Source organism: Wyeomyia smithii, chromosome 3, assembly GCF_029784165.1.
Source record: "Wyeomyia smithii strain HCP4-BCI-WySm-NY-G18 chromosome 3, ASM2978416v1, whole genome shotgun sequence".
In the NCBI taxonomy this organism is placed as follows: Eukaryota; Metazoa; Arthropoda; class Insecta; order Diptera; family Culicidae; genus Wyeomyia; species Wyeomyia smithii.
This window is the reverse complement of record NC_073696.1, coordinates 13,288,151-13,432,329: the sequence shown is the minus strand read 5'-3', so window position 1 is coordinate 13,432,329 and position 144,179 is coordinate 13,288,151. Positions and strand designations below refer to the sequence as shown.

At 40.0% G+C, this 144,179-nt stretch overlaps 5 protein-coding genes across 19 annotated transcripts in view; 4 read left to right on the top strand and 1 right to left on the bottom strand.

Annotated features, from left to right (window-relative positions):
• Positions 1 to 29,198, bottom strand: part of LOC129726636 (kunitz-type serine protease inhibitor bitisilin-1-like) — a 40,952-nt gene extending 11,754 nt beyond the window's left edge. Inside the window, exons 1-3 of one of the 7 annotated variants that reach the window (XR_008728372.1) lie at positions 11,207 to 14,753; positions 9,333 to 9,461; positions 299 to 9,046 (exon numbers count right to left, since the gene is read on the bottom strand). The gene's annotated coding sequence lies outside the window, so the exon portion shown is untranslated. Of the gene's footprint in view, positions 1 to 298; positions 9,462 to 11,206; positions 14,754 to 28,789 lie in introns of those variants that run through there. The other 6 variants (XR_008728371.1, XR_008728375.1, XR_008728373.1 and 3 more) reach the window with 6 other exon arrangements.
• Positions 29,199 to 51,779: 22,581 nt separating this feature from the next.
• On the top strand, positions 51,780 to 52,430 carry LOC129728134 (uncharacterized). The gene has a single exon (XM_055686549.1). It carries the CDS (start codon positions 51,780 to 51,782, stop codon positions 52,428 to 52,430), a length of 651 nt encoding a protein of 216 aa, XP_055542524.1.
• A 1,689-nt stretch (positions 52,431 to 54,119) lies between these two features.
• LOC129728133 (uncharacterized) lies at positions 54,120 to 59,453 on the top strand. The gene has a single exon (XM_055686547.1). It carries the CDS (start codon positions 54,120 to 54,122, stop codon positions 59,451 to 59,453), a length of 5,334 nt encoding a protein of 1,777 aa, XP_055542522.1.
• Positions 59,454 to 63,887: 4,434 nt separating this feature from the next.
• On the top strand, positions 63,888 to 64,694 carry LOC129728132 (uncharacterized). The gene has a single exon (XM_055686546.1). It carries the CDS (start codon positions 63,888 to 63,890, stop codon positions 64,692 to 64,694), a length of 807 nt encoding a protein of 268 aa, XP_055542521.1.
• LOC129729863 (uncharacterized) lies at positions 64,655 to 119,662 on the top strand. Of its 9 annotated transcripts, none has more exons than XM_055688719.1 (7): positions 64,655 to 65,517; positions 76,822 to 77,061; positions 98,881 to 99,130; positions 117,657 to 118,743; positions 118,822 to 118,885; positions 119,131 to 119,322; positions 119,491 to 119,662. In XM_055688719.1, the coding sequence occupies exons 2-7, from the start codon at positions 76,987 to 76,989 to the stop codon at positions 119,563 to 119,565; spliced, it is 1,743 nt and encodes a 580-aa protein (XP_055544694.1). In that variant the 5' UTR covers positions 64,655 to 65,517; positions 76,822 to 76,986; the 3' UTR covers positions 119,566 to 119,662. The 9 variants fall into 9 exon arrangements, with proteins under 9 accessions (XP_055544694.1, XP_055544701.1, XP_055544695.1 ...); XM_055688722.1 differs by lacking the exon at positions 64,655 to 65,517 and having other exon boundaries at positions 75,582 to 77,061; positions 117,657 to 117,781; positions 117,830 to 118,743; XM_055688723.1 differs by lacking the exon at positions 64,655 to 65,517 and having other exon boundaries at positions 75,582 to 77,061; positions 117,657 to 117,833; positions 117,942 to 118,743.
• Positions 119,663 to 144,179: the final 24,517 nt, after the last annotated feature.

The following is a 144,179-nucleotide window of genomic DNA, read 5'->3' as shown; positions in this document are numbered from 1 at the left end:
ATATCGTTGTTGTCTTTAAATTTTTTTTAATCTTTGCAGTTTATTTCCGTCATTTTTAAGGTATATGAATCTGCCGCATAGCAATACATAACAAACATAAAAAGAATCATTAAAATCCATCGATCCGAGCTAAGTTACGACATCATTTTGAAAGGAATAGTTCACACAAAAAAATATTATATGTTAGATTATTTTTACCACTAACATAGTCTTTATCATTTCAGGGTAATACTTTTGCTAAATTTATAAAGCAAACAGGTTAGACCGAGATTTACAAAAAAAAAAAAAGAAAGCTTACCTTACCTTACCAATCAGACGAGAGACGAGTTATCACCATTTTGTTCGGTTTTGGGCTGTGTTTCGCCAGTTCCCCAGGCGTCTTATCATCCGCAAGTCTCCTTCGATCTGGAGCCTTTCTTTTTCCGGTGCCGGCAGGGTTGCTGAAGGGAAGTGATTTCACAGGGTTGTCGTCCGGCATCCTTACGGCGTGACCGGCCCACCGCAAGCTATTGACTTTCGCCAGATGTGCATTGGGGTTCTCTCCAAGCAGCGCGTGCAGCTCATAGTTCATGCGCCGTCGTCATTCTCCTTCATCCGTCTGTACTACAGCGGAGATAGTCCGCAGCACCTTCCGTTCGAAAACTCGTGAGAAGCGTTGTTGTCTCGATTCCGTAGAGGACTACCGATCGTATTGTCGGCGGTTACCAGCTCATCACCGTATATTTATCCGTAGTCCGATTCGTCCGGCTTCGACTTTCAGTAAGTTTCCTCTGCCGTCACAAAGTTACGTATTATGACGTCACAGTCATCCGCGAAGCCCAGAAGTTAAACAGACGTTGTGAAAATCGTGCCCCTCGTGTCGATACCCCCCCTTCGGATCACACCCTTAAGGGCGATGTTTGACAGTAAACAGGAAAGTCCATCACCTTGCCTTAACCCTCTGCGCGATTCAAAGGGGCTCGGTAGTCTCCCCGGAAAACACGCTTGCCATAGCTTTTTCGATCGACCGTAATATAGGTCGTCGTGAAGTCGATGGATGTGATGTGTGGGCACGTTGTACTTGCGACATTTCTGTAAGATCTGTCGGATTGACAAGATATGGTCCGTGGTGGCACGGGCTCCCATCAAGCCCGCTTGGTACTGGCCCACGAACCTCCTGGTTGAAGGTGATATGCGGCGGAACAGGATATGTGAGAGTATTTTGTAGGCGGCATTGATGAACGAGATACCGCGGTAGTTGCGGCACTTCAGCTGGTCGCCTTCCTCGTAAATGGGATAGACGACTCCCTCCACAAACTCGTCTGGCAATTTTTCTTCCTCCCAAATCCTGAAAATGACTCATTGCAACGCTCTAGACAGCGCTTCTTTCCCATGTTTAAAGAGCTCGTTCGACAGTACGTCTTCGCCTGCGGCTTTGTTGTTCTTCAGCCTTCTGATCTCACAAAGAACTTCATAAGTTTCGGGAGCTGATACTCGGTCATCTTATTCTGGTGCTCCCAGGTCAGTTCCTGCTCCGCTTCTGTTTATTGTATCGCAATTTAGGTGTCCTTCGGAGTACTCCTTCTACCTGTCAACCACCTCGCTGGCATCCGTGAGAAGGTTCCCATCCGCGTCGTTGCACATTTCGGCTTGCGGCACATAGCGTCTGCGAAACTGGTTAACCTTCTCGTAGAACTTCCGCGAATCACTGGCATGGTAAAGCTGCTTCAGCTTCTCATGTTCACGATCCTCTTACTGGCGCTTCTTTCGTTTGAGAATCGTGGTCATGTCGTTCCGTGCCCGTTTGTAAATGGCCTTTTTTTCTCCCGTTGACCTGCTCAGGTATATCGCCCAGGTCCGGTTCATCTCATTTACGGTGTCGTCGCGTGGTATACGGTCGACAGTTTTGAGTGCAAAGATACCGCAACTTGGTAGTGGTCCGAGCCAATATCCTCACCGACATTGGTGCGTACGTTTGTAATGTCTGAAAAGAACATGGTCAATTTGGTTTTTGGTTTTGTGGATGTCTTTCGGGGAAAGAAGGTACTTCGGACTACCAGTCCTCGGGAAGCTGCGAAGTTGACGCATTGCTGGCCGTTGTCGTTTGTCACGGTGTGCAGGCTGTGCGGGCCGATCACCGGTTTGTATATGTCTTCCTTACCGATCTGAGCGTTCATGTCCCCGATGACGATGTTTGTGTCTCTACGCGAGCAGCTATCGTAGAGTTTCTCCAGCTGTGCGTAGAACGCTACATCGAGTCTTCCTTCGTGAGGGCAGTGCACATTGAGGATAGTGTAGTTGTAGAACCGGCTGATCGCCTGCCACTTAATCACACGACTCTGCATCCTGCCCAGCACTATAAAGCTGGTAACCAACTAATTGGTTGGGCTGCAGTTCTAGTAGTACTGTGCTCTGCGCCCACAAATTCTTCGTACCTTCTTTCCCTTCCGGCAAAGCTCCTGAATGCAACGATGTCGACGTGGTGGATGCCTAGTCTCGCGACGGGGCTGCCGTCTTGGGGGTAGCTAGCGAGACACTGCATTTTATAATTCACCCATCCGCTCCGAATCAGACGCTGTTTAGGCCGCCCCTAAGATGAAGAACAGACGCTCAGGCAAGCTGCCCTACTAGGAGAACAGCTCCTTTCCTTCCCTGTCACCATACGACCAAGTTCCCACCGGTTCACCAGTTCACCGATCTTCCCTTGGTTGCTCTTCTCCCAGTCGGTACCACGTGGAGGTAGGGATTCGAGTTACTGGGCATTATACTTTGGACCACACCCTATTTTATGCTAACTAGTACAAGTGTTTACCAACCATGAAAGCTTTCATTTTTTAAATTCCCTGAAACTTGCAAATTTTCTTATTTGGTGCATATTTTTGAATCAGGTGCGAAATCTAACGTTCGCAACTATCGTGAAATTGCCACCAGGTTTGTAAATGGTCACGATAGAACAATTCTCCGCTGCGATAATCGCCTTCTTTTTCTTCTGACGGTGGAAAGGCTCGCTGTCTTGAACAAACATGTCAAACAAGATCTTCCTGATTGGCCTCCAGGATGCATAAAGTCATTGTTCTGCGATGACACAACCCGAGCAGGAGAAAATATCATTATAATATCACAACCAGATATTGGAAATACACCTCATTATGATCTTAATATGGTTTACATAGTTGGTAAAATAACAAGAAATAATACCAAAATATTGTTCCTCCAAGACTATATGAATAACAAAGCTTGATATTTCAATAACAAACCAATAATTTGCATTAAAAATAACGAAAATGCACGATTCATATATTTTCAACATATTGAACACTGAATGCATAACTGATATACAATAAATAATCTATAATGAACAATTTTCACTTAAAAACTTATTTTTAATGATATATTTTAAAATCAACTCAAATATCTTATTGAAGGCATAGCGAGATATGATATCAACATTTTATGATATTTTCATATGCATATTTGAAACATGAATATCTTTCGAATAACACAATAAGTCCTCAAAGCTGAATATGTAATTGATGAGTTATGATTTTGTTATGCTCTCCTGCCCGGGAAGCATTTCCGTAAAAGGAAAAAGTCTTCGTGTCATATGCAGTCGATTGCAGAAATGTTTAGATATTTTTTCTTCCTACTTGCAAAAGTGGAAAATCTCTCCCAATGCTTCTGAAACTCAAATGATATTTTTTTCCCATAAGACTAGGGCTTCTTTCCTCAAGCCAAACAATAATCACGTTGTCAAGATGAATGGGGTTATTTTAAGTTGGTCTGACAAGGTTAAGTACTTGGGACCAAGGATGGAAAAACTCGTATCGCATAACAATCTTTCAGGTATCATTTCTGAACGTGCTATTTATAAGCTTTCAATCCTAGCAAACCATCGCTATTAAAAGTTACACATTCTCAAGCTTGCAATAGACAACTTAAAGCAATGAAATATATGGTAGCTTTCTTTGATGATTTTGTTTCAGTATTGCCTGCTTTAGGCGGAGCGAGCTACATCTAGCGAGTGTTTCACGAAAGAATCGTAAACGATTGCACTCAAGCGATCGCAATGATTCTTTCAAATGTTGGCTGCTTGTAGGCTGAATTCGGCTACTCCACGTCGTGCTTTCACCGTGATATACCACGATAATTCTTGGTGATATCAAGTATCCCATGCTAATGCACCATGCTGCAATTTCCGTTAGCATTGATGATATCTGCTTCCTCCGGTAAGCAAACAATTGAACGCAATCTAACGTTCATTTGGATTCATAGTTTTGTATCACTGGCGATAACTTCTCAAAGATTCTCGCGATAATGTTGAATGCAAGTGAGCTTGGATACAATAAATACTATCGTGTTTGAATCATTCAGTCTCCTTCTATGGTAGTCGGAACTCTTAGAAGCGAAAAACAATCAACAGCGTTTCTATGGAAAACTTGTACGCGAGTGGAAATAGTTGAACGATAACTGATGAATCAAAGAACACATTTGCATGAAATATTGCTAGTGAGTGAGCTTTTCCATGCTTGCTTGGGACTAATTTACGATAAAAAACTTATTTTCAAAGAGCACATTGAGAGTATACAAGCCAAGTGCATCAAATATACGAGATGTTCATATCCTCTCATTAACAGGAATTCTAAACTTTGTTTAATGAACAAACTTTTAATTTACAAACAAATTTTTAGACCAGCAATGCTTTATGCTGTACCGATCTGGTCAAATTGCTGTTCAACAAGGAAGAAAATGCTCCAAAATGATTTTGAAGCGTCCTCCTCGGTTTGGTACACTCGAATTACATAGACTTACTGGTGTTGAACCACTAGAAGCTATGTCAAATAAAATTATTAACAATTTTCGACAGAAATCGTTGCAATCCTCAATTGCTGCGATAAGCTCTCTTTATAGCCAATAAGTTAGCAATTAAGTTAGTTGTAAGTTTACTTCCCCTTTTCTGACAAGTAGGTTTAAATCCCTACGAATGATAAGTCCTAATTGCGAAAGCAAACAAATCCTAACAACTAAAATTACAAATTTCTAACAGTGTTGAGAAGTCACCATTTGTGATTGTACACACATACTCATTATTTACTAATATTTATCATAAATACTTAAGCTACCAACAAATCCACCCTTAAAAAAACATGTCAAACAAGCACTCGCCACCACGACGTTTTTTTTCTCAAACGTATTTTGACATTTTTCCTAGCAATGAGAATAACGCACGTTGTGTGTGTAAATTTTGGAAATTACTTATATCATTGATCCTGTAATAATATTTCTCAACATAAAAAGAACTGAGTAGACAGAAATAGGCCAAAATAACATCGCCAAACGAGTGACAGTGTGCATCTCTCCGATGCGTGAGTGTCAATTGACCATCTGTTCTTTGGGTGGAAGCGACGGTTGTTCTACATTTACGAGCGAAACCTTTTTGCGACGCACACTAAAGAAGCAAAATGAAATGGAAGTGTTGACCGCTTACAAGCTTGATTGTCATTATCTCTTGCATTCCAAAACTTTTTGAATCACTTGTAAATTCGGGATGTTAAACGCAGTAAAAAAGATGAGTATAAGTACTAAATTTAAGATTTGTAAAGGTTCATTCAATACCAATACTTCCAGTAAGACTACTTTCAATTCTCTCATTGCATGCTGCCAAACTTCTGTATCCATCAGAAATGAAGCTCTAGGTAATTCACATTACGGCTTTTACCGCTCAAATTTCAACCAATCACCGAGTAGTCATTGCTAATCCATTAGTGACATCCATCTGTTCTAAGGGTCGATTCCGACGATGACCTTCGACCTTCGAATGAGAAACTTTCATAAGGTATAAACAATTTCGTCATCGCGCTAGCGCTATTGCTGAAAAAGCCGTGATCTGTGCGAATTCGTTTATGGTCACCAAAACAACGCCGCCGCGGTGGCTGGCCGCGCCCACATGCTAAAAAAAGCCGGTGTGACCCGAATTGATTGCTTTGCACTATGCGACAAATTGCAACCCCGTGGGTGACATCATAACTCAAGTGTTGCTTTGTTTGTGTTTTTTTTTTCTTCTGTTTCCTCAGCGGTTCTGGTTTGGAGGCAGGATGTTAGGAAACAGTATCTTGCTTACTGTTCTTGGATTGCGCTGCTATGAAAAAGTACGGAATTTAGAGTTTACTTTGGTATCAGGGTGTGGTTGGAATCGATTTTCTTGCACATTTGTGCGAACATTATGCGGATTATTCAACCTCTTCGTTTTGGTATTTGGTATGGTGGAAACAATACTGTTGGAACATTTGCATATTTACTATGACCGGCTGCCGATTGGCACGCTTTGCATTGGACCACGAGCCGGTTTTAAATACTTAACCTATGGCGGCCTAATCATTAGTCAACTTTATGTTTGCGGATTCACTGCTAGCGAAGTCGCATCATGAAATCCCAGAATTGGTTGATATAATATGCGTTTTTGTTGTGAAAAAAGATACTTAAAATATGAAAAAAGAAGAACAATTAACGATGATTTCGGTTCCAGGAAACTAAGTTGGTGTTATAGAATGAACATGATGACAATGAGAGAACATAGTCGATCGAAAAATCACATAGTGCGAACCCAAGAAGAATAAATTGCGCGCCGGTGCTGTATTTGTCATACAGCGACGAAAAGCAGTTTAAGGTTAACATCCGATGGTAGAATATCCAACTGAAATGTAATCAGTTGTAAAAAAATCATTATGCAACTATATTAGTAATCTGTAAGCGTGGGGCAAACACGACTGGGGAATCCCCAGTTTCAGTTTTCACGTACCTACGACTGTCACTGCTTTAATTTTTTTCATCGATTTATGGCGAAAGGGGCTTTACGCTGCGCTCTGCGTTGAACGTGCCAGAATGTTCGATGGATATTAAAGGGGTCTACTTAACAGTGGTTTGAAAAAGTTTGTGACAAAATCTTACTCAGCGGCTCGTCGCTAACAACTCAACCATGCACTTTTGTGAAAAATTGTGTACAAATAAACATCAAATATATTATTGAATCTCTATTTTCGCTACTTTTATAGTAACACAAGCGCTTAAAATCATAAAAAAACGCATTAGGTTCAATAAATGTTGTTGAATAGTAGCGTACTTTAATCATCTTTACAGTGAATGTAATTTTGTATAGATCTCATGTCTAAATTCACCTTTTAATAAATGTAAAAAAACATTTTTTGTGTCGCTTTTTCCACCTCAAATAGAAAAAACCCCTTCCGATTGCTAAGGAGACCCCCTTAAAGCGCGGAGTGTGAACGAAAAAGCCGGCCGGAATACCATTGTTCGTATTTGGGAGAGTATAAGAGCTTTGGCAATGTTTACTTAATTGCACACCTCAATTCAGAGATAAAAAATAACTGTTCGTTTGTTATCCATGAATTAGAAGCTACAGTTTGACCGAGTTCATTCTGTTAATTGAGTCGAATGCAACGAGTTCCGCAGAAAGCAAGCACTCTCATTTCTTATTTAACGATTGTTGCCTAGTACCATCATAATCATTGCCAACACGAACGAGGCATGCATACCAGCAGACGAATGAAATGATTCAGAAGAGTGCCTTTCGTCGCAATAAGTTATCACATTGATGTGAACGAGTGATTTGCCTTATTCAGATCGACTTGAATTGAACGTCAGATGTAATATATTTTTTTTGCGAATACTAAGTGCATGTTCGTTGATGAAAAAAAAAACCCTGGTGAGCGTTTATGATGGTCATTTTGAGAAATAACGTGCATCATAAGCTATCTTTATAACAGGTGAATCGAACGAAGGTGTCACCGTACCTGAGGCAAATGTGTGTCACTGTTTCGATGACACTTTGCTCTTCTGCCTTGGCCGCTTACCTAAGATCATTGTTATTCAATATTTGTTTTTGTTTTTTTATTAGCGATTGACTTAACTGTGGCGTAGCGTAAAGTCAGAATCAGCAAACGAAATGATTTCAGAGTTGTTAATATTCAAATTCATACTTTCAACTGTATAATGATAGCAATAATCAATAACACGAATTTTTTATAACAGTCCCTTCACAATTATGGGTCAGCTACAATTATGAATCGCTTTTACGTCTATTCCCACGAAATTTAGCAATTTTCATTAGCCATGGCATTTTTTAAACGCAGTTGTAACCTTATTTATACGATTGAAATAATTAAAATTCGTAAATGTCACAACAAATAATAACTCTACCTGGTGCATTAAACGAAGTGACCAATAATTGTAATAACGTTACATTTTGCGGCGCTGGTATACAATCATTTACAATTTTAGCGGTTTCCAAGTTTGACAAATGCACATTTTCTGGCGCTGCTGTCGAGATTATCGACTGCAACGGATGATATTATCTGAACGTTGATTTACACTCGAACAACAATAGCTGTGTCCACTTAAATTAATTCACACACATTTTACTCAATTTTCCGTTGTTCTTTCTGGTGATTGTTTTGTACAACAGTGGGTAAGTAAACATATCGCCACCCGATTTTGTGCTGTATAAGCGTAAGCATGGAAATATGCAAAGCAATGCCGTAGTGCTGCATTCCGCAATCGGATTTTTTTTATTATATACACAATTCGCGGCCATCTGTGAAGTGTTAAGGACAATTGCGGGGCTAGCCCTACGATCCTTCTGACTCTCACACAGTCTCTCCCGAGTCAAGATTCGAATATAAAAGGACTGGCTTGTTTTCTAGCAAGCATCGTACCTCGAGACCAGCTGAGAGGTTAAATAAAAGTATCAAATGTAAAGTTAATTTATAACCCAATCTGTTCACATCAGAATATTTTCAAAAATTAGTAAAATTTTCTCAACGAAATAAAACTAATTAAACATGAAAATTTATTGAATGTTACTAGCAGAAAAATATATTTTTTTCATTTCATTTACATGTGTTCAATTCTGCAATTCTGTTTGATTCGAAAATTCCTAAAAAAATCCTTACGTGGTTTGTGACTTCATACATAATATTGCATATTGCCATCAACTCGCGTTCCTCAGGCCCGAATGGGTGTAGATTTTGCCTCTTTAACACCTGTTTTATCGAGTCTGCAATGCAATTATCTTCTGTGATTTACTTCGGTTTGCACTGATTACTGGGGGGCATTGTGCAGCTCGATTCGAACGATTTTTGCTGTTCTCGAGTACGTCAATACTGCCAGTTCTGCTTTAAGCTCAAAAGGAGCTGTCATAGTCATTTGTCTTTCAGCTCATCTAACCCGCAATGTCGAAAAAAATACGAAAAACGAAACATAACCGCCACCAGCGATCTTTTAGTTTTGTTCGAGTTACTTGAAACGAAATGCGCAATGTCACCCCTGTTTTCAGTATTTACTCGCATCAGTAATCAAACTTTCCCAGTGTTCCTCGAGGCAGCAATTTAGAACCTCTGTTGTTCATATTATTCTTCAACGACATTGTCTTGCAGCTTGGAGTCGACTACAAATTAGTGTATGGCGATGATCTGAAATTATATCCAGTAGTTCAATCTGTTGATTGTCAAATACTTTTCAACCACCAAATCGACGGGCGTGCCCTTAAGATAGTGAACCAAGTTTACGATTTTGGTATCCTACTAGATGCTAAACTCACTCAAAAATCGTGTATACAAAGTATGTGGCAAAATTTACACACCTTGAAAAATGACATTATGTACTAGTATCAATTTGCTTTGGAGCATGTGGAACTGATGGTGTCAGGTTTCCACTTATACGGCGGTGAAATGGAGTATATATACTTGCAAAATTGCAAACGAGTATAGCTTCACAAACTTTTTTCTCTTTCTTTCTTGCCCAAAACGCAAATGCGTTGACCAAAAAGGAACTGTAGAAGTGAATTATTACAAATAAATTTAGAAGCTCTGTTTATTTTTTCTTAATGAAATTAAAAAGATGCAGAACGAGAACAATATGGTATTTTTTAACGTAGAGGATGCCTTCCAAATTTGTATGAGACCGAGTGAAAAAAGCCTTTTTTGAAAATATAAATAAGAAAACTGTCCAAAAATGTTTGGATCTTGTTTGATTATGATAGTGGTCAATATAAAGGCAAAATTCAATATTTTAATTTTCCGTACAGTCAGTTTTTTCAGCGCGAGAGATTCGCGCCTCGTAAAAAACCGCGTTAATTTGAAATCCGCGCAAAAACGCTTAAATTCGAAAATCCTCGTGAAAAAAACTGCGGTTAGTTAAAAATTTGTGTAAAGTAAACCACCGAGAAAGGATTTAGCAAAAACTCGAGATATTCTTCGACCAGTGTTTAAAATTGTCCTCTTTCATGGTCATTGTGGATCCTTTGTAGGGTGGAGATTTTTTTTCATGACTAAAGCAGGTATTACACGAAGCAAGTATTTGCTATTTTTGGTACGGATTTTATTTTGTGCAAATGGAGATCGTACCAAAAATAGCAAATATTCGCTTCGTCTAATACCTGCTTAAGTCTTTTAATCCCCGCAAAACACGATAATTCAAAAATCCGCATAAAATAACGCATTAGTTGAAAATCTGCGTAAAAAACTCGTGCAACCCCACGAAAAAAATCATATATGATTATTTTTGGCCTGAACATGTTTTTCGAAAAGAAAACACTTTTTTGATCAAATAAACCGTTTCGGCTCTAAAATATCTATAGCGTTAATCCACAGCGATACTCATAAATTATTTTGATTGGAATTGTATTATTTTTTTGTGTGTTATTTTTTTTTCAAGTAAAATTACTACACAACTCTGCCGTTAAAAGTTACTCTGGGGTCTTTTTTTACGCGGTTGATTGTACCGCGTTTAAAAGATTAGATTACACGAAAAAGTTAGAGTGTGCGTAACCAGATCATTTATGAGCTTTTTTAGAGCATTTAATGATCTAGTTTGGAACCAGTACAAAGCATGTGCGTTGGTCATAACGCATTTGATGCTCTAGCGTATTTTGAATGTATTTGACAGCTCCACTTTGTTTAGAACGATTTCATCGGTGTTGGTATCGTCATAATGATTTGTAGTGGTATTGGTAACGTTTTTCAGGAGACTGCTCTCGTTGATGCAGTGTAACCAGCATTGGTTGCAGATAATTGAGGTACTATTAAATTTATTGAAATATCACCTGATCGATTCATTTTCAAGAACCAGATAATTCAAAAACAGCATTGGAACAATAATAATTAGAGAAGACATTGGATATGTTCATAAAGTTTTACATTTAACTATGATTAATTACTTTTACTTTACTTTTATGGCGACAGATCATTAAGATCCTATGCCGAATCCAGAATACGTCTCCACAAAACTCGGTCTTGGGCTGCTACTCTCCAGTCTCACCTTACACCCGCTGCTCTGGCATCCTCGTCGACAGCACACATCCAGCGCGTGCGCGGTCTGCCTCGAAGTCGTCGGCCTCTATCCGGTTCTCTACTAAATATTATCTTTGCCGGTCGCTCATCCGCCATCCGTGCTACATGGCCAGCCCACTGTAACCTGCCGTGTTTCATCAGCTTGACAATATCAGCGTGTTTGTATACTTCGTACAGCTCGTGGTTCAAGCGCCTGCGCCACACTCCGTTCTCTAGTTTGCCTCCGAGTATTGATCGCAGGATTCTACGCTCGAAGACCCCAAGCGCTCGTCGATCGGCCTCCTTCCACGTCCACGATTCATGTCCGTAGAGCGCCACCGGGAGGATCAGAGTCCTATAGAGCGCAAATTTCGTACGGATCTGTAGGCTACGGGACCTAAGCTGGCTACGCAATCCGTAATAAGCCCTATTCGCCGCCGCAATCCGCCTCTTCACCTCGCGGCTCACCTCGTTGTCACATGTCACAAGAGTACCAAGATAAATAAATTCGTCGCCCACTTCGAAAGTATCCCCATCCATCTCCACCGCAGCACCAACACCCGTAGAACTACCACGCTCTCTGCCAGCCACCATGTACTTCGTTTCTGGCAGTGTTTATGGTGAGTCCAATTCTCGCAGCTTCCCTTTTGAGAGCCGTAAAGGCCTCCTCAACTGCTCTACGGTTAACACCAATTATATAAATGTCGTCCGCAAAGCCCAGAAGCATTTGAGACTTAATGATGATGGTGCCGCTCTTCTGCACACCTGCCCTTCGTATCGCACCTTCCAAAGCTATGTTGAACAGCAAGTTCGAGAGCCCGTCACCTTGCTTCAGACCATCTAACCATCTAACAAACGCGTCCGAAAATTCGCCCGCTGTCCTGACGCATGATGTGAAACCGTCGAGCGTCGCACGTATCAGATTAATCAGTTTAGTTGGGAAACCATGTTCTAGCATTATTTGCCATAGCTCGTTGCGTTTCACTGTATCGTACGCCGCTCGAAAGTCCATAAACATATGATGTGTCTTCAGGTTGTGTTCTCGAAACTTGTCGAGGATCTGTCTCAAGGTGAACATCTGGTCCGTTGTAGATCGCCCCACTCGAAAACCGCATTGGTATTCTCCAACAAAGGCTTCCTGCAACGGCCTCAGTCGCTGGAACAGGATACGGGAGAGAATTTTGTTTAGCGGAATTGAGGAGGGTTATGCCTCGATAATTACTACACTCGAGTCTATGTCCCTTCTTGTAGATAGGGCATATGAGTCCTTCCAACCAGTCCGTAGGTAGTTGTTCCTCAGACCATACCCTTAGGATAATCTGGTGAATTGCACTACACAGTCGCTCGCTCCCAACTTTGAAAAGTTCGGCCGGTAAGCCGTCCTTCCTAGCGGCTTTGTTGTTTTTTAGCTCGTTGCAAGCATTCTTCACCTCGTCCAATGTTGGTGGATCCACAGCTTGTCCGTCCTCCCCAATTTCTATCCTGTTCCCCTCGACGACTCTCTTCCCTTCCTCGCCGTTCAACACCACTTCGAAATGTTGCTTCCAACGCCTGGCCACCTGCGATTTATCGGTAATCAGGTTCCCCTCCCTGTCATTGCCCATGGCAGGTACTGGCACGGTCCGGTTTCTGATTCCGTTGATCGTTCTATAGAAGCTCCTCGTGTCGTGCCTGGTGAAGCAATTCTCCGCCTCCGCGAGGACGCAATCGTAGTGCTCACGTTTCTTACGGCGATGAAGCCTCTTTTCGGCAGCTCTTGCCTCCCGGTATTTCTCCCGCATCTGACGCGTTACACGATTAGCTGCTACTAACGTGTTGGCGTAGGCTCGATTCTTCTCCTCCGTCACCTCTAGGCACACAGCATCGAACCACCCACTACGCGTGGTTCCCGTTGTCATGCCACCATCACCTCTCGCGCTGTTTCGCTGACCGCATCATGGATGTGCTTCCACTGCTCGTTCAGGCCCACTCCAGCTGGTCCACCGATCCGTCTATCAACTTTCCGAGTATACTCTGCAGCAACTCCTTCCGCTGATAACCTCTGAATGTCCAGATGTATCTTTCTCGCCTATCTCGATTTAAATACATTGGACAACCGGGCGCGAATCTTGCCTACCACGAGATAGTGGTCCGAGTCGATGATTGGCCCTCGAAAGGACCGCACATCTATGACGTCTGAGAAGTGCCGGCCGTCGATCAGCATGTGGTCGATCTGGGAGCAGGCCTCTCCATTGGGGTGTCTCCAGGTGTGCTTCCCAATATACAGACGTGCAAAATGGGTGCTACAGATGGCCATTCCCCTGGTCGCGGCGAAGTTCACTAGCCTAAAGCCGTTGTCGTTGGTGGTAGAGGGAAGGCTTTCCCTACCAATAACGGGACGAAAGAACTCCTCTCGTCCGACTTGTGCGTTCGTATCTCCGATGAAGATTTTTATATCGTGTTGTGGGCACTCTCCATACGTTTTCTCGAGGAGCTCATAGAACTCCTCCTTTACGTCATCGGTTTTATCGTTTGTCGGCGCGTACACGTTGATAAGGCTGTAATTGAAGAATCTGCCCTTGATCCTCAATACGCATAGACGGTCATTAATAGGCCTCCACCTAATAACACGCTTCATTTGGTTTCCAAGTAGTACGAAACCGACGCCCCGTTCCGCTCTATCGCCGCCACTGTAGTAGATGTGATACTTGAAAGAAGTGCCCGCGGTCGGATCGACCGCCCGGAATTCACGTTCCCCGGTTTTAGGCCAACGCACCTCTTGTATGGCTGCTACCTCCACTTTTGCCTTCCGTAGCTCTCTGGCCAAGATGCCCACGCGTGCCGGTTCGAGCAGAGTCCTAACTTTCCAAGTACCAAGTTTCCAATCGTTGTCCTTTTTCGTTTGCCTAGGTCTATACCGATTGTTCCGATTCGTATCATTCTCTGGATTGTTCGTAGTATGTTTATTTTTAGCATGCTGCCTTACTAGGGCTGCGATGCCTAGTCTCGCGACGGGGCTGCCGTCTTGGGTGTAGCTGGCGAGACACCGCATTTCATAGTTCAGCCGTCCGCTCCGGATCAGTCGCTGTTTGAGCCGCCCCTGACCTGGGGAACAGACGCTCAGGCAAGCTGCTCTCCAAGGAGAACAACTCCCCCTTCCCTGTCAGCATACGACCAAGTTCCCACCGGATAACCGATCTTCCCTTGGTTGCTCGTATCCCAGTCGGTACCACGTGGAGGTAGGGATAGGAGTTGCTGGGCATTATGCTATGGACCACACTGGGGTCTATTTTATGCCAACTAGTACGGGTGTACTGCTGGTACGCATTGCCCAGCCGTTTACCAATCCTTTAACTATGATGTTACTGTTTATTTGTTTGTCGACTGTAGCGGTTAATTCTGTAGATTTATGTTGGTATCGATGCAGATAAATTAAGGTAAACCATGTATAAACATCACGTAGAGAAAAAAATTAATAATCATCAGTTAATAAAGAGTGATTTTTGACGTTGACTATATCGAAGTCTATATCGAAGTTAGGCCCCTGAATTTAAAAATCTAGTAATTCAACCAGGGAAAACCAGAGAAAAGTGGTCAGGTTTTGAGCGCTTATTTTGCAGTCATCTATAATCAGGTTTTCGAGGTTTTGGCATCAATCGATCAGAAATTCTTTTACGGTTAAATTTATGTAACAAAAACAAACTATTGTTTGAGATACACTATTGAAAAATTGGTAATTAATATCGATTGTCTAAATCATACCGCGCAGCCAATCACTACCTCTCTTCCCAAGCACAGTCGACACTAACGGATACAATCGATCTGACTTTGTTGTTATTGTTGTTGTCATTTTCTGTTTCCGATGTTTATGCTGCTGCTAGCGAAAAAAACCTTGCAAATATGCATCTTTTTGTTGGTGTTAATTTTACGACAGCGGCCGGCGCCCCATCATTCTGATACAAAAACCGCGCCAGTGACATGCGGACGCTAGGTGATAGCAGCTGAAAGGAGGAAATACAAAATAGTACCGGTCATCTCGTGCCGGTTTCACCCATAATGCTGGTGGCTTTAGTAGTAAATGGCTACTGCAAAACACTTAAATGGCTGGAATTCTGGACGGACTAACCAGGAAACTATAAACGGCAACTGGCACCTTTTGGTGCCTCTAAATTTTGTTACAGAAGCGGCAAATTGAATTTTCTGTTTTACCAAATGCTGCTGCTAGCGGAAAAAACCTTGCAAAAATGCATGTTTGTGTTGGTGTTAATATTATGACAGCGGCCGGCGCAGCTTTCAAGAAACATTTGTCTCTACCATTCCATCATTTATGTAGCCCATCCCTCTTTTTATTTATCTGACGAAGCCTTGGTATAAAACGTACCGTTCGAACATTTCACCCCATCAGTTTCATTACTAAACCGTACCGGCTACATACGGACGCTCGGTGTTAGCAGCTAAAAGGAGGAAAAACAAAATAGTACCGGTCATCTCGTGCCGGTTTGACCCGTGATGCTGGTGGCTACTGCAAAGTACTAAAATGGCTGGAATTCTGGACGGAAACCAGTAAACAAGAAATCGGCAACTGGCACCTTTTGGTGCCTCGCAGTTTTATAATAGAAGCGGTTAGTTGAATTTTATGTTTTACAATTGCTGTTGCTAGCGGAAAAAAAAACCTTGCAAAAATGCATGTTTATGATGATGTTAATTCCACGACAGCGCTAGGTGTTAGCAGCTGAAAGGAGGAAAGACAAAATAGTACCGGTCATCTCGTGCCGGTTTCACCCGTTATGCTGGTGGCGCTTAGTAGATTAACCAGAAAACAACAATGTAATCGGCAACTGGCACCTTTTGGTGCCTCTAAATTTTGTTACAGAAGCGGCAAATTGAATTTTCTGTTTTACCAAATGCTGCTGCTAGCGGAAAAAACCTTGCAAAAATGCATGTTTGTGTTGGTGTTAATATTATGACAGCGGCCGGCGCAGCTTTCAAGAAACATTTGTCTCTACCATTCCATCATTTATGTAGCCCATCCCTCTTTTTGACGTTGACTAACGTCTATATCGAAGTTAGGCCACTGAATTTGAAAATCTAGTAATTCAACCAGGGAAAACCAGAGAAAAGTGGTCAGGTTTTGAGCGCTTATTTTGCAGTCATCTATTATTAGGTTTTCGAGGTTTTGGCATCAATCGATCAGAAATTCTTTTACGGTTAAATTTATGTAACAAAAACAAACTATTGTTTGAGATACACTATTGAAAAATTGGTAATTAATATCGATTGTCTAAATCATACCGCGCAGCCAATCACTACCTCTCTTCCCAAGCACAGTCGACACTAACGGATACAATCGATCTGACTTTGTTGTTGTCACTTTCTGTTTCCGATGTTTATGCTGCTGCTAGCGGAAAAAACCTTGCAAATATGCATCTTTTTGTTGGTGTTAATTTTACGACAGCGGCCGGCGCCCCATCATTCTGATTCCAAAACCGCACCAGTGACATGCGGACGCTAGGTGATAGCAGCTGAAAGGAGGAAATACAAAATAGTACCGGTCATCTCGTGCCGGTTTCACCCGTTATGCTGGTGGCTTTAGTAGTAAATGGCTACTGCAAAACACTGCAAACAAATGGCTGGAATTCTGGACGGACTAACCAGGAAACTATAATCGGCAACTGGCACCTTTTGTTGCCTCGAAATTTTGTTACAGAAGCGGCTAATTGAATTTTCTGTTTTACCAAATGCTGCTGCTAGCGGAAAAAACCTTGCAAAAATGCATGTTTGTGTTGGTGTTAATATTATGACAGCGGCCGGCGCAGCTTTCAAGAAACATTTGTCTCTACCATTCCATCATTTATGTAGCCCATCCCTCTTTTTGACGTTGACTAACGTCTATATCGAAGTTAGGCCACTGAATTTGAAAATCTAGTAATTCAACCAGGGAAAACCAGCGAAAAGTGGTCAGGTTTTGAGCGCTTATTTTGCAGTCATCTATAATCAAGTTTTCGAGGTTTTGGCATCAAACGATCAGAAATTCTTTTACGGTTAAATTTATGTAACAAAAACAAACTATTGTTTGAGATACACTATTGAAAAATTGGTAATTAATATCGATTGTCTAAATCATACCGCGCAGCCAATCACTACCTCTCTTCCCAAGCACAGTCGACACTAACGAATACAATCGATCTGATTTTGTTGTTATTGTTGTTGTCACTTTCTGTTTCCGATGTTTATGCTGCTGCTAGCGGAAAAAACCTTGCAAATATGCATCTTTTTGTTGGTGTTAATTTTACGACAGCGGCCGGCGCCCCATCATTCTGATTCCAAAACCGCACCAGTGACATGCGGACGCTAGGTGATAGCAGCTGAAAGGAGGAAATACAAAATAGTACCGGTCATCTCGTGCCGGTTTCACCCGTTATGCTGGTGGCTTTAGTAGTAAATGGCTACTGCAAAACACTGCAAACAAATGGCTGGAATTCTGGACGGACTAACCAGGAAACTATAATCGGCAACTGGCACCTTTTGTTGCCTCGAAATTTTGTTACAGAAGCGGCTAATTGAATTTTCTGTTTTACCAAATGCTGCTGCTAGCGGAAAAAACCTTGCAAAAATGCATGTTTGTGTTGGTGTTAATATTATGACAGCGGCCGGCGCAGCTTTCAAGAAACATTTGTCTCTACCATTCCATCATTTATGTAGCCCATCCCTCTTTTTGACGTTGACTAACGTCTATATCGAAGTTAGGCCACTGAATTTGAAAATCTAGTAATTCAACCAGGGAAAACCAGCGAAAAGTGGTCAGGTTTTGAGCGCTTATTTTGCAGTCATCTATAATCAAGTTTTCGAGGTTTTGGCATCAAAACGATCAGAAATTCTTTTACGGTTAAATTTTTGTAACAAAAACAAACTATTGTTTGAGATACACTATTGAAAAATTGGTAATTAATATCGATTGTCTAAATCATACCGCGCAGCCAATCACTACCTCTCTTCCCAAGCACAGTCGACACTAACGGATACAATCGATCTGACTTTGTTGTTATTGTTGTTGTCACTTTCTGTTTCCGATGCTTATGCTGCTGCTAGCGGAAAAAACCTTGCAAATATGCATCTTTTTGTTGGTGTTAATTTTACGACAGCGGCCGGCGCCCCATCATTCTGATTCCAAAACCGCACCAGTGACATGCGGACGCTAGGTGATAGCAGCTGAAAGGAGGAAATACAAAATAGTACCGGTCATCTCGTGCCGGTTTCACCCGTTATGCTGGTGGCTTTAGTAGTAAATGGCTACTGCAAAACACTTAAATGGCTGGAATACTCGACGGACTAACCAGTAAACGAGAATAATCGGCAACTGGTACCTTTTGGTGCCTCGAAATTTTGTTACAGAAGTTTTGTAAAAGAAGCGTTGCAATTCCCTCTACTATTTGCTTCAATGGAATATTTTTTTTTTATAAGAATACGGTAGTCAACGTCATGCGGTCGTGTCTTGAATACCACCCTCCTACTTTTTTTGCTATTTGGTTTTCCGTGTATTCAGATTTGACAGTTCACGCGGGATTTCTGACAGCTGTCAAAGTCTAATGTACTCAGTTTGGTTTGCCATTTCACCATGAACAGACTTACGCCTGAACAACGCTTACAAATAATCGAATTTTATTACCAAAATTCGTCCTCTGTGAAAAATGTTTTTCGCGCAAAATTGTGTTCAGTGACGAAGCTCATTTCTGGTTAAATGGGTATGTTGATAAGCGAAATTGCCGCATTTGGATCGAAGAGCAACCAGCGGCAATACAAGAATCACCAATGCAACCAGAAAAATGCAGGGTTTGGTGCGGTTTACACGCTGGAGGCATCATTGGTCCGTACTTCTTCGAAGATGATCAAAATCGCGACGTTACGGTCAATGGCGCTCGCTATCGCGCGATGATTTCTGATTTTTTCTGCCGGAAATGGAAGAGCTGTGTCTTGTTGACATGTGGTTTCAGCAAGACGGAGCAACGTGCCACATATCGTGCGAATCAATGGACATATTGCGGAATGAGTTCGGTGAGCAATTCATCTCACGAAATGGACCGGTGAATTGGCCGCCTAGATCATGCGATTTAACACCGCTAGATTATTTTTTGTTGGGCTACGTTAAGTCTCTCATCTATGCGGATAAGCCATCAACAATTCCAGTCAATGTTGTAAGACAACATTACACGCGTTATTCGCGAGATACCAGCCGAAATGCTCGAAAAAGTGACCCAAAATTGGACTTTTCGTATGGATCATTAAAAACGTAGTCGTGGTCAACATTTGAATGAAATTATCTTTAAAAAGTAAATGGCATAAACCAATTTATCGGCTCAAATAAAGATTTCATACAGTTTTGTAATTTTTATGCGTTTTGTTTTAAAAGAAAAACCAAATTCTTAGAAAATCACCCTATATATTTATTTATCGCCTTACTTATTGAAAGTTTAAAATCAAAAAAAATAGATAAAGCAAGGGCAAAAAACACTAATATGTGTTTACTTATATTTTCCAAGTAAGAATTTTTGCATCCAACACTCTTAGTTTGCTCGATACAGATTTTTCGGCCCGAGATGCAGAGAAACAGATTTTGTCGAAAAAAAAAAAAAATACAGGTATAAATGTGGCAACCCTACTTACACCACAGCTGAGCGGGTGGTGTGGTGAGTGGTGAATCACTCATTAGAGAATACGTGTGCGTGCAGATTTACTTATACTAAACTTATTTGATACCGCGTACAAATAAACTTCCAAATCGCGTAAAAATAATCCGCGTTATTGTAAAAATATTGCGTTTAAAAAACCAATAAAAATAACCCGCGTTGAAAAGACCCTAGTGTATTTGGAAAATTTTATCGTTTTTAGTTTTAGTTTTCTCTTATTCTATTAATTTTGGTATTTTCACAAGAACAAATTTTTTATTTCTTTTCAAACAAAAATAAGACAATGTATAATTTTTCAACACTTATCAAACAAACCGTTCTGGCTCTATGAATCATAAATACCATTTTTACACAAATTTTTATAAAATAGGTCGTGGTTAAAAAAACTTGAATTTTTTTTGAACATTTTTTATACTGTTGGAGATTATCAGATTTTTTTCGCTTTCTTAACCCATTCCCGGCGGAGAAAAACCAGTTTTTATCCCAAAAAAAACTTTAAAATCTTATCACTAATCAACTCTATGCATAATTGACATAAACTGTATTGCACATTAACGGTCAATCTGTTCTCTATAACGATACTGAATAGTTTCATCTTCCAAATTTACGAGAATGATTGTTAAGTCGGAATCAAAGTTTGAATGTTAGGTGATGCCATATGGCAGCACCCGCCGGGAGCGGTTAACGCTTACTTATTGAAGCAAATTTTAAATCAAATCAACCCAATGATGCCATATGGCATCATTTGACACACTGAACATTTTTTGACTTAAAATGGATTCAATGTCATTTCCATCACTTGGCAACGTATTTATAAACACTAAAAGGTGCTACTTGACGGAGAAAATCACATCAAGTTAGTTTAGTTCGATAAATGGACGCAGTAGCTATCCAAAGTTGAAAAAAGTAAAATATTCGGGTTGACTCGGGTTAACGTTTGCCTTGACAAAAATCGTCGATTTTTCATGGATTTACCTTCATAAGCATTGACGAAACTATTTGTGCAGCATCACCATGAGTCGGGAGAAAAAAATAACAGCTTTGCCGAACTCTTAAGCCTGTAGTACACTCTTTGTCTAATGGTCAAATATTTGACCTTCTGACATAATGTTCAAATTTATTTGACATCATGGTTGTTGTTTGCCCGTGTATGCCCCATGTTAAAATCGGAGAGTGACAAATAATTATCTTTGACCAAATTTTTATCTGTCAAAAAGAGACAAATATTTGACGCTCGGTCGAAGAGTGTACTACGGGCTTTACCGTGATGGCGAAAACAATGAGCTACTCCGTTTAGAAGTGTGCGCGTTCAAAGAACAGAACTCCGCCGCGTCGAAGACGGACATCATTCCGGCATCTACAACATCTTGGCACTATTGAACAACAATCCGAGCATCACAAAAAAGCCCGATTCCGAAGCTTCAAAGGATGCTGAAAAGGCAAACCAAGGGAAAAGTGGCGACATTGTTGCGTGTGCTTGGCCGGGAGGTCGGTGCAACCGGCCAAACAGTGGAAAAGTACCTGGCGAAAATGGACATACACGTCAGGCAGTCCCGTTTACTGGTCTCGGAGCTGCAGGCAATGACGCAGCGGCAGTGGTTGAATAAGATGGTTAAGTCGATTTTCCCGGTGAATTGCGACGTGGCGGTGTGATGGACGACGAGACCTGTCTCACCCTGGATGGCAACGACTGACAGGGTACTTCGTATTTTACTTCCAGAACGAAGGAAGTGAAGGATAGGGTGACTGAATATCAATGTAGTACCCAAGTCGGCGAATCCGCCCAATGCACCCCATCAGCATTTCATCGAGAATTTCTGGGCAAACCTGAAGCGTAAGATCTATTCTAACAATTTCGTCGCGAAAACTTAGGAGAAAAGAAGAAAGAACTCAAACACATGTCCACACTCATGTTTTCGTTCACCGGCGTAGAAGTTTTCTGCAAATAAGTTGATATAGTTACCTACCATGGAAAATTTATTAAACATAATTATCTGTCTTAGTTTTATCACCATCCGAAAGAAGTCCATTTTTTAACGCAAATGTATTTTTTTTTGTGTTTTCACCCTCAATATATTTGGGATTAAAAAAAAAACAAAGAAAATATCTGTGACTCTCAGCAAATCTAGTGTGCTCCTCTTTTTAATATTAAAGTCTGTGTTAGTGCTTTTGATGTCGATTTGAAAAATTAACAAATATATAATAAAAACCTTGATTAGCTTTATACTCTGAACTGTAGTATCTAGATCTTTAGAATGTGAAAAAAATATGTTTCTTATTTTTTTTTCAACTAAGATTATGTAGGTATTACATTTTCGTCTTCCGAATCTATTTCGATGATTTCTTAACATTCAAAGAATTTACATTTGGAGAAATTAAACATTTGGAGAAATTAAAAATAACTTTCAGAGCTTCGTTGATCCTCAGTCAGTTTACGATGCTTTTCTAACGTTCCTAACAAAATTCAGTTTAAAAGGTAACAACAGAATTGAGCAGCATAGAACTATTAAAATTTATTACAGAATAAAAGGTGTACAGCGAAATTGGTAGTTAAATTTTGCCGTATGTCGAATACACAAGCTGTGCAGAGGCATCAAATTTCATCAGTTAAAGTTTTGCCTCTACTACATATCATAATCACAAAACACTTAACTGATGCTTGCCATTGGAATGAAACCACACAAATCGCTCCAGCCGGCTGGCGTACAACCACCGCGTACAACCAAAACAATAAAGCTCTATTTCGCAGCAGTACGATGATTTTTGTATTAAAGTGTGTATCGACGAGCAGTTCGTGGCTAGAGGGCGGTTGTTCTTCCTGAAAAACCCATCGCCCTAAAGTGATTTACTCTTTTATGTCGATATAAATCAGTTACGCCGAGGTGAACGATGTTTGTCAAGGCTCGTAAATATTCTCACCTGTTGGGGTCGTTAAGCGGTGTGGCTTAGGGCGAGAGTTTGTTTAGTGTGCATTTTTGGGGTGTGGGAAGTGCGTAGCAAATTATTATTTATTGATCTTGGATCGAATTTCAGACACAGCGATGAGAAACTGTAAGCGTTCGAGAAAAGTGATTTGAGAATAGAGATAGTTTCGAATATTTTTGTTCAATGCTGTAATTTTTTTTCAGTTGAAATTATCAACACAACAAAATATATTGAATCTGTTCAAAATGTTATTGGAATCGAAGAAATATCCGAAACCAACGGCTATTTCGCTCGGGTTCGACAAATCCTTTCAATTCGAGCCTGAAAGTGCTTTAAATCACAGTGAAATCTCAACGCAGCAAAGCTGCCAACCAGTAGTAATAGAATTTGAAATTAAAAGCAAAGGAAATTGGACCTATCGACAGGGGCAAAAATATAGCGGATAAACTCCCCGAGGGAGAAACTTTTCACACGTATGACTTCTTCCCTTGGCGTTGGCGGTGGCTCGGATGGAGAAACTTGAAGTGCGAACCAGGAGAAAAGATTTGTAAATTATTTTATTATTTCAGCACCTGTTGCATTGTTGAAAATATATTTTCCAGCCAGAATGTCTCGTGTGGATTGAACTCCATCCGTGTGCGAGAACGAATTGCGCAGAAAATCATTGTTTCTGAAATGAAGAAAAGAAGTACAGTGTCGGAACGGTTAACCGCTTTTGTGTAGAGCAGAGGCACCGTGCCGGGATTGAATATGTACACAGGTGGAGAATGGGCTAGCCCATCCCACTCGGGGACGCCGCGAACGGTAGAATCATCACACCTTCCAGAAAGGAAATGGTTTTCCATTGTGGGACCAGCGGTGGTGGGGTAGCGATACGGGTGGCATGGCAAGAACTAAATGTATATTTATTTATGGATCTCGAGGCTTTGTTTCCGTTGTGTCTGGTGTAGCGCTGCGGGGAGACTTAAAATGACATAAAATTTAATACACACGTGATTTGATGTTGGCTGGGTGTGGGATTTGGGTGAGAATGTGGGGGACGGAAATGACTGTAGTGTCTGAATATGAGATTTATGCGGACGCACTTACCTACTTGTTATGCAAAGTGATAGTATTTTAAGTATAAGTAAACGTACATTATGCACCGTACAAAGTTCTGAACAGATATGAATCTAGCGAATAGTGGTGCAAATGGGTTTTTGGGATTTATGAGACTATCTGAAGTGCTATCGCTGTTTAAAGATTTGTGGTGCCATTTGCGATTAGCAGAAATTTTATCGTTTAACTTGAAACTATGCGTCATAAATTTATAAAGGTCCAATTTATTATAAACTTTCAAGCTGTTTTGTTTTTAATATTATTTTCAATTAAAAACGAATTCAATACGAAGTTCAAGGCAAACAGAAGACATTGGTTGCACATCATTGGTTAAAAAAACATCTTCCATCAACAGCAGTCACTCATCCGATGGAACCATTTCCTTTGTATCATAAAGCAAGCTGACATAAGTCATAAATTGCATTATTTTACTGCAATTTGCCGAACGCAGAAGGAAGTAGTAATAAGTCACGGGCGGTAGAAATTGAACCGTAAAAACATTTTCTATTAGTGATGTGTGTCTTACTAGAAGCATACACAATTTCACGTTTCGTATCGTTTCACATACGATACTGCCGAATACCTCCGGAGGGATTCGCGTCCTAGCCACTTGCCCGTCGCCTCCCTCCCATTCTCTAACATGGTTCGAGTGAGCTGTTGAACAGTGTCATGTTCAACGGTACGGTTGTAATTTTTTGGTATTTTTATTTCCTTCCACCTGACTGGCGAGGAGACTCGTGGGAAATGAAGGCAGTTGGCCGCAGGACGGGATCGACATAAAGTGTAAATAGTTCTCGTCATCAATGATATTAGCTTTGCTGTTCGATTCCTGGATGGCAATTGGTGCAGCGATAGCAGTTTCCGAGGCGACCAACCACCGTCTAGTGGTTACCGGCAACAACCGAGATACTTAGTGACTTGCGGTGGCGTTCAGCTTCCTTGTAATGGCTGATGTAAACTAGTGCCCATAAACTTGCAAGTTAAGACGCTGATGCCCATGACCAGTCGGTCGGGAAACGACTATTGATGGAGCTGCCAGCGACAATCTAGGATCGAAATCGAACCCCTTTCAGTTGCAAGCGGTCGAATCGTTTTGCCGCTCTGCTCTGCTACCATCGATACGAGATCAGTTTTTCTCTTCAATTACGATATGAGTCGGCAGCAGCCACATCGGTGGCGCTGGAACATAATGGATGAGTCTGCAGCGATGGCTGGTGGGTAGAAAGAAAATATAGGGTAAAACCGAAAAGATGGTGTTTTCCTCGTATCCATAAATTTTTATTTCAATTTGCTACTTTGCCGTCGCATTCAACCGGGTCCAATGAGTTTTTCTGTTTCAGATGGGTTTCTAATATGTTAAAGCTATTTGCAGTGGATGTAAGAGGTTACGGTTTCGCTGCAGCAAACGAAAACACGATAGACACGGCGGGGTTAGAGTGGTTCATTTGTGGAACGTTTGCTTGTTGTAAATTTGTGTTTGATGTAATGTGCCAACCGATAGGTACGAATTCGTGTTTTTATGAGCATGTACCCTATACCTACTATAAAAGCACGTAGCAGTAAAATTATTTGTTTCGCTGCACTTTCTTTCTGTCAAAATAATTCAGACGCCGTACACGTTCCAAAGTGACTAGAGAGCTGTGGCCAAACGTATCGTTTGATTATGCTGAAAAGATTGATTAAAATTCTCGAGAACAATTTCCAGTTAAATTATAACCCAAACATCATGATTCAAATAGGAATGTATTTAATTCGTATTATTTTTCACTCATTAGCTTATTATTTTATAACCCGAAAATGTCTGTGCGAGATTGTATTTGTATTGATTTGTATTCTCTCTAATCGGAAGATGAGCAAAAGCAAGTTGATCGTCTAAACTTACACCTTCGCTTCATTTTCTTACAATCCTGAATGTATGGGGACTTTTGATAACTCGTGAAATATGAAAAACTATAACATAATTTGACAAAGGTTTTAGTAAGATGTTAAATAAAAAATAAATTTTATCCGAAATAATCACTAGAATCGGTTAACAATGTTGAAATGCAATTGTTTTCAAGAATGTAGAAATTGAGTAAAAATCACTAAAACCGACAGTTCTATTTGGGCTTCAAATGGTGAGTTGGCAACTTGGAAGGAGCGTCAAACTGAGCTCCGGTCCTCACAAGTTCCTATCTCACTCCTTCACGAGTTATATGATACAATAGACTACCAGTTGAAACATGGACACAACTGGTTGGCGTTGCCTGGGCAATTTTGTCATCCGACAAAAGCTAAGTGAAAAGGTGTGACGCGAGAATGCTGCAACACAAAACGAGGGCGAACGTGGAGCGCTACCGACGCGCACGGAACAGGCAAAACTCGGTCTTACGGAAGAAGAAGAGCCATGAGGAAGATCGAGATCACGAGGCGATGGAGTACATCAATCGCGATGTAGCAGAGGGCAACGTAGTAGATCTGGGGCGAGGGCGTGGTAATAGATCTCGGTGTACGCACAGATGACGACAGAATTCTAACCCCTAACCTCTAGGAGGTTAGAGGGCAGATCGGCCGGCTGAGAAACAATAAAGCCGCTGGAGCTGACCACTGGCTGAGACGCTACACTGGGATATTGCCAAGAATTGGGAGGAGGAGGTAGTACCGGAGGAGTGGATGGTGGGTACAGCGTGCCCCATCTACAAAAAAAGACTATAAGGTGGATTGCTCCAACTACCGTGCAATCACGTTGCTGAACGCCGTCTACAAGGTATTGACGTGGGACTACGTCTTTGTTTACTATACTGGGATGCATTCTGTAAAATTGGAAATAAAACTGGCAAATGTTGCGTCAGATTTCAAACGTTAATAACAGCATAACCACATGATGGATAACAATAACCAATACGTTGTTGGATAGATAAAATGTAGAACAATTTTGTAATATGCCAGTTATCACTCTAATTTCATTGCTGAGCGATAAAATTGATAAAAAGTTTCAATGACAAATTTACGCGAACAATGAACCAATCACATGCGAGCATTCTTAGCACAGACGACGTAAATGGACACCATCCGCTCCCTGTGATATTCTCTGTGTCAATATCGAAATAAAAATTGACATAGTCTCCCCGTCCCAATAGGTTAAATTTATTTTTGCTTCCATGAGCTTAGACTAATGTGATGTCTCGAAGGTAAAAGTTTTCCGAAAAGCTTGAAACAGTCCCCATTATTGAACAATTTCTAAACCTGCTTTCAGAATCTAATAAAATCTGATGTCTTGAAAGAAAATATGCCGGTATAAGTAACAGTACCAGTGGAGTAAAGATCCGCAGGTCTCTTGTCGGCTATGATTGCAGCGGTACTCTTCTATTCGTACATTTCAGCAGTACACTTTTATTCGTACTGCAGCGGTACTATTCGTATTGCAGTGGTACATTTTTGTTCGTACATTTGTAAACGTGTGCAATCGAGGAAGAACTCCATGGCTACTGTTGATGGTGATTGAAAGTTTATTTCATAAATATGATTACCAAAAGTTACTCAACAAGAATTGTAAATTTTTGCAACGGATATTCATTTAATTTTATCTTTGATATTCACTAAATAATCGTGACCGGATAGTATCGAGAGAGTAAATACCTAAATATATACATTTATAGAAGAGTAAGAGCCTGCGAATACTTGTGAATTTTTTGTTTATGTACTAAGATTTATTTGAATCTCTTTTTACATTTCTAAATTGTTAGATGATATATTATTATTTCAAAGCTTTACCATAATAAACGTATGTATATTAGCAGTCTTGGTAATGCAGCGAACGTTGTTGTAGGTAAATTAAAAAAATTGTCAAGCAAAAAACAAAAATGGAATTGTTGATTGTTACTAAACCATTTATTACGATAACGTAAGTATTATTGGATTTGGTTTTCGAGGATATAGAATTAATTCTGACTTTAACGCATTACGAGAAATTCTTGATGCTTTTTCAACAGGAATGATATGCTTGTGCCTTGTCAAATACATGTTGTTTGCACAAAAAAATACTACAGGCAAATACTAATATCGCCAAATATATACGATATTCTTTCGAGTGTAGTTGAATATATTTAAAAAAATTGATTTCCAGGGAAGCTGAAAATAAAAATACGTACAATCGCTGAGCAAACACCTTGATTCTGTCTGCAGGCTCTGTATATTTTGTAACAAAAAATTCCCTAATTACAGTGTTTAGTCCCACGTCACCATTTCATGCAACCCTAGGGCTGTATACCTTGTAGTATTTTAGAAAATCTCATTTCGCTTAGAAAATTATACTCTTTTGACCGATATATGAAAATCAGAAATCCGTGAGTAGCTAAGCAACCCAATTTGGAAGGAAACATCGAGATAGGGGGAGATATCGACATAAGGCAAAATTACCACCATATCAACCAGAAAATGTAAAGAATACAGTTAAAAAGTTTTGAAACTAGAAATGATGTTACGTTCTAAGTACACAATATTATGATCAAACCTGGCTGAATTGTAACTAATGTTGAAACAGTTATAGCTTATTGAAGATTATCTTTCAACTGTCAACCCGAAGTATCTGGTCACGAACGAACATTATTTCATTTTTATTTCTTTTCTCACGAATTATCGTTATTCGTGTATTGAAATTGCTTTAACGTTTTAATCAACAAAAAATACGTGCGGAAATTACTGGAATGAGTTTCTGCAAGTGCAGTTTTATATATGTTTTTTATTGAATAGTATGTAACATTGATAAACTTAATACTATTTTTTTAAATTATCAAGACAGTTTACCAACAATTGAAATCGCCGCAGAATGAAGTTAGTTGATACAGATTACACACACGCAATTTTCTGAGGTTCTCCACCTGTAACGATAATCAAACTAAACACTCACAGTTATTAAATGAATATCTTCTACAATGAATTAAAGCTGCGCAGCACACTCTGTCAATTTTGTTAAAGCAATAGCTAAAAGATTATCTACAACACAACAATTTCAAACCAACTCGAGGACTCGTCTAACACCATCTGATTTTCGCTTCAGTAAATTTGCTCTTTTTATACCTTTTTATAACTCCTATCCGCTGAGTGATGTAATATACAATTGCTGGCAATACGCTCACTGACATATCAAGCAGTTCACCAACGACAATTACCTAAATTGAAATAATAAATTAGGAAGGCAGCTTCATCATTTCAACCGAGATTCTAACGTCGTGCAGCATGAGTCCACGCTTTACCATCATTGCAAATATAATCTGCGCTGCGTTCATATAGACTACATGAATACGGTATATGTACCGTACTGTATCAAATTTCGAACACTTATATCATAGATAACTTCTTGCACTAAAAAATCAACGAAAAATGCACTATCTCGTCGACCTTAAAGGTTTAGCATGTTTGTTATTTCATTGTTGTTGCAATTAAGTGCTATTCATATTCATTTATATTCAAGAGCTATACATCACTGGGCGAAGGACATTCCAAGGAACGAAATGGTATATAATAATCATTCTTTTTATTACACTAGCTATAATAATTCGATTTTTATTGTAAAGTGTTCGAAGTTTGAGACCGTTCGAAGTTTGAATCAGAACGGTATGTTAGGAACAATTGTGTCATGTCACATTGCCGGTGATTTACGTTGATTTAGTTAGTACCATCAGCGATGCCAACCTTTTTTTTATAAAAAGCTGAAAGAATGCAAAATAAAAAACTGGAGAAAACTGGATACGTAAATTTGAAGCTTTTACAGAAATTTATTTGATTTTCGGATCAAAAATGCTGCACCATATTATTGCATGTGACCCAAAATGGCCGAAAGAAAATTTTTTACTGATGGAATTTAAGGTCACTGGCGTAATTGAAATTGAGTGGATTTCAATTAAAATCTCACAACCGAGGGGCATAAATGCACAAAATACTGAAAAGACCATATATGTAATGGGAATGAGTACAAAAAATGTGGTGATGAACAGAAAACTGAATAAAACTGGAACAACTTTCAAAAAACTGGAAATATTTAACCTTCAGCTTATTCGCTGGCGATTTTCAAAAAAAACTGGAGATATCCAGGAAAAACTGGAGGGTTGGCAACGCTGAGTACCATAGTGTATAGTTTATTGTAGTCAAAAATCAGTGCATCTTGAACTGTCCTACAGATAAGACGTGTTGTCGGTTGCTTGTGGACTGGTCTTTGACTGCCTATAATCGCATACCAGTCCCATATGGATTTTCATCGTTTTTGAGTTAAACATCAGATTCCATATATTTCTTGCTCTACTATCGATTAAGGAAACAAAAAAGTATGTTTTATTTGAAAAATGTGAGGTCAAATTGTCCCATCTTGAAAATAATCGCATATCAGTCCCACCGAATGTTTTTTCTGAGAATGGCCATATTTTTTTCTACAATCTATATAATAAATACTTGGTGTTGTTTTTCAAGCTTTTTACTGTTAAAAAATCATCGAATGATTAATAATTGCAAGGTTATTTCAAATAAATTCCACACAAAAGATAATTTTAAGTAGACACTGAAACTGCAACTTTTTCTGAAAGTTCGTTCCCGAAAGGTTATTGGTTTCGTCAATCAAAGGGATAATAACCTTGAGCAATGCTGCTTTCTGCAAGGGGTTAATTTTCTGTGGATGATCTGTTCACTTCAAATAATTATTCAAGTTGAAATTCTCAGAACTCAAAACAGCTTGTATCTCGTTTCATCGCCGTCGTCTTCCGTCAAGTTGTAATGAAGTGTTGTAATGAAATTGGAAACTTCCCTTTCTCAATACCACTTTTCCAATATGCTAAATGCACGGGCTAACGCGGAATAATTTTATTCAGCAAGTATTACTAAACACTGAAGACATAAAAAGCAAAGCCTTGGTGCTACATTCCGTATCGGAACTCGACCTTCTGTTTATTATACACAGAACTTCGCAGCCAACTGTTGAGTGTACAGGACAATTGCTGGGCTAGCGCTACGATCCTACTGACACTAACAGTCTCTCCCGAGCCGAGACTCGAACCTACGTCGACTGGCTTGTTAAGCCAGCATCGTACCTCGAAACCAGCTGGGAGAGTCACTGAAGACATTATAAAGGATATTATTCAGTAGCATATCCAAGACTTCAACCATATATTTTGCTTTTTCAACGACGGCCTCAAAGTCGGAGTAAATAATGGGAATATTTAGACGCTGTCTACGGCCATAAACGTCTGTCCATATTCAATAAACTTGAGAAATATATGAAGTACCGTGCTTTTTCGCTTTTATCAACAGTCGTTTTTATCACTACTCGCCAAATTCACGCTCGATTTTCTCACTGTTTTTGTTCGTTTTTATCACGCTTTTTTTTTTAAAAAAACCTCAAAACCTCAACTCAAGAATAATGCACTTCCAGTTGTAGAAAATGTATTCGAAACATCGTTTTCATTTGTGCTATGTGTCTTTGCATGTGTATAGTTCTATAAACTCAATTTATTTGATCAATTTTCTGAGGCAACCAAATGTTATATCTGTTACAAATAATTTATGTCATAATTTTGAGAAAAATGAACCGTGAAATACGTATTTCATTGACTTTTGAGCAAAAATTACGTATAATTCCAGCAGTTGAGAAAAAAGATCTATTAACAACTCAAATAGCTCTACAGTTTGGTCCTCATAGAGCGTGGATTTAAAAATTATTAATCTAGCGGTTCCACAATTTCCCATAAGCAAGCATTAGACTCTGCTAGCTATTCTAAAGAATGGGCAGTACAAATCATATTGATATTGCATGTATAATAGCCGTGAGAAAGTCCGCGAAAATGCAATGAAGAAAAATATCGAAAGCTAATCTTTCTTGTTCATTCATTTGTATCTTGAACTTATATTCCATTCAACTATGAAAGTGCATCATTTTACTCAAAATATCACAAATCAAATTTCTATTGAATCCAACACGAAATAAACCAATTTTTATCATTCCGCTGAATTCACGGTTTCATCAAATTCACGGTAAAATTTGTTTTGACCGTGATAAAATCGAAAAAGCACTGTAGTACACCGAGAGGTTGAAAGTGAGACTGGTGTGCGATTATTTTGCTACTCGGAGGCCTAAACAATCGCATATCAGTCTCTTCTCTATTTTTCATTGTAATTTTTACGACAAAAGCAATTCTTCAATGAAGAAGTTACGATTGAGGTCTATTTCATTACATCATGACGAAAAAATTTGAATAACCCACCCCATACAGGAGAAATATCCAAAACAAGAAAAATATCTTCAAGCGCTGTTTTCTCTACTTGATGATTTTCCAGATGGGACTGATATGAGATTATAGGCAGTATAGCTTCAAAGTTTGTGTTTTGTCAGTGCGTCTTTTAACGACAACCTGAAAGTTAATTCACATCAGTATTTATCAAGACTACCTATTGTTGAATTTAACATTTGTTTTTAGTTGTTTTCGTTTCTCCTGAAATGACAGGACGAAAAAAGAAACCGCGCATCACTACGAGGAGAGAGAGTATTTTTCTCGGACAATTCGAGTGTATGCAGTGTATGCCTGAGCAAGAAGCCGGTGAAATGGAAGTTGTTGCTAATGAATCTATACAAAAAGAAATTTATTTTAAAAAGGAAAAAGTTCCGTCTATTGTGGTAACTTTTTCTTCCGAATTTGATGGTTTTAAAAAAGGAACTTTCAACGTTTGTTTCTGACGTTGATGTTACTTATCAAATTGTTCGAGGTATTTAGCAAATAGTTTTGTAACAAAATTCGTCTACCAAGTCACGTTCAAAAGTTAGGTGCGGCGCCCTCTATATGATGAAAATTGTAGCTGGATGCATTGAAGCATATAAAGGACAACAGTAAACGAAACAACTTTTTAGAAGATACTGATAACATTGGACTTGAAAATTTCCTATCTCCGTCCGTTTCTTGATTTAGCCTTTTTTTTTTTTTAAGGGGGGGATTTGTTAGTAGCTTAAGTATTTATGATAAATATTAGTAAATAATGAGTATGTGTGTCCAATCACAAATGGTGACTTCTCAACACTGTTAGAAATTTGTAATTTTAATTGTTAGGATTTGTTTGCTTTCGCAATTAGGACTTATCATTCGTAGGGATTTAAACCTACTTGTCAGAAAAGGGGAAGTAAACTTACAACTAACTTAATTGCTAACTTATTGGCTATAAAGAGAGCTTATCGTAGCAATTGAGGATTGCAACGATTTTTGTCGAAAATTGTTAATAATTTTATTTGACATAGCTTCTAATGGTTCAACACCAGTAAGTCTATGTAATTCGAGTGTACCAAACCAAGGAGGACGCTTCAAAATCATTTTCAGAATTTTATTCTGAATCCTTTGGAGCGTTTTCTTCCTTGTTGAACAGCAACTTGACCAGATCGGTACAGCATAAAGCATTGCTGGTCTAAAAATTTGTTTGTAAATCAAAAGTTTGTTCTTTAAACAAAGTTTAGAATTCCTGTTAATGAGAGGATATAAACATCTCGTATATTTGATGCACTTGGCTTGTATACTCTCAATGTGCTCTTTGAAAATAAGTTTTTTATCATAAATTAGTCCCAAGTACTTAACCTTGTCGGACCAACTTAAAATAACCCCATTCATCTTGACAACGTGATTATTGTTTGGCTTGAGGAAAGAAGCCCTAGGCTTATGCGGAAAAATTATCATTTGAGTTTTAGAAGCATTGGGAGAGATTTTCCACTTTTGCAAGTAGGAAGAAAAAATATCTAAACTTTTCTGCAATCGACTGCATATGACACGAAGACTTTTTCCTTTTACGGAAATGCTTGTGTCATCGCAGAACAATGACTTTGTGCATCCTGGAGGCAAATCAGGAAGATCTGAAGTGAATATGTTGTACAGGACTGGACCCAAGACTGAACCTTGAGGTACACCTGCTCTGACAGGAAATCTATCAGATTTTGAATTCTGATAGACAACCTGCAGAGTTCGATCAGTAAGATAATTTTTTAAAATTTTGATTAGGAAAATTGGAAAATTAAAAGTTTGCAATTTCGCAATCAAACCTTTATGCCAAACACTGTCGAATGCTTTTTCTATGTCTAAAAGAGCAGCTCCAGTGGAATAACCTTCAGATTTGTTAGCTCGTATCATATTAGTAACTCTGAGCAATTGATGAGTTGTGGAATGCCCATGGCGAAATCCAAACTGTTCATTTGCAAAAATTGAATTTTCGTTGATGTGTGACATCATTCTGTTAAGAATAATTCTCTCAAACAGTTTACTTATTGAAGAAAGCAAACTGATTGGTCGATAACTTGAAACTTCAGCTGGGTTCTTATCCGGTTTTAAAATGGGAGTAATTTTTGCATTTTTCCATAATTTGGGAAAATATGCAATTTTGAAGCAGCAATTGAAAATTTTCACTAAAAATTCCATTGTGCTCGCAGGGAGATGTTTGATTAGTATATTAAAGATTCCATCGTCACCAGGTGCTTTCATATTTTTGAAATTTTTAATAATTGATTTAATCTCATTCAAGTTAGTTTCAATTATTTCTGCAGGTAAAAAATTCTGGGAAGAAATTAAATCAAATTGACGTGTGACTTCATTTTCAATTGGACTCACAAAATTCAAATTTGAGTTATGAACACTCTCAAACTGCTGAGCAAGTCTTTGAGCCTTTTGTTCATTGGATACAAGAAAACGTTCACCATCTTTTAAAACTGGAATAAGCTTTGAAGGTTTCTTAAGAATCTTCGACAGCTTCCAAAATGGTTTTGAATATGGTTTCAATTTTTCAACTTTAGTCTCAAAATTTTGATTTCTCAGAAGAGTAAATCTATGTTTAATCTCTTTCTGTAAATCTTTATAAATAGTTTTAAAAACAGGGTCACGAGAACGTTGATATTGACGTCTGCGGACATTTTTCAAACGAATTAGAAGTTGAAGATTTTCGTCAATTATTGATGAATCAAATTTCACTTGAGCCTTTGGAACAGAATAATTCCTGGCATCAACAATTGCACATTTTAATGCTTCCAAAGCGGAATCAATATTCACTTCGTTTTGCAAATCAAGCTCATTATTGAAATTTCTCTCAATATGAGTTTTGTATCTTTCCCAATTAGCCTTGTTATAATTAAAAACAGAGCTCATAGGGTTTAAAACTGATTCATGTGATAAAGAAAAAGTTATTGGAAGATGGTCAGAATCAAAGTCAGCATGTGTGATCAAATCACTACATACATGACTTTGATCTGTTAGCACCAAATCAATTGTTGATGGATTTTTTACAGAAGAAAAGCATGTAGGACTATTCGGAGACAAAATAGAATAGTATCCTGAAGAACAATCATTGAATAAAATTTTGCCATTGGAATTACTTTGAGAATTATTCCATGAACGATGTTTAGCGTTAAAATCGCCGATTATGAAAAATTTCGAACGATTTCTGGTGAGTTTTTGTAAATCACCTTTAAAATAATTTTTGAGCTCGCGTGTGCATTGAAATGGTAAATATGCTGCGGCAATAAATAAAATCCCAAGTTCAGTTTGAACTTCAATTCCCAAAGTTTCAATAACTTTCGTCTCAAGATGGGGAAGAGCACGATGTTTGATTCGGCGATGAATAACAATTGCAACTCCACCGCCGGAACCCTGAATCCTATCATATCTATGAACCACGTAATTGGGATCATATTTTAATTTTATGTTAGGTTTCAAAAATGTTTCAGTAATAATTGCAATATGCACATTATTTACTGTTAAAAAATTAAAAAGCTTATTCTCATTGGCCTTCAATGAGCGAGCATTCCAATTTAATATTTTAATTGTTTTATTTAAAATCATTGCTAAATTTTAAATTAGAAACAATTTTAATAGTAAAATTTGTGCCTATTTGAATGGCTTCAAACATTGATTTTGCCTGCAACATGGCGTTCATAAGATCGAACATTGCCTGTTGCAAAAAAGAAAGTTTACCTGCCGTAATAGGCCCCAGGCAGTTGACATTAGAAAAAATATTTTCGGCAGCAATATTAGCTGGAGTAACAGGTGTACAATTATTTTCTAGCGTGTTTTGCCTACCCATATTAACGGTCATTTTCGAACTACCAACACTAGGCGGTATAATGTTCGAACTACCTGTAACCTGTGCATAAGTTAAACGGGTATGCAAAGGAGTAGGTAAACTATGTATCACTGGTACGCTTGGAGAATTTTGTTTTGAAGTTGGTTTTAATTGCGAAATTGAATTTTGTTTACCTTGCCTTGCCTTAACAATTGCTAAACGGACTGGGCATTGATAAAAATTTGACATATGGTTGCCGTTACAATTCGCACAGCGAAAATTTTTACTCTCTTTCACAGGACATGTGTCCTTTTTGTGAGAAGAGTCTCCACAATTAAGACATTTTTGGTCCATGTTACAGAATTTGGAACCATGGCCATAACGTTGGCAAGTACGGCATTGGGTGATATGCTTTTCACCTCCGCCATACTTCCTATAAATTTCCCACTTTACACGCACATTATACAAAGCATGTGCTTTTTCAAAAAATTTTAAGTTGTTAACCTCATTGCGGTTAAAATGAATTAAATAATTAACAAGGGAAATTCCAGTTCTCTGACTGTTTTCGCCTCGTGATTTTTGTTTCATTAGAATTACTTGGGTAGGGGCTATGCCAAGTAATTCTGTTAAAGTAAGTTTGATCTCATCAACGGTTTGATCGTTGGTGAGACCTTTCAAGACAACCTTGAACGGCTTGGTGTTCTTGGTGTCATATGTAAAAAATTTGTACATCTTGTCAGTTAAATACTGAACAAGACGATCACGACCCTTTACTGAGTCGGCTAATAAGCGGCATTCACCTCTACGGCCAATTTGATAGGTAACTTTAACGTCAGAAACAAACGTTGAAAGTTCCTTTTTGAATATATTAAATTCAGAAGAAATAGTTACCACAATAGGTGGAACTTTCTCCTTTTTTAAAGATTTTATACTTTGTATAGTTTCATTATTAATAACTTCCATTTCACCAGCTTCTTGCTCAGGCAAAATATCAAAAGGATTGTCACTACAGACACTCGATGTGTCAGAAAGAGATGCCTCTCTTTTCCTCCCCGCAGCGATGCGAGGTTTCTTTTTCCGTCCAGCCATTTCAGGTGATACGAAAAAAGTTGAAACAAATGTTAAATTCAAAAGTAGGTAGTCTTGAGAAAGACTGATGGGAAATAACTTTCAGGTAATCTTTAAAAGACACACTGACACAACACAAACTTTGAAGCTATAGGCAGTCAAAGACCAGTCCACAAGCAACCGAAAACACGTCTGATCTGTAGGACAGTTCAAGACGCACTGATCTTGATTTAGCCTCATTGTGGTGTCTGTTTGTTGGGTATAGAAACGGAAACGTAGTGTACGCGCCGGTCTTTGTGCTATAAAGAGCGCACAAATGCATGTAAAAATCGGTAACTTCAGTTGGCATTCGAAACATTCGAAACTACAAAAAACCCAGTGTAGTTTTGTGTTTTTCTATCGAATGGCTTCATAGAAGCTTGGATTCGTCTGCGCCTTTTCGAGTTTCAACTCAAATAAAAAAAGCCTTAAAACAATTTTTTTTAGTTTTTCATTCAGTTTTCTCAAAAAGTCTTGTGGCACTGAAATCTCAATTTCGAGAGATTTGAGGTATTCAGAACACAGTTTTGCAATAAAATTCTACACAACTTTGCAGAAGAAACTATTCGTCAAGCAAGTCACCTTCAAAAGTTAGGTATGACGCCCTATACACGGCGAAATTTGTAACTAAGTAAAGCGTATGAAGGACAGCAGTTAACGAAGCAATTTTCTAGAAGATATGGATAACATAGAACTTGAAAAAATAGTTTTGCCATCCGTTTCTCGATTTGGCCCCGTTGTGTGGCGTGTGGAGTCAATTTCTGGCCTCTGACCATGAGTCTGATACAGAAAATCCCGTATTGGGTGGTATTCAGTCATGTTTGGCAGTTTTCCAGAAACCGGAAGTCACCTTAATAAAATTAATAATGGTGTCCGAGATGTACTTTTAGCATCTGTGCATCATCATGACTACGGAAACACCACATTTGGGCACTTGCAGCTGTTTTCCAGACACCAGAATTCGTCATTTTAAATTTTGAAATGACATGTGAAGTTAATTGTTGGTCTCTGGGCGTCATTCTGGTTGCGGATATATCCATATTGGGTGGTATTTGGCCATTTTTCAGACACCGGCAGTCGCTGTCTTAGAATTCAAAATGGTATATGAGGTTGATTTTTGGTGGCATCGTCACGGTTACGGAAATACGCTTATTGAGTGGTATTTGGTCACCTTCGGCTGTTTTATAGAAGCGGAAGTCGCTATCTTAGAATTCAAAATTATGTCCGGGGTCGATTTTTTGCTTCTGTCCATCATTCTGGTTCCGAAAATATCCGTATTGCGGGTAATTGGTAACTTTGGATTGTTTTTCAGAAGCCGCAAGTCGCCGTATTAGAATTCAAAATGGTGCCTGAGGACGATATTTGACTTCTATGCATCGTCGCAATTACGGTAATAGCCATATTGTGTAGTATTTGATCGCTTTTAGCTGTTTTACAGAAATCGGAAGTCGCCATTTACGAATTCATAAATGTGTCTGTGGTCGATTCATGGCTTCTGTGCATCATCATGTATTCGGTATTCGGTCACTTTTGGCTGTTTTTCAGCCCTACTCCTCCCAAAGTAGAGAGGGGTGTCAAACCATCATAGAAACATCACAGAATTATTAAAAATCCAAACCATCAAAGGAACATCACAGAATCATTAAAAATCACAGAATCATTAAAAATCTGTCCAAGTGGAATATGGATGGCCTCTTATAAAATTTCATTTATATTTTATATGAGCAATTCCCGCTGAGACTGGCCCACTACCTACATGATGGTATTGAAAACGGTTCAAGTTATGTTTCTTTTGAAAGCCCATGTTGAAGAAGTACTATGATAAGAATAAGAAACTGCATTTGGTTAATAAAATTGATGGACCCCCCGTTACTGGAAATCAATACTTTTTTAAAATTTTTCATTTTTCTTCAAAACTTGGCTCACCAAAATTGCTTTAACTTCTGAATTTCCCAATGAAATTACCTAAACCAACAAATTATTAGACAGGGAAAAGTTAGGGCCTTCTTTTACAAATATCAAAATGGGTGGTGGATTTGGCCGTCATATTGTATTTTTTTTTCAGAAAAAAAGATTTTTGAATTTTTGAGTGAATTTTTTTATCAATAAAACTTATTGGTAAGAGCAGATTTCGCTTGTATTGATCAAAAAACGACGTCCAGAATGTCTGGTCCAAATATCAAAATCATCGTACGGTACATTTTTGAGTAATGCCCTTTTGAAGGTCGTTAAGTACAAAAAAGTGATATAAAAACGACGAAATACTTATTGTAAAGCACGTTTTTCAACCACCATTTCATGAAATAACTTCCGAAATAGTTTCTACACATTCCAAGGGTTATGTTTCAAGACATTAACAGTTGGTGGAAAGATTTATTTGAAAATCCCACAGTGCACAGTGGTCTAAACCCGAAAAATCGTGATCGTCCTAGATTTGACTGTGAAAAATTGATTTTATGTACTCAATGTCTTCAGCAAAATTGTTCCATAGAACAAGGCCTTACTATTGGCGTTTTTAGTTTTTCGATCAATCCACCTAGCAGTGAGATAAAAAACATATTTTTTCTAATTTTCAATATACCAGATTGCTTTCTTCGGCAAAGTTGTGGAAAATTTTAAAAGAAAAACAATTGCTGAATACTGCGATGTCCTATCTGTACGCTGGACACGACAAAATAGAGTTTTTTGTAGAACACTACTCCTTAAAATCAGTTTTTTGTCTATAATTTTTTCTATGATTGTCAAAACAATAAATTTTATTAAGTCTTAAGAGAATCTTAGTTGAATGAATAAATTTTAGAACATTTTGCATTGTTTCGACCACTACAGACGAAATTATAGACAAAAAACTGATTTTAAGGAGGAGTGTTCCACAAAAAACTCTATTTTGTCGTGTTCAACGTACAGATAGGACATCGCAGTATTCAGCAATTGTTTTTCTTTTAAAATTTTTCACAACTTTTCTGAAGAAAGCAATCTGGTATAATGAGAATTAGAAAAAATATTTTTTTCATCTCACTGTTAGGTGAGTTGATCGGAAAACTAAAAACGCCAAAAGTAAGGCCTTGTATTATGGAACAATTCTGCTGAAGATAATTAGTACATAAAATCAATTTTTCACAGTCAAATCTAGGACGGTCACGATTTTTCGGGTTTCCACCAACTGTTAATGTCTTGAAAGATAACCCTTGGAATGTGTAGAAACTATTTTGGAAGTTATTCCATAAAATGGTGGTTGAAAAACGTGCTTTACAATAAGTATTTCGTCGTTTTTATATCACTTTTTTGTACTTAACGACCTTCAAAAGGGCATTACTCAAAAATGTACCGTACGATGATTTTGATATTTTGACCAGACATTCTAGGCGTCATAACGAATCGAATGGTGTACTCAGATTCTTTGGTGCATTTTTTTTATAATAACGGTCTGTGGGAGCACCGTGTTATTATTATTGTTCATCAGTGCTTGTGTGTAATGTGCTACTCTTCCTTACACGCTTACTGTTCTACTATACCGATACTCGTTCCTCTTGCCAAATATCACCAATTATAATTCCCTGGAGAAGTTTCGTCGTGCGTCCTTCTGGCCAGTTTTATTGATAAGAGGGACTTATTTTTTGTTGAGAGGAAGTCACGCAAAGGTTATGTAGATTTCAGCGTAAAGGAAGGGTAACTGGTGGGGAGCCTGAGAATAAACCCATGCTTAAGTCCTTTTTTGACATCGGATGGCATTAATCTACTAAGATTCGATCCCACGACCATCCGCTTGACAAAGCAGACTTTGTAACCTTGCGACTACGCAGCCCCCCCCAACTAGATTTAGTTGAGAGAATTCGAATTATCGATATTGTCTCTGGCACATTTTGATGTGTAGGATAAGCACAACGATACACCGTGCCCCAGTGCTGAGTCGAGAAAATTTCCAGCTCGAAAAGATCCTCGATCTGATCGGGAATCGAACGCGATATCACAACCGTGTATGAGAGCTAGCCGACCGACATCGCTAACCACAGAGCCACGGGGACATATTTTATTTTATTTCCTTTCAAGATTATAGTAGATATTCGGTCTTTCCATTGGGACTATTATTCTCTTGCTTCCAGGTATATTCCCCTTGTGATATTGAAAAACGAAGGGAATGTGTCCTCTGGATCGCCTAGATCCATTCTTGGTTTTAGTTGGCCTGCAGCTTCTTCAAAATGTAGATCACTCACGAACTCGAATTGCATTACATTTGACTGATGTTCCAGAGCCCAATCAAACAACAATTTTGCATCGGTGATCAGTTTGTCCCGAACTGGCGACAAACTGTATGTGAATTAGATGAAAGTGTATTTGATACAAAACAGCCGATGAATTCGATTTTGTAAAACTAACACGATTTAATAAATTAATACAAACTGTACCTATATGGTGAAAATTTGGTTGTTCTTCTAACCCCATCGAGAAGTTATATTTATATTCATACTAGCTGACCCGGCAAACATCGTCTCGCCCATATTTGTGTTCAATTTATTAATTTTAAACAATTCAAATTCTTTGATTCCTTGCCATTTGTTTATAGTCTGCAAAAGCACGCCGAATCGGCCATTGGATATGATCAAAGTCAAAAGGCAAATCGTTTGAAATGATTGGTTTTATCGGAATGACAACATCCTCGATTTATGGCTTCTGTACATCACCTCTATTCTGAAAATATCCATATTGAGTGGTATTGATCGTTTTCAGCTGTTTTGCTGGCATCAATCTGATTCAGTAATTTTGTTGTTTTTCAGAAACTGAAAGTAGTCATCTTTGAATTCAGAATAGTGTCCAGGATCAATGCTTGGCTTCTATGCATCATCTCGATTACGGAAATATCCATATCAAGTAATATTCGGTCTTTTTCGGCGGTTTTTCAGAACCGGTCGCCATCTTGGATATCGAAATGGCATTTGGAGATAATTTCTGGCCCCTGAGCGTCATTCTGGTTTGAGAAACACCCATGTTGGGTGTTATTCAGTCATTTTCAGCTGTTTTCCAGAAACCAAAAGTCGCCATTTTACAATTCATAATGGTGTCTGTGGTGAATTTTTAGCTGCTGATTTTGGAGAAACTCAAAGTGGGTGGTATTTGGTTTTTTTCGGTTGTTTTCAAAATACCGGAAGTTTTCTGGCCTCTGAGCGTCATTCTGGTTAAAGAAACACCCATATCATTTTGTCATTTTCGGCTGTTTCCCATAAACCGGAAATTGCCATCTTACAATTCAAAATATTGTCTGAGGTCGAATTGTGGCTTCAGTGCACCATTACGATTCCGGAAATACCCATATTAGAAACCAGAAGTTTCCATCATAAATTTACAAATGGCGTCTGGAGTCGAGTTTTGGCTCCTGTGCATCGACCCGATTATTGCAGGCTGTTTTCCGGAAAACCTGGTTGAAATATCTGTTCAATTTGTATGGGAGACCTGCCTCCCTTTCCAGAGTACGGACGAGTTTAAAACCACCAAAGAAATTTATGTGTGGAGGGATGTTGCACCACCATTAACCATTTTTGCCCCTAAAAACCTCCACATGCTAAATTTGGTTCAATTTACACGATTAGTTCTGGAGTTGTGGAAAAAACTGAGTTTCTTTTGTAGGAAACCTCACCCTTCCAGAAAAAGGCGGGGTTTTAAACCATTATGGGCATACTTGTTACCCCTTAAAATATTCACCTGCCGAATTCGATTCCATTAACTTGGTTAGTTCATGCGACGTGCAGAAATTTGTGTTTCATTTGTATGGAACTCCCCCCTTTTAGAAGAGGAAGGGGTGTCAAAACAAATATGGACATATTTGTTGCCCCTAAAGACATCCATATGCCAAATTTGGTTCCATTTGCTTGGTCAGTTTTCGAGATGTGCGAAAATTTGTGTTTCATTTGTATAAGACCCCTACTTCCAGTAACGGGAGGGATCTCGAACTATCTTAGTCACCTTTCTCGGTCCCCAAAACCTCCATATACAAAATTTCACGCCGATCGGTTCGGTGGTTTTCAAGCCTATATGGATCAGACAGACACAGAGCTGCTGTTTAGATAGTTCAACCGATTACCGTGATGGTAGCCACCAGTCGAGCGTACTTCTATTTGTATTTAATTTTCGGAGGTAGCTTTTAAAAGATGATTTCAAAATAATGTCGAGAGTCAACTGTTTTAAATTGCTGTCATATTACCTATTGTTGTTCATTGCGCCTTCTGCGATCTCATTTCATCTTTGTATGGAAATTCTATTTTCGTAAATTTTACCATTTTCCTTTGAATTTTCCTAGCTTTCTCGCCGTAACAATTTGCCTCGGACAAAGACGAACACAACAAAACAAAGCCAGCTCAAATCAGACGTTCCGTTGTAAAGTTATGGACGGTCGCACATATGTAACTTTATTTTATATATAAGAAGATTGCAGGCCTGCTGCGTTGAAACAAATTTAAATTTAAAACAATTGAACGCGAAAGTTAACAGCGTCACAATCGTCTGACAATCTTCAATTGAATATCTTTTCCATCTCTAATGATGGGCTGGTTGGAAATATTCTATGAAGAAAATAACATGTTACAGCATTTTCTGTGAGGTAAGATTTAGCGAAAATCCAAACGGTCGAGCCGAACATGTTTTGGTAGTTTGAATATTATATTCGTTTTAGATATATTACATCTTTAATTTTAACATGTTTTATGTAAAAAAGCATGATCATTCGAATGGAGTAATAAAATTTGAGATAGGTGGGTGGGCATCGATGTTGAAAAAATCAAGGTGCTCAGCCCTAAATTGAAAGATGATGTTTTTATAGCATTTTTGTAGAATATTTCGACTTTCAAAAAAATTGTTTTCAGGTTGCCCCAACGTGATTTATGGAAAAATGACTTTTTAAGCTACAAATCCACTCTTTACCACTTTTTTTTTCAATCCTGTTCGATTCCCACAATTTTTCATATATTTTTTTATTTTTGTGGGGTTGTTTTTGAATAGTTTGCTTGGTTCAGTTCAGCATTGCATTCAATTATTCGACTCCCAGAGCCCATTAAACATCACTGAAAAATTAATTTTTCCCTTAATTTTTAGATTAAACCCTTCAAAACACAAATTAAAAAAAATCGATCAAGAACTAAAATTTTCATTGCAAAGCGGGATCTATGATGAAAATTTACATGAAAAAAGATCCTTGATATCTTATAGGGATATTGGCATTTTTATATGTGATGGAAAATTATGCATTTTAACAAATATGTCAAATAACTGTTTTATTTTGAGGGATAAAAAATAACAAGGTTTTGAAAGTAAATGTACTTTTTGAAGACTGATAATTTAGTAAACGGTTTTAAAACTTGGAAAAATCCGCCAGAAAGTTGGAATGAAAATTGTGATTTTTAGTGCCTTCGGCGTCGTACACAAATTACGTAACGCAAAAAATATAGATTTCAGACCCCCTCCCCCCTATGTAACGATAAGTAACATTCGATGTGACTCCCCCCCCCCGTCAAATTACGTAACGCAGAACAACCTGACCCCCCTAAAATTTTCAATTTCGAGCCAACATCGTAGTAACGTAACTGTCCCTACTACCCCCCCCCCCCCCTCCCCCTTATGTAACAATAAGTAACGCAGACTCAACCCCCCTCCCCCCCTTCATGCGTTACGTAATTTGTGTACGACGCCTTCTAATAGAAAACTTAATGTTGCTAAATAAAAAAAAATAATTTTTTGTAAATTTTTTTATCGCACTCATTGGTGGATTGATCACCCATCTTTCTACATTGAAAGATGCATTTTTGAATATCCTGAAACTTCTCCGAACATACCTTATGGCTATAATCAACATTAAAATCACTATTCAATTAATCGCACAAAACGGCGAAAAAAAACACTGTGCAATGGAGATATTGAGCTTTAGTGGTATTTTTGTGAAAATGCATAGTTTTCCATCACATGTAAAAACGCCAATGTATCAGCCCCCCGATAAGATATCAAGGATCTTTCTTCATGTAAATTTTCGTCTTGAATTCCGCTTTGCAGTAAAAATTCAGTTCTTGATCAAACAATTTTTTATATGTGTTTTGAAGGGTTTTATCTAAAAATTATGAGAAAAAATCACTTTTTTGTGATGTTCAATGGGCTCTGTGAGTCAAATAATTGAATGCGATGCTGAACTAAACCATGTAGAATATCCAAAAACAACCCCACATAAATAAAAAAATATATGGAAAAATGTAGGAATCGAACAGGATTGAAAAAGGTGCATAAGAGTTGCTTTGTAGTTTGAAAAACTCATTTTTCATAAATCACGTTTGGGCAACCTGAAAACAATTTTTCAGAAAGTCGAAATGTTCCACAAAAATGCTATAAATAAAATCATTTTTCAATTTGGGGCTGAGCACCTTGACTTTTTTAACATCGATTTTTTTTCGGGACAGCCTGGTAGGCAACTATTCAAAAATCATTTTTTCTGAAAGAAAACAATATGGCGGCCAAATCTACTATTGCGACTACGCACTTTGAAATTCGTAAAAGAGGGCCCTATCTTTTCCCTTTTTAATGATTTGTTGGTCTGGGTAATTTCATTGAGAAATTCAAAAGTTAAAGCAATTTTGGTGAGCCAAGTTTTGAAGAAAAATGAAAAGTTTTAAAAAAAGTATTGATTCCCAGTCCATGAATTTAATCAACCAAATGCAGTTTCTTTACTTGTTCAACATGGGCTTCCAAAAAAACATAACTTGAATCGTTTTCAATACCATCATGTAAATAGTGGGCCGGTCTCAGCGGGAATTGCTCATATTAGATTTTTTTTTAACATGTAATAACAAAAACTACTGTGTTCCTCACGGTGGCGAAGATGTATTTTTTGTAGCTTTGAAAAAATAACAGAAAGTGACTACATAAGTTCAAGCTTCGCACGCGGGATCTAGATATCAATGGATTCTTTTACAATTGGAAATTCTGTGCTAGTTTTGCGTAGTTCTACAGCTATTCTTTACCGATGTGAACTGTTCTTGATGAAGTTTATATCTGGGAATGAAACTGATTTAAACTGTACCTACAATAATCTATAGATAAATTATCCAGCTCAAACCTTCGTAGGGGTATGTGGCGGGACCATCATTATCATCGTCAGCATAAAATTTCCATATAGCTGTTATATAGTTTTAAATTTCAAAAATTCATGGTAACATTGAAACAAGCAGTAAATGTGGGGTTGACGATAGAAGAATATACTAACTGGAAAATAGTTATTTAGAAATTTTTGAAATATATAGTACAGCAGATAGAATTGCTTAAATTAAAAATAATAATAGGTTGCCTTATGTATATTAAAACAAAAACATCATGTCAAGAAGACTGGGAACTCTGCCTGAATTCGTGCGACAGTTTTGTCAGCGCCGTCTATTAAGTTCAGGTGGAACTGAGGCATGCTAGAATGTGTGCTGGCATTGCGAATGCAATTTGAACGCACAGGCAGGAATATCACATACGCACACAATGACGCTTGTCGTTTGTGTGGGATCGATCCAGGAAGGCCAGTCTTCTTGATATGATGTTTTTGATTATACATAGTCAGTAAAAACAAGAAAAATATAGATTTTATTTCCTTCAGCACAAATTCCGTTCTAATTTTTTTTTGGTTTTGCTCTGATTTTTGCTCATTTGTTTAAGTTACGACACAGCATTTTCTCAGCTTTTCTTAAATATCATTCTGACTTAAGGTTAAGGCTGTCAACTGTGTAGTGTGTCGTCAGATTTTTTTAAATCAACAATAAGAAGAAAAATCGAAGTTAATGTGAAGCGAGTTCTACTAAAATTAAGTAGCAAGTTGTGAAATTATGCACATAAAATACAATTTCATATTACTGAACCGAATCCGAAGACACTTGTAACATTTGTAATAATAAAACATGTTCTACCTATACGTTCTATTGTTGTTATCACTGACTCACTCCAGAACCGTGGTTCTGAACAGAATGTGCCCTATAAACCAAGCACTTGGAAAATACGGAAAAGCAACGTAAATTTCGAATAAAAATGTTTATGATTGCCATGCCCGAGCCGTGCTGCGAACCTTGCATTCTTTAGTTAATACTACCATGGCTACTAATGGATGGTTTGGTAAAGACTGGGGCTATGTGCGACGCTGGGATGATTAAGTTATCTTGCTACCAAGCTTCGTAGAAAAAGAATCGTTATTATCGTTATACATGTTTCCACCAGTACAGAAATTATCAATAATTTCTAGCGAAATCGGAAGCGCAGAAAATGAGATTATAATTGTACATCCGGAAAAATGCAGTTGACGCTGCGTGGTATCGTAGAAGCTGATAGAATCAAGCGCATTTCGTGCATATCTTATCGCATGCCTGAGTTTAATCCACAACAATACACCGAAACTTTGTGCTGTCTTGTGCATTCGCAGATCTAAGCTGTGTGAACAGTGTCGTAGTCAGAGTGTACTTGCTGGAGTCGTTGTGATTGTTTATATGTTTTAACAAAAATAAACTGCAACTTGCATTGTAGCATTCAGTTTTGTATGATGGGAAACAATGGGTTTATCCCCAAACAAATAACTGGAGGCTGGTGCCCTGTCCATCTGGAATGTAGCCCCATGCACATAAACACGTACATTGCCTCATTAATAATGAGTCCGGTCGCAACCAGCAATGAAAAAGTAGAGAGAGAGCAAAAAAACCTTCCTGCATCAGAGCAGAACGAAAAAAACCACCCCAAAAGTGAATGGTTAGGTGGAGCCGTTGAAAAAGAGTCAGCATAAACATTTCACGGAAAAGTGAACCTAAAGATGAAGATGGAGAAAATAAACAAACTTGCATTTGGTTGGCTACTGAAACCGCCACCGGCACCGCCATCTTTCTTCCTCCTTCACGATTTTATGCCCGCTGCTATTGCTCATTAATAAAAGAACAGTGTATGTGCTGGTGCATGGTGGGGAGTGCCATTTCGTGGGAAGTAGAAATTTACCAACATGCTTCACCGTCGCGGTGTCTCCGGCAGTCGGAAAGCGAATGGCGGTTCCTGTTGCCCAGCACATGCTGTAGCGCCAACGTAAACAGTTCTGAATGGTTACACAAAAAAGTGGTCCAAGAATATTCTAAATTATGGAGAAAACATTTTGTTCGCTTCATTTATTAACACTGAGTGAATTCGAAGTTGTACACTCGAAAACGAAGGTGGGGCTGCATCGTGCAGCGCTTTCTTGTTCCAAAGTTTTATGGGTGCTGCAACTGCTTCACTTCCGTTTCTGGTGTTGCATGTGAAATGGGTTCAGTGCCAGGCACGTTCCTGGTTATAGGGGGCCATCAGACTTGTTACGATCCTCGACTGACTTCTCCGTAAAGTGCCGGGAGCAGAAGATAGACTACTGCTCTCTCCGCACACTTCTGTTTGCATTTTGCGAAATGGTAAACGTTTTACGAGCGCCTCGATGAATTCAAGTGCATCTGATACATTTTGCACGCCGTGATTAACTGTATGTTCATCGAATGAGGTTTTTGTTTGCGAGTTTACGGATCTTCGTTTCGAAAGCGTTAATCAATAGTTTTACATGACAGTGTAGAACTATAAATGGAAACTACATTCAAATCGAAAAACAAAAATGTCAAAATGCCGAAAATGATGTATGCAATGTTTCATGCAGAAGTTACATTGCACATTTACATCTGTTTGGTGAGTAATTAAAAGAAAAGTGCACAAGAAAGGACAAATAAAATATAATCACAGCGCGTTTCTCTGAAATCAACGGAAGCATAGTGTTGGGGGATGGGACCGGATACCTCCAACATTTTGGTCCTTCGAACCGGATCCAGGACCGGCTTCGCAATTGGATTCGTCGGCACAGGGTCGACGCGTATAATTTCTTCCGCTGATTGGACTGGCGTGGTTGGGAAACGCCATCTTCCGTGTGCATTGCGGCACACAAAGGGCCAATTTCTTTTGAGTTGCTGTGGCTTGGGTGGATCGCCATTGCTCCCGCTTCAACTTCACAATAGGAGCAGCGTACGCTAGTGCTAGCGTGGCTTGGTGGACGCCATCGCTTTATCGATCCGCTTGGCTTTGTAACCCTTGGTTCCAAATCCAAAGTGTTGACTCTGCCAACAATAATAAAAGCTAACGCTGCTCAGATATACCTTTCACTCCCTTAGTACGACTCTGCAAAAAGCCCCCTAAGTGAGTGATATCACTCCAAGTCTGGCGCTTTGCGTCTTGGACGGAGGGGTCACTCACGGAGGCAAGCTTTTCTTCACAACCACGACTACTCCACTCTGTATGGGTGATATCCCTCCAAGTCTGACGCTTCGCGTCTGGGACAGAGGGGTCGCTCATACCGGTCTGCGAGCAGATGCACTTTGGCAGATTTTGCCACAATTGTTTCGGGCTATCCTAAGTAACAACCGGGAAGTGTTGCCAAGAGAGAGAAAGACGTCAAAATGCGGGAAACCTGAGAGGGTTTATAAGGCTCAGCTAAAGCTGTGAACGCTCTTTTTACGTTGAACAAGTAGCGAAGTTAGAAGTGCGCGCGAAGTCAGTTTTAATCTAGAAGACGAAACGAAAAGCCAGGGTGTAAATCCGTGTAAATTAAGAAGAAAAGTACAAAAGGAAAAGTCAGGACATAAAAGCTAATTGTGTGAAAAAACAAAAAGACACGATTTAAAAGTTAATTGTGTGAAAACCTAAAGAAAAGGTCATTTCAGTAAAAAGTTATTGTATGTAAAAGTTGATTGTGTAAAACAAAGCGATGTCTAAATCTAATCTAAATTCTATTTGAAATGAATATAGTGTACTAGCAACGAATACAAAGAAGAGAGAAGCGCTGAAGAGGGTGTTTTAAAAGTTAAAGAAAAGTCATTTATGTACAAGAAAAAGGTAAAATTTCATATTTATATACTAGAACGCCTGTGTAACGTAGTTTTAAGAGAGCCTGAAATCATTGCTAATTGTCCCCGAACAGGTCCTTGGAGGGGCCTTTTTGTGTTTTGTTCTGGTTTTACCCCAGATATTCTTCCCGACAGTTGCTCGTCGTCAGGTCGCCATTCGATTTGGCCCAATATTCCCCACCCCGCAGGAGCGGTGCTATACAATACGCCACAGTCGTGCGGAGTACACGCGAACGTGATCCCGCCCAGGTTAATCGGCAGAGATACCCTGATACGAGTAGCTGCCAACGCCGGTGTACCCAACCGGTGGTCCGAAGCCGGTGAGCCAAAGCAGGGGAACAGCAAGCAGAAAAAACCGTACAGCGAGGTCGACCCGCGGAAAATTGAAAAGAGTACAATGAGAGTTACACAGGCAGAAAAGCGCAAGTAAACCTAGGTTAAGAGCAATATTGTATCGAATCGGGATGAATATATTATAAGTTAAATGTATGTACGCAAGTTTTATAATCCACACTAATTTACACCCGCCACTTAGTCCGGTATTCGTAACTCGAAAGGAGTTTCCACCCCTCGTCGCTACTGATTTAACGGGAAGGTGCTCTGAACAGAAGCTTTTGAGCAAGTAATAGTTAGCAAGTACATGTTTGGCAAAGCTTTCCACCATGGTCGAGGTCCGCTAGGTGGTTCACTTTCCCTTAGTTCCTGCTCGCAAGAATAAGAGTTGCGTGGTTGGTATAGAAGCAGCTTGAGGCTTACATTCACTCCCCCATCCGTCATATTTCCTCCCAACCCCTGAGCAGCAAGGCTAACAGCTTGGACTTTGCCGATTGGATAGTTTGTCAGGTTAGTGAAGCCTTTGCATGCTATATGTCCAGCCGAGCTGGGAGAACTTCGCAATACTAATGCTTGCTTTATCTGGTGATCCGAAAATAATTGATTATTCGCATCCTGAGTGATTATCGAAATTCCGTGACGAGGAAAGCGTTCAACCATTGGTGCGGCCGGATTGGCGAAATAATTGATCGCTATACTACATTTCCCGGATATTAAGCTACACTGGCGGTAGTGAACGGACTGCATTGGACTTACTGGTCGATAGTTTCCAACATTTTGAAGCATCGAACAGGCAGCGCAACATATTTTTTGCTCAGGTAAAACTTTAGTATATGTACTGCCGTGGCTAGGCACGCAGATAATACACTTAAATTTAAATCGATCCTCTTCGTTTTGCTTTAACTTTGGTGAGCCTTTGCCTTGAGAGGCACATGATTGCGAGTGTTTCAATTTACGTTTGAAGTCCGCTTGCTGGAGGACTAAGCGGTTGTTTCTGGTGCAAATAATTTTTCGTGTGGTAAGTTGCCACGGTATATGCCCGCCGAAGCCGGCACATTCTGCTTACTACATCGCTGTTTCCTCTTCGCTCTCGTTATCTGTTGTTTGAGTGCTATCAACTTGTCGGTTGACTGGGACGTCGCGAGGCTTGAGGAGATTTTTTCGCTTAATTTGGAGTACCACCACCTGGTTCTGTCGGTCAGTGCTTACAGTATATGCCTAGCCAAGCTAGGATTTATCGTAGATTACTACACCACGTCTATTTTTCCTTGCTAATCGGTTTAACGGTGACGTCAGCATAATGCCCGCGGCCAATTCAGCAGCAGCCAAGAAGGCGCCGTCAATGAGGGCGCTTACAGCGAGAATGAAGGAAATTCAATGACATCTGGAGGTTTATGCAAGAATTCAAGGAATCCAATACAGCAACCGAGGTGCAGGCACGCCTTGCTAAATTGGAGGAGCTGTGGGAAGGCTTTAGCGATGTGATGGTGGAGATTTTTGCACACGATAACTACAGTGCAGAAACTAGTGGTTTAGAAAAAGAGCGAATGGAATTCAGCGACCGTTATTACGAAGTCAAATCCTTTCTGGTGGACAAGACTAAGGAGCTTGAAGAGCCACATCGATTAGCAAATTCAACGCGAGTAGGAGACGTTACAACGCACGGTGGTATGGACCACGTCCGGTTGCCGCAAATTAAATTGCAAAGTTTTAATGGAGACATCGATGAGTGGTTGAGTTTCCGAGATTTGTTTACATCGCTCATCCACTGGAAGGAAGATCTACCGGAAGTAGAGAAATTCCATTATCTCAAGGGGTGTTTGCAGGGAGGGCCAAAGAGTTTAATCGATCCGCTGCAAATTACGAGAGCCAACTATCAGGTAGCCTGGGAGTTGCTACTTAAACGGTACAACAATTGTAAACAGCTTAGGAAGCGCCAGGCTCAAGCGCTTTTCAGTTTGCCCACACTGACCAAGGAATCAGTATCCGATCTGCATACCCTCATTGAAGGCTTCGAGAGAATAGTGCAGACCCTGTGTTGGTGAACAACAAGGGTCACCCCAATACTTCATCCCTGGTTGGAGTCAACTATACAGTCCACTACATGCATATCCGAAAATAAGCGACATACGAGAGACAGGCTATTTTATCCGAAAGCAAGCGGCACACGGGAACTGAAGACGGTCACAGCAGCAGAATCGAACACCAACCATCATCATCATCATCATCATCATTAGCCTCTACCGAACGCGCTGCTGATAAGTGGTGGTGAGCCTTTATCACTACCGTGAGAGCGAGATTGCTGATCTGCCAATCGAGGAGGATCGGTATCGGGATCAATCGGGAGGCGCGCAACGATCACTTCGGGAGAAAAACATCGCCGCTTGGACTCACTTCACCTTGGCCCACTTTCGGATCAGCAGCAGTCATCACTCCCATTTCGAACTCCAACAAGAGCGGCTCAGGAAGACCACCAGGAATTTTTAACTCATCCTTATATTAAATTAGCAGTTAGAAATATAATTATAAAATACACTTTCACTGTTTAATGAATAAAAATAGTGCGTTTAAGTAATTCGCGGGGTTAAACAAGGTGTTACTTTCCTTATTCGTTGCAACCATCCAAAGAGGCGGATTGAGTTGCAAGGCATTCGGCGTGGTCCACGGCTGGACACAATTGGTAAAATTATTTCGAGTGCGAGCGCAATCTCTGGTTAGGCCGCTAACGCGGCAATAACGCAAGCCCAGCATCCCTATCTCGTGTTGGACTGGAGGTAAATCCAACATATTGGTCCTTCGAGCCGGATCGAGGACTGATCCGGATCATCAAAGCTGGGCTTTCGCCATTGCGTTTTGGAGCGACTCCTTCATTTACGGGACGACGCCATTTTGGGCGGTGAAGTTTATTGGAGTATTGGGGAACAAAGGTTGTTCCGCCATCGCATATTTTCTAACGCTTCTTATCCGCCATCGCTTAACTGGACATTGGCGCCAAGGGATTTTTCTCAGGTGAGTTGATCCACTACCATATGTCCAGCCGAAGCTTATCGTTTATGCAATACTAACACACGTTTTCGAACATCATTGCTTTGCACATCGAGTTACTTTACTGCACTGTCGGCATTTATATTGGATAACGGTTGAAGTTGGATAAAGCACACCACTAATTGGAAGGATTGGAAGGAAATAGTCTGAACCCTATCATTAAGAAGAGGAAGCGCAGAACAAGGTTCTCCAGGTTAGTGAACAATTGATGGTATATGTTCGCCGAAGCTAGGCTCGGATACTTCACAATTATAATAAAATATCCTCTTCGACGGTGCGTTGTGCTTTATACTATTCTACTCTATATGCGAGTCTATGAGGCTACTTACGGAGACAAGTTTATAATGTACGATACATTTGCTACTCGAACTTACTTTGTGATTTGCTGCGCTGTTAGTTTCTCCAGGTGAGATTCAACAGTATATGGCCAGCCGTGGCCTGGGCTTTTATTGATACTACATGCTTGCTTTCCCACCTCGATTTCCCGTTTCTATCGATCATTTGAGATTATTTTGGAACAAACCCACCGCATCGCCACTTAGTTCGCTATTGGTCACAATTTTACATTCGCTTGGAGTGCAGCAATATATTCCGTCAGGTAAATATAGAATAGTATATGCCTGGCGAGGCTAGGATCGTTCGCAGAATATTACACCACCTATTTTTCCCGCTTATAACAATCGGTTACCATGCCAGCCGCTGCTGGGTCCGCTACAAAAAAGGCACCGTCCCTAAAAGGCTGGATAGCGAAATTGAAGGAAATTCAATCATCCTTCAATGATATTTGGGAATTTGTGGAACAATTCCCGGATGGAAGCACTATCACTGAAATCGAAGTCCGTTTGCAAAAACTCGAGGAATTGTGGGAGAAATTTGGGGAGACACTTGTCGAGATTAAATCACACGACGATTTTCCACCCGAGAGTGGAGACGCCTACGACAAGGAGAGAAGAGAGTTCAGCAACCGTTATTATCGTGCAAAGCCGTTCCTGTTGGAGCGAATCAAGGAACACCAAGCTACTCCACTGTTGGAACAATCCACCCATGCAGGTGATACTACAATGCAAGGTTCGCTCGACCACGTTCGTCTCCCGCAAATCAAACTGCAGTCGTTTGACGGGAACATTGATGAATGGCTAAGCTTTCGAGATCTGTTCACGTCTCTTATCCATTGTAAGGCGGATCTGCCGGAGGTTGAAAAATTCCACTACCTCAAGGGTTGCCTGCAAGGGGAACCGAAGGGTCTAGTTGACCCATTGCAAATTACTAGATCAAACTACTTGATCGCTTGGGATATGCTGCTAAAAAGGTACGACAACAGCAAACAATTGAAAAAGCGACAGGTCCAATCGCTGTTTCAGTTGCCAACAGTTTCTAAGGAATGCCCCAACCAACTTCATGCTTTATTAGAAGGTTTCGAAAGGATAGTACAAACACTTGACCAGATAGTGCAACCGATTGAATACAAGGACCTACTTCTAACTAATCTTCTCACAACGCGGTTAGACCCGATAACTCGCCGAGGATGGGAAGAGATTTCTGCTACACAGAAAACGGATACGGTGAAGGAATTGTTGGAGTTTCTGCGCCGTCGGACTCAAGTACTGGAATGTTTGCCTTCGAGAATAGTGGACACTAAGGGAGGTAACCAACTGCCACCCCAAAGGCTGAGGCCAGTGGCGGTTAAAACTAGTTACAGCACAGTGCAATCGTCCGGTATACGATGCACGGTGTGCTCGGCAAACCATTTACTATTCCAATGCGAGACATTTCAGCGGATGTCGGTGACAGAGCGTGATGCCCTCGTTCGCACTCACTCACTTTGTCGCAATTGCTTTAGACTCGGTCATCAAGCAAAAGATTGCCAGTCTAAGTATTCTTGTCGCTCGTGCAAGAGTCGTCATCATACAATGGTATGCTTTAAACGGGAAAGGGAGAACACCTCCAAAAATCGAAGTACTACTACTACCGCTGCTACCCCATGTGCAACTACGGGAAAACAACCATCCACGCCAACTAATTTGTCCCAAATAGTCAATATGGTGGCTACCAGCACATCAGTGTCAAATTCTGCAACGTATATCAAATCAACGGTTCTTCTGGCTACTGCAGTGCTTCTTGTTGAGGACGATCATGGCAACCAAGTTCCAGCACGCGCACTTCTCGATTCAGGCTCTGAGAGTAACTTCATCTCGGAGAAGTTAAGTCAACGGTTGAAGGTAGACCGTAAAAAGGTGGATATTTCTGTTCTGGGTATTGGACAAGCAGCTACAAGGGTTAAACAACGGATTCAGGCAACAATTCGTTCAAGAATATCGGATTTTACCCGGGAAATGGGCTTTCTCGTGTTACCTAAGGTTACGGTACATTTGCCAACGGCAACGGTAAATGTGAAGGGATGGAGTATTCCAGAGGGTATCCAACTCGCCGATCCCTCGTTCTGTGTGTCTATGGGAATAGACTTAGTACTAGGCATTGAGGCGTTTTTCGACTTCTTCGTATCTGGTCGAAAAATCACATTGGGAGAGCAGATGCCGTCTTTGAATGAATCCGTATTTGGATGGGTGGTTTCTGGCGGGCTGTCATCGATCGAGCAGGCGCCACGTGTCAGCTGCCACGTGACTACGAAAGGACTGGATGAATTGATTGCAAAATTTTGGGCTTGTGAGGAAATCGAGCTCAAAAGGTCATATTCAAAGGAAGAAGAACGATGTGAGGAAATATTTAAACAGACAGTACAGCGTGGCACTGACGGACGATATACGGTTGCGATGCCAATGGTTGAGGATGCCTTTACTCGTCTGGGTGAATCAAAAAATATCGCATTACGACGTCTCCAAGGAACGGAGCGGAGGTTGGCAAGGAATTCTGATTTGAAGCAGCAATATTTGGCATTCATGAGCGAATATATAGAGTTAGGGCATATGCGGTTGATTAAGGAAACCCAACGAGCAGCAGCAGAGCGATGCTATTTACCACATCATCCCGTGGTGAAGGAGGCCAGTACGACCACTAAGGTCCGCGTCGTTTTCGATGCTTCATGCAAGACCTCCACGAATACTTCGTTAAACGAGGTGCTCTTGGTGGGCCCGGTGATTCAGGAGGAGTTACGTTCGATTATATTGCGTTGCAGAACGAAGCAAATCATGCTGGTCGCCGACGTTGAGAAAATGTTTCGGCAAATCTTCATTAGGCCAGAGGATAGACCACTGCAGTGTATTCTTTGGCGGTCGTCGCCTACTGATGAAGTAGCTACTTATGAGCTTAATACGGTGACATACGGCACCAAGCCTGCCCCGTTTCTTGCGACACGAACATTAAACCAACTGGCGAAAGATGAAGGAGCACGATTCCCTCTAGCAGCGAGGGCGGTTATGGAAGACACCTATATGGATGACGTTATCACGGGGTCGAACGACCAGGAGGAGGCACATCAATTAAGGCTGCAATTGGATGCAATGATGAACAGTGGAGGATTTCGTCTTCGTAAATGGGCATCGAACTGCGCTGAGGTTTTACGTGAAATTCCGACGGAGAATCTAGCGATAAGCGATGTGAGTGGTATAAATCTAGACCCAGACCCTTCTGTGAAGACACTAGGATTGACCTGGATGCCAAGAACGGACGTTTTCAGATTCCAGTTCAAGATCCCGCCACTGGAAAAATATGAAGAGCTTTCTAAACGCCAAATCCTTTCGATCATAGCTACGCTTTTCGATCCATTGGGGCTCATCGGAGCTGTTATTACATCAGCCAAAATATTCATGCAACTATTGTGGACCTTGCAAACAAAGAAAGGGAGCAGATTAGACTGGGACGAACCGCTACCTTTGACGGTGGGTGAGAGTTGGCGGAGGTTTTATTCAAGATTACCTTTGCTCAACGAAATTCGCATCAATCGTTGCGTCATCCTCCCAGGAGCGGTGACAGTAGAACTTCATTGCTTTAGTGATGCTTCAGAAAAGGCGTATGGAGGGTGTGTCTACATCCGAAGTATGGATTCAACAGGGAACGTAGCTGTACAACTGTTGACCTCAAAATCCAAGGTTGCTCCATTAAGGTGTCAAACGATACCGAGATTAGAGCTTTGTGGAGCGGAGCTGGTAGCAAAATTATATGGCAAAATTCAACAGTCGTTGAAGCTCAATTTACCCACCTACTTTTGGACCGACTCTACGTGTGTACTGCGCTGGATTCAAACAGTTCCTACTACATGGAGTACCTACATCGCTAACAGAGTGTCCAAAATACAAGGTCTAACGGAACCAAATACTTGGAGGCACGTTCCGGGAGTCCAAAACCCAGCAGACCTGATTTCAAGAGGCATCAGCGCAGAGGACATATTGCATAATGACTTCTGGTGGCACGGGCCATCATGGTTGGCTGAGAGTCAAGAGTTTTGGCCTAAGACTCTAATAAATCAAGTTGACGATGAAGCAGAGGAGAAGAAACGTCGGGCAGTAATAGCAGCCACAGTATCTTCGACAGCAGAATTTACAGACTGGTATCTTGGTAAATTTTCTTCCTTTTCAAAGTTACTGAGACATACGGTAATTTGGCTACGCGCCAGAGAAATGTTTCGCTCGAGAGGGAAAAGGTACCCATCAGGATTCCTCACAACGAAAGAGTTACGAGAAGCAGAACGAACACTTATCGAACGAGTGCAAAGAGAGTGTTTTTCGATGGAATGGGAAGCGCTTTCTAAGGGGGAAGCAGTTTCTCAGCGATCATCGTTGCGTTGGCTTAATCCCAAAATTTCTCAGGATGGGCTTATTAGAGTTGGCGGCCGTCTTCAGCACGCTCAGGAACCTTTCGATACAAAACATCCAATAGTCCTACCTGCGCGTCATCATCTAACGAAGCTAATATTTTTGTATTATCATGGGCGAATGCTCCATGCAGGACCCCAGTTACTTTTGAGCGTAGTAAAACTGCGCTATTGGCCACTAAGAGGAAGGGATGCAGCGAGACAGACGGTTCACAAGTGCCAAAAGTGTTTTCGAGCAAACCCAACTTCGGTACCGCAATTCATGGGTGATTTACCAGCGGCTCGAGTAAACGTGGCACGTCCATTTTCGAAAACGGGTGTGGATTATTTTGGTCCAATATATTTGCGACCTGCGCCCAGGCGACCAATAGTGAAGGCCTACGGTTCTATTTTTGTTTGTTTCTGCACAAAGGCTGTGCACATTGAGCTTGTGTCAGATTTGTCGACAGAAAGATTTTTACAAGCACTTCGCCGTTTTGTGGCACGGAGAGGAAGACCATCGGATTTGTACTCCGACAACGGTACGAATTTTGTCGGAGCTCGCAATAAACTCCAAGAATTACTGCGCTTGTTAAAAAATAAGGAACATCATGGAAGGGTAGCTAAATACTGTGCAGAGGACGGAGTTCAATGGCATTTCAGTCCCCCAAGTGCGCCACATTTCGGTGGGCTTTGGGAGGCGGCAGTTCGCTCGGCGAAGCACCACATCTTGAGAGTGCTGGGGGAGAACCCAGCTACATCGGAGGATATGAGCACGTTGCTCGTACAGGTGGAGGGATGTCTAAACTCTCGACCGATTACTGCCAGTTCCGAGGATCCCAACGATCTAGAACCACTCACCCCAGCACATTTTTTGGTCGGTGCCTCACTACAAGCACTCCCAGATCAGAATTACCTAGACATTCCAACCAACCGTTTAAAACAGTGGCAACTGGTACAAAGAAATGTTCAAAACTTCTGGATAAGGTGGAAAAGAGAATATCTATCGCAACTACAATCTCGCATAAAACGTTGGCGAGTACCTGTTCCAATTGAAGAAGGCAAGCTAGTCATCATTAAAGACGATAATTTACCCCCGCTACGATGGAAAACCGGCAGGATTCAAAAGGTCCATCCTGGCCAAGATGGTGTTGTCCGAGTAGTGACGCTCAAAACCGCAGCAGGCTTTCTCACAAGGCCTGTAGAAAAAATTTGCATTTTACCATCAGCAGAGTTTGACGAGGACGACGAAGGCTCTGGTCGAGCGAACCAATAAACCCTAATTTCCATCACACCCTGGTCGAGGAGGAGTTTTTTTGTATTCTTTTCAGAAATCTGGCTATTTCTGGGTGGGTGAGGATGTTGGTGAACAACAAGGGTCACCCCAATACTTCATCCCTGGTTGGAGTCAACTATACAGTCCACTACATGCATATCCGAAAATAAGCGACATACGAGAGACAGGCTATTTTATCCGAAAGCAAGCGGCACACGGGAACTGAAGACGGTCACAGCAGCAGAATCGAACACCAACCATCATCATCATCATCATCATCATTAGCCTCTACCGAACGCGCTGCTGATAAGTGGTGGTGAGCCTTTATCACTACCGTGAGAGCGAGATTGCTGATCTGCCAATCGAGGAGGATCGGTATCGGGATCAATCGGGAGGCGCGCAACGATCACTTCGGGAGAAAAACATCGCCGCTTGGACTCACTTCACCTTGGCCCACTTTCGGATCAGCAGCAGTCATCACTCCCATTTCGAACTCCAACAAGAGCGGCTCAGGAAGACCACCAGGAATTTTTAACTCATCCTTATATTAAATTAGCAGTTAGAAATATAATTATAAAATACACTTTCACTGTTTAATGAATAAAAATAGTGCGTTTAAGTAATTCGCGGGGTTAAACAAGGTGTTACTTTCCTTATTCGTTGCAACCATCCAAAGAGGCGGATTGAGTTGCAAGGCATTCGGCGTGGTCCACGGCTGGACACAATTGGTAAAATTATTTCGAGTGCGAGCGCAATCTCTGGTTAGGCCGCTAACGCGGCAATAACGCAAGCCCAGCATCCCTATCTCGTGTTGGACTGGAGGTAAATCCAACACCCTGGATCAAGTAGTTCAACAGGCGGACTACAAGGACCTCTTTCTAGTAAACATTCTTACGGCACGGTTGGATCCGGTCACTAGAAGGGGGTGGGAAGAGGTTTCATCAGCAAAGGAACAGGATACTTTAGCGGATTTGACGGAATTTCTACGACGTAGGGTACAGGTTTTGGACTGCCTACCATCCAGGTGCAGTGACACTAGGGGTGTCCCGCAACAACATCCAAGGCAGAAACATTCCATAGCTAGGGTATGCTATAATTCCAACCAAGCGTCTGGGGGACGCTGTACGGCTTGTACGTCGGATCATCCGCTTTATTTGTGCAACACATTCCAGAAAATGACAGTGGTGGAAAGAGATGCATTATTAAAAACTCATGCTCTTTGCCGCAATTGTTTCCGAGTTGGCCATCAGGCGAAAAATTGCACATCCAAATATTCGTGTAGAAACTGCAGAGGTCGTCACCATACGTTAGTTTGTTTCAATCAAAGGGAGAAGGAAACCAAGGTTGCAAGGGATAATACACTACCTTCCAAGGACTCGGACAATCCAGCCTCTACCCAAACGGCTAATATGGCAGCCGTGAATATTCAGGTATCCGGAGCAGCTCGTCAGCATGCTTCTCATGTGCTTCTGGCCACAGCAGTTGTCACAGTCAAAGACGATGATGGCAATCGGTTCCCTGCCCGCGCTATGCTGGATTCAGGATCAGAAAGTAATTTTATAACCGAACGGTTAAGCCAACGTTTAATGGTGACTCGTGATCGGGTTAATATATCGGTCGTCGGGATAGGTCAAGCTTCAACCACAGTAAAACAGAGGTTAAAAGGTGGAACATCCCGAGCGGCATCCAATTAGCCGATCCAGCATTTTTCGAATCCCATGGGGTGGACTTAGTGCTAGGTATTGAAGCATTCTTTGATTTCTTTGAAACTGGCCGAAGGATTTCGTTGGGAGAGCAACTACCTACACTAAATGAATCGGTCTTCGGTTGGGTAATTTGCGGTGGTTCTGCAGCACCAAGCCAACCCTGGCAAATTAGATGCAATGTGTCCACTACATTAATCTCTAGCTTCTAGGCTTGTGAAGAGGTGGATAATGTTAGAACTTATTCACCAGAAGAACGACGATGTGGAGACATTTTCACACAGACGGTACAACGCAACACAGATGGGCGTTACACCGTTGCCTTACCGAAAAGGAAGGACATCCTATTCAACCTGGGCGATTCAAGGGACATCGCATTCAGACGTCTTCAGGGAACCGAACGTAGACTGGCAAGAGATGAAAATCTGCGAAAGGAATATACCACTTTTATGGACGAATATCGGCGACTCGGGCACATGCAGAGGATCGACGACACGGATTCGGTTCAACGATGCTACTTGCCGCACCATCCCGTCGTCAAAGAATCTAGTACCACCACTAAGGTCAGGGTCGTGTTCGATGCCTCATGTAAAACGGCCACTGGGGTGTCTCTCGACGACGTTTTACTGGTGGGGCGATACAGGAAGATCTTCGTTCAATTATCCTGCGAAGTAGGACCAAGCAAGTCATGCTCGTGTCCGACGTGGAGAAAATGTTCCGCCAAATAAACATTTGTCCCGAAGATCGACCGCTCCAATGCATCCTTTGGCGAAACTCGCCATCCGAGAAAGCTCAAACCTACGAGCTTAATACCGTAACCTACGGAACTAAACCAGCCCCATTTCTGGCCACCAGGACTCTACATCAACTGGCAGTTGACGAACAAGAACGGTTTCCGCTAGCGGCGAGTGCTACAATCCATGACATCTACATGGATGATGTCATCACAGGGGCGGACAGCATAGATACTGCGCTAGAACTGAGGATTCAGTTAGATGAAATGATGTCACGGGAGGGTTTCCGGCTTAGAAAGTGAGCTTCGAACTCTCCAGACGTATTAAAGGGCGTTCCTGAGGATGGATTGGCCATTCGCGCTTTGGAAGGAATTAATCTTGATCCAGACTCATCGGTGGAAACATTAGGCTTGACCTGGATGCCTGTGCCAGATACACTTAAATTCAGTTTTGCTATCCCTACTCTAAATGATAAATTATCACTAACTAAACGATATGTACTGTCGGTCATAGCTACACTCTTCGACTCACTGGGACTGTTAGGCGCTACTATCACGTCAGCAAAAATTTTCATGCAAAGGTTGTGGACGTTACGCGACGACGGCGGTAACCCTCTGAGCTGGGATCAATCACTGCCTCCAACGGCGGGTGAGGCTTGGGTGAAATTTCAGGAACAAATTCCCCAACTCAATGAGTTGCGTATTAGGCGGTGTGTTATTATCCCACAGCCTGTCGCCGTGGAGATTCATTGTTTTTCTGATGCCTCGGAGAAGGCATACGGTGCATGTCTATATTTGAAGAGTATAAACGCTGAGGGAGAGGTCAGAGTGCATCTACTATCTTCCAAATCAAGAATAGCTCCACTAAAATGTCAAACGATTCCGCGGCTAGAACTTTGCGGTGCAGAACTAGCAGCGAAACTGTTCGAAAAGGTGAATGGCGCGATACGCCTAGCGGCACGGACTTATTTTTGGACGGACTCTACCTGCGTGTTACGTAGATTTCGGCTACACCCACAACCTGGTCCACAGATGTAGCCAATCGAACAGCAAAAATTCAAACTATCACCGAGTGTGGCCAATGGCGGCATGTCCCTGGTGCGCAGAACCCTGCTGACTTGATTCCCCGAGGGATTTTGCCAGGAGAAATACTACAAAACACGTTCTGGTGGGAGGGTCCCGATTGGCTGAAACTAAAGATGTCTTCCTGGCCAAATGCTCCAGTAAACTTATGCGCAGAAGAAGGGGATGAGGAGAGACGTCGTTCTGTAATTGCCGCTGTTGTTTCTACTAGGAATGAATTCAATGAAGCATGGCTTGCCAAATTCTCGTCTTACACCTCGCTTATCCGTGTTACAGCATATTGCTTGCGATTTATAAAGTTGCTGCGGACACATCGCAAGGAGAAGGTTCAATCAGAATTTTTAAATAGCACGGAATTGAAGGAAGCAGAAACGGTATGGGTGCGTCAAATACAAAAGGAGTGTTTTGCGGATGAATGGTCTAAGTTATCAAAGGGAGCTAGTGTACCAAATAACTCTCCATTGAGATGGTTCAACCCGTTTATCAGCAAGGATCAGGTGATACGATTGGGCGGAAGGTTGAAAAATTCGTTAGAGCCAGATGAAGTATTGCCTAAATTGTTGTATTGCCGGCACGACACCGTTTCACCCGCATGCTGTTGGAATACTATCACGTTCGACTTCTTCACGCTGGGCCGCAGTTATTATTGTCAGTCGTCAGGCTTCGGTTTTGGCCATTGGGTGGCAGAAGTCTAGCGAGACAGATTATACACAAATGCCTGAAATGTTTCCGTTCAAAACCATCAACTGTTCAGCAATTTATGGTGGATCTCCCGATGTCGAGAGTGACCATCTCACGACCATTCTCTGGTACCGGAGTTGACTACTTTGGTCCAGTTTTCGTTCGACCACTTCCAAGGCGGCCGTAAAGGCTTACGTAGCCATTTTCATTTGTCTCTGTACAAAGGCGGTCCATATGGAACTGGTTACGGATCTGTCTACCGAACGGTTCCTCCAGGCACTGCGACGATTCGTGGGTAGACGAGGCCGATGTTCAGATATTTTTTCCGACAACGGTACCAACTTTGTCGGTGCACGTAACAAATTGTCAGAATTTTTGAAGGTCTTAAAGAGTCGAGACCACCACGATGCAGTATTCAGAGAGTGTGCCAAGGAGGCCATACATTGGCATTTCAATCCACCGAGCGCCCCCCACTTTGGCGGTATCTGGGAAGCGGCAGTCCGATCTGCAAAACATCATCTATTGAGAGTGATAGGCGAAACACCCCTTTCGCCGGAAGATTTCAGCACGCTACTGGTCCAGGTAGAAGCTTGCCTCAATTCCCGCCCCCTTACAGCGCAAAGTGACGATCCGAATGATTTGGAGCCATTAACACCGGCACACCTTTTAATCGGCTCGTCCTTGCAAGCCATCCCCGAACCAAACGTAGATCATTTGCCAACCCTTCGGCTCAACCATTGGCAATCAATGCAGCGTCATCTGCAGACCTTCTGGAAACGATGGAGACGAGAATATTTGTGTCAGCAGCAAGGTCGAACAAAACGTTGGAAGCCAGCCGTCCCCATTGAAGAAGGAACATTGGTCGTCGTTAAGGACGAAAATTTGCCCCCTATAAAGTGGAAGATGGGTAGAATCTGCCAGCTGCATCCCTCGGCAGACAACGTAGTGCGTGCTGTTACACTGAAGACAGCTACGGGAAATTTGACACGCCCAGTGGAGAAAATCTGCTTGCTTCCAGTTCCGGATGATGAGGAAGCTTAGCGTACACCTACCCACAATCCCGTCCCGCCGAAGAGGATCTGTTTTTTCTTTCTTTTCAGAAATCTACAATTTCTGGGTGGGTGAGGATGTTCGCAAGTACCCCCAACGCTACAACCCTTACAATATCACAGAACGAGCCAACAAAAAACAATATTACAGAACGAGCCACACTGCTGCATAAGGAAGCCGATCAATCCACATCGGCTACTGCAGAGCAGACAATGAGTGACCAGCCGCTATCATTTCCTCATCGACACCGATCGCTGCTGGAGCGATAGCAAAGCTGGAGCGATATCGAAGCTGGAGCTAGAGCCGAAGACGTGCTACCGATAAACCCATCGATCGCCGAAGGAATTGACCCGATCGCTGCTAGAGCGAGAATCGATCACCGGAGAGATGCCACCGATAAGCCGATCGATGAGGCGTCGCCAGGAGAGAGGCAGTCAACCCGAACTTCATCCCACCGCCGACCGCTGCCAGATAACATCGCACGGCCCATCTAGGATCGTTATCTATTGAAGCGCTGCTGGAGCAGCGCGCTAGTCTCCTTCCAATCACCGGATAGCATGGGCGATGGAACCGCATGCTAATTCATTCGTTTAAGTTAAATTAATATCATTTGTAGCAGTTAAGAAAAATAAAATAAAGCAAATAGTTCCTAAAATGTGTTAAATAAATCGGTGTTATCAGTGAAACTGTGTTAGTTGTTGGAGAGAAAGGCGCCGCTGGATTCGTGTATACTCGGTCATTCTGCTAGGAGTAGCAGAATTCCTTCGATGCTGGGGTTTGGATTCAACGTGCAACGAGCTATCGAAATTTGGAGGTATCCGGTACCATCCCCCAACACATAGAATGACTTTTTAACGAAAAATCTGATGAAGCAGTGCCTTAAAAAATTTCCTTTCCCAATCCTTCACAAAAGGCCGTCTAGTGGCGTTTCCTGCTGGCGTTACCTTGCACCCCAAGGAAAAGGTCTTTTCTTCGGTCTATCGCCGCCACCTGCTATCACCAGCTTCGTAACTAGACCGATAATTTCCTTTTAATGGCTACGAGTGTTAAATATTTTATTTATTAATTAGCGTTATTTATCGATCTATGGCGCACGACCAGCACCTTTCTTTGTGTTATGTACGCTTTCGCCAGGAATCTCGACAGCCAGCCACCCACATTAGGCATCATGGAAAAATGAACTTCGCTGAATGGCAGTGGCAGAAGAAGGTGGAAAAAGGTCAATTATTGCTACCGCTGAAACTTTCCTCGCGTCACAATTTGGCTGCCTGGATGTTTCTCGGGGGATGACGGGAAACCGTTTTAATAAATGTGACAGGCAATAAATAACTATTTTAAGCACACTCCAACCAGTACCGGTTTCTGGTTTGAAATTCTCGTTCGGTATTGGCTGTTCGACGTGATTGTAACATTTTGACTTGCTTTGGTGCCATGGTTATGGGATTATTCGGGGAAGGCGTAGCACAAATTTCTTAAGTAACTCCTAAAAGCCTAATTTATTGGCCGGAAGAGTTTTAAGAATGAGGAAGGCGGAAGGAAAAGTTTCGTGGAATACAGCAACACTGTTGCAAGGTCCTTTAACATTTATTAACAATTGTAATTTAAATGATTTTATCGTCTACGTATAGAGTTTATTGTTCTCATAGAAAATGTACTCATTTGAATGTAGGAAACCTAATAATTATCTGTATTAATTCAATCCACATCTGGAAAACTCAATCAATTGTTTATCAAATCGTCATGAGATTCAATTAAATTTCCCCGCCATTTGGCTGCAAATAATCCGAACTGGGGGTGAATTCCATTCCGATAAACTCTATTAAACAATCGACTGAAAATGGGAAACGAGTGTCAGGCAAGACATTTCAAAAGCCTTAATTTCCTGCTCCACAGAAATCGAACCAGCTGAAGCTAAGTGGTAGTAGAACACTGCTTATCTGTGTACTGTTCCTACCGCATTCTGACGGACAACCCCCTCCCTGTCGCATTATCGAAATATTTTGCGGTTGTCTGTCGAGATTAGCTGAGCAACCGGTATTCCTTTCGAAAAGAAACTTGTTCTTGCTCCGATTACCCTCGCGGATAAATTTATAAACTGCGTTTAAAGATTATAAGCCTCATTTTCGTCCCATTCCATCCTGTGCTTCCAACTCGCAGAGATACTTATTCACGAATCTGGGAAAAACGGTATTGTTTATTTAAATAATAATACAATAAAGCGACATTAAATGAAACACGGCTAAGAACAAGGTTGAGAAACAGGAGCGAGAGACAAAAACGACGGGAGAAGCAGAAACTTTTCCGTTACACAAAAGCCGGAGGAAACTTTCGCCTGAAATACTTTGTCCCCGTCGTCATCGTCTTGTTCGTCGTACGGTTCGCAAAACGCATCACCAGGATACACGTGGGACCCGGAACGGCGATGGATACAAGATTTTACCTCACCAGCATCGGTAGGAAATGCTACTCGTGGTTGCGACAACGGGAACATCTTGACTCCGAACAAAAGTACCTTAAAAAGTTATTCAAATGAAAAACAAATTGATTATTGTGTTTTCTCCATTTTTCTCCACCTGGAACCTGAAGGGATACGATTGGCAAGAGGGGACAAACAGGATAGAGCTGAAGGGCCCAAGCCGAGAGTTCATCTCATTTTATGATAGCAGATCCAAAAGTGTAGGCTAATAGGGAGGCCCAAATTGTAAGTTTGATGTAAAATGGTGGGAAATTGGTTTGAAATGAGTTTCATCGTTTGTTTTCAGCAAAATTTTGTTACTTAAGATGAAACTGCTTGTTCTCGGTTTAACAACTGCACGTGTTCAACGCGCACGAGACAACCTAATGTGGAATTATGAAAATAGGAAAGAGTTCTCGCTACCGGGAGGAAAGCCTCAAAACGGAAGTAGATCCCGTATTTCCGAGAATTCTTCCACCATTACTAGCGCGCTACCGGTGCTTATCAATAGCTAAAGCAGCCGACTTCTTCGCTTGACGGCGGCCTTCGGTAGCGTGCTCGTAGCTGTCGTAGATATAGCTAAGGTGGCATTAATAACAAAAAGAACCAACCAGCACAAGCCATTCACTATTACCCGGGCTGCAGAAGTATCATCTTCATTGAACTGAAATATTTCTTGGCGATGGTAGCGGTGCAGTGCAACGTCTGGGGTTTGGGTTGGGAACTTTTTTGTCAGATTTTCTCGTTGACTTGAACGCTGGCGTCTTTCCTTTGTGATTTCTTGGCTCTCCACCACATCCGGTATAGATGACGTGTTTCTCTGTCAGCGAGAAAGTTACCGGTTATTGTTGTGTAATGCTGCAAGAGTAGTACGCGGCTTTGTCGTTTCGTTTGTTAATTTAGAAGCGATTTGTGCAGAACAGAGTTTGCATGCGCGGAATTAGATTTGCTCTGCGAAACTTTGTGTCATTTGGTTGCAGAGAAATTACATTATGCATTCAGAACAATTGAGTCTGAATTAGAGTCGTCGGTTATTCATGCAGAAGTTTACCACGTCAATCAGTTGATCTCACCTCCAAGCCAAGTTTTACACCACATAGAATGATTGATAGTAAAGGAACCGGGGGCAAGATGTTCAGCAAAACAGTGACTGGTGCTTTTCAAGAAATATTACCTAAATAACATATTTATAGTGATTTTATGGTACTATTTCGATTCCCACATTACCACATACCCGCATTGGGGGATATTTAGCCATTTTTGCATTGTTTTTCGAAACCGGAAGTCGTCATTTTGATGCTGTGTATCATTCCGATTTCATCATTAGCATTACCGACATTAGTAGGTATTTGACTATTTTAGTTTGCTCTTCAGAAAGAGGAAGTTACGAATGGTATCTGGGGTCGGGTTCAAGCTTCTTAAATAGCATTCCGATTCCGGAAATACCCACATTGGATCGTAATTGACTAGTCGACTAGTGTTTTCGGACACCGGAATTTGCCATTTTTTATTTCAAAATAGTGCATGAACTCTGATTTAAGCATTTTTTATTTCAAAATAGTGCATGAACTCTGATCTGGGTATTGTTGTCCCTTTGGATTTTTGAATGACGCGTGGAGTTCGTTTCCGACTTGAGCTTGAGCATCAGCTTGACAACCGCATATTTCGTAGTTTTTTACATAACCTATGGAAATAAATCTCCGTGAATGTGACATAAGTCTCTCCCAAGCCGAGATACGACAACTGGCTTGTTAGGCCAGCATCGTACCTCGAGACCCATCTGGGATATCTCGGATATCGATTGTACTATATTTAAATAAATCCACAGAGAACAGACATTCATGTTCTTATAAAGAAATTTGAAAATGTTTAAAAATTCGAATCAAAATACGTTAATACACTAACGACATGTGTCTTGTGGTGCCCCAGTTGCACTGCATAAATATTGCCGTATCGATATTTTTTCCATATCAGTGCTTGGTTTGTAAGTGACGAGAGCGCCACATAGCGGGAGCCTTACCACTTACTGGTAAATAACGGTTGCAAGTTTTTACACATCTTTTAAAAATAAGATGAACGTCTGTTCTCTGTGATAAAACTATGTTTGTTGCTCACAAAATAGTGCATTTGTATACAAATATTAAATTTTTTAAGCTTTAAGCTTGAAATGTCTTTAAAACGAATGCATGTAGAAAGTTAGTTACAAAGAGCTTTCTGACTTGAACTTACTATTAGAACCATATTGCATTATTGTAATTTGAATATTCTTAACACACGTTAAAATTGAAAAAAAATTGAAATTTTACTTTCAGACAAAAATTCGACTTACATTTCACAACTCAGGACTTTTTATCAAAAGTTTTGTAGCAAAAGTGAGTTACAACAAAAAATAATTTAAGTGGAAAATTTAATCATTTTTTGGTTTAATTTAGAGTTGAATTAGAGTTGAATTTCTTTCTCAACATAAATTCAAAATAACTTGAAAATGATGCATTAACGAAGTTAACTATCATTTCTCAACTTCAAATGAATAATTAAATTGTTTAAAATCATTAGAATACAATTATTTTGAAAGATGCTGAAATTGAATATTTTTGTAAAAACTAAGCCTTTTCATAGGAAAAATTGTCCTCATATCTTCATTCTAGAATTTTTGTTAAAAATTGCGTTCAAGTTTCTTGAAAAAAAAAAAAATTCAACTCATTTTTTTGTAGATCAAAATTTAGTGTAAAATTTTTTTAAGGTGCATCTTTTACAAGGCATTATTAATTCTCTACACTTCATTCTCAGACAGTTAGTGTCTTCAGCAAAGTGATTTTTGTTTCTATTTTGCTATTAATCCACTTTAAAGAAAGATATGAACAAGGCCGGAATTAGACGCTGGGGGGCTCAGGGCAAATTTGTTTGTGAGGCCCTTTTTTTTTTTTTTAAGGGGGGATTTGTTAGTAGCTTAAGTATTTATGATAAATATTAGTAAATAATGAGTATGTGTGTCCAATCACAAATGGTGATTTCTCAACACTGTTAGAAATTTGAAATTTTAATTGTTAGGATTTGTTTGCTTTCGCAACAAGGACTTATCATTCGTAGGGATTTAAACCTACTTGTCAGAAAAGGGGAAGTAAACTTACAACTAACTTAATTGCTAACTTATTGGCTATAAAGAGAGCTTATCGTAGCAATTGAGGATTGCAACGATTTTTGTCGAAAATTGTTAATAATTTTATTTGACATAGCTTCTAATGGTTCAACACCAGCAAGTCTATGTAATTCGAGTGTACCAAACCAAGGAGGACGCTTCAAAATCATTTTCAGAATTTTATTCTGAATCCTTTGGAGCGTTTTCTTCCTTGTTGAATAGCAACTTGACCAGATCGGTACAGCATAAAGCATTGCTGGTCTAAATATTTGTTTGTAAATCAAAGGTTTGTTCTTTAAACAAAGTTTAGAATTCCTGTTAATGAGAGGATATAAACATCTCGTATATTTGATGCACTTGGCTTGTATACTCTCAATGTGCTCTTTGAAAATAAGTTTTTTATCATAAATTAGTCCCGAGTACTTAACCTTGTCGGACCAACTTAAAATAACCCCATTCATCTTGACAACGTGATTATTGTTTGGCTTGAGGAAAGACGCCCTAGGCTTATGCGGAAAAATTATCATTTGAGTTTTAGAAGCATTGGGAGAGATTTTCCACTTTTGCAAGTAGGAAGAAAAAATATCTAAACTTTTCTGCAATCGACTGCATATGACACGAAGGCTTTTTCCTTTTACGGAAATGCTTGTGTCATCGCAGAACAATGACTTTGTGCATCCTGGAGGCAAATCAGGAAGATCTGAAGTGAATATGTTGTACAGGACTGGCCCCAAGACTGAACCTTGAGGTACACCTGCTCTGACAGGAAATCTATCAGATTTTGAATTCTGATAGACAACCTGCAGAGTTCGATCAGTAAGATAATTTTTTAAAATTTTGATAAGGAAAATCGGAAAATTAAAAGTTTGCAATTTCGCAATCAAACCTTTATGCCAAACACTGTCGAATGCTTTTTCTATGTCTAAAAGAGCAGCTCCAGTGGAATAACCTTCAGATTTGTTAGCTCGTATCATATTAGTAACTCTGAGCAATTGATGAGTAGTGGAATGCCCATGGCGAAATCCAAACTGTTCATTTGCAAAAATTGAATTTTCGTTGATGTGTGACATCATTCTGTTAAGAATAATTCTCTCAAACAGTTTACTTATTGAAGAAAGCAAACTGATTGGTCGGTAACTTGAAACTTCAGCTGGATTCTTATCCGGCTTTAAAATTGGAGTAATTTTTGCATTTTTCCATAATTTGGGAAAATATGCAATTTTGAAGCAGCAATTGAAAATTTTCACTAAAAATTCCATTGTGCTCTCAGGGAGATGTTTGATTAGTATATTAAAGATTCCATCGTCACCAGGTGCTTTCATATTTTTGAAATTTTTAATAATTTATTTAATCTCATTCAAGTTAGTTTCAATTATTTCTGCAGGTAAAAAATTCTGGGAAGAAATTAAATCAAATTGACGTGTGACTTCAATTTCAATTGGACTCACAAAATTCAAATTTGAGTTATGAACACTCTCAAACTGCTGAGCAAGTCTTTGAGCCTTTTGTTCATTGGATACAAGAAAACGTTCACCATCTTTTAAAACTGGAATAGGCTTTGAAGGTTTCTTAAGAATCTTCGACAGCTTCCAAAATGGTTTTGAATATGGTTTCAATTTTTCAACTTTAGTCTCAAAATTTTGATTTCTCAGAAGAGTAAATCTATGTTTAATCTCTTTCTGTAAATCTTTATAAATAATTTTAAAAACAGGGTCACGAGAACGTTGATATTGACGTCTGCGGACATTTTTCAAACGAATTAGAAGTTGAAGATTTTCGTCAATTATTGGTGAATCAAATTTCACTTGAGCCTTTGGAACAGAATAATTCCTGGCATCAACATTTGCACATTTTAATGCTTCCAAAGCGGAATCAATATTCACTTCGTTTTGCAAATCAAGCTCATTATTGAAATTTCTCTCAATATAATTTTTGTATCTTTCCCAATTAGCTTTGTTATAATTAAAAACAGAGCTCATAGGGTTTAAAACTGATTCATGTGATAAAGAAAAAGTTATTGGAAGATGGTCAGAATCAAAGTCAGTATGTGTGATCAAATCACCACATACATGACTTTGATCTTTCAGCACCAAATCAATTGTTGAAGGGTTTCTTACAGAAGAAAAGCATGTAGGACTATTCGGAGACAAAATAGAATAGTATCCCGAAGAACAATCATTGAATAAAATTTTGCCATTGGAATTACTTTGAGAATTATTCCATGAACGATGTTTAGCGTTAAAATCGCCGATTATGAAAAATTTCGAACGATTTCTGGTGAGTTTTTGTAAATCACCTTTAAAATAATTTTTGAGCTCGCGTGTGCATTGAAATGGTAAATATGCTGCGGCAATAAATAAAATCCCAAGAACTTCAATTCCCAAAGTTTCAATAACTTTCGTCTCAAGATGGGGAAGAGCACGATGTTTGATTCGGCGATGAATAACAATTGCAACTCCACCGCCGGAACCCTGAATCCTATCATATCTATGAACCACGTAATTGGGATCATATTTTAATTTTATGTTAGGTTTCAAAAATGTTTCAGTAATAATTGCAATATGCACATTATTTACTGTTAAAAAATTAAAAAGCTCATTCTCATTGGCCTTCAATGAGCGAGCATTCCAATTTAATATTTTAATTGTTTTATTTAAAATCATTGCTAAATTTTAAATTAGAAACAATTTTAATAGTAAAATTTGTGCCTATTTGAATGGCTTCAAACATTGATTTTGCCTGCAACATGGCGTTCATAAGATCGAACGTTGCCTGTTGCAAAAAAGAAAGTTTACCTGCCGTAATAGGCCCCAGGCAGTTGACATTAGAAAAAATATTTTCGGTAGCAATATTAGCTGGAGTGATAGGTGTACAATTATTTTCTAGCGTGTTTTGCTTACCCATATTAACGGTCATTTTCGAACTACCAACACTAGGCGGTATAATGTTCGAACTACCTGTAACCTGTGCATAAGTTAAACGGGTATGCAAAGGAGTAGGTAAACTATGCGTCACTGGTACGCTTGGAGAATTTTGTTTTGAAGTTGGTTTTAATTGTGAAATTGAATTTTGTTTACCTTGCCTTGCCTTAACAATTGCTAACCGGACTGGGCATTGATAAAAATTTGACGTATGGTTGCCGTTACAATTCGCACAGCGAAAATTTTTACTCTCTTTCACAGGACATGTGTCCTTTTTGTGAGAAGAGTCTCCACAATTAAGACATTTTTGGTCCATGTTACAGAATTTGGAACCATGGCCATAACGTTGGCAAGTACGGCATTGGGTGATATGCTTTTCACCTCCGCCATACTTCCTATAAATTTCCCACTTTACACGCACATTATACAAAGCATGTGCTTTTTCAAAAAATTTTAAGTTGTTAACCTCATTACGGTTAAAATGAATTAAATAATTAACAAGGGAAATTCCAGTTCTCTGACTGTTTTCGCCTCGTGATTTTTGTTTCATTAGAATTACTTGGGTAGGGGCTATGCCAAGTAATTCTGTTAAAGTAAGTTTGATCTCATCAACGGTTTGATCGTTGGTGAGACCTTTCAAGACAACCTTGAACGGCTTGGCGTTCTTGGTGTCATATGTAAAAAATTTGTACAGCTTGTCAGTTAAATACTGGACAAGACGATCACGACCCTTTACTGAGTCGGCTAATAAGCGGCATTCACCTCTACGGCCAATTTGATAGGTAACTTTAACGTCAGAAACAAACGTTGAAAGTTCCTTTTTGAATATATTAAATTCAGAAGAAATAGTTACCACAATAGGTGGAACTTTCTCCTTTTTTAAAGATTTTATATTTTGTATAGTTTCATTATTAACAACTTCCATTTCACCAGCTTCTTGCTCAGGCAAAATATCAAAAGGATTGTCACTACAGACACTCGAAGTGTCAGAAAGAGATGCCTCTCTTTTCCTCCCCGCAGCGATGCGAGGTTTCTTTTTCCGTCCAGCCATTTCAGGTGATACGAAAAAAGTTAAAACAAATGTTAAATTCAAAAGTAGGTAGTCTTGAGAAAGACTGATGGGAAATAACTTTCAGGTAGTCTTTAAAAGACACACTGACAAAACACAAACTTTGAAGCTATAGTCAGTCAAAGACCAGTCCACAAGCAACCGAAAAAACGTCTGACCTGTAGGACAGTTCAAGACGCACTGAGTTTGTGAGGCCCTCTTTTCTTAAAACATTTAGAGATAACGTTCTGGTAGGTGACGAGCAAAAAAAAACGTCGCCCTAGGTCTAGGGGGGCCCTGGGCATTCACCCCCTTTGCCCCCTCCCCTCAAATCAGAGCCTGGATATGAATTTAATTTTTTTCGTGTTTGCATATAAAAATTAGCAGCTGTAGCAGATTTTATAGGAAACAACTTTTTTGAAGACAATAAATTTCGATATGAATGGCTATTTAAATGGACATTTATGGTGTTTTCTATAGAATGCCCCTAAAAATCAATTTTCATTGCATGACTTCTTATAGTGTTTTCAATGTTCTCGTTTACTTGAAAAAACAGATTTTTTTTCAAAGAAAGGGTGAAAGGAAGAATGGAAGAGAGGTGACAAAAAAAGGAAGAAAGAAAGAAAGGAAGAAAGGAAGAAAGAAAGAATGGAAGAAAGGAAGAAAGGAAGAAAGGAAGAAAGGAAGAAAGGAAGAAAGGAAGAAAGGAAGAAAGGAAGAAAGTAAGAAAGAAAGAATGGAAGAAAGGAAGAAAGAAAGAAAGGAAGAAAGGAAGAAAGGAAGAAAGGAAGAAAGGAAGAAAGGAAGAAAGGAAGAAAGGAAGAAAGGAAGTAAGGAAGAAAGGAAGAAAGGAAGAAAGGAAGAAAGGAAGAAAGGAAGAAAGGAAGAAAGGAAGAAAGGAAGAAAGGAAGAAAGGAAGAAAGGAAGAAAGGAAGAAAGGAAGAAAGGAAGAAAGGAAGAAAGGAAGAAAGGAAGAAAGGAAGAAAGGAAGAAAGGAAGAAAGGAAGAAAGGAAGAAAGGAAGAAAGGAAGAAACGAAGAAAGGAAGAAAGGAAGAAAGGAAGAAAAGAAGAAAGGATGAATGGAAGAAAGGAAGAAAGGAAGAAAGGAAGAAAAGAAGAAAGGAAGAAAGGAAGAAAGGAAGAAAGGAAGAAAGGAAGAGAGGAAGAAAGGAAGAAAGGAAGAAAGGAAGAAAAGAAGAAAGGAAGAAAGGAAGAAAGGAAGAAAGAAAGAAAGGAAGAAAAGAAGAAAGGAAGAAAGGAAGAAAGGAAGAAAAGGAAAAAACTGGATGAAGGAAGGAAGGAAGGATAGTGAATGGAAGGAAGGAAGAATAATTAATGGTATTTGGTTATTTTGTACTTTTTTAAAGAAACCGGAGGTCGTTATTTTGTGTTTTAAAATAACACTTACGGATTAGTTTTGCATTTTGTTAATACACAGTATTTTCGAATTGTGGTGAATATCACACTACTGTTTATCTATTGCGGATTTCGACCGCAAAGTTGAAATTTGGAGAATGCACCATTGGAATAATATGATTATATTAGTTTACTCGACCAAAATAGAACTTATTTAATAAAAATTTTATATTGAAAATTTGTACAGCACAACACTGATGATTGCATATTTTCCTTTGTCCCACATAATTAGAAATTCTCTCTCTGATCTGTATAAAGTGTACTGCTATTCGGTACCAAAAGTTACACAGTTTGTTTCTCAGGAATTAATTAGAAGTGTCTTGCTGCGAAAGTTTATTCTAAAGCAACATTGTAATTTCCCTTTGGTTGCCTTTTCCCTTAGGTTGGATTTTCGAATTGATTGCTGCAAGAACGAAGGGATTTCTTTGAAAACTAATCGTGTGAAAAGTCTTTGAAGAGGGACAAAATTCGTCTCCTTTCCTGTTATTAGATTTTTATTTTACACTCCTGTAGCGGAGCTTCGTTAGAGACGTAGTTCTACGTCAAAACCGTGTGACTTCCGCGTAAATTTCGAAGTCCGCGTAAGTCCTGAAATTTCTGAAGAAAATTTCTCTTGTAAACACTTGTTAATAATGTTTGCTATATAACTTAGAAATAGACTAGCGATTTTAGTGTACCCTGAAGTCTTTTCTACGCGGGTTATTTTTATGCGTTTTTTTAAACGCGATGTTGTTACAATAACGCTGATTATTTCTAAGCGATTTGGAAAATTATTTGTACGCGGTATCAAATAAGTTTAGTATAGGTAAATCTAATCTAATCTTTTAAACGCGGTACAATCAACCGCGTAGAAAAGACCCCAGTGTATATAAATACGTTTGACACATATCTTTTGAACCATTTGATTTAAATAATATTCAACAAAAGTTGGGATAACCTTCTTCAAACGCAACGAAAAGTATCCAAATCAAATCGGCCGTAAGTGTATTCCATTGAATAAATGCAATTAAAATTAAAAAACTATTTTCAAAAATAATAACTTATTTGGTCTTTCATGTTTGTTCCACATCCAGTAGGCTATTGTAATGTCTGTCACTTGTTTAATTTTATTTGCTGTGATTGTTTTCTGGATTAAAAGGTGGTTGACAAGAAGAAGAAATAAACAGCTTCACTGGAAACGTAATTAGATCTAAAATAGAGGAACAATCTCTGTGGAAAATACTTCAATGAAAGTGTGCAACCATTTGCTTATTGTTTAAGTTGCTTTTGAGAGCGACACTAGTAGCAGCAAAGAAAAACCCAAATGAATTTTGGAATGTTCTCAAATATTCAATGGATATTACTTATTCTGTTTTATGAATGCACCAACGGATACAAGGTAAGTGCAGACAGAAATTTACTGCTGGGCAACAGATATAGGTACCGGTAGGAATTTTATGGGAAACACTGTTCCCTTGAAGTAGCGAGTTGCTTCAAAGGAGCATTGCATCGGATCTAACCACATCCCAGTTCAAATTCAGTAATGCAGGTTTTTCTACTTATTGATACTTTTAGGAAACTCAGTAGTTTACAGTGTTGCTAGAATAACGCAATGGTATTTGAAAAGCACAGGGTGAAAGAGATTTGAAAAAGGCTGTTCTGAATCCGGAAATAGTGTAAAATTGATTTTGGTTGCCAATAATGCATGTGTACCGATGGCAACACGGATGAAGTGTCGAGGCATCGTTCGAGTGTCTTCACAAAGTACCGGTTGCATACAGTCTTACGTACCGTTCTGTTATTGTTGAACTTTCCGATACTATCCCATAAAATGCAACTCGTTCCGGCTTTTATATGCGCTTTCTACCAATATGAAGCGATCTGAGCGAAGCTTACCCTCCACGGTTTGTTTCACGCGGCCGACTCTCCTTTGCACATGCTGGAAAGTCACGACGGAATGGCCGTGTACCGACACAGCATAGAGGATTCGATTTTTCTTTATTCTACCGCACCTGCCGTTTGGTGGCTTTAGACTAGTGACTTAGCCAGAGAGAGAGACTTTTTCAATTTGTAGATCTCTTGCTTGCCCGGTCACTGCACGACTGTTGGCTTGCGAATGTTAACATATTTACCACATGATTAAATTTTAAGTAGCAGTTTTTATGGCGGAAAACTATTAGGAACTGTAATTGATTGTATGCTATCGAAGAAGGGATAAAACATAGCGTATCGTTGCTTTCGACTCGAAACATAATTGAAACGATCCGGTGGCTTTGGAGACACGTTGACTCTTGGTTTTGGCCTGAATCGAAATTGAATTAGTCGTACTTTATAAGTAGAACGAGCATTGTTTGGTATTTATATAATATTTTTTTAAAATTTAACTCATGGCCTTTACAGTTTGTCGCTAACCCTTCATTATTGCTAATGCTGACTCGTCTTTGACTATTTTTGATTTGAGACAATCATTTTAAAAGCATCGTCTGCGCAATGAAAGTGAAAAAAACTAGTAATCGCAAAACTGTTGCAGTTACCGCGCTGTGGGCGAACAGTTTTTTGCTGCTTTTTGTCCCCTCCACCTCCCATTCTAATACCTCGGATTTGAAATTTATCCGGTTCTGATTCGCTTGGTTTTCCGCACCAATCGTGAAAAAGAGAGCAGCTGAACAAGGGAAGTCTGAACATAAAAGAAAAACTTTGCCAGTTCCTTTCGTTTCAATCCTGGCATTTAATCACTCAGAAACTGTCACCGGTCGCAGCAACAGAAGCAGCAGTAGTTGCTCTGACCATCAAAAAAATGAATCACCAAAAGCATAAAAATAAATACGAAAACAATTCGTAATTTCTTTTCGCGCGGCCAAAATGAGCAGCAGAATAAGCGTTTGCCGCAGGTTTCATGAATGGGGAGAAAATGGGAATATTTCAAACAGGAAAATGGAACAGTTTCGGTTGGTTAGTTGAACAAAAGCAAGTTTCTCCGGTGGATTTTTTTTTGTTGATATACCGACCGACCGTGGGCAACTCTTTCATTAACAACGGTGTTTTTCTTCATGTTGGTCATTTTGCAGAAATCCGTCATGTTTTCGTCCTTGAGTACGGGGAAGAAAGGTACATCAGTATACATTTTCAAACCCTTGAGAAGTAAGCAGAACTCGGTGTGGGTGGTTTTTGGGCTTGTCGTTGAAGGAAGAATCAACCAGATGGACTTTTTTTTTTAAAGAGAACAAAACAAAACATATAAAGTGTATCGTCAAATACAGTGGAGGTGCGCAATATCATGGCCAAGATGAGTGACATGAAACGGAAAAAGTTGCCTATTGCTCCGGCGAGAAGTTGAACGAAGGGACGAATGTCAGGTTGGGCTGCAGCAGGGGGATGCGAAATGAGAATATTTTTTGGTCAGGGCTGGAAATAAAACGTTACACGAAACAATAAAGGGAAAGTGATACGCCGGTTATGAAGAGCATTGTGCCAACGAGGATGCTTTTCTGCTGCATCTGGTACACGGAGGGAAAGTGGAGTGTTCTGTTTCTAGATTAAAGTGCGTTGATTAATTTTTTTTGTTGAAATACATAAAGAAAGTTTCTGCAATGTATTTTTATGCAAACCAATTCAAGAATCTGCAATCAACTCTGTTTTCGAAATATTTGAAAACAATGAATCGGTTTTGAAAAACAGGAAAGCAGCACAAATATAATACTCCTAAAAAAATAATGCACAAGATAGGAAAAGTTGGGAGAATTATTCATCTAGGTTTACTTTGTATAAATCCCAATTTCCACCCTGAGGTAATATGAGTCATCCTCGAGGTATACCAGTAGTTTTGAATTTCTCCATTTTATATCAAACAATCTTGTTTATTAGAAAATATCATATATAAATTTTATTCTACGGTAATATCAAATCGAAAAAATTTAATTTCATTTTGCTCGTCATAATGGAATAGACAAATATGAAAACGAAATATAAAAATTGCGTAAAATCAATTTGCTTACCTTTTCATTTACTTCAGCCTGTTTAGTTCGAAAATCATTGATTGAATTAATTGAACGGGGAAAAATCTGGCAACACTGCTGCAAAAAGGAAACATATTTTTGGATTCCCTAACAACCAGAAAAATCTTAAAAATCATTTGTTTTGTTACTAAGAAATTTTCTAATGAAAATGATTGGATAAGATATGGAGAAAATCAAAACTTTGGTAAAAATGGTATATCTTGAGATTGACTCATAGTACCTCGGGTAGTAGTTGTTTCTTACGTGAAATTTTCCAAGAAAAACAACAAAAATGGCTGCATCTGCCGAAAAATAGAGATTTAGTTTTAAAATACAGAAATAACCTATCTGGCAACACTTCTGGTCAAAAATTATATTTTTCTGGATCATTTGGTTTATTTTCTTCGGCAATTGTCTATCAGTAAGGGCTGATAAAAATCATTTTCACTACCGGAATTCTGTGAAAACTACAACAAATCTTTTCCTGCGAGCTGTCATACTCCGATGAAATAATAAGCGCATCACGCGCATCGTTCACGGTCACGAAACAAAATCTTGTGAAAATCTAACCAAATGATACTCATCGTTCCTTTGGTAAAGTGAAAATGACGTTATCAACGTGACGTTTGTTGTCGTTATCATGATGGAACGCTAAAATTTTTTTCTAATTTCTTACTATTCGTGTAATGCTACGGTACAGGATACAAACCGAGTATACAACATTACAGTCCACAGAATGGTACTCAGGATAATGAATTTACAGAAAATTTGAAACGATGAATATCAAACGGACACGTTCTGACTGCACCCGACGGGTGACTTGGCTTTAGATTTTTTGGAATATTGAAAAAACGAAGGAAGAGATAATAAACATTGCATGAAAGCGAAATATTTTCTTGTGATGGTAGAAAAACTAACTGACCGTTTATAGTGGCTATTTTTCATTTTCTTGCAAAAAAGCTCAATTTTTTCAACTCTGCCATCAGTATTTTTCTACACTCAAAATATTTTTCACCTTATTGTTACGACAAAGTTCCAATACTTATTCATTTTCTGTCATTTTGCATGATTTATGAGACAAACATAACGTTTACGTGAAAATCACATGCATACCTTGGTTTATCACGTACCATCTACGTGAATTTGACAACGTCAAACAGGATATATTGCGTAAATTCTCTGTCCGAAAACATCCAGAAATTAAAATGGCGAAGCTGTTGTCGAAGAACAGAAAACAGAATGTTCCGATGGCTAGTAGGTTTCACACAGCTCTGAACACAAACATCTGCAGCGGACAATAACTTTTGTCGGTCAGTGTCGTAATATTTATCAGTTTTTATGTCGTTTCATTCATTTACGAATTGACGAATTTGAATACCGGAGATATTTATAATTATGCAATATATTTCGATAATATCTGAACACCATTCCCTATCTCTTAAGAAACAGAATAATTAAAAATTAAAAAGGTGATAGCTATCAGATACTCTAATGCTTTTCACTTTACCAGTTGATGAATTCTACTTGAAACTCACATGAAATGCATATGGCTACTGAATAAGATTCAAAGGATAATTCATTTCACCAGGTCACGATGAACTGATTGTCATAATCACGTAGATTCTACTTGAAAACGACAGTGGAAAATATTCACGTAACTTTTCCGGTAGCTATAACGTGATGAATATTCTGAGTGTACGTCTATGTATTGTGAGGAAAAGGAAAAGTCATCACGGTTGTGTTCAAAGCGACTTGCGATCGTAGAATTACATACAGCTGTTTGTTACAATATTGCATACATTGTTGCATTCGGTAGTGACCGTAAGTGAGAAACTCGAAGCAAATTTCACCTTTACATTAATCTTTTAATGATAGACGCCAGGATTTTTTTCAGCGTGGAATCATCACTGCGACCAGAGGTTGGATCTATTGTGACATTGCCCAGGTGTTTTCTGTACTTCGCACTTCATATTATTGGCAGTATCACTATTGAAATAAATGTTACGCTCTCATTCGTGCTTGTGTGTAAGTTTTACCTTTCCGTTTCAAGCTTACTCTGCTCTACTATACCGAGCCTCTGTCCATCCTAATAATATCGTCCAATACAATTCCCTGGAGAGAACTTTCATACGTTACTCACACCAGTTTTATAATAATAGGGACTTATTTTTGTTAGAAGGAGAGTCAACAGGGGTACTGTAGAATTCAGATTGAAGGAAAGGTATGTGGTGGGGAGCCTGAGAATAAACCCATCCTTGGATAACCAAATGGCCTGATTCTACTAAGATTCGAACCAACGACCATCTGCTTACCAAAGCGGACTCTGTAACCTTGCGGCTACGAAGCTCCCCCGACGCCAGGATTACGATAGACTGTCTAATATCATCACCAATGTTAATAGTTTTTGAACAATACTGATAAAATAATTCTCTGAAAATAATTTGGTGGCCCTAAAAAGACTCAAAGAGGCAACTAGGGTCGATATCATCCCGAATCCGGAAATACTTTTATAAGGTGGTATTTGGCGGTTTCTGGGTGTGTTCCAGATCGGAAGTCGCCCTCTGAATCTCAAAATAGCATCTTAAGTTGATTTCCGGCTTCTGGTCATCCACGATGTTCCGAAAATACACATATTTTAGGTATTTGGCCATTTTTGGCTGTTTTCCAGGAACCGGAAGTTCACATCTAAAAATTTTAAATAGCCGTAAATTGCTCTCAGATGCCATTTTGAGTCTTCAGCTTCAGTTGTACGTCTACTCGCGGTCGTAGCTTCGCACACAACCCTTCAGTTATTTACTAAAGTGCCGCGATACTTACCACTGACTACCGCTACTGGTATGCGCTGTAGCTACCGATGCTAATAAAAGTAATAACTTTTCAACAAAGTGTTAGTGCTCTCAAAAGAACAATTTGTTGTTCAATTTAATATCGGAGATGATACTGATCGCAGTTTTGTGCTATCCTCGACAGTAGAAAAACAGTGGTAAGCTGTTTTCACACAGACATTTGACGGCCGACAGGTTGCTGATTGCTTTCACTGTAGAAAGCTACTGGCCAATGCGGCCAAAATCAGCGGTGAGGATGCTGCCGCTACTATACTGCCGCTCATAGCAAGTCCGTCCCATTTGCGTTTTGGTGCTGACGAGAATACAGCAATTGAAAATCGTAGCGCTTTAGGTGAAATTTCGCACTCAAATGCTTTTTTAATCAAGACCATCAACAGAATTTAGCACTGCAATGACAATCCAACACTTTTGCATCATAAAACTTGCATCGATACCCAAATTTTAATTTATTTTTGAAAATAATAAGCTGGGACTCACATGCGATTACTTTTACGGTACGTATCCAGAATGATAGCAAGTCAGTCCCATAGCCAGCTGCGACCGGTGATGAAAAAACAAACTACTGCAAGTCGATGGCGGTGCTATAGCTTGCGTTTGGGATGAATCCATCGCTGGTCAATTCATAAATGACCTTCCGTGCTTTATTAAACAAGTTTTTTAGTGAGTAGCATAACACAATGTACCAACTGCGCCGCTCAAAATAAAATTAGATTTTGTTTTACGAACTAATTTCATTTTTTTTTGTCATATTGACTTACATTTTAAGTTTAGTAAAGCGGGCAATGTATGTAGTTTCGCGGGAATACGAAGATGAACGTTCTGGACGTCTGGACGAGGAAATTTTTTTTCTAATTCTAGGCACACCTTCTATTTCCGGTCATCTTCGCATTCCCGCGAAACTACATACATTGCCCGCTTTACTAAACTTAAAATGTAAGTCAATATGACAAAAAAAAAAATGAAATTAGTTCGTAAAGTGAAATGAGCACAACGGAACTCTTCCGTGATACGCCTTCCATGGGAGTTGGCCACCAACTGACGTGTCTCATCGCTTGCGCCGCTGTAGATATAATAAGTCATTATACATAGTGTGCGTAAAGAGACCACTCTCTCAGTTACAGAAAATAAACTTCCACGGGGCAGTGTGTGCAGTTTCATCGCGGCATGCTGAGATGCGGGAACACAATAGTAGAGGGTGATTCGACATTGGTCTTAGGAAGAGTTACCCTTACCCAGTAGTTTAATTGGCCAAAACACCTTGCCGGAGACAACGGAGATTGCGGGTTCGAGTCCCGTCTGGACGAGGAAATTTTTTTTCTAATTCTAGTCACACCTTCTATTCCCGTTCATTTTCGCATTCCCGCGAAACTACATACATTGCCCGCTTTACTAGATTTTGTTTTTACATTCGATACTACTGATAAATTCAAATTCAGTTTAGGTGTAGGAACTTGTTTTAAGTTTTCCTGAGAGCGGTCACACGTTCGTGACGGCGGACAGCTTCCACCTGGCAGTGGAAGCAAATATGAAAGAACACTTATAACTTAGGAAAATGTTTGCTTTGTTAAAAAAGTTGAAGAGGTTGTTTATAAGCCACGACTGCAGAGTTAACGTAGAATACGACAGCCTGTCTTATGTCAATGTATTTCTTGAAATAGGTTAGGGAATATACTCAATTGGGGATAATTAATTTAATAGTCTCTCTGCTCCAGATGACGTTCACCTCTATAGCCGGCACCGGTAACGACAATGAACAACAGCAGAAGCTATGTGCAGGTATGCGGTTCCACTTGCTGCCGTATCCAAAACAAGAATGAAATTGAATTGTTTTGAGGCTGTCTTTTGTATATAGTTGCACTATGATTTCTTAATTTAGGCAGTGGCTACGAAGAGGCTATAGACGAGGGCAAATAGTGCATTCCCCATCTATAGTATAACAGTTCAAATAACAATTTTCTGCATTTTACGATAGCGTAGATAATTTTACAACTGCTTGCTGCAAATAGTAAGACTTAAGCGAAAGATTATGTGATTCAAGCTCATTAGCTCAAAAATTCTTCAGATAAACTTTGAAGCTTAGCTGAAGTCAAAAAAGGTTAATTGTGTTTTTCAATGCTATTTATTGACAACTGAATAATTTTTTTTTTCAACATGGCAAATTTTTTATTTAGTTATGAATGATGTACAGTGATAATTAAATTCAACATGAGGTGATTTATTCGCAATTGTATATGAAAATTTTAATTGCTATACAGGTCGGACTCGATTATCCGGAGATTCGATTATCCGGAATTTTAGACTCGATTATTGCTTCTCAAGATTTTACCCCTTTTCGCCTCAGAAATAACATCTGGTTACGCCACTGCATCATACAAGTAAAATGAAGAAAAGAAATATTTATTTTATGTTCGTTAATAGCAAAATACTACTACTAGCCACACACGCTATATAGCAAGCCGTGCACACGCTATATAGCAAGCCACACACGCTAAAGACATGCACAGATACGCTAGACATGCACACTCTATAAAGAAAACCACGCACGCCATATAGTGAGCCACACACGCTATAACCATGCATACACGCGCTACAGACATGCATACACGCTATAAACATACACACACGCTATACAGCTAGCCACGCACGCTATATAGCAAGCCACACACGCTACATAGCAAGCTACGCACTCTAGCCACACACCTTTTATAGCTAGCGACACACGCTATAAATATTCACACACGTTATGTGCGCACACCCTATACACACATACGCTGGATGATGGTGGCTTCTGGCTGTATTCACCCAACGATATCTGAATTGGATTACCGTTGGTGGGGTCCAACTTAGATCGAAGGGAAGCCGAACTGAAAAAGCAGGAACTGCAGCTAACCACTACCATTGCCGCTGTTGCCAGCTGCTGATCCACGCTGCCTTCGCCTACTGCCATTACTTATTATTACTTTTTTACATGCATTCCCGGCTAACTACGTACTCCATTCTGTCGTCCTTTTTAGGAAAAGGCAGCAAGCGACCAATCAAAAGTCGACATTTATGTTTCGACAATGTTACACAATTTTCAATAGTTGAATAGTTCGAACAATCAGAATACAATTTTCTGCATTTGGACGGATGCTTAAATGAGTTTCCAGTCGATTGCTGCAGAAATGACAGAAATCGGTTGGAAACTGACTGAGTTTAAAAGTTTGAAACTGGACAATTTTCGTGACGCTTTCGATGTTTTCGGTTTTGAAATTGGATCCCTGTATTGAAGTTGGCTCCCTGTATATGTTGCCGTAAGACGTATTCTACGTCAAAACGGCTAAGTAGCGTACCGAAGTATTTGATACGACTGACAAATTCTTCAAATCGAAAGTCACGACAATAATTGAACAATTCTTATCCACGTCTTTACATAAAACACGGATAAATTACGAAAAGTAGTATTTACTAAAGAATGCTTTCAATAACAATACAGTGACACACCTAATGCGTTCAATGTCAACAAACAACAGCTGAAAGAAGCTACTTTGCTTTCAGCTAGAGCCACACGATGTAGACCGCGTAAAATTCAATCAAACCTCCTATCGAATACGATCCAATTCTAAACTTAAAGACCATAAGTTGTGGTAAATATCACATTTTTCATAATCATTAATGGTTGTGGGGTTAAATTGCGAAGATTTTTGCAATGGGACCGACCTGCGATCACTTTTGCTATGGGACAAACTGACTTGCTATTTTTCTCATAGTTCCTCAGAACGAAGTATTCAAAAATAATTGTTTTATCGAATGTAGATATAAAAAGGAATTGATTCCATAAATAAACTCAAAATTGATAAAAATGCAATTGGGACGGACTTGTCATGAGCGGCAGTATACAAAGGCAACTTTTTACTAGAGGGAGAAGTAGTGTCGCTGCACCTACCACTGATGCTGCTGGTACCCGCTGCAGTTACTGCTAAATATGGACTGTTCTAGTCGCTATCTATTGGGTTGAGTCATAAGTAATTTCGGTTTTGAACAAAAGATTCCTACACTTGTATTTTCAATCAATTTTCTTCACTCCAACCATCTAACCTACACACCATTCGATAGTAGACACTTCGATTGTCTTTACCAATATACAAATAACTGAATCGATTCAGTAGCGATCATACAACAGTGGCTGAAAAATGGAACAGAAAAGTGAGAAATATCAGTATGTTCTATTGTTCTATTACCGAAAAAGGAAGAACGCAGTACAGGCACATAAAAAATTGTGCGATTTGTACGGTGCAGACTGCTTAACAGAACGCCGATGCCAGAGTCGGTTCGCCAAATTTCGTTCCGGTAATTTTATTATAAAAGCGCCACGTTCAGGAAGACCAGATGTAGCTGAGGACGACAAAATAAAGGGAATAATCGACCGCCATTACACGACGCAAGAGATGGCAAAAGGTCATCGACAAAAATGGACAATACGTTCATACAAATATTGTTTCCGAATGTCATAGAAAAACCGAAATGACTTATGACTCAACCCAATAAAACTAACATGAGTGGTTACTTCCTCTCCTTCTTTTCATTTGTTAACGTTCTTTTTATTTGACGACTGCTCTAGGCAAAGCATGCTTTTTCATAGGCCTATTAGTACCTTCTTGGTTTTATAGGTATATAATTCTTTCGACCGTGTTAGGGAAAGCAATCCCTAAATTTGTGTTTCAACAAGGATTGGCCACTTTAAATAGTACAGTTGCTTGCATAATTGAAGCTCGACAATTTTCTAGGTTTAATTAAGCGTTTTAGTGTCGTTTAACGGGTGACAACTAAAAATTTAGATTTTTTTAGAGGCTCTCACTCCACAACAAACACGCTCAGAGAGAAATGAGAGTATGTATAAGAAAGTTCTCTCTCTCTTCTTTTGCCAGTATTTTTGGTTTTGCTTATGCTTGCCCCGTTGTGCTCAAAATGGCGTCGAAACAAGGAGCATTTCCCAAGCGCATTGTACAATTCGCTAACAATTTTGGCAAACAGTTCACGGTAAACCATTTTGAGAGCGAAAATCTTCGGGTTTCAATTGTGTATGATTTCCTGCAAACCTCAGCTATAGTCCGCTGAGAAGTTAATAGAAGACCGACCAGAGTTGTGGAAGAGAAAAGGATTTTTTTCTTTTCGTCCAAATCATGGTTCAAACCTAGTGGTTTGGCTATCAACCAAAATGTATCCCAGAACGAATGTTTGAACAACATTATGATTCTATTTCTTACAAAATACCATACCAATGAAAAGTATGTATTTTGGCTAGCTAAAATATTATCACTAAAATATTATTATTTGATCAAGTACTCGACTCCTTTTATACCCTTAATACGCAACCCAAACCCATTATCGGTCCATATTCTATGATGGCAACTTTCATTGTTTTAATAAGGCAACTTTCATTGGAGGAAGTGCCGGCATGATAAGTAAGGACTGTCCTAGTCGCTACCCAGAAATAATATGACTGGTTTCGGTAGAAGATTTCTTTTCTATTTACAAGATATTTTGTACACAATTCAACTCCGTCATATATGTTGCAAAGAATGCAACATATCAAATTCAGCTGATCAAATTCAGCTACAAAATAGGATGCCTTATTTCCTCGGTGCACAGGTTTCATACCGTTTGGGTAAGTTGGACAGAATCACACACTTCCTCTCCAACCCTGGTTCTGTTTGGCAGCAGACAGGACACGAGTTCCCTCCCTAGAACGGGTGGCTTTCGAATGAGTGTGGTTAATGTTCACGTACATACCTACATCGGTGAAGCCTATTTGAACGTGCAAACGCTGGCATCCTTTTCAGCAGGCAACTCGTGCGGCGGGAAAAGCTGTGGCACTGTTCTAATGGGTGGAAACATTATGTTGATTAGCCTCCCTCCTGCCCCGTTCGTTTGTCCGTACGTTCATACCGGTTGCAACCGAATCGTTGTCGTCGTCACGTGTGAATGCTGTGCAAGACATAACCAAACCTGGGCACCGAAGTATTTAGCTGCATTGTGTACACACATATATGGCAACAGTTTGCTTGAATGTTTCACTTGGCTGTAGGCAACCCAGCAGCAGTAACTCTACGTGGTATAACGCCTATCACTCCGAGAGTTACATTATTATCACTGGGAGCAATATTCCATGTAATATTCGCACTGATGATGAATGCAAATTCGGAGGGGTTGAGTAAATTTTTAATTATGCAACACGTACTAATGAATGAAAAATCGCCTGATAATTCGAGCTGTCGAAACCTCTTGGCTGGCGGGTGCAATTACAACTTCTAGTATGTGCGAATCCAGTGACGGTTTGTGTCGAAAACGTTTGAGGGTACCACGCATCGTTATCAATTCGGGTTTTGATAAGTCACATTTGTACACAGCACAAAACAATATAGGGTTTATATTAGCAGCTAAGAACAGAACTAGTGTAGCGATTTTATCCGCAAAAACATCCAATTATTCATATTTTTTTGACAAATTTTCACGAGAGTGTCAAAATATTTTTATGACAAAAAAAATTTTGCAGTCTGAATTAGCTTATGGTTAATAAGATAACCGTCATGTACGGATAAAATGATATTTTAATTCAGATATTCGTCACAAACGTAGACCTTTACCCGTATGAAAACACACTCGGTTGACTGTGTTGTCTTTAGTAAGCCACAAAAAAAAAAAAACGTACTGAATCCCGTAATACAATTCGGAACAGTTTTCTGATTTATTTTTCCCGCTAAGAATAGATCCCTCCTCGGGGACCGTCTGGTATCTTCCATAAAAATTTCAATCTCGCTTGTTCTTGGCGGAACCACCGGCAGGTGCCGTGGTTCATCCTGTCGGAAAATTGGTGGAATGAGGTGGATGCGCTCTCGGCTAAATTGCCACTTTGAAAACAGCTCTCTCCCTCTCTCTCTCCCGTTCTTCCCACCTCCTACAAAAAGGCACCATACCATCCTCTATTATCTCTCTTCAATTCTCGCTACGTAATGTTACAATTAGTGGCTTGCAGTAGATCCCACTTTGCCGGCGTGGGGATACGGATTTCAACAGAATTTGTTAGTCCCATTACGTGGATTTTGCTCTAGATCCTGTCCGGTAGCTGAGGTCTAGGAGAAAAAATAACTTAACTGTCCGTTTGCTGTTTTTTGGCACAAGTGAAATTTGTTGTTGGTAATTTGTTTTTTTTTTTTGGCATGAAAGGCGATAAATTGTGTTATTAAAAATGATTTCATATTAGTGAACCAGTAGTTTTGAAATGAAGCGTTGATCATTTTTTTCGCTGTGTAGTTTACGATTGGAAGTAGAGGGTGGTAGGCTGAGGTAAATTAATAACAATAACATATTGCATAATTTCATTGTATCAGTGAACACGTCCAAGGAGGAAAGGACTTCGAGGGGCTTACAAAGTCTCGTGAGGGAGTCTGCGGTTTAAAGAAGAATAAAAAACGCGAGAAAATGATATCCAGTTTTATAAATCGCTTATTTGCAGACACCTGAGGCTCGAAGCTGGTGGATTTCTTCTCTCTGGAAAGCACTTTTGCCGCAGCAGTAGACGTGGATTGGAAACTTTTGTTTAGGCTTGAAATAAAAATTGTTTTTTTTTTTCAAGTATTGGAAAAATTTCTGATTGACATTCTTGTCGGTCATGTGAATTAACTCTACAGGATTATTGAGGCTTTTACTACCTAACTTACAACTTTTTTGGCAACATCTTTAAGCAGCTTTGTGTCGTTCCGGCTAGCAGCTAATTAAAAGCCGAAGAATTGATGTAGTCAATTTATCCAAACATAGCGTTTACCATCGCTGGGGCCGATCTCAATAACAATTTCCGGATGATGGATCTGATAGAAAACGTTTCGACGGAGAGCGGCATTCATTGCATCATGGCCGTTCATTATTCAAGTAGTTCTCGCCCGCGGAACCATTGAAATTTCACCCGCGAAAAATTGGCAGGAAATGATTATTTGCTCCCTTTCCACCGCACTCCAGTGCATTGTGCCCTGTAGTACAAGCTACCCACTACGGCGGTATTGACTGCGTGATTTTTCAATGTGCTCCCTCGTTAGTTCGTTCGGTAGCGCCTAATGGAACAATGATTGATGGTAATTGTGTCTGCGGGCAACTGAACGCCCCCTGACTTTTCAGTTCACTTGACTAATGCTCCAGTAGTGGCAGGGCAAACAGTTTCAGATTGATGCAGTGGTGAAAAAATAATCCGGAATAGCCTCAAGTGGAGCTATTTTTCGACGGATCGTTTACTGACGTTCTAGGAATTCTTAGGTCGCCGGCTTGCAATAATTTGCTTACACTTTTAGCAATATAATTGCGAAGGAGTATTTGCTGTCATTTAACTAGAGCATTTTCTAAAACAGGCTGCTCCTTCTACAAATGGCAAAATTAAGTACTTTTTTGACGGGTTGTGAGGCAAATTAATGTACATTGTAAAAGCTAATATAAAGTTGAACTGTATAATTAAATTTATTTCAACTTTATCTGAAATAAAAACATAAATGTCCGTTAGGTTCATTTAAACTGCCACTGAAAAAAGTAGCGTACAAATCCAGTAAAAATTATGTCTACTCTGATTTCAGGATCAATCACAGACTCCGGGGCGCATTCAATTATGTTTCGTTTGTCGGTTCGGCCGGGTAAACATATGTTCATACCACCCCGCATCCACTCCGTCAGCAGCTCGAACCACCATCACACTCGAATGCTGGCTGGCGCAAAAAATAACAGAAGAAATAATAATCATAATACATAATATGATGTCGAGATCTTCTCGTGAGGGCGCCTTCGTACGTAGGTGCAGTGCAGTTTCCACTGGGCAAATCTCGGAGAGTTTTTCCTGCAATCGATTGTGATTCGGATGTGCCTACAGACAAGTAAGCAAATCAATTTTGTCCCCCTAGCGAGCGTATATGACAGTTCAGGAGAAACTTTTCAAATATATGCACATTGGTAATCTGAGGATTAGGAAAACAAATAATTTTATGCTTGGGCATGTTGTTGTTGTGTTTGTTGAATGGGACTGAGATAGGAGAGGTTTTTTATTTGTTTTGAAATGCACTATTATAAATATATAAAATATATTTGAGATGCAAGTAATGAGTTCATTTTGGGCAATAAAAATTAATGCAGTTTATGTATGCAGTTAGGGTAAACTTGAAGGTAACGTTTATTTGATTTCAAACTACCAGACCATCGGTTTTATCAGGTTTTTGTAGGTCAACTTGAATAGGTCGAAAATTCGCCTAATTTATGAAAACTATCTGCGTATGGAACCATTTAATTGTTATCTTATTGTATTTGAACGTTGGGGTTTCAAGAGTATTTAATGAGCATTAAATTATTTTGACCATTCTACAGCTATGTATTGTTCAGAAATACTGTTTCTGACCATTGTGCCCAAAACCAAACCAAAAGTGAACAGTGGCGCCCATTAAATTTAGAAAATATCTGAAATAAAGTAGTCCCAAAATAAACAAAAACGAAGAGGCTAAACTATTTTAATTACAAGGAAGGATATGTTGGAATCGGATTTACCCGTGTATTTTTAACTCTTTCCGGTTTATTCTCTGTTCAAGCGGCTGGCTTAAGACGGGCAATTAGTTGAATTTTTTTTGTACTTATTTATTCTAACAGACAGTGAGAGTTGGGGCCACGCACAAGCGTATACGGTTTATTACAATAGAGCACAAAACTGTTTAACCCGAATCAACCAGAATTTACAGTGAAAACTTCGCTTTTTTTTCAACTTTGCTGTACTTGTACTTCACGCATGTACGAAACTAAACAAACTTAAGGTGACTTTCACTGTCAAGCGGCATCTTCATCGCGGCATCGTGTTCTTAAATGTATTGCTAAATGATGGACATTTCATTGAATTTTTTTTGAGTCCAGAACTGTTCTATGTGTCAAATGATGCCATATGGCATCATTGCACAGTGGTTTGAAACGCGAAAAACTCCCTGTATGTGGTCGATTTTGAAGCGATAAAACCAAAGTGTCTTCAGCAAAGTTTTTGTACATAAGATTGTCTACAACATTGCCGAAGACTTCGTTTTGATTAGATAAGAAATAAAACAAATATAATTTTTATTTAACTTTTAGGTAAATTAATCAAAAATTCATTTGCATCAGAAGATGTCTCTAAAGATCTACAAATACTTGGTCGAATACACTATAGCATATAAATGACATCTTCATACTCAAAAGGCTGACGATCACGTTTTTCGCGTTTTAAACCACTGTGCATTGGGCTGATTCGGGTTAACTTCCTGATTTGAGACTGATTTAAACCAACAGACAATAACCACTCACAAATGTGTGTAGCATATATCAGAGAAATGCAAGATATTACGTTGTGGAACCGACTTGAACCAGCATAGCATAGAAAGGCTGTTGGGGCTCCACACAAATGTATATAGTTAACTCGACTGAAATACAAAACTTATTATATTTTTATTTTTGAAATCGAGGTCAGGGCTCTACATTTTCGAAATTGAAAACGAAACTGAAATATACCGCGTAGGAATTTCAATTCGAACAGTTTCATTTCCAGTTGATTCCTTTCGGCTACCATATCGCGTCGTTTGATGATAGTGTTCTCAGATTTTTTGCTGTTGATCACTAGTGCCCCGTAGCTACTTCGGGTTGTGAAACGAGTGTTGGCTGGAGTGCCTTCAAATATATAAAAAGTAGCGACACTGTCAAAATTGGAATATAAATTATCTGTCAGTATCATTCCCTTTGAGTAAACAAATTATTAAACTCGTGCGGGGAAAGGAAAAAGGATGTTTAGTGTTACTACCTTTACTAGCGTTACTTTGGATGACACGGCGCCACTCTAGTTGTATACAGGCACTCTAGTGTTGGCGTTCTCCGTTTCATATCGTCACGGTTTTCTTTTCTTCCTCTTTCGTGCGTGAAGTACTGTATGGAAGCCCCCTGTCTCCATGTGAGAATGACGTTGATAATCTCCACCTTCAATTGAAAATCAATGCTCTCCTTTTCAAGCCCTTCAGCTTTCGAAATCAAATCAAGAGCTTTCGAGTAGTTTTCATATGACTCACAAAGTGCTCAAAAATGGTACATTTGTTGCTTTTCAATTGAAAGTGACGGCTTGAAGCGTCACTATAACCTGATAATTGTCATTTGAAAATGCCTTTATCAGGCTTCATCCGAGGTGAACTTTCAAACCATAAGCAGGTTGCAGGGGCCACGCACAAGTGTGTGTAGTTTGTCTGGTTACCAATCAAACTAGTATTTTAGGCAGCTTGCACACTTCTGAAGGTCAGTAAAAATCAACAATGGAAATTATCCCTAGTTAAGTTTAGAAATGCGAGAAAAGTAGAATGTTATATCTAACACAAAACCGCATTGTTGACGTGGGACAACGAGGATCTATCATTCATTAACACACCACACAGTGAGCAAGAGGGTAGAAAACTAAAATTACCATGTCCTTAATTGTTACATGTTCAAGTCATTGGTTTCAATTCCATCACCGTTTTAATAAATCAAAGAAATAGTTATCGGTTTCCGTTATACTCTACTAGAAAATTTTTTGGAAATAAATATTGAAATTCAGTCCGCGCAAACATATATTTCGACTGTGACTTACAGTCTTCCTCAGTGCTTATGTGGACCAAAAAATTTTCTAGTAGAGTATAACAGAAACCGATAACTATTTCTTTGATTTCTCAATCACTCTGCTAAGACGCTCGGTATAGATTTTCTAAACTCACCGTTTTAATGTTATTTGGTCTTACTGTAATGACACATTTAGTACAAAACTTCCTCCTACCTAGTTCATGTCTCGTTATGTCATTAATTGCGTTTTATCCTGTAGAGTAGAGAGTAGAGGACAGACAGTGTGCCAATACTCGAGCTATCACCACCATATATTAGAGCACTTTTCTTCAAGCTTCTGAGCATTTCTGCATTTTGGCTATAACGGAATGCAGAAAATTAAGTGTTCAATCGTCAATCTTATTTGTCCTGTAGAGAACAGTGTACCGGTTCTCGATCTATTACCATCACAAAGAAAGATTATTTCTTTAGGCTCATGTCAATTTGGTCTATATCTACCACTATGTGTATATCCAAAAGAGAAAATTCATTAACTTTCTAATTGTAGATTTGTTTGGCATGAGAAGGACAGTGTCTGTATTGGAACAGAATTTCGTTTCGCTTAGTAGTTAATGAGCACTTTTTCTGCTGCTTTCACAACAGCCACCATCCATCCACTTTGTTTGTTCTATAGTTGGAAACTGTCTTCTGCCGTGTTCTACAGCAGAAGATTGTTGCTCAATCTGAAATTGATGTCCGCTGAAGACAACAATACGTTTGACGGATGGCTAATCAGAACAGTGCTGTCCGATGCCTACCGGACTGAAGCGAACATCCAATTCAACTTTTGGTTGGTTGCTGCTGCTAGATAAATTTATTTTTTTCAAATCCGATTGATGAATAACAAGAATGCACTTGGCAGAATGAAGCGAAGCTGGCCTTTTTCATTGCCTTAGGCTACTGACATACTGAGGCGTCAAACGAAGCGAAGCAAAAAGCGTCGTAAAGGCGTCTGAGCTACTTCTTCGAACGTCTATATGAAACGCTCAAACCGGTCATACTGGAGCGGCAAAGACGCGTCGGTAGAGGCGGCGAAACAGAACGAGTAGTGTTTTGACGCGCGTATACGTACGCGGTACTACCATATTCAGACTAAATTTTTCATCGCCAGGTGCTTTATATTTGCTTTGTTTTGGTTTGGTAATTGAAAAAAAGCAAATAAAATACATTTTCGTTTAGAAAATGTCAAAATGTTTAGAAAATGTTAGTGTAGTAATACCATGTTCAGACTAAACCTGATATCGCCAGGTGCTTTATATTTGCTTTATTTTGGTATTAAATCTTAAAAAAGAAAAAAAGTAGGATAGAAAATACTATCGGGAAAAGTTTTCAGGCCGTCGGAAAAACAACACTGGTATTTTTGATTGATGTTGTTGAGTGGTTGAATGGTCAGGAAACTAGCATGCTGAACTTCTTTGGTCGCGAAAATGCAAGCCGCTGAGTTACTAGCTGTGCTCACATGGGTTTTTTAAATCCTAAGATATTGTAAACTAGTTGAATGTTGCTCGGGGTCAACGGGTTTAAAATTCAGAATAATTTCTTATATTTTTTACTACATCTGTAGCGCAACTCACTTCAGTAATATAATTTTATTTCATAAAAAAATCTCTATTTAGAAAATCTATAACGAAAATCTATAACGAGCGTCTTAGCAGAGTGATTGAGAAATCAAAGAAATAGTTATCGGTTTCCGTTATACTCTACTAAATTTCTACTAAATTTTAAAAAATCTCTATGTTTACTAAAAACGTAATTTACCGTGCTTGAAGAAGCAGAAAAATCTCCATTGGACGAATTCATATTTCCTTCAAACAAAATCGCTACTGAAATCTAGGAATATGACAATACAACGCATTTGCGACGCTCGCTCCAGTATGTCATAGGAAGCTTCACCCAACGCTTCTGTTTATTCCGCTTCTCAAACGCTCAACGCTTCGCTTCCTTCGACGCCTCAGTATGTCATTAGTCTTAGAGAAAAAAATGACAAACTTCGTAAACGTAGAAGCGAGAATGATGGAACATGAAAAAGTGTATGGTTGTATGATGTGCTTCATACTCATCATCATCTCTCGGAAGATATTGCTGACATTTCTGTTTCAGAGGCCAGATTGAAAATGAACGTGAGTCGCATGCCTGTGCGGCTTTAATGCATGAAAATGAGACAATCTCTTCCACGAGAACAATCAAATGATTGATGAAGCTACCAATCACGTGGAAGCGATTAAGATGCAAGTTATAAAGGCATTATTCGGTACATCACCAATCTATCGTCAGGATGAGACCAGGATGACGAGTCTAATTAGTCTGCCTCTTGTCTTTCCTCGACTCAACGTATCCGCTGAAAGTCCGAGGTCCATGGTCCAAATTTCAAGGTTTAAGGTCCAAATTTCAAGATCCAAGGTCCATGACCCAAGGCCCAAGGTCCAAGGACCTTCGGAACAATATTCAAAGTGAAAACATTTGACACAAAATGCTCCACGTGATATGTGTCTCTGAAAACTACTAGTTTTAGATTTCTGGGTATCCGGTTGGCATGAGACTAAAATGAATTTTTCAACCATTCCTTCACGGTGCCATATTGTAAGCACACATACCTTAAAACGTTTCAAGCTGGTTAAAATTGTACTTTTCTGTCGGTTTGAACGACGAAGCACCGTTTCACTATGTTGAACCTCGTCACCGATACGGGGCGCCTAACGATCCCAGTTATTGTAATCATCGGCCAACAAACAGTAAGTTGGCATCGGTAATAGCATCACACTCAGCATTCCTTAGAAGGCTGCGATAAGGGAGGTAAAAAAGCATGTATCGAAGACAGTAGCTAATGGGTAGAGAAAAAATCTCTAGGGGTTATCCTTGAAAAACGTAATGCCATCCCGATTGGTGTTTGTCGAGTTGTGCTCGACATCATTTTCGGATGAACATTCTGCTGCCAAAGTCATTTCCACCACTCTCGCAGCAGTCTTCTAGCTAGCAGGATCTCTATTTTGCCATGTTTATTTCTTGTTGAGCTACAAATTGGTAGATTATTTGGGGTTTCGCTCGTCTGTAGCGTAGGAAATATCGAAAGGTTGCAGGTAGGCGGGTGAGATATGATTACGATCTGATTTTTATACAATTTGTTCCCGTGCTTCTGGCTGACTGTACGGTCTATAGAATGTGTTTTCGGTATCGCTCGCTAGACTCCCATCCTATCACTACAGGTATCGGTATAAGTTGGTTTGAACACAAAAAATGGTGAGCTGAATTAGTAGCAGGATTACAATTGCTGAGTTTTGGGTTTTATCCTTTCATTTGACGCCGAAACCAGGAGGGGCTGGATCTCTTTCGGTCTGGCTTGGAAATGTAGCATTATCATACCATCGTTATCCTTATCATTGCTTTGCGAACAGCATTTCTCCGGTGTACATGCAGTGACCATATGTAGGAGAGGATTGGTATCGGTTTTCAATTTATGTTAATAATAGATATTGTATTGTCATTACACAAGAATTGGATGTAATCTTCTTGTTACTCCTGAATGCGAACAACTTGTCTATGGCAGAAGTGTTTTTCTTACGCTGACTGATTGGAAGATTTCAATGTAATCCTTATAATTATCTACCCAGCTTGCGATTGACTGCGAACCTACTTAAGAATAATGGAATTTTGTCTAAAGCACTGCTGGAAGCAATTTATCATTTTCATTAATTTATTCACCGCATGGACATTTTTCCGTTTCGTTTTTCTCTTCATTACTAACGCTGCTTGTGGAACTTTAAGAATGGGGGGAAAACCTTTTTCAGTCTCCAGGATTTTCCGCTGCTAGCCTCACTGAGCTCTATCTTTAGCGTAATTACATCAGAAAAAGTGACACTCACCGGTGTGACTCAGAGCAGAAGTGATAAGTGTCAGTCACTCGGGGCCAGAAAAGGTGTAACTAAGTCAAATCAATTCCGAACGACGGAACGATGTCGGATGGAGATGGCAGAACGGGATTATTTGCTTCAGTTGGTTTTGTTCTATTTTTTCGGGCAATTAACGGGAAAACAACACGAGACTCATCAGTCAAGGGGAAAACGTTTGCTGCTTAGTTTTTGCATCCAGCATACAGAGCGCATTTTCACCTGCAGCTTTAACTTGTGTTAAAGGATTCTGCATTAACTTTGATTTATAATTGTTTTTAAACAAAATTATCGTATTTGTACTTAGTAAGAACAAACTTCGTTGCCTTGTAAACAAAATGCCAAATTAATTAAGGATTAAGGATGTTCAACCAACCAGCTGCGGCTAGCGACTGGTTGAATGTAAAGTAAATTTTAAATTTAATGTCAGTGTCATTTTCAGTTAAAAGCTTTCGTTTTCTGTGACGCGCTCGCTGTTGCTCCGGTTGGCCACCGTTGTTGTGCTCCTACCCAGAAGCGTTGGTAAAATGGATGTGCATGAGGCTGCTGCACGAAGTGTTCTGGTGAAATATTTGATGCTAGACAAAGTGCATGCTTGTCGTTGTATGTCTAGCACTTCTTTAATGAAGCATCCTTTTTCCTATCGAATAGTAAGGCGCGGAATAACGCTACAGCATACAATGTGTACTTTCATTAGCATTACTAACCCTGTCGCAGGAATATTATCTTTGTAGTCCTGTAAGAATCTCCAGTCAAGTAGTTATGTATATGAATTTGTACAGTAAAAATAACTTACGTTACACATTAAAACCTATACATTTTTGATGAGCTCTTGTTGTGTTGCTTCACACAGGAAACAGAACCGGCGGTACCGGAAACGTTACACCAGCAACACGAGAATGAGTTGCAAAATGAGTGGTCCCAGCTTGCAGAAAGTCACCCTGCAACTAAGCAGCTGCATTTGGACAAGGTTGAAAACGCAAAAACTGTACTGCCTGACGCAAGCACTAGCATAAGAGAAGAACATTATCACTATGAGATATCACCACGATTGGAAAATGAGCAGAACGATACACTCTACTCGTTCTATAACAAAAGCATTGGTAAGTGAGTTTGCCTATAAATTTAAACATTTTAGAGTGTTAAGATTGTGTCTGGCTAACTTGGGTGTAGAGATCTCACTCCTTTTGAAACGGAAGGTCTGAGTTGTTTTTTGGCAGAATTTACAGTTTTAAGCATATACAACTTGTTTTCTCACAGGTTTGGATGAATTTTTTCTGAGGACATCTACGGCTTACTTGGGTATCAGTTCAAGCCAGCGTTCCGAAGGAATAAAAGATTTTGATTGTTTGTGGAATTCATGCCACTGAATCAATTTAAATCAAGTTCTAGAATAGAATTATTTACATATCAAGATTATGTTTGTTACATTCAATGCATTGTTGCATTCCAGAGTGATCGCAAATGATAAGTTCGAAACAAACTACTCCTCTGAAATAATTCTGTGAATTATAGACCTTAATATTACGATAAACTATTTTGTATCAGCATGTTTAAAACCTTGTCAATGCTTCCTGTGCTTCTCCCGAGAGTGGTCAGCAATCTGTGCACCTCGAATTAGTATTTTGTGTTCTGACGCAGGTAGATAGTACCATGGATATAACTCCACTAATTTTCGCGCCGTGTCGATGCAATATCTATCGAATTTTTCTGTGTTCAACTTTTTACCAGAAGCAACAGCTTGGAGGATGGCTCCACAACGCTTCAGTACATTCATATCAAGTTCTGTGGAAAAAATACCAGATTATAGATGCAAGCAAATAATCTGCAATCTTCTGAGAAATATGGACTCAAAGTATGGTTATTTTCAACAAAAAACTAGAAATATCTTTACAACAAATTAAAATATCAAACCAATATATTCTACAAAAACGCAAGGTTTAGCAAAATGAACAAAATCTTAGAACATCTTGAATTGTTTCGACGATTAGGGTAGTTTGGGGTAATTTGGACCCCTGGGGTGAAATGGACAGGTGCTTTATCTTGGAAAGTATTACATTTTTGGGTTCCATGTACTACTTCATCCTTTCCTTGAACTACTAAACCCTAACTAATATAAAAATTTCATGGTTTGCTGTGACAGGTGCACCGCAATGCCAATGTAAACAAAGGAAACATCAAAAGTTGATTTTGCTGTAAGTTTTACGCTCGTGTATTTAAGGTTTTTGAGAACTTCTTCGATGTTTTCAGTCTAATGAGCTTTGCAGCCGTGTTTGTCTAGTAAAAGAGTACGTTTTAATGAAAAATTGCGATAAGTTTGATCGAAAATAGTGGAAGGAATTGAGTTTTTAGAAAGTCGTCCTGTTTGGGGTAAAATGGACAGTTTTTTTGGGGTGATATGGTCAGGCGAGTTCGAAGTAAATTCTTTTGTCGGACTGATGCAGCGGGCATATAAAAACGAACGGATAGACGGCGGTGTACAAACCATGAACTGTTAAAAGTGTTACAGACAATCTGGGATGATTTATCTGTACAAAAAGTGTTTTCAATGCCCCGCAGATCGGCGGGTTTCTGAACGAAAGTTGGAAAAACCTAATTTGTTTTCTAAAATGCTTGAAAAAGATGTATAATGCCAATTTATGGGTGCTGAACTCATTTCTGATGTCCGAAAATGCTGTTCCCCTAGAATGCCGTTAAACCTTTCTTATCAGATTTATTTTTTGTTCAGATCATGTTCAACATTGGTATACTTGTTCTTTATCGAAAAACTTAACACCCGTATTTTTTTGTTTGGTCCTTAGTGTGATCCATTTTGAATTAAAGTTGCCAAAAATCCGCAATCATTTTCAAAAAAATTGTAACTTTTGAGCCGTTTGACCGATTAAAAGATTTAATGGAAAATTTGAGGAATTTGATAGGCCTTTCAAGGAAAAATAAGAAATCGTACGTCAACGTACATTCGTTACATATTTTCCCGTTTCGCGAACTTGGGATTAACGGATTTGGAACGACGATATGCAAACCGGGACCCAAAAATTCGAAAAATACGGTTAATTTCATATAGACTGTTGATTATCCGATCATTCCGAATTGTTTCACGAGACTGTACGGTACACAAGAGTTCTGAAAAATAACATAAATTTCCCCTCAAAACGAAACTCGTTGATCCAAAATCAGATCAAAATTGAGAGAGTTAGGTAATCGAAGTTAAGCTCAAAATTGTGATTTTCGAACATAAAAATCATTGAAATTTCCTGACACAGCAACATTCAAAGTGCTGTCAAAAATTGGTATACCATCCGATTCTCATGAAACTTACATCACACATACACACACATAGACAGACACACACAATCACACACACATACAAACGCACACAGTCACATACACTCACGCGCACACACGCACACAGACACTCACACACACACACATGCACACACACACAAACGCGCGTGTGCGACACACGATCGCATACTCAGTTTGTAGTATGAATAATTGGAGAAGGGAAATTTTTTTGGCCTACTGTGGAACCACTGTGCAATGCCTAAGAATTGCAGTTATCATTCCGTATGCCTGATACCACCTTCTACTGTGTATTAAGCAACTATTGATACTATAAAACTCACATTTTTTACCCTGTCCACATCACCCCAAACACTGTCCATATTACCCCAATAGCTGTCCATTTTCACCCCAAACGATTTTTTTATGTCCGAAAATCATAATTTTTAGTTTCGTTATTTTTTTGTTTTTTTGACCTCAATATCAAGGTTTTTTCGTGCAGAAACAGAAAACAGATCAATATTACTATAGTACGTTACGTTTATGGGATAGAAAACTAATTCTGAGGGGTGTTTTCCTTTCATTTAGTACTCGGTTGGATGCAACCAGAAACAGTTGAACTCTTTTGAGTAATGCAGTTCTTTTGACAAACTTTCAAATGCATACAGTCTGGTTTGCGACTATCTGCAACTTTTGGAGGAATATGGACTTAAAATATAGCTATTTTCAGCAAAAACCTAGAAATTCGGCAGAATGAACGAAATCTTAGAACATCTTCAATTATTTCGACGATTATAGAAAAAGTTATGGACGAAAAACTAATTTTGAGGAGCGTTCCTTGTAAAACTCTATTTCGTCATACCAGACGTGCAGATAGGAGATTACAGTGTTCAAAAATTCTTTTTCTTATAGATTTTCCTACAACTTTGCTGAAGAAAGCAATCTAGCATTTTGAAAGTTAGAAAAAAATAGTTTTTATATCTAACTACTAGGGGGATTGATCAAAAAACCGAAAAGGCTAAAAGGAAGGCCTTATTATATGGAATTAACTTGCTGAAGACTCAACTGGGAACATAAAATCAATATTTCACTGTCAAATCTAAAACGATCACGATTTTTCGAGTTTAGAGTTGCATATAGGTCTAAAATAAACATAGCGGAGCGAAATTATATTATGGTTAAAATTTCTCTGAGATAAAAACCAGACGAGTAAAAGGATAATATTACGTCAGTCGGATATCGTACGTGGTCTGATAATGACACATTTGTGCGATAACTGAATGAAATTTAGAAATGCTTTAATCGGCGTGCTCTGCTGAAAATACTAAATTTGTTTCAGAAAACGTATTTCACTTCATTTAAAATGTTGTAACGTCTTGAGAAAGACGGTTAATTCGACTTCACAGCAGTATTTCGAATTAGATTCTAAAGTCTACCACCAGTCAGTACGAATAGAATTTTGTTGTCTTCCAGCCGCATAGCTGCAATATGCAACATGCAACATCTTAATGAACGGTTGCGTGGCTGAGAGTGCGGCACTTCCTGCTATCTGTTTCCACCCGATACGAGAAAAATTTGATTGTCTCCCATTTGAGCTGGAACACTATGCATCTTTTTTTGTTGCGAGGCTGAGAGCTCCATTGCACACTGTTTCCAAAACTGCAAAACGTGATCGAAATTATTTCGACGGGAAAAAAAATTGATTTTAGAGTCGTAGTGCCTTCAGCATAGTTGATCCATGAGGTATTCTTCATTTTATGGGAGTTGCAGTTTTGTGAATAATCCACTTAAAATTGAGAATCGAGTATTGCTATTTTTATTTTCTGTATATAAAAATTCATCTTGTTTGACAAAGTTGTAGCACATTCTATAAGAAACAACTTTGTTAAAGTCATCATACTTTTATCTACCTATTTAAGTAGCCTTTAGTAGAGTTTTCTAAAGATTGTCACTAAACATCAGGTTTTTCAATATAACAATCGATAGTGATATTATACAACTTTTTAATGTTCCACAATATTGTTTGTCATAATAAAGCAAACAATTTCTTTCAAGAAAGTTAATTTTTTCACTTATTCCTTAGGTCATTGACGATTTTTATTAAAACTGCTCTAATTTACCAACAGATATCTTCGAGATTTGCAAATATCTGCAAACATAACCTTTTATTCATTGAAGTGTAAGTTAAACATCATTCCATCCAGATATAGGCATTTGTCTCTCGTGTCAAATATGAAAAAGCAATAGTTTTTGAAAAAGTTACCGAATTACCAAAAGTTTCTGCAACTATAATTTACTTCCACACGGCTCTTAAAGGTTGGTCGTGTTCTGAGACGCACGAATGAGTGATTTTTGAGAACAGTTTATCTAGTATGTGTAGGGAACAAGGATAATACAAAGAGAAAGAGAAAGAGAAAGAGAAAGAGAAAGAGAAAGAGAAAGAGAAAGAGAAAGAGAAAGAGAAAGAGAAAGAGAAAGAGAAAGAGAAAGAGAAAGAGAAAGAGAAAGAGAAAGAGAAAGAGAAAGAGAAAGAGAAAAAGAGAAAGTACAAATGAGAGAGCGTATGAAAAGCAACACAATAAGAGTCAGTCGTATGATTAGCTTTGAAAGTGAAAGACGCTTTAGTAAAGTGCAGAGAATGTGAATCTAAATGTAAAAGAGGATGGCCAGGACACTACAATGGCGCAGTCTGGTAATTTGGAACCGAGTTCCTTGAGAGGGTCTTTCGTTTTGATCTCCCTGTGAAGAGCTAATTTGGTTCCTTGTGGGGAACAATAATTTCCCTGAGAGGCTATCAGTTCAGATTCCTTTTGAGGAAACGTAATCCCTTGAGAGGGTATACCGTCTCCCTGTGAGGAGTTTGATTTGTTCCCAGTGAGGAACTGCAATTCCCCTGAGAGGGTATTACTAGTTTCCCTGTGAGGAAACGTAGACCCTTGAGAGGGTGTATTACTTTGATCTCTCCGTGAAGAGCTGTAAATTCGTTTCCTAAACAAAAACGATGGAAGAAATTTGATTATAGAATGAGTGCGTTCATTCCAATGATGCTCCATTTTTTTCTTTCTCGACAAAAGCGAACAGAGCGGATAGTAATGTTTATGCTGGTGTTCGTAAAAGCAGTTAAAGTAGCCACAATACCCATACAATTAAGACCAGAAATGCCAGATATGAAAAACAAAATAAAGTGATTATTGGAGATGCATCACCGCGAATCTGACACGCCTGACCTTAACAAACGCTTGCCTGCCAGCACTGCGGTTATCAAAGGCATCTTGTGTTCTCTGTTTTTCGCACGGCACCAACACTCTTTCGTACGAAACGTTGCGTATGAAATAATACATACACGGAAAAATTTGTATAGTCTAGTCAGTATTGAAACAAAATGGTATAAGGTTAGAAAAAAATACCTTACTTGTGCCGCGGAAGATCATAGTAGACTACATTCATTTAATAGAAAAAATGTGTTCGCTCTGTAGCGTGGCATGCAATTTTTGGACAAAGGTACCAGGTACATGAAAAACTTGAAAAGAACATTAGAAATAGAAGTTTCGCACAGTCGGAGAAAGTTTCAGGCTTTTAGGAATTATTTTTCAGGTTTATTATGGTAGGCAGCTGTTGGGTAAGTGAAAAATGGGTGAGCTGAAAAATATGATACATACTTGGAACACCCAAACGGACCCAATCAAAAGAACAATAAAAGATTTACCTAGTAATTCCGTCAATAAATGAACGCAAACCTCCAACAAGAACTCCGACTCTCACGCATAGATACGGCTGTTTCTCTAGGTCACTTGTTGATATAAATACTAATCGTAGTAAGTTGCGAACTCAACCCGTTTTCAGAATAGAGCTTCAACTAACCGTGCTGGGAAGCGGACAAAACTAACTTTTTGGAAGGTGAAATCTACGATGAGCTTTCTGTACATACGCTTGCATCCCTCCTGAATGTAAATGCTAAGTGTAAATCATTGAAAAGGGGCGGTCGGGATCTACAAAATTTCTTTTGAACAGTGGCGGAATGTACTTTATTGACACTGAGGATGCATGTATCACCTATCACCCAAAACGAACCTAACGAAGATATAGTGGTGCATCGAAGTGACATGTATCACTTCTTTGAATATAGTACCAGAAACTTAAATCAACGACTCAAAGGGCGACCGGATCAAACCTTGAAAGTATGCGCGTATCGTTTGGCACTAGGAGCGACTGTTCAGCTACAGTCTCGATAAAAATGGTTGGGGTAGTGACGGATGTTATGCAAGTCTACGCGCTAAATTAGAAAGCTCACTTAACGGCTCAAAAGATAACTCGCGACGGAGGTTGACTACAAGGTTTGATAAAAAAGATGCGCACAACAGAGATCGATAATCAGGATGAAGAGATTTTTGAGCGAATGTGGAACTTACAAAATTATTGTTTTCAAATTTTTAATATGGAGTAGGCTTAAGGGAGGATGTAGGGAACAAGGATAATACAAAGAGAAAGAGAAAGAGATAAAGTACAAATGAGAGAGCGTAGGAAAAGCAACACAATAAGAGTCAGTCGTATGATTAGCTTTGAAAGTGAAAGACGCTTTAGTAAAGTGCAGAGAATGTGAATCTAAATGTAAAAGAGGATGGCCAGGACACTACAGTATGGTGCAAATACATTGTTTTACCAACATGCAGAAGATAATCTATAAGTTAAGGATGTATTTTTGCTTAAAAAAACATCATAAAACTGAAATGTCAAATGTCAAAAGAAGCCCCGCACGACGATATAGCAAACAATATTGTAGAACATTGAAATATGGAAAAAAATCACTATAAAAAGTTAAATTGAAAACAATTGGTTTTTAGTGGAAATCCATAGAAAAAAAAACTAAAGTCTTTTTTGATAGGTAGATAAAAGTTTGATGTCTTCAATAAAGTTGTAATACAACGTGTTTTTTAGGGATTAGTAAAGCTACACTGTTTGTCAAGACGATATTCGTATTACGGAATAAAATCTCTTTGCGGCTTGCTGAAAAAAGCTAAAACGTAGAATAACTTAATATCAAGAGTGTAAGCGATACTCAAAGATACAATGAAAATTTGTCTTTACATGATCCTCCTCAAAGGAAAGCACAAAAAAGCACGTTTTTCAAGTATTGTATTTTACGACATTTACAATTTTTTTTTATTTATTTATTAGTATTTTTATCTCGTAACTTAAGACTTCTGTCTTTTTAATATTACATTGTTAACTCTTTTGAAGTAGAATAGGCATCACACAAAAAATACCAGATAGTAAAGAAACTTCATGACAAAAACTACTCAAATAACAATAATACTTGAATACTTGAATAACTACTTATTTGAAATGCTCAAAACATCCTCTTCTAAATGCTGTGCAAGAAGGTATGTTGGCCAAACTATTGGGTAATGAATTCCAGTGTACTACACCTCGTACGAAAAACGAGTTCCCGTACATTGACGTGCGATGTCTAGGTATAATAAATTTCAAGGAACGATTACTTCGGGTCATATGTAATTTTCTATGTAGATAACCAGGTTGCTTCGTTTTCAACAAACCATGTAGAAATAGGCAACTACGCAGCTTACTAAAATTTTCCAAAGTACAACCGATTAGGCGATACTGAAGGTGGGAGACACGAGAAAACCTGTTTAAGTTGAACACATAACGCACACATGAATGTAACGCAACTTTTAGCTTATTAAAAACAGTGACTGGAACATCGTCAAGCAAAAAATCACATGCCAAAAAATGGGGATAAATTAAACTCTTAAAAAGTTTCAATTTTGTGTTAGTTGCGAAGAACGCTGTTGTTGTATAAAGCGTGCGTAAACATTTATAAATTTTACCACATTGTGAGAGCACATATTTATCCCAACCAAAATTAGATTGGATGCGAATACCCAAACTAACAGCATCCTCAACAAATGAGACAATTTCATTGCCTAGAAACAACACCGGTTTCAAGGTACCATGTATAGAGCCATTGTTAATAAAAACTGCGTTTGTTTTTGTACAATTCAATGTGAGCTTATTTCTTGCAGACCAATCAAAGACTCGTTTTAAATCAGCATTAATTTTATGAGCTATTTCTACAGCCTACTATATCCATAATATAACTGGACATCATCCGCAAACAGATGAATCTTGCAGTTTTTGATGACTTCAGGAAGGTCATTTATGTATAAAGAAAACAAAATTGGTCCCAGAATAGAACCTTGTGGGACTCCGGATGATACAGGCAGAAACTGAGAAAGTATTCCATTATTGAAGACTGCTTGAGATCGCCCACTCAGATATGAATTTATCAGATTTGATGCATGTAATGAAAGTCCAAAGTTTGATCTCAGTTTTTGACATAAAATTGTATGTGACACTGTGTCGAAAGCCTTCGAAAAGTCTAATAAAATTAGAACAACGGCCCGACCACCATCAATTGGTAAAAAGATTTATCTGAAAATCTCACATTGTACTGTGGTCTAAACTAAAAAACCTGAATTAATCCACCTAGTGGTGCAGAAACCTTTGTTATACTAACTACCTATTACTTTATACTTATTAGACCAGTAAACCAAAAATCGTATACCAACGTAAGTCTAATTTCAATAAAGAATAAAAAGAATTTAACGGATAGTTTTCAGAGGGTGAACCAAACACGATCATTGAATTAAAGCTTGACGTGGGTTTCGCAAATATTATGGATGTTGTCACTGGAGTGTTATTTTTTCGATCACAAACCAATTTTTAATTGCTAGCTAGAAGCAACTCAATTTTTTTTCTTGAAATAATCGAACGTGAGGAAACAGTAACAGATAACAACTAGAACTAGAACTTCAATTATGTATGTTAGTTTAATGTAGTTCTTTTTTTTAAATCCTCATAATCCAGGTTTGTTTATCACTTTCGCATTATTTTTAGAAATTGCAGAACCTAGATTTATGAATCAGCATCTTATATTTTTTACGAATTGAAGCAAATTTCTAAAAACCTGTTTTCGGAAAATTATAGTTCAGAATTATACAGAAAAAAAAAATATTCATGAAAGTTGTCAATTTAGTTCTATCTCAAATGCATTATCTGAAAATGAAGGTTTTGTACGACATTTGTGAATTTTGGATTTTCAGAGTGTAGTCGAGAACATTATTCTTTTCGAAGGTCTAGGCTGTATGATAAAATTCGAAATGAAGACTTAATAAAACTTGCTGTGATAACGAGAAGCGGAATAACAAGGATACTTTGTTTGCACTTAGTCCTGAATTAGAAAGCAATATTTATATTTTACATGAGAATAGTGTATCATATAGAGGCAAGTAACTTTTCACCTGCGCACACTAGTATAGGCCGTTCCGATAGTTATAAATACACTTACGATCAACCGTCATTTCAAATAACGTGCAGTATTCAACCTAACGTTGGCTGCGTCCTGTTGTTACATCCAAAAGAAACAGATGCTGTCATTTTTTCTAACATTTAGTGCGAAATTTTGAAAATGCGTGGCCTTTCTCCCGAGCAAAGAAAGCGAATTGCGCACAAATGGGGCACCGTGAGTGGTCTTTCTATAAGAAAATTAGCCAGAGAAGAAGGTATAAGTGTCGGAGCAGTTCAAACCGCATTGCGGAAGTATTGTGAAGAGTGCACATTTACTGATGCCCCAAGACGTGGTAGAAAACCCGGGCCAGTTGATCCCACAATGGACAAAAAGGTTAAGAAATACTACAAGCGGCATCCTTCAGTATCAGTACGAGATGTGGCGAGAAAGCTTGGAACCTCGGCGAGTAAACTTATGCGTGCCAAAGGAAGAATGGGTCTGCAGACCCGTCGGAAGCAGAAGCAGCCAAAACGAAATCTAAAACAAGCTGAATTTGTGAAACCGAGAGCTCGGAAGCTTTATGACAAACTTCTGACCAAAAAAATGGGGTGTGTTATCATGGATGACGAATCCTACATAAAACTGGACTATAAGACTCTGCCAGGACCGCAATTCTATACATCACCGAAGGGAAAGGATGTCCCTGGACCAGTGAAAGCCATTTACACCGAAAAATTCGACAAGAAGCTAATGGTTTGGTAGGCCATTTGTGAATGTAGAAAAATATCTCGTCCATTCATTACGAATGACACAATGAATGGTAAAATTTACGTGAAAGAGTGTTTTCAGAAAAGGTTGTTACCCATGGTTAAGCAGCATAACAATCCTCCAATCTTTTGGCCCGATCTTGCTTCCTGCCATTACTCTAAGGATGCACTAGGGTGGTATAAAACAAATCATGTCACATGTGTCCCAAAGGAGATGAATCCTCCAAACTGCCCTGAAATTCGCCCTATTGAAACTTTTTGGGCTTTGACCTAGGCAAAGCTGAGGAAATATGTCAAACCAGCGGACAATGTTGAAAAATTTAAAAAAGATTGGTTTAAAGTGGTAAAACGAAACGAAAATAATCCCAACTTGAATTGAAACTAAAAGAAAACACTTATTATCTATATTTCAGAATAAAATGACCCGAAAAATCCTGTATTTTTTGTTTTATTCAAGAAAGAAGATGTATTTATAATTTTCGGAACAGTCTATAAACGTGTATAGCCATGTAAAGTTGCTTCAGTTTCATCCAAACTGTAAATCATCGAATCTCGATGTTAACAATTTCTCAAAACTTCTTCCTTATTTTGCCAATTACGTTCACCATCAACTGTAGATTCCTGGTCACGAGTAAAAAGTATATTCAGAACTGAATTCAAAACTTAGAATGAGTGTTCAACTAAGAAGTTTTCCAGCTGTTCAAAATGTAACATTGAAAACGGGTGGCACTAACATATTCGTACATAAATAGGTCTGTACATTTTTGGTAAAGGTTTTCAAAATATCTGCATCGCTAATTGTGTTACATTTGAACACTGTGAGATCAGATTTTGCTACAATGTTTGGCTGTAGCTGTAGAAGATTCTTATCCTTAAATCTGGGTTCAACGTACAATTTAATATATATATATATATATATATATATATATATATATATATATATATATATATATATATATATATATATATATATATATATATATATATATATATATATATATATATATATATATATATTATTTTTTTTTTTTTTTTGTTTCAGGTGGAGGGGAAATTTGCATCCAAACCCCTGGGGTGACCAACCTCAGGGAGTGTGGGGTTGGTTTGAATCAGTGACCGGACCCACTAAAACCCCTTCAGTCTCCAGCCCATAATACTCCCCGGGACCACCGCTAGGTATTGCTTCGGGGAGCGGCTTTTGTGCTCTGTGCACCCTCTTGGTTCTATAGATCTCTTTGCTAACTTAGCTAACTAACCTGGAGACTGGCCGTTAGCTAACACTGGCGTGTCGGTGGTCAACCTGTCGCCTGTTTTGCAATTCTAAAACTATTTGAGAGGCGGCTGTACAAACCGCCCTCCAAATGTTTGGGTCTTTACACTTCCTCCGAACTAGGTTGTCCGGAGTGGTGTCTGGCCCGCTCACTACCATCATGTCGCTCCGCGCATGCACAAAACGAGGGCACACGAAGAAGACATGCTCAGCAGTTTCTTCCGCATCCGCGCACTCGGGACACATGGGGGACCCCGCATGCCCGAATCTGTGTAGATACTGCCTGAAGCAACCATGACCTGACAGAATCTGTGTCAAGTGGAAGTTAACTTCTCCATGGCGCATCCCGACCCATCCGGATACGTCCGGAATAAGTCGATGCGTCCATCTACCCTTTGCGGAATTGGACCATTCCTGCTGCCATCTGATCATCGAGAATGACCTTCTGGTGCCTCGTATACCCCTTGTGTCACGTTGATCGAAGCATTCTACGTCCTCCTTAATGGCTATGCTGATAGGCATCATGCCGGACAGGACGCAGATTGCGTCGTATGACACTGTACGGTACGCGCTCACAACCCTCAGGCACATGAGCCTGTAGGTACTTTCCAGTTTTCGACGATGACTGTTGGTACCTAACGCTTTGGACCACGCTGGCCCACCATACCTAAGTATGGACGAAACCACGCTGGCAAGAAGTTTACGCTTGCTGCCATATACCGCTGAGCTATTGGACATCGTTCGAGATAGTCCTGCAGCGGCCGTTGAAGCCCTCTTACAGGCATAGTCGACGTGACTCTTAAATGTGAGCTTATCGTCAACCATAACCCCCAAGAGCTTCAAGGAACGCCTTGAGGTAATGGTGCAGTCACCGACTCTGACCACCGCCTGTTGCTCTAATTTGCGGTTGTTCACAACCGTAACCTCCGTTTTATGGTGCGCTAACTCCAGTTTCCTAGAGTGCATCCAGTCTTCGACCTTGCGTATGCAGCGCGCGGCCGTCAACTCGACCTCTTCGATCGACTCGCCGTAGACCTCTAGCGTGATGTCGTCTGCGAAACCGACGATCACAACCCCTACAGGGAACTTTAGTTTCAACACCCCGTCATACATGACATTCCACAACACCGGGCCCAGGATGGAACCTTGCGGTACCCCTGCGGTGATTGGGACGCACTTCTGACCCTCCTCCGTGTTGTAAACTAGTACCCGATTCTGGAAATAATTTTCCAAAATCTTGTACAACGACACCGGTACGTGGATGCTCCTAAGCGCGAGCGCTATGGAGTCCCAACTGGCGCTATTGAATGCATTCTTCACGTCAAGCGTGACGATTGCGCAATAGCGAATGCCCCAACTCTTACGCTGGAGTGCTACCTCTGCCGTCTTGGTGACAGAGAGAATAGCATCCAGCGTGGATCTACCTTTCCGGAAGCCGAACTGGTTACTTGCCAGACCGTTTACACCCTCTGTGTACTTCACCAGTCTGTTGAGGATAATCCTCTCAAGCACCTTGCCCGTAGTGTCCAGCAGACAGATAGGTCTGTATGCCGATGGGTCCCCTGGCGGTTTCCCAGCCTTCGGCAACAGCACCAATCTCTGTCGCTTCCACCTGTCCGGAAAGAGGCAGTCATCCAGGCACTTCTGCATGACTGCTCGAAATAGATCGGGGGCCACTTTCATGGCCGTCCTGATGGCCAAGTTCGGGATTCTATCCGGTCCCGGTGCCTTGCTCACCTTTAGGGAGTTGGCGATCACGATGAGTTCCTCATTCGTAACCCTTACCTCCTCCACAACCTCTGCACGGCTGCCGTCTCTCACGGATTGGATGCCCGGCAGGTTGGCCGACCATCCCTGGTCTGTGTCTGAGATACTGGAACGTCGGACGTGAGACTCAGCAACCGGAGGCCAAGGATTTGGCTCGTGTCGTGGAAAGAGTCCCTCGATGATACGCTCCAGCATCGCTGGTGATCGCTCTGCAGGCGCCAACACGCCTTTGGTCTTCGCTATTACGACTCTGTAGGCGTTGCCCCACGGATTCGTATTGGCACTCGCGCATAGCCTATCGAAGCAGGCCCTTTTGCTCGCCTTTATCGCACTTTTAAGCGCCGATCTTGCAGATCCGAATACTACACGGCGCTCTACCCTCTGTGCATCGGTACGTGCACGTTGCAACATCCGTCTTGCACGGAGGCACGCGCTACGGAGGTCCGCTATCGCGTCGGTCCACCAGTATACCGGTGACTTACCATTCCTAGGTTGGCGGGTCCTAGGCATGGTGGCGTCGCACGCCCGCGATAATGTGGCAACTAATTGGTCAGCACTCGGGCGGAGCCAACTGCCCCCCTCGCGCTCTCTTCTCATTGCTTCTGCAAATACCTCGGCATCGAAATGCGATGTCTTCCACCCGCGGACGGTCGGAGTATTGGCTCTACCCGTCGCCTGCCGCCTCACGTTCTGGACTACGCTATAGCAGACCGACTGGTGGTCACTATAGGTGTAGCCATCGTCTACCCTCCAGTTCACGATCAGTCCTGGGCTGGAGAACGTCACGTCGATGATCGACTCCGCACCATTTCTGCTGAATGTACACTTGGTTCCAACGTTGGCCAGATCTAGGTTGAGCTTTGCCAAAGCTTCCAACAAGATCTGACCCCTCCGGTTCGTGCGGCGGCTTCCCCACTCAACAGCCCAAGCGTTGAAGTCGCCCGCCACTACTAAGGGTGTTAGTCCCGTCAGCTCCATAGATAACAAATCGACCATCTGGGTGAACCTTTCGATAGACCAACGCGGCGGAGCATAACAACTGCAGTAGAACACTCCGTCCACCTTGGCAACCGCGTATCCTTCATTTGAGGTTGACACAACCTCCTGAACCGGGAACTTGCTGGTCGTGCATATGGCCGCCGTACTGGACTTATTTGCAACCCAATTACCGTTTCCGGGAGGAATGCAGTAGGGATCCGATACGATTGCGATGTCCGACCGCGACTCAGACGCTGCTTGGTATAGCAGCTGCTGTGCCGCATAGCAATGGTTCAGGTTCAGTTGTGTCACCCTCACGCCCGTGGTTTCGTGGCCGCCTTACCGGCTGGGCACCGTGGGCCTCCCATAAAGTGCTTGGCGTCCCGTTTTCCAGTACATACCAAGCACTTGGGAGGCTCCCCGCAGTCTTTAGCTTTATGGCCAGCACCACCACAACGCCTACATAACTGGCTCCTATCGGGCCCCTTGCAGGTCCAGGACTTGTGTCCTCCCTCGAAACACCTGAAGCAAACGTCCGGCTGCTGGAGTATGCTCAGGGGACATACTGACCAGCCAACCTTAAGTTTGGCTGTCTTCAGGGCCAGAGTTGCATCGGCCGATGCAAGCCGGAAAGTGGCCACCTGGGTCCCCGCTGGACCCTTTCGGAGGCGAATTACCTCAGTGGCTACTTCCACTTCGCACTTCTCCTTGAGGGCCTGTGCAATATCGCACCTCTCGGTGATTTCATCCAGGTTTTTGAGCTGGAGAGTCACCTCTGAGGTGAGTGCCCGAATTTGCACATCTTTCCCGAGGACCTGCTCGGCTACCGTCTTGTAGGCAGCGCCCTTGTTTTTAGCATCCTTACGGAGCTCAAGGATCATCTCGCCGGTGCGAGAACGACGGATGGTCCGCACATCCGCTCCCAGATCCTTGAGCTGGGTTTCGCCTCTCATTTTCTTCAAGACTTCGGAGTACTTGGACCCATCCGTCTTGAGTACGAGGGCGTCGCCCCTGCTTCGCGCCTTCTTTCCCATTTTTGGACGATTTGTCGCCTTCTCGTCGTTGCGCTCGCTGTCTTTTTGGCGCTTCCTTCCTCCCACGGTAACCCAAGGGTTTCCCGTAGCTGCCACTTCGGCAGACTTTTCGGCGGACTTGGAGGCCGTTGGTGTGCTATCTCGCGGGCTTAGCACAACCAACCGTTTCTTGCTGTTCTCGGGGGCTTCCCCCGGAGACTGCCTTGCTCTTTTTGCGGCTGACCCGGAGGCGCAAACCGCTGCAAACATGCAGGTGTCCGTTTGGACCGACTTCGTCGCCCTTCCGGTCACCTCCGTTGCATTCTTCTCTGCAGCCACCGCTCTTGCCTTGAGCTCGGCGTGCTCCTTCTTCGCAGCATCGACGGAGGACCGAAGCATGTAGAGAGCCTGCTTCAGGTACTTCGTCGTGTTGGTGCGACTTTTCGCAAACTCGATTATGGCATCGAGCTGCTCCGACAGCGCTACTACCTTCGGTAGCGTGTCTCGCTGTCTTCCTACCGCCTTTATCAACAGTGGACCAGCCACTGCGATGTCTTGCGTCGATCCGGTAGGCGTACTGCCTTTGCCGTCTTCGCAGGCGTCCTTTACTGCATCCATCTCCGCCTTTCTCGGCGGAGACCTCTGGATGCCTCCTCGTGCAAACGGGTTTTTCAACCCATCTGCGCCCAATTGTTGATCTTCATTATTTTTGTTCATTTTTGTTAAATGGGTCCCCCTTCCAGCCGCTATCCTTATCCATACTGGAGTGGTCGCCTATCTGGTCCCATGGTAGTCTATGCCGAAGCAGTGAGGCCATGGCTAGGGGCGGCTGCCATAGCGCCTCATGAGCAACTATGACACCCCCGACCGGCGCAAGTCAGGAAAGGACATCTGATCCCACTCCTGCCCGGTTCCCACCGGGCAATAAATTTGGAACGTACTGGAAGGCCTGCCAGGTTTTACGGGACGGAGACCCCTGCACCGGTTGTTGTCTCGCCGTTTCAAGCCGTTGTCACACGACCTTACTAAGGGAGCTCGGCGCAGGTGCCAGCCCAGAATCGTGGTACGAAAACGAAATCCGACTCTTATCATATGGCGTTGCGACCAGTTACCGTAATTGGGAACTTACTGGCATCAATCCCAATGGGCGAATTAGTGCATTTGGGTGGTGGGAGCGGCACTATTCGCTCCGTCAGAGCTGCTTCCGGATAATGTGGCTTTTGTGAGAATTCGGCGGCCCAATGCCTGAGTCTCACCACAACCTAGGCTAGCTCTCGCTGATGGTCCGGGACTGCGTTCTTGCAGTTAGCACTTCCGTGGCCTACGGTAATCGCCAAATACCGACCCGTGGTGGCATACAGCTCTGCCAAATATATATATATTTAAGAAAGTGAGGACGGAAGCTTCGCAAGGCAGAAAAGGAGCTAAGTGAGCATTGCGGTTTCCTCCAAAATCTAATTAAAATTTTTAAGAATAAGCTAAAGGGTAATTTTTTCACACCAATAAAGACGCACTACGAAGAGTGTAAAAATGATGCAAAGTTGTCGAAGAGTGTTGTTTCCTTTTGAGAAATAAATAGTGATTCCAAAAAAAGACATAGAGGGATAGAGAAGAAGAGAGAGAGCAGGGAGAGAGAGATGAATTATCCAAAAAGTAAAATATCCCATGTCTGAAATATACTTCGGTCAAATTTTTACAGTTCAAGCTACACTTAGCATCATTTTTAAAGAGCTCTAGGGCGTTCATTTGAGCATGCGAATATTAAAATCGGAATATGCGTTCTGTAAAATGAGCGCTTATCTTGTAATTTTTTTGTTTCGATTTTAATATACTATACAAATAAACAACATATTTACACATACATACATACAGGCACACATACACATACATATAGAAATTGTTCAGTTCGTCGATCTGAGTCGATTGGTGTATAACACATGGCTCTCCATGCCATTCATTTTGCCTTAGAAGTTAAATATCTTATGTAAAAAATACTCTTTGATCAATATTTCGAGAACTAAGCCACTAATCAAAAATCCACTCGGTAGCATTCTGGGGGAGCACAGTAGCTTCCATTTTCATTTGCATATAAAATCATCAAAATCGGATATTGCGTTCTAAAGAAAGGTGCGTTATTTTGCGGCACATACATACAGACAACATACATACACACACATACACACACACATACACACACACATACACACGAACAGACATTGCTCAGTTCGTCGAGCTGAGTCGAATGGTATATACGGTTCGGCCCTCCGGGCCTTGGATCTATTTTGCGTTTTTCGACCGATTTTATAACCTTTGTTTAGAATAACAAAGGTAAAACCGTGGTCGTTTTAGATTTGACTGTGAAAAATTGGTTTTATGTACTCAATGCCTTCAGCAAAATTGTTTCATAGAACAAGGCCTTGCTTTTGACGTTTTCGGTTTTTCGATCAATCCACTTAACAGTAGCTTCCTTTAGCAAAGTTTTGGAAAAATTTAAAATTAAAAAATGTTGTTGAATATTGTGATCTCCTATATGTACGTTGGACACAACGAAATAGAGTCGTGGCTTTGCACACATCCCATCCCTTCTGAATTTTTTAGCAGTATTGGATATACCTACAGCAAATGTACGTTGACACGTGTAAGCGATTGCTTGCAACTGTTACTTTGTAGCAACATGGCTCTATATTTTCTGCTAGAATTGACCTCAATGTATCATTACCGTTATTATTGTAAGCCAGATCAAAGTAAATAAAAAGACCGTGGGTATTTGCATTACGGCGACTCAATTGCTGGTTTTTTATACAATGTTGAGTCCTTTTTCGCCGGATTTTTTTCACTTGCTTTTAAACACGAAACATCGCAATGGAAAGCAGGAAGAGCAACAAACGTCGATTGAAATCGACATCATCAAACAGACACAAAGTCGACACAACTTGGGTAATACCTAATGATAACTGTCGGTCAAATCGTAATTTTCTGAGGGGCTAAAGTTGCTGAGGCCACGAGCAGCACGGTGAGAATATTAATCAACTGGCTGGGTGATATCTTTTTAGACCGGGGTCGAAGAATGGAAAACAAGTTAGCACAGCTAAAACTTTTTTACACGATTGCATTCAGTAGAAAATTTATATTATCTCCATAATTTGAGTGCTAGAATAAGCAGAATTACTGTATTTGAATCATTCTAACGTGCATATCAGTGACTTTTTTTATGGAATTTTTTTTGTCGATTTCAATATAATTCAGGGCACAGCGGAGGAATTTTTCGTCCGATGAAGCATCAAAACAACAACGTTGGACAACATCAAGATGATTACGAGTATAAATTTGCAAACAACCGTCCGACGATGGGGGCCGGAATTGCGATGGCGGAAATCGATGACACGGAAGACGCTCGCATCATGAATGACGCTCTGGAGTCAGGTCTGTCAAGCGATGAAAGCAAGAAAGGCACAGATTCTAGCATAATAATACCTCCGGGGAAACAGAGAAGAAAATTACTCTTTGCTGAGGACAACTCGATCGTTTCAGGATTTTCCGAGGCGGGAGGTACGGAGCCCGATTACGATGATAACAAAAAACACAGGAGTGTGAGGTCTGCTTTGAGGATGAAAGGTAGACGAGATTCGCATCGCCACAGCATTGACGATAGGCTTGGGGATACTGGAGCTGGAGGAGATGATTATTACCAACAGTTTGATGGTGTCGAAGGCTCATATGGTGACATTTCCGACGCTTCACCCATTGTTGCAGAGTCGAATAGGGCTCATTATGGGCGAAATCGCCGAGGTTTCGACGGCCGGAACAAAGATAAGACCGTTTACAGGAGCCGGAAAAGTGCGAAAGCGGATGACCCGTCGGATAGCGATGGTGCTGATACGACAACGACGGCCACTGTTTATCATCAGCACTACGATGACTCTCAAGGTGTTGATGAAGGTACGTGCAATTGTACTCTAATATGCGCTAAGCAAAAGACAGCCACAGATGAGAAATCGGATGCTTATGAAGAATCAACTACAAGCGCTGATGAAACCACAAAAGATGAACTGGAAGAGGGAGGGGGTGAAGGGGAAGCAGGTGAAAAAGAAGATGATAAGAAGGAAGAGGGTACAGACGAGGATGAAGAAGAAGAAGAAATGCATACGGAGGACGAATATGTAGATGAGCCGGAAAGTGCTGGTGGAAATGGAACTGGGCAGAGGGAGTTGTACATTGATTTAACGATCGGAATAAGAAATCTGGGCAATGCGAGTCTGTCTGAGGATGAAGAGCCTATGGAGTTTCACAAAAAAATAATTGTCAAAAGAGAAAAACCCGGTAATCAGAAAACGTAAGTTACAGGTCAAAATTTAGTTATATCCGAAATCGCTTGAGGATGATTGCTGTTTTTTCGGTCTTTTATTTCCAGAATTCGTGCAGGAAACAAAAAGCAATCGTCTGCGACAACAACTATTCCCACAGAGTTAGTTGAGGTAAGCTGACAATAAATTTTTAAATCTACTCTGTTGTCTATTGTTATCCCTCACGAATGCGTACTGTAACGTAATTGAATCAGAGTGGCAGTTCTTCTCCAATTTGACAACGGTTTACTCCCTTCTGATTTGATTGCCACGAGAGTTTTCATTATTCGCGCCATGTCCCAATAAAATATTTTTGTATCAACTGACTGCTCCACCCATTCTTTCGCACCTTTCAACAACGACTACCACCTATCTAGGCCATCTATCAATTAGTGGACAACAATGACAGCCTTCGGACGCATGTGGCTCCACGTCTACCGGACCGGAGCAAGTTGTTGTCCAAGCTGGAACAGGAAAACCGCCGAAGCAGTACCAGCAGTTTCGGGCAAAAGATTAATGACCGCCATCGTCGGCCGAACGGGGGTCCAGGAACAGTCAACCGAATTGAGGTTAGTGGCCTCCTCGTGGGATTCCCGGCGCAGTCAATTGCCCAAAAATGTGTATAAGACTGTGGGATCGAAGCCAGAGATTGATTGCGGGGCGCAATCTTTGTTGATTTATTGGAATTTCTTTGTGGTGTGTGATTTTTTTTTCTTATCGAGTGACTTTTTTTGCAGGACAACACAGCTAACGGAAAAACTATCGCCGATGTAATGGAAGCGATAGGGCAGTTGATGAGGCAGCGTGATTAGAAGCGAATTGGAATAATTGAATTTAATAACTACAATATAACATGTAAAGATTTAGAAATAAACTAGCATTGTCAAAATAAACCCTTCTATAATAAAACTGACCAGAAGGAAGAAGGAGTGATTCGATCGAATGAAATTTAAAAAAGTGCTCCAAGTTTTCTCAAATTCACAGTATGTTTGTAAGTTTTCGATGTATGATTTTCGCTGTTTTGGAAAAATAAGTTTCACTGTGAATTTTTTATCTAAGGTTATATATTTGCATTATTTATGAATATAGCTCGAGGGCCTGAATATCGCTACAATTGCTGCATCTTTCGCTGAAATTTGGTACACAGATCCAACAGCAGCAACAACGTTAACTGAAGCAAGGCCTGTACCTTGAATTGTTATTGTAATTTCCCCTTGTTTTTTTTTTCATCGGAAATCTGCTGCGCAATCCATCGGTTGTCTCCGGAACTGATTATTGCCAGTGTGATGAAACAGCCTCCGGCCGTGATTTATGGTGATGTTAGCGAAACTAATGTGGCAGTTTAAATACAAAACATCGTCATCCGCTGTTGGGGTGTCCTTCGTAAAGTGCTTCGCGTATAATTTTGAAACAAATACCGTACAAAAACGGTATTAAATGAATATTTTCCTCTCTTCGTTTGGCATTTTTTTGAACTCGAACGAGTACACCCTAATCCACCGCTATCACGCGCAGCACAATTGCTGAGACAGTTTCAACAAAACGATGATCTCTGGAAAGGGCGCACAGAACATAAAAATGCAAAAAACAATTAACGAAGGATTACTTACCCCGTCGCTGGCTGGTGCAATTCTTCGAGCGGTACTCGGTCGTGCAGACTGACTTTTTGCTGATTGCTGCAAAATATTTTAATAAACTTCTGTGAGTCCTTTTTTTGTTGTGCCATAGTTGGAATGCAAAACAAACTGTTGAGTTGGCAAATTGATTTCCGTTGCTTCACTGTAGGGGTGGTAGTGAAGCGGGTAACCAAAAAAAAATGTTACCAATCGAACATCGTTTAAGAGAATTTTGTCAGTACAGAGTTTTATTATAATTTTAACGATGCTTTTTGTGACTTTTTGCGAAGTTACACACCGGTTTCGGTTTCATTGATGCCGAAGGAACACGGAGGACATCGCGTGATTCATTGTATTTTCTGTGGCGAAATCAACGGCTTACGAAGCGAGCGCAACAGGAGGATAAACATAAATTTCAAGACGGTGTGTATCGTTTCTCAGCACAGAAGCGTGGCCATTGCACATGAACGCACCAACGAGGCACCGCTCGTGCGACACTCTTCCGCTGTCGACTGGTTACTCCTCGCGGTCCTCCAGGGGGAGAGATAAATAAGAATTAGGGAAAATGCTACCGCAAAGCATTATACGGTTGGTTTCAGTTTCTCTCGCATCTTCTTGTGTGATAAGTATCTATGATGCGGTTGGCGGTAGGGTGGTTCATGATTATGAAATACCTGAAGCTTGGACTAATAAATTTTATCAATATTCGAGTTCGAGTTTTGCAAAAATTCTAATTAAGAACATTTCATTTTTTCTCCTTTTTACATGCCTTGAAACACTCTAACCAATGTTCTGTTGTGCTTTTAGTGACGGTGAGATGCAAGAGGACACAGTTGCAGCATCTGAACGGGGATATGTGCCGCATTACTTTATTGTGTGGCTTATTGTATATGTCTTATTGATAAGTCTCCAATGCCAGGCGTGGAATTCAATTCCTCCTATACTGGGTCGGACAGCAACCCGCGGAAAAAGGATTTCTTGTAGCTTTCCTCATCATATCCCAAAGGAAAATCCACTGGATATCGGAGACACACACACACACACACACACACGCACACACACATCGTCTTGACGAAGGTGAAGCTGCCGTAATGTGGGGGGTGAATATTCTTCACAAGATCCTGAACGGAGCTCCATATTATTTTATTAGCATGTTGGCGGTGACATTGGGCATCGAAAAGGTGTGTATCAAATAGCTCTTTCCTAATGATACTGCTGCCGCAGGTTCGAGGAACCTTTTACGGCTTTCGGAGTCGCATTGGGAGCGGATGAGTTATGGCCGCTTCGGTGCCCAACGGAGCGACACATACAGCCATTTGCCGATACGGGGGAAATTGAATTTCTGATCAAGTTTGCGACAGGTGAATCGATACATGCGTTCGCCACAGTACAGCAATGCTACTGGTGCGATTCGAAAGTCTTAAGTGTGTTTTGAGTAAACGAGAATTTTCACTGCTTTTGCGTTATGGTCTTGTTGAAATAACAGAACTGTGGAATGGTCTTCTAAGTTATTAAAAAAACGTTGCAGGTTTTAAAATAAGAGAGTTTCGTTCACTCGATTGATTCATTTTACGGCGTCTAGACCATAATTTAGTACTTGTAGCGTTAAGCTTTCTGATATGCATAATTATCTAGTTGAATATTTTTGTCAATTCGAACGATTTAGAAATTAAGTTTTTATATTAAAATATTCTATTGTCTATAAGCTACCAAACGATGATCGATGCTCCACGAATGGACTACCATTAAACCGTCGACATCAGTAAAGTTTAGTGGTATTATTAAAATGCAAATCAGATCCATGACGTAAAAAAATCAATTTTCAACACGTTTGTAACCCCCGATGGCGGTTTGGTTATTATCGCATCATTTCATCAGAATCAGAATGTAGTGGAACATGTGGCTGAAGGCATGTTTAACGCGAGTTGCTACCGTGCGGTGCAACCTGGCTGGGGGCATGTGATTTGTTCCTTGTCGGCAGGGAGAAGCTGGGCAGAATTTTTGGAAAAAGCCAAATGATGTACAGTAATGGGACCGGAATCGTGCTGTATGGAAACTTCTCCCACAGCAGTGCCGAGCGGCAAGGTTCGTGTTGCTTTCACCGTCGCGTATCGCGGAACCGATAATGCAGGTGATTATTTCATTAATATTCATCGTAAATCTCCACATGCTTTCTGCGGCAGGCGGTACATGCTTTGGGTAGGTGGGAAGCTGTGCTACCTGTATCCAGGATATGTGCTTCGTTGGCGGGCGAGCGGGCTGATGCTACTTGTAAACGATTTGTATATTTTCCGCCCACCCGGGAGATGGTTCGATACTGTTTGGCTAGCATTCAGCTCACGTACACCGACGCGAGAAGGGAAATATTTTTCGGTAATGTAAACAGGACGTTCCTATAAGGCACGGAAGCAGAAGTTGGTCGATGATATTGATACGATTCGGATAACCCACTGTGGAAGCACGAGAATAAAATTTAAACGGCCAGAATAGAGAAGTTTCAATTTAGCGAAATGGAATCCCGAGGTCAGCGGAAAGATATTTGATCTTGTCTGATGGGGATTTTAGTGTTTTCGGTGCATTGGCGTTATTGGAATGTATTTATATTCGAATTGTGGACCTGTAGTGACGACATAGATGTTCGAGTAAATAACGTCTTTTCATCAAATAATGAAATTCTCAAAATTGTTAAACTTGTTTTTTTTCAGATAAATTAAAATCAGACGCATTTCGCACCAACTCGACTGAGGAGCTCTCAGAATTCAAGGTCTGATTTTTTACCTCTTATTTATAAATCGATATATTATGACAAGAGATATGGAACAATTGTCAATGGATGATTTTTAAGGAGTTGTCTGAACTTTCATTCCAAAATACACTGAAGTTTTTTTTACGCAGGAGATACGCAGCGCGTAAATAAACGCAGAAATTTCGAAAACCGCGTAAATTCCAAAATCTACGAAAATAAAACCGCGTAATTTCTGAAATCCAGCAAAAAACGTTGAAGAGGTTGTTTATAAGACACGACCGCAGAGTAAACGTAGAATACGACAGCCTGTCGTAAGTCAATGTATGTCGTAAAGTCAATGTCAATGTACAACAGCAGAAGCCATGTGTAGCTATGCAGTTTCATTTGATGCCGTATCCAGAACAAGAATGAAATTGAATTGTTTAGAGGCTGTCTTTTGTATCAAGTTGCACTTAGATAGCTTAATTAAGGCAGTGTCTTCGAAGAGGTTATAGACGAGGGCCAATAGTGCATTCTCGGTTAACTAGGTTCATTACACGCAAAGTTTTCCGTATTACTCAACTAGCAATAACGTGAAATGGCTTTTTAGTTAATAAATCTGTTACTTAAAAAGTAATAAAATTCATCTTCTGTCACATATTTAGCACGTGTTACGGGAGTACGACTATCTGATAATGGACGTTTCAACCACATGCAAAATTTTCTCTGTCGAAAAATGCTCCCTTTCCATCTCCAATCAAGAAACAACACCGTCGCATATGTTATACATGTCAGGCCGTCAACACACTGGCGCGGCCTGCGCTGCGAAGGCGACTCGCCCTGCCGCAGGTTAATGTACAGCACTACTGAGGGCAGTATATTAACCCACGGCAAGGCGAACCGTTATTCCGAGTCGAACAACCAAGCGCATCGGTTGTGTTTATCGGTCGTCTCGATATATTCGCAAAAAGTAATCGAACAAAAGGCATCGCTTGCCCGGTCCCGGTCTAACGAGTGCTGTGCAGTGCAAAATAATTCCGCTTTGAAGGTCATCCGCTATTGTTTGCTTCGTTGCTGCGTAGCTGCGCCGCCGCTGCTGAACCGAACGTTTGGTGTTTAGCTGTGTTGATGACAACCAGAGCTACAAACAAAGAAGAAAGTGTAAATCCGCATAGCTGCCGGCTGCTGCACCCAACGATTGCGTGACCACATTGTCGAAGACAACTGGAGCATCGCTTGAAATCAAGAAAAGGTACGTGTTTCTTGTCGGTGTTAGGGCGCTAGCCTTAGCACAATGGAAGTGGATACCTCACTACCCGATCCTCCGACACTCCGTCCTTCGTATACACTCCGTCAGACTCGTTTCGTGTCACGTTCACCGGGTCTGCATTGCTGAGCCACGTCTTGATCCACCGGGTTCGTCTTCCTGTGCGCTTATTTGTGCCCCGTTTGACGAACTGCACCAATTGCAAGCAGTTAGGTCACACAGCCGCCTACTGTTGCAATAAGGCACGGTGCGGTAAGTGTGGAGAGAACCATGCCGACGATTCCTGTAGTGCGAATGCTGAAAAATGTATCCACTGCGGGGAGAATCAGCATGAGCTCTCCACATGCGCGGTGTACATGCAGCTCAAGGATAAATTAAAACGGTCTCTCAAAGAGCGTTCAAAGCGTTCTTACGCTGATATGCTCAAGAAGACCACGACCACTTCTACCATAACATCGAACCTCTTTGATCTGTTGTCTTCAGATGAAACCGACTCTGCGAACCACTAGAGGGAACTTCTTTTGCTAATCTTGGGAAGTCTAGAAAGAGGAAAAGTCTTTCCTCCCATAAGCTTCCCAGAAAAGGTCCCAAGATTTCCCAAAGTGGAAAGAACAGTACAACCAAAACTAAAGGTGCTACGGAAAAACCGAAGCAAACCCCTCCTGAGCTTGGCAATTTAAAGTCTCAGAAGGAGTTCCCAGCACTTCCAGGAACATCTAAAACCCCAGTTGCTCCTTTTGCACATCCAGTTGACAAAACAAATGCTGGATTGGTGAATTTTTCTAATATTATGGACTGGATTTTCGAAAATTTCAATATACCCGATCCAATTAAAAACTTTCTTACAGCGCTCCTCCCAACAGTTAGATCATTTTTGAAGCAGTTGACTGCCCAATGGCCCCTCCTTGCAGCGATCGTATCCTTTGATGACTAATTCAACTGCTAATTTGAAGGATTCTATCTCTGTTTTACAGTGAAATTGCAGAAGTATTTTACCAAAAATCGATTCATTCAAAGTTTTGATAAATAAAAACAAATGCGATGCATTTTCCCTTTGCGAAACTTGGCTTACTCCGAATACTGATCTTAACTTCCATGATTTTAATATTATTCGGCTTGATCGAGACACCCCGTATGGAGGAGTACTTTTAGGGATTAAAAAGTGCTATTTTTTCTATCGTATTAACCTCCCCTCGATTCCAGGCATCGAAGTTGTCGCATGTCAAATGACAATACTAGGTAAAGAGCTTTGTATTGCATCAATATATATTCCTCCCAGAGCACAGGTTGGGCAACGGCTGCTCTTTGATTTAATAGAACTTCTTCCCTCGCCACGTTTGATTTTGGGAGACTTCAACTCTCATGGTGTGGCTTGGGGTTTCCCTTACAATGATAACCGCTCCTCTATAACCTCTATAACCTTTGCGATGACTTCGACATGACTTTTTTAAACAACGGTGGAATGACACGTATCCCGAAACCTCTAGCGCACCCAAGCGCCTTGGATCTATCCTTATGTTCGACGTCGCTACGGTTGAATTTCACACGGAAGGTAATCCCTGATCCTCACGGTAGCGACCATTTGCCTATTCTTATTTCAATTACTAGCGGGTCAACTCGCATGCGACCAATTAACATTCCGTATGACCTCACACGGAATGTCGATTGGAAGTTATACGAGGAAATGATTTCAAAAGCGGTCGAGTCGATTCAACATCGTCCACCACTTGAAGAATACAACCTCCTCGCGGGCTTTATTCTCGACGCCGCGTTGCAAGCCCAAAACGAAGAAATATCCCGGCGTAACGATCAAAGAACGGCCTCCTACTCCGTGGTGCAACCAAGAGTGCTCCGATGTCTACACGCAAAGATCCGACGCGTTTTTGGCCTTCCAGAAGGGAGGTATACCCGGCGACTATATACGGTATTCGGAGCTTGATACCAAGCTTAAAAGCCTGGCTAAAGCAAAGAAACGCGGATATTGGCGTCGGTTCGTGAACGAGACGTCGAAGGAGACATCGATGAGCACTCTTTGGAACACAGCCCGAAGAATGCGGAATCACGTAACGGTCAACGAAAGCGAGGAGTCTTCAAGTCGGTGGATATTTGATTTTGCCAGGAAAGTATGTCCGGACTCTGTTCCTGCGCAAAACTTTGTTCGCGATACGTCTCCGGGCCACGACGCGATAGAATCACCTTCTACGATGGCAGAATTTTCAGTTGCCCTCCTGTCCTGTAACAATAACGCGCCTGGGTTAGATAGAATCAAATTCAACTTGTTGAAGAATCTACCCGGCAATGCCAAGAGGCGCTTGTTGAACTTGTTCAATCAGTTCCTGGAGCAAAACATTGTACCGCAGGATTGGAGGCAAGTGAAGGTGATCGCCATCCAAAAACCAGGGAAACCAGCTTCTGATCACAACTCTTATAGACCGATTGCAATGCTATCCTGAATCCGGAAATTGATGGAAAAAATGATACTCCGTCGTTTAGACCATTGGGTCGAATTAAATGGTCTACTATCGGATACTCAATTTGGCTTCCGTCGTGACAAAGGGACGAATGATTGTCTTGCGTTGCTTTCAACAGATATTCAGCTGGCGTATGCTCGCAAAGAACAAATGGCGTCTGCGTTCTTGGACATTAAGGGGGCTTTTGATTCCGTTTCTATTGACATTCTTTCGGGTAAACTTCACCGACAAGGATTTTCTCCAATTTTGAACAATTTTTTGCACAATTTGTTGTCCGAAAAGCACATGCATTTTACGCACGGCGATTTGGCAACTTTTCGCATTAGCTACATGGGTCTTCCCCAGGGCTCATGTTTAAGCCCCCTTCTTTACAACTTTTATGTAAATGACATCGACGAATGTCTGGCAAATTCATGCACGATAAGACAACTTGCAGACGACAGTGTTATCTCTGTTACAGGAGCCAAAGCTGCCGATTTGCAAGGACCATTGCAAGATACCTTGGACAATTTGTCTGCTTGGGCTTTACAGCTAGGTATCGAATTTTCTCCGGAGAAAACTGAGATAGTAGTTTTTTCTAGGAAGCATGAACCTGCTCAGCTTCAAACACAATTAATGGGTAAAACGATTTCTCAGGTTTTGGTACACAAATATCTTGGTGTCTGGTTCGACTCTAAATGCACCTGGGGTTGTCACGTGAGGTATCTGATGAAAAAATGTCAACACAGAGTGAATTTTCTTCGTACAATAACCGGATCGTGGTGGGGAGCCCACCCAGGAGACCTCATAAGGCTTTACCAAACAACGATATTGTCTGTAATTGAGTATGGGTGTTTCTGCTTCCGCTCCGCAGCAAACACACATTTGATCAAACTGGAGCGAATACAATATCGTTGTTTGCGTATCGCCTTAGGTTGCATGCAATCGACCCATATGATGAGTTTGGAGGTCTTAGCTGGAGTACTACCATTAAAAAACCGCTTCTGGAGCCTGTCTTCTCGTATTCTAATCAAATGTGAGGTCTTGAACCGTCCCGTGATTGAAAATTTTGAAAGGTTAATCGAACCTAATTCTCAAACCTGTTTTATGACATTGAATTTCAATCACATGTCCCAAAATATTAACCCTTCTTTGAATATTCCAAATCGTGTCAACTTATCAAATACTTCTGATTCAACTGTGTTTTTCGTTACATCCATGATAGAAGAAACTCGTGGAATCCCGGAACATCTGAGTGCTTTATCCGAAAAATCGTATCGGATTACCTTAGCGTGGGTCCCTTCTCACTGCTCGATACCGGGCAATGAGAAAGCGGACTCTTTGGCTAAGGTGGGCGCAACAAACGGTGATATTTATGAAAGACCAATTGCCTTTAATGAATTTTTCGCACTTGTACGTCAGAATACGATCATCAGTTGGCAAAATGCTTGGACCAGAGGGGAATTGGGAAGGTGGTTACATTCCATAATCCCCGAAGTATCGACGAACTCGTGGTTCAAGGGGTTGGATGTAGGTCGGGATTACATTTGCGTGATGTCCCGGCTTATGTCCAATCACTATAGATTTGACGCGCATCTCCGTCGTGTTGGGCTCGGGGAAAGTGGTATCTGTGCCTGTGGTGAAGGTTATCACGACATAGAGCACGTTGTTTGGTCATGCCCTGTACACCGTGACGCCAGGTCTAAATTAATAGTTTCCCTTCAGGCCGAGGGTAGACAGCCAGCTGTTCCTGTTCGTGATGTCTTGGCGAGCCGTGACCTATCCTACATGTCCCTTATATACGTTTTCCTGAAATCCATCCACGCCCCAGTTTAATCCTATTCCCTTCCGCCTACATCCAACCAAACGACAAGAACACGTTAAGACCCCGGATCCGGAAACAGCAACTAGACCCGCACGATACTCTCAGGCCCCGAGGGAGACAACCCAATATGCCAGTCCGTAATATCTTGGCCCAGCAGCGGAACATATTCAATATGCTGCTTACCTACGGCAATGGAAAACCATCAAACAACAAATCAGTGCTTTTAATGCAAAACATTCTAGCTTTAAGTTAGATTTAGTTTCAGCTCGTAGTCGGCAGCGAGGATAAAAAATTTGCTTTTAGTTATTAAGATACTTTAGAAAGTAAGCTACCAGATATAATTGGCGCCGTTAAACATTAAATTGTATTTGTGCCGTGTCAAATAAATTATAGATGAAGAAAAAAAAAAATCTGAGTAATTACTAAAGATAGAGTAATGTGGTCAAGCGATTATTTCTAGAAAATTGTCTGAACATCTACATTAAAAAAATATTTTTGAAACAAAAAGTGATTTTAAATATATTGGTCATCTTACATTTTTTTCATACCTGATCTCTATAATTCCAATTTAGTTGCCTAGAGTCCTTCCGAACAATCCAAAAAAGGCGCTCTCAAGTAAAATAGTTTTTCTAACAAAAAATGTTGGTGTCCTCCTTAAGAACATTCTCAGAGAACTTCTGTCTAACTCTTATCACAACCGATCGATTATGGATTTTATCATAGCGCTTAACACATGGATTTTCTCATAGCGCTCAACACAGCTAAAACAGCGCTATTAAAATTTTATAAAACCAGTTTTGTTACCCGAGATGTGATTAGTTGGCAGGCGATCAGCGACAGGTTGTGTTTGTTGAGAATAAAAGGCCGGTTCGACAACTACACTATCTTCAATGTTCACTGCCCTCACGAAAGAAGACCCGATGTAGAGAAAGAAGCATTCTACGCATAGCTGGAGAAACTATACGAAAGCTGCTCGCGTAGAGACATCAAGATTGTCTTCAGGGACATGAAAACTCAGATTGATAAGGAAGATATTTAGAAGCCGGTGATCGGCCCGCACAGTCTGCACACCGTGACGAACGACTACGGCCAGTGATGTGTCAACTTCGCAGCTATCCGAGGACTGGCAGTCCAAAGAACCTTCTTTCCCTGAAAGGACGTCCACAAAACCACCTGAAAATCACCTAACCAACGTACAGCAAACCAAATTGACCATGTTCTCATCGACGGCCGGTTCTTCTCATACTTCACAAACGTACGCTCCAATCGTGGTGCGGATACTGGCTCGAATCACTACCTAGTTGCGGTATCTTTGCGCTCAAAACTGTCGATCGTATACCACGCGCGACATCACCGAACCCCGCGGCTCAACATCAAGCAGCTCCGGGAGCGGAGGGGCTTGGCGCAACGCCTCTCGAGGATGGCTGGTGCAGTATTCGCACAGCTATCGGGGAGACCGCAATGGCGACACTAGAAGTGGAAGCATCGAGTGGCAGTGGTATGACTGGGAGTGCGAGGCAGTAGTGAATGAGAAGAACCGGACCTGGGCGGTATACCTGGGCAGGTCAGCGAGAGAGAACAAGGCCAATTACAAACAAGCACGGAACGACACGACCACGATTTTCAGACGAAAGAAGCGCCAGCAAGAGGATCGTGAACACGAAGAGCTGGAGCAGCTGTACCTAAGCCAGTGATATGCGGAAGTTTTATGAGAACGTAAACCAGTCTCACAGAGGTTATGTGCCGCAAGCCGACATGTGCAACGACGCGGCGTGCTTGTCATTCTCCTCAGTATGTGGAAAGAGCGGAGGAAAAATTCCCGCGCACTTCCTTTTTAGTATGTGCCTCCGTGTAACAAATGCTTTCACCACACTGCTTCTTCCTCCACTCCAAAGTGTCTCAACCAACTTACAGAGAGATAAACACACTTCCAACTCACCCGACATCTGATGGAAACAAGAAGGGTGAATCACTCTACAGTGAAAAGGCGGAAGTACACCACAGTGTCCACTGGCGAGTAGTCCGGAAAGTGAAAAAAAAAAAACCTACCGGGTAAAGGTGTAGTTCTCGTGTTGCTTTGCTACATCGCGAAATCGAATTCGACTAGAGTGAACACGACCGGCACGAGCAACGCTCTATATTTTTTTTCTCCCAATTTTTTTTCCTCTTCTGCCATGCTTAAAAAACAAACTGTGAAACGCACCGCAGATAGCTCTGCTTTGTTATTATTGTGCGTGATGTCCATACGTGTGAGAAAGTACTCCATAGTTCATTGTCTCGCAAGAGAGAAATTTCAGATTTCACCCTCAGGAAACTCAGTAGATAAAAATCGTCTGTCGCTCTCTTTTAGCATGTGCGTTTTTTTTTTTTTTTTTTTTTTTTTTTTTTTTTTTTTTTTTTTTTTGTTAGTAGCTTAAGTATTTATGATAAATATTAGTAAATAATGAGTATGTGTGTCCAATCACAAATGGTGACTTCTCAACACTGTTAGAAATTTGTAATTTTAATTGTTAGGATTTGTTTGCTTTCGCAATTAGGACTTATCATTCGTAGGGATTTAAACCTACTTGTCAGAAAAGGGGAAGTAAACTTACAACTAACTTAATTGCTAACTTATTGGCTATAAAGAGAGCTTATCGTAGCAATTGAGGATTGCAACGATTTTTGTCGAAAATTGTTAATAATTTTATTTGACATAGCTTCTAATGGTTCAACACCAGTAAGTCTATGTAATTCGAGTGTACCAAACCAAGGAGGACGCTTCAAAATCATTTTCAGAATTTTATTCTGAATCCTTTGGAGCGTTTTCTTCCTTATTGAACAGCAACTAGACCAGATCGGTACAGCATAAAGCATTGCTGGTCTAAAAATTTGTTTGTAAATCAAAAGTTTGTTCTTTAAACAAAGTTTAGAATTCCTGTTAATGAGAGGATATAAACATCTCGTATATTTGATGTACTTGGCTTGTATACTCTCAATGTGCTCTTTGAAAATAAGTTTTTTATCATAAATTAGTCCCAAGTACTTAACCTTGTCGGACCAACTTAAAATAACCCCATTCATCTTGACAACGTGATTATTGTTTGGCTTGAGGAAAGAAGCCCTAGGCTTATGCGGAAAAATTATCATTTGAGTTTTAGAAGCATTGGGAGAGATTTTCCACTTTTGCAAGTAGGAAGAAAAAATATCTAAACTTTTCTGCAATCGACTGCATATGACACGAAGACTTTTTCCTTTTACGGAAATGCTTGTGTCATCGCAGAACAATGACTTTGTGCATCCTGGAGGCAAATCAGGAAGATCTGAAGTGAATATGTTGTACAGGACTGGACCCAAGACTGAACCTTGAGGCACACCTGCTCTGACAGGAAATCTATCAGATTTTGAATTCTGATAGACAACCTGCAGAGTTCGATCAGTAAGATAATTTTTTAAAATTTTGATTAGGAAAATTGGAAAATTAAAAGTTTGCAATTTCGCAATCAAACCTTTATGCCAAACACTGTCGAATGCTTTTTCTATGTCTAAAAGAGCAGCTCCAGTGGAATAATCTTCAGATTTGTTAGCTCGTATCATATTAGTAACCCTGAGCAATTGATGAGTTGTGGAATGCCCATGGCGAAATCCAAACTGTTCATTTGCAAAAATTGAATTTTCGTTGATGTGTGACATCATTCTGTTAAGAATAATTCTCTCAAACAGTTTACTTATTGAAGAAAGCAAACTGATTGGTCGATAACTTGAAACTTCAGCTGGGTTCTTATCCGGTTTTGAAATGGGAGTAATTTTTGCATTTTTCCATAATTTGGGAAAATATGCAATTTTGAAGCAGCAATTGAAAATTTTTACTAAAAATTCCATTGTGCTCTCAGGGAGATGTTTGATTAGTATATTAAAGATTCCATCGTCACCAGGTGCTTTCATATTTTTGAAATTTTTAATAATTGATTTAATCTCATTCAAGTTAGTTTCAATTATTTCTGCAGGTAAAAAATTCTGGGAAGAAATTAAATCAAATTGACGTGTGACTTCATTTTCAATTGGACTCACAAAATTCAAATTTGAGTTATGAACACTCTCAAACTGCTGAGCAAGTCTTTGAGCCTTTTGTTCATTGGATACAAGAAAACGTTCACCATCTTTTAAAACTGGAATAGGCTTTGAAGGTTTCTTAAGAATCTTCGACAGCTTCCAAAATGGTTTTGAATATGGTTTCAATTTTTCAACTTTAGTCTCAAAATTTTGATTTCTCAGAAGAGTAAATCTATGTTTAATCTCTTTCTGTAAATTTTTATTAATAGTTTTAAAAACAGGGTCACGAGAACGTTGATATTGACGTCTGCGGACATTTTTCAAACGAATTAGAAGTTGAAGATTTTCGTCAATTATTGGTGAATCAAATTTCACTTGAGCCTTTGGAACAGAATAATTCCTGGCATCAACAATTGCACATTTTAATGCTTCCAAAGCGGAATCAATATTCACTTCGTTTTGCAAATCAAGCTCATTATTGAAATTTCTCTCAATATAATTTTTGTATCTTTCCCAATTAGCTTTGTTATAATAAAAACAGAGCTCATAGGGTTTAAAACTGATTCATGTGATAAAGAAAAAGTTATTGGAAGATGGTCAGAATCAAAGTCAGCATGTGTGATCAAATCACTACATACATGACTTTGATCTGTCAGCACCAAATCAATTGTTGAAGGGTTTCCTACAGAAGAAAAGCATGTAGGACTATTCGGAGACAAAATAGAATAGTATCCTGAAGAACAATCATTGAATAAAATTTTGCCATTGGAATTACTTTGAGAATTATTCCATGAACGATGTTTAGCGTTAAAATCGCCGATTATGAAGAATTTCGAACGATTTATGGTGAGTTTTTGTAAATCACCTTTAAAATAATTTTTGAGCTCGCGTGTGCATTGAAATGGTAAATATGCTGCGGCAATAAATAAAATCCCAAGTTCAGTTCGAACTTCAATTCCCAAAGTTTCAATAACTTTCGTCTCAAGATGGGGAAGAGCACGATGTTTGATTCGGCGATGAATAACAATTGCAACTCCACCGCCGGAACCCTGAATCCTATCATATCTATGAACCACGTAATTGGGATCATATTTTAATTTTATGTTAGGTTTCAAAAATGTTTCAGTAATAATTGCAATATGCACATTATTTACTGTTAAAAAATTAAAAAGCTCATTCTCATTGGCCTTCAATGAGCGAGCATTCCAATTTAATATTTTAATTGTTTTATTTAAAATCATTGCTAAATTTTAAATTAGAAACAATTTTAATAGTAAAATTTGTGCCTATTTGAATGGCTTCAAACATTGATTTTGCCTGCAACATGGCGTTCATGAGATCGAACATTGCCTGTTGCAAAAAAGAAAGTTTACCTGTCGTAATAGGCCCCAGGCAGTTGACATTAGAAAAAATATTTTCGGCAGCAATATTAGCTGGAGTAATAGGTGTACAATTATTTTCTAGCGTGTTTTGCTTACCCATATTAACGGTCATTTTCGAACTACCAACACTAGGCGGTATAATGTTCGAACTACCTGTAACCTGTGCATAAGTTAAACGGGTATGCAAAGGAGTAGGTAAACTATGCGTCACTGGTACGCTTGGAGAATTTTGTTTTGAAGTTGGTTTTAATTGAGAAATTGAATTTTGTTTACCTTGCCTTGCCTTAACAATTGCTAAACGGACTGGGCATTGATAAAAATTTGACATATGGTTGCCGTTACAATTCGCACAGCGAAAATTTTTACTCTCTTTCACAGGACATGTGTCCTTTTTGTGAGAAGAGTCTCCACAATTAAGACATTTTTGGTCCATGTTACAGAATTTGGAACCATGGCCATAACGTTGGCAAGTACGGCATTGGGTGATATGCTTTTCACCTCCGCCATACTTCCTATAAGTTTCCCACTTTACACGCACATTATACAAAGCATGTGCTTTTTGAAAAAATTTTAAGTTGTTAACCTCATTGCGGTTAAAATGAATTAAATAATTAACAAGGGAAATTCCAGTTCTCTGACTGTTTTCGCCTCGTGATTTTTGTTTCATTAGAATTACTTGGGTAGGGGCTATGCCAAGTAATTCTGTTAAAGTAAGTTTGATCTCATCAACGGTTTGATCGTTGGTGAGACCTTTCAAGACAACCTTGAACGGCTTGGCGTTCTTGGTGTCATATGTAAAAAATTTGTACATCTTGTCAGTTAAATACTGAACAAGACGATCACGACCCTTTACTGAGTCGGCTAATAAGCGGCATTCACCTCTACGGCCAATTTGATAGGTAACTTTAACGTCAGAAACAAACGTTGAAAGTTCCTTTTTGAATATATTAAATTCAGAAGAAATAGTTACCACAATAGGTGGAACTTTCTCCTTTTTTAAAGATTTTATATTTTGTATAGTTTCATTATTGGTAACTTCCATTTCACCAGCTTCTTGCTCAGGCAAAATATCAAAAGGATTGTCACTACAGACACTCGATGTGTCAGAAAGAGATGCCTCTCTTTTCCTCCCCGCAGCGATGCGAGGTTTCTTTTTCCGTCCAGCCATTTCAGGTGATACGAAAAAAGTTAAAACAAATGTTAAATTCAAAAGTAGGTAGTCTTGAGAAAGACTGATGGGAAATAACTTTCAGGTAGTCTTTAAAAGACACACTGACAAAACACAAACTTCGAAGCTATAGGCAGTCAAAGACCAGTCCACAAGCAACCGAAAAAACGTCTGATCTGTAGGACAGTTCAAGACGCACTGAACATGTGCGTTGATTTTTTCTTTAGTGTGAGAGCGGTTGTTTTCGCAGTGCAAGATGTTCTCCTGCACTCTAGAGGTTTTCTGAGAAGCAAAGACAAGCATACGACGCGGATGAGAATCTTCTCACGGATGCTAGTGAGGTGGTCGACAGCTGGAAGGAGTACAGCTGATTGGCGATACAGTAAATAGAAGCGGAGTAGGAACTGACCTAGGAGCACCAGCAGCAGATGACCGAGTACCAGCACCCGATGTTCATGATGTTCTTTGTGAGATCGGGAACCTGAAGAACAGCAAAGCCGCAAGAAAAGACGGACTGCCGAACGAGCTCTTTAAACATGGGAGAGAGACGCTGGCTAGAGCGATGCAATAGGTCATTTCCAGAATTTGGGAGAAAGAAAAACTGCCAGACGGGTGGATAAAGGGAGTCGTCTGCCCCATCTACAAGAAGGACGGTAAGCTGGAGTGCCGCAACCACCGCGGTGTCTAGCATATCAATGCCGCCTACAGAATACTCTCACAGATATGTCGTCTATTCTTTATATTTAACCAGGAGGTTCGCGTTCCTGGATCAGATCTTAATCCAACAGATCATACAGAAATGTTGCGAGTACATCGTGCCCAAACATCTCATCTTAGTCGACTTCACGGCGGCCTAGGATACAGTCAATCGAGAATAGCTATGACAGATCATGTACGACAACGGATTTCCGGATAAACTGAATCGATTGATCTAGGCCACCATGGCGTAAGTGATGGGCGACGTAGGTGTTTCGGGGATATTCTCGCGCCCCCTTGAATCGCGCAGAGGGTTAGGACAAGGTGATGGATTTTCCTGTTTGCTGTTTACTATCGCCCTTGAGGGTGTGATGCGGAGGGCGGACATCGACACGAGGGGCTCGATTTTCAAAAGGTCTGTTCAGCTTCTGGGCTTCGCGGATGACTTTGATATCATAACACGTAACTTTGCGATGGCAGAGGAAATTTACGCCCGAGTGAAAGCCGAATCTGGACGAATAGGTCTGCGAATAAATGCTTCGAAAATGAAATATATCCTCCGAAATCCTTCTTTGAGCGAGAGACTCGACGAGTTTGTGTATTTGGAATCACTGGCGACCGCCGACAATAAGACTAGCGAACAGCTCCAGAGATGCTTCCAGGCTGGAAATCGTGCCTACTTTTTATTCCGACAGACACTTCGATCGAGTCGAGAGCAACGACGTACGAAGTTGACGCTGTAAAAAACCACGATAAGACCGGTAGTCCTCTACGAAATCGAGATAACAATGCTTCTCGTGGAGGACCTTAACGCTCTTAGAGTTTTCGAACGGAAGGTGCTGTGGACTATCTACGATGGAGTACAGACGAACGACAAAGAATGGCGACGGCGCATGAAGTATGAGCTGCACGCGCTACTTCGAAAGAACTCCATTGTACACCTGGCGAAAGTCAATAGGTTGCGGTGGGCCGGTCACTTCGCAAGGATGTCGGGCGACAACCCTGTGAAACCGCTTCTCTTCATCAAGCCTGCCGGAGAAGCGCAGCGTGCACGATGGCTCGACCAGATCGAAGGAGACTGGTGGGTGATGAGACACGAAAACAGAGCAAAACCGAGCAACATGGCGACAACTTCTTGATACAGCACGGCTCCCGTCTGATTGAGGTAGCGAGAGATATTACTAGAGATAGAGTCTGTAGTCTAGAGATGAATTTTAGAAAATTGTCTAAACTTCCATATAAATATATGGCGAAAAAGCTATTTGTGATCCACACTTTTTAGTAGTTTATTTTTAAAACAGAAAGTAATTTTGAAAATATTGGTCATCTCAGATTTTATTCATAACAAATTTTTTATATAGGCAATTTAGTTGCTCAAAGTTCTATTGAACAAATCAAAGTGGGCACTTTCAAGTAAAAAAAGGTTTTCCAACAAAATAAAAATTATCCCTTGAAAACTTCTATCTAACTCTTATCACAACCAATAATGCCTAACTGTATCAAACATGAAAAAGTTTTTATTTGAAGTTTTTTTTTTAACAGTGCTCAGTTTGATTTGTTCAGGAGAGTTTCAGGCAATTTAATTGTCTATCTAAAAATCTATCTATAAATGCGAATGTCTGTCTGTCTGTCTGTTCTCTATAGACTCAAAAACTTCTGAACCGATTACCGTGAAAATTTGTACATAGGGGTTTCCGAGTACGGGGAGTAATCCTAAAATATTAGTTTTGCTCTATCTCATAAGCGTAGGCAAGGGGGGGGGGGGTGAATTTGTGGTTCATTAACGTGAAAACTTCTCCCCGATAGCCGTGCAAAGTTATATACAGAAATATTTTTGAGTATAAGATGTATTTTTGCGACGTTACTATCCAACGATCTTTCTGCATCTCAGTGGCGTTTTAAGGATGAGGGGGGGGGGGTTAACAATGTCATCCTTTGATGATTTTAAAACTGCTGGAGCGATCAGTATTAAATTCGGTATGTATGCTGATGCATTTCAATGACTGATGTATTTCAATGACTTTGAATTTTACCTATTCCATAAGCGTGGCAAGGGAGGGGGAGCTAATATTTATTATTTGTAAACTCCTAAAAAAAAATTGATCACTGTTCCAATTTGTAAAAGTGAGTTCTCAAATACTATTTCTATAACATTGATTTTTCTGCATCTCAGCGGCGTAGTAAGGAGGAGGGTGTATTATATTTCATTATTTGTAAATTACTAAAAAGCTCATTTATATACAGTTGATTTTGAGTATAAGATGTGGTTTGGGGACATAACTTTATCATTTGAGGCTTTGATATATCTCAGTGGCGTAGTTAAGAGGAAGTATAATGAAAGGAGAGAGGGAGGGGGGGGGTAGATGAATGTTGTCAACCTTTACTGATTTTAAAACCGCCTAACCGATTATCATTTAATTCGGTAAATACACGTCGTATAGCAGCGTATATGTCTCAATTAATTTAAGTTATATCTATCTCATAAGCTTAGTAACAGGAAGGGGGAGCTACGATAACCTTTAATTTTTTGAACCGTCTAATGGTTCATATTGAAAATTCATATCTAGGAGTTTTTGTGTATCGGACATGTTTCTATGATATTAGTGTCGCTTTATTCTAGCGTGTGGAAGCGTGTATTGCAAAGTAGAGATCGTCAATTCCTATTATCATTCCAACTTAATTGTAAAGGATTTTAAGCCTAAAGGGCGTTTACATGACATTGGTTGCCATCGGATTTCCTTTGTTTTTGCAACAATCGATTGGAAAATTAGTTACGCCTTCATCAACATGCGGCAAATTTGTAATGTTATGATAAGAACTATTAAACTATTGAAAAAAGCCGAGACATATTTTGAGCTCAGATTTCGGCCAATGAGAACTGAAAAGAAGGCCAATATAGGTATTTTCGGAACCGAGGATTTATCTAGAGACGAGAAATCAACCCAAGATATCAAGATGACTTTCTCCGGTTTCTGGAAAACATTCTAAAATGACCCAATACCACCCAATATAAATATTTCTCAAACCAAAATAGTACTAGGACCGGAAATCACATCTAGACGCCATTTGAAATCCAATATGGCGATTTACGGCTTGAGAAAATTATCTAATACCACCCATTATGGTTAATTTGGAAACCCAAAAATGGCTTTTTCCGTAATCGAGATGATGCACATAGGCCAAAAATCTGCCCCTGACGACATTTTTTAATCCGAAGTGACAACTCCCAGCTATGGAAAAAAAGACCAAGAATACTCATTTCAAAATCGAGATGATGCCCGGATACCGGAGAATGAATCCAGATGCCACTTTGAAATCCAACGTGGTGACTTTCGGCTTTCGGAAAACAGCTTTCAATGGCTAAACGCCACCCGATATCGGTGTTTTGGAGATCAAAATGTTGTCCAGAGACCGGAATTCAAATCCAGACGCCATTTGAAAATCCAATTTGGCGATTCCCGGTTTTTGGAAATGGTCAAATACCACCCAATATGACTATTTCCGTAATCAATACCATACACGGGAGCCAAAAATCAACACCAAATGCCATTTTGAAATCCGAAGTGGCAACTTCCGGTTGCTGGAAATCAGCCAAAAATTGTTATTTCAGAATCGAGATGATGCTCACGGACGGTAAATCAAATCCAAACCCCATTTTTAAATCCAAGGTGATGACTTCCAGTTGCTGGAATACCGCTAAAAATGACCAAATACCAAACAGTATGGTTATTTCTAAAATCAAAATGATGTTCAGAGTCCAGAACTCAATTCCATTCCTCAAATCCAAGGTAGCAATTTCCAGTTTCTAAGTAACAGCCAGAAATGGTCAAATATCATGAATATTTCCAAACCGCAAAGATATCCAACGGTCGGAAATCGACCCCAGAAGGAATTTTAAATCTTTACAGAGCCACCACACCACACAATTTCTAGAGAGTTATTTTATAAGTTTATGGAGTGAGAAGTTGGCTTCGAACTTATTCTTGGTGATCATTCTCAAATGCAATAATGCAAGAAATGTGACAAACAGCATTATGTTGAGGTAGTTATCAATATGGATGGATACCCTTTCTATTAACAAAACAAATACACTTCAAAAATTATTTTGAATCGAAATAACAGATTTCGAATTGTTTACGTTTGGCACCTGGGTCCTTTTGCACGTGTTGCTTGACTGAAGATTAGCACAATACTTCAGCTATTCCTAGCTAAAATAATAAACTTAGTATCAGAACGTTCCTTCAAGTTTCTAACATTTTTATCTATTGCTATTTTCTCGAATGTATTCGTTAGAATTTTGTTAGGAATTGGAACATTGTAGAAACATAATTCAGAAAAACAGATATGTGGGCTGAATACATATATGGTAATAATAATAATATTTTATATTATGTATGTTTGAGAGATATGCGGTTGTCGTCGTAAACTTAATGGCGCAGCAACGCGGGCCGGGAAGCAGCTAGTTTTTGCCTTTCTCCTAGAAAGGTATAGCAATCACTGGAAAAACCAAAGGTATAAAAGTGGTCCCAATGGCCGAATGTCATATACCACTCGACCCCTTTCGACGAACTGAGCATTTTCTGTATGTATGTATGTATGTGTGTATGTGTGTGTGTGTGTGTATGTATGTGCAACTTTTTTTTCTCACTCACTTTCCTCAGAGATGGCTGGACCGATTTTCATAAAATTAATTGCAAATGAAAGGTCCAGTTGCGCCATAGGTTGCTATTGAATCTCATTGTAATCGGATTTTTAGTTTAGAGGTTATGTATCAAAATGTAAAAATCACGAAACATCAATATCTCAGAAACCACACAACCGATTTTAATAAAATTGGTTTCAAATGATCGGGCTGTCTCCAGAACCCTTAACTTTTGAATTTCGTAATGATTGAACATATGGTTCAAAAGTTTTGTAAAGAAAAGTTATCCTGAGGTTGTTTAAACTCACTCATTTTTCTCAGAGATGGCTGAACCGATTTTCACTAAATTAGTGTCAAATGAAAAGTCTAGTTGCCCCATAGGTTGCTATTGAATTTCATTGCAATCGGATTGTAACTTTGTCCGTTGTTCATGAAAATGTGAAATCACATAATGAAAGTAAACATATTGACTTCCTCCTAACGATCACTGGCTAATTAAAAGGTAGAAAAGTGATCCAAATGGCCGAATGTCATATACTACTCGACTCAGTTAGACGAATCGAGCATTTTCTGCATATAAGCATGTATAGGTGTATATGTTTGTGTGTGGGTGTGTACGTGTGTATGTGCACCTTTTTTCGCACTCACTATTCTCAGAGATGGTCTGACCGAACAGATTTCAATGAAATTAATTGCAAATGAAAGGTCTAGTTGCCCTATAAGACCCTATTGAATTTTATTGTAATCTGATTTCTAGTTTAGAGGTTATGTATCAAAGTGTAAAAATCACGAAACATCAATATCTCAGAAACCACACATCTGATTTGATTAAAATTAGTTTCAAATGAACGGGCTACCTTAAAAACCCTTAACTTTTGAATTTTATGAAGATTGAACATGTGGTTCAGAAGTTATGGAAAGAAACGGGTTCTGGAGACTATTTGATCTCAGTCATGTTTCTCAGAGATGGCTGGCCCGATTTTTATAAAATTAGTGTCATATGAAAGGTCTTGTTGCCCCATAAGACCCTAATGATTTTTTTTACAAACGGATTATTACTTTGCCTGTTATGTTTAAAAATGTGAAATCCAGCTATGAAATGGAACATATTCCAAGACAACTTACTTGGACTCACTCATATTTCTCAGAGATGGTTGACCCGATTTCCACAGAATTAGTATCAAATAGTATTCAAATGAACGGGCTACCTTAAAAACCCTTAACTTTTGAATTTTATGAAGATTGAACATGTGGTTCAGAAGTTATGGAAAGAAACGGGTTCTGGAGACTATTTGATCTCAGTCATGTTTCTCAGAGATGGCTGGCCCGATTTTTATAAAATTAGTGTCATATGAAAGGTCTTGTTGCCCCATAAGACCCTAATGATTTTTTTTACAAACGGATTATTACTTTGCCTGTTATGTTTAAAAATGTGAAATCCAGCTATGAAATGGAACATATTCCAAGACAACTTACTTGGACTCACTCATATTTCTCAGAGATGGTTGACCCGATTTCCACAGAATTAGTATCAAATAAAAGGTCTACCTACCTCATAACACCCTACTGAATTTTGCAGTAATCGGACTGTAACTTCGTCTGTAATGTATCGAAATGTGAAAATCACGAATCTTCATTATCTTAGAAACTACACAACCGATTTGAACAATATTGATATCAGATGAACGGGCTAGTTAAGGGTTAACTAATGAATTATGATTGAACACGTGGTTTCAAAGTTTGGCTGCCCCATACGTTACCTTTTCATTTGATTGTAATCAAACTTCAGCAAGCGTTATGTTTCAATTTGTAGAACAACGAAAGTCTATTATCTCAAGTATTACACGACTTATTTGAACATAACTAGTGTCATACAAATGAGTAATCTCTCAAACTTACAAATAACAAACTTCATAACAATTTGATATGCTGTTTAAAAGTTTTAGAAAGAAAAGAAATTCAAAGACTATTCAACACTTTACCTGCTTCGATCAATATATATGGCCTCAACAAGATTTAAATGTGGTGTCGTATTATCTGAACGTTCCCGGCATCGCTCGTGATTAAATTGTTCGAAATTAAGAGTCATTGCTTTTATTTCGCTATTTCTTAAGTACTAACATTACGTCAAATTTCATATTTTATACTTTAATTACAACATCAATATTTTAGAACCCAAAGAGTGGATAAACATTTATTGGATTTAAGCATTCATGTAAATCTATTTTTACAAATAATAAGTTTGAATGAGAAAGGCTGAGTCTGACCGCTAGGTGGAATCATTTAGGTTTTTATAATCGCTGTTTGTACTCGAAATGCTTTTTTTTCAGTGTAGGATCTTAAATTGAATTTTTTAATACTTTGAAATGAAAGATCAGACAATTCCTAGAAGTCATTCCTTGACAACTTTTCTCTATTTCTTGTTATTATTTCGATATATCGATTTATTAAAGCATTAGGGTAGTAATGCCTACAGACCCACCAAGTTTCATTGAATTCTGAGAGGTTGCTGCCAGCCCCTCAGTCGAATCGGTGCGAAATCCTCACTTTATTTTTTAAATATGTAAAAATATTTTCGCTTGCAACACATTTTAAGAGAAAATAGCGGTTGATTGAAAATTAAAATTGGCAGTTTCTTCTGCGTCATCCGCGAGTATCATGAACGGAGCTAGTGCGAGTGAAAAGTTATTGATTTGAATCTACCGAGGTTGGGCGTCGTACACAAATGACGTAACGCTAAAAATCTGGATTTCAGACCCCCTCCCCCCCTATGTAACGATAAGTAACGTTTGAATTGACTCCCCCCGTCAAATTACGTAACGCTGAACAACCTGATTCCCCTCAAAATTTTCAATTTCGGGCCAACATCATAGTTACGTAACTGTCTCTCCTACCCCCCCTCCCCCCTATGTAACAATAAGTAACGTGGGCTCAAACCCCCTCCCCCCCTTCATGCGTTACGTAATTTGTGTACGACGCCTTGGTGGTGCGATCCTCAATGTATTTGAAACCGTATCGTTATCGCAATATTGGTGTACAATAAATAGCACGAAATAGTTAATAAAAAGCGATGGTTATAATGGACATTAAAGATAACATAAATTTTCTCAAAAATAAAAAAAAAAAGTTAAGTGAAAATTTTATATAGTATGTAAAATTTCCTGAGGATTCTAAAATAATTTAAAAAATAGGAATTCTTGGGTCTCACCCTCCAGAATGGCAAAAAAGGTTTATTTTTTACTTCTCGTATAGTCATTGTTTGATACTTTTTCCTTCAAAGGCCTTCACTTTGACGCCAAATGATTTAGAACCGAAAGTTACAAATATTTGAAAACTGAAATTTTAAAAAAAGTTGATTTTCTTGTTTACCCTAAAAGCCAAACAAAAGTTCTTCTGAACAAATCACGGGTCCAAAATTTTTCGATAAAGAACAACTTTATTTATTTTTTAGTATGATTGGAGCACACAAATTTTTCTAGAGGACTTTTTTGAGAAGAATGAAAAGAATCGATAGCTTTTATTGCCATTTTATGAGAAAGTGATTCGCTTACTAAGAAGGCTAAGGATTAAAGGTTTTTATATTGTTTTATTATGGCTTATTTTCTTACAGTCACTCATACAAT

Coding starts and splice junctions, on each gene's coding strand:
- LOC129728134 (XM_055686549.1), top strand. CDS start 51,780: ATGCAAGAATTCAAGGAATCCAATACAGCAACCGAGGTGCAGGCACGC.
- LOC129729863 (XM_055688719.1), top strand. CDS start 76,987: ATGAATTTTGGAATGTTCTCAAATATTCAATGGATATTACTTATTCTG. Junction 118,886..119,130: donor TTCCCACAGAGTTAGTTGAG/GTAAGCTGACAA, acceptor CCACCTATCTAG/GCCATCTATCAATTAGTGGA. Junction 119,323..119,490: donor GAACAGTCAACCGAATTGAG/GTTAGTGGCCTC, acceptor CTTTTTTTGCAG/GACAACACAGCTAACGGAAA.
- LOC129728133 (XM_055686547.1), top strand. CDS start 54,120: ATGCCAGCCGCTGCTGGGTCCGCTACAAAAAAGGCACCGTCCCTAAAA.
- LOC129728132 (XM_055686546.1), top strand. CDS start 63,888: ATGGAACTGGTTACGGATCTGTCTACCGAACGGTTCCTCCAGGCACTG.